We start from the raw sequence: 124,406 nt of genomic DNA, 5'->3' as shown, positions 1-124,406 counted from the left end.
ACGTCACTGTACTAGTTTCTTCCGAAAAAAAGATATGATAGGAATCTTAATTGTATTAAAGAAAACACTTCTCGTGGACAAGATAAGGCATATAGCTTAAGCAGTTTTTATATTGACTAATCGGTGGTAATCAAACATCCTGTTTTATAACCCTTGATGTCAACATTTCAAGGAGGGAAATCCGTGCAACGCGATTTTGTGTTAAATGAGCTTTACGTAATAGTAAGATGCCATGAATTAAAATCATAATGATTATGAATAGGTGGTATGAGCTTAGCGAACGAGTACTTCTGAAACATTAAAATTTTAATTCTAATTATCTAACTGACTTACAATACGACATCATTGTATAATACATTGTCAACGTCAAATCTAATGCAGGGATTATATATCGGATAGGTGGCAGTGGACGACCCTTTTAAACACCCTCGAAAGTTGAAATTCTTACTGATTAAGCCTGGTTCTTAATGATTGCCTATCTACAATTTCATTGGCTGTAAACCTAGGTTGTATTCTAAGTAAGACCTATCATTAGTCTGTCACTGTTTAGGACATGCAAGCCGACTCTAAAGCATCTATGGTTCAGGGAAAACACGTCATGTGTATGACAAATGAGTACACTCAATGTACAGGGGTATTTGGACATGTTATGAACATACCTGTATGATATTTTACACAGAGAACGCGCATGAAAACTTCAAAACCGCCAGTTGTATATTTATTTGCATTATCACATTTTACAGTAAGCAATAGTTCATATAGCTTCATATTTAAAGTTGTTGTTTTAGTCCAACAAAGAATAAAACAAACAAAAAGATAAAGTTCAAATCAAGTTATTTTCAATGCCATCATGTTTTTCATGCAGAGATGCATGTGTACTGAATCTCCAGGTACTTGAACGTGCCGACGCACGGATCTCCATACACCGAGTTTGATGCATTCAAAATGCATTCCTGTAAATGGACACATACATATATAGCAAATTTAAAATCAGGCAAACAATTATAATTATGAAATAATGTAGCGCTATACGTGACAATATAATTTTTTTTGTTCATTCTGGTTTCTCATATGCTCTTAAACTTTACTTCTAAAAATTAACATCTGGACTTCGTTTCACAAAACAACTTGGCATACCACTTTAGCAAAGAATGAATACCTATATGGACTACTTAAGAAATATAACACACCACTAAGGGTCATATGACATTATAAGGACTGGCCAGTCAGCCACCGAAGGTGTATATGGACCGAGGCGCTAGCCGAGGTCCATTCACCTTCGAGGGCTGACTGACCGGTCCTTATAATGCCATATGACCCTTAGTGGTGTGTTATATTTCTTATATTATACCGAACACTTTTTATTACAATTCAATATTTTTAAAGCGATTTAAATGTGTTTTATTGAATAAAGCTAATAATGTTTACTTGCGACAAGTTTTCGCCGTTGTGAAAATAGTAAGCCGCACTTACCAATTCTATGACGTCAGCGGTCCACATTATATTTTTGGCGAGGTCCGGACCGGCCAAAAATATAATATAGACTGCTGACGTCATAAAAAAAGATTTTCATCAAAATACAGTGATATACCGACCGATCGAGTTAATATATACAAAGAAGGGAAAAATTTATGTGAGGTATAATATTTCAGAAATATTACACACCACTGAGGTCTACCGCCTCGGTCCATACACACCTTCGTTGGCTGACTGGCCGGTCCTTATAATGCCATATGGCACGAAGTGGTGTGTAAATATTTCTTATATGATAACGAACACTTTATATTACCATTCAATAATTGTAAAGCACTTTAGATGTGTTTTATTAAACATAGCTTATAATGTTTACTTGCGACATTTTTTGCCGTATCCACATTTACTAGTTGTATGACGTCAGCGGTCCATATTACATTTTGGCGAGGTCAGGACCGGCCAAAAATATGATATGGACATCTGACGTCATAAAATTGGATTTTTATCAAAATACAGTGATATACAAACCGATCGACATTAAATATACAAAGAAGGGGCACATTAATGTAAGGTATAATATAAATAAATATTATCCTTTTCCTGGTAACATAATTAGGGCTAAGGTGGAAAGAAAAATAAAACACATTTTGAAAACGTTTACCTTCCACGGAATGTCTAGTTCTTTTTAATAATGAAAATATACATACACTATGTATGCACAAGTACCAAATTATATATAGAAACAAATCATTTCGATTTTAGCTGGAATTTGAAGACGCCCATTTCTTTACTTGTTGTATGGTTGGATATTGATCGATTTAAATAACGTCGAATGGATATCATTCTTGATATTTGTTTTTTAAATGGAGTTTAAGGTTTTTAAATGCTAAGGCTATTTAATGTTTAAAAAAGAGGAGCACATTTGCAAAACGAACTTGTTAAAATTACCTGTTGCTCGTTACAACTGTCCTTGACTATGGTGAAGGAACCAGACGAGAAGCAGCTTAGGCTTTTGATTTGCGGATGGGGGCAGATGGTTGCATTCCTGGTCCTCCCGTAGTTGGCGTTGTACACCGCTATTTGTTGGCCCTCGGGACATGACAAGTAGACCGTTGAATCTTCGCATACGATTACGTCCCCGACCACTGAAATAAATAATAAATTGTAATCAGTTAAATTTCTTTTTTTTATCTCATACGAAATACCGTTAGTTTAAACATATTCAGTTTATAACGATTGTGAAACAAGTTATTACAACATTATATGATTCACTCTCGTTGGCACGATTTTACGCGAGAGTGTGGTCTTGTGTTTTGGGGAAAACCGGAGAACCCGGATAAAACCCACTTGTGCGGCTTGGTGACCCCATACCAAACTCACATGCGACCAAGCCGGGAATCGAACCCGGGTCACCCGCCTAGGTGAGAAGGGAGTGCGCTATCCACTGCCCTAACCGGACAAGCAAAATCATTTCGATCTTAGTTAGATTATACGAAATACCGTAATCTAGGTCATTATGTTTTTGTCTATGTAGATGCGTGCACAAATGTCTAGAGTTGCGGTAAGGAACAATTTATGGTATTGATGTTGGGTTTGGAAGCCGTACTATTTACAATAGTAGATATAATCAGTTCAACTCTTTGATAAAAATACTTGCTGAGTTTTACAAATTTCAGAAACAGCAATAATGAAAGTTTGTTTTAATAAAGAAGTATAATTAGTCAATAACGAATTATTTGTCAATTATTCAACACTAAATCAACAAATATGTTTGTATACGAAAGATAACTCAAACCGAGTGTAACGTGTAACCGACATATAGTTTTCACGTCTTAGTATTTCACGTCATCTATATTTTGCGAACGCTGTCATTTGCGGAAAATTGTTTTTCCGAAATACCGCTGTTCCGAAGTAATTTGTTGGGTCCCTACGATTTCGGATTAACGGTGTTCAACAGTATTAAGGTGTTACAACTTAGATAATAAGTAATCACATACGAATATAAATACAATAAATCTGACATCTACATTGTTACTTCATTTTCGAAAAAATCTACAAAACTATTAACAAGCATTTGATTAACTCCCTAAAACATAATTATTTACATCAAATGAAGTGTGAGATTTAAAAAAAAGTAATAATTTGTTTAAACAAATTGAACTTGCCCCCGCTTAGTGCCAAGTATCCGAATACAGCAAGCAGAAGAAGAGAAATTTTGCCCATTTTGCAATTTATCACAATACTGTCCACAATTATGAGTAATATTGACTTCCGTGCATGTATTTTGTACGCTGACTGAAACGTTTGCCAACCATCGTTGCATTTATAGTAGCAAAGACGGAAGATCTGGTTTGGGCTGAACAGTTTTTTTATTTGCTTAAGACCAATCCAGACGATTTAGGAACAGTTCGTTTTTGTAATTGTATTGAAAGCAGAAAAGTGTCTGATTATAAACCTTCTGCAAAAGTAAACACGAATTTTGTGTTTTTGTCAACTCCTTATAGAAATAATTATAAAAAGTTAAAAAAAAATCAAAAACGTACTTAAACATGGGGCGTTTAAGTTTTACGACCTCCACTTTGTTTGCATATACCGGATTTCGCATACTCAAGTACCCTTAAAACTGCACTTTAATAGATATTCCGGGTTTTTTATGTTTGTTTTTTTTATTTTGAAAGAGCACTTTTTGCGTAAATATCTGCAAACCGATGATAAAAATTGCTGACAAAAGATCAGATCACAGATTTTCATTTCCCCTTCGAAAATTTAATGTTTTATGACTTAAACCGTTTGAAACGGTTTAAGAAAAATGCATAAAACATCAATTTTGAACTTAAATACAAAAATCTGCGATCTTACTTTTTGTCAACAGTCTTATATAACTGGTTTCCTTGCATGTTCGCAAACATGGCTCGTTCCAAGACAAAAAAAAAATAAAAAAGTTGTCAAAACATTGACAGATTGGCACCAAAAAAGTTTTTCTGTAACGAATCTCCGGATAATTACCTAAAAGAATGTGTTACGCTGTGATATCATAATTGTATATAAAAAATAAATGTAAAACAAAAATGTGTCGGAGACCGGGTTCGAACCTGTGTCGCCAGAATTGCAGTCCAGCGTCGTGTACACTGAGCTACAACGGCTAACTCTAATTTGGTGACATAATTAAGCTATATACCTAGCTCGGTAATGTCACATGATAACATAGACTAGCCAATCACGCATAAGGAATGAATTCTACCTGGTAATATTTTTAATAGACAAATACAAACTAAGTGCTAATCTTAAATAAATTGTAAACTATGTGGTACTTCAGTTAGTAAATTTCAATGCATGGTACACATCGATGCCAAGTTTATGTCAGTTTTCGACAATTTTCTCCTTTTTTTCGCTATTTTATCACACGGAGTACAGCCCGTTTAAAACGATGAAGCCGAATATTTGGTTATATATTTTCGATAGGAGACCTCACTCGGATATGATTTGGGTGTACGTTTATTTTGTTTAGAAGATATTCATATTGATCCACGAATTTTGGCCCCCAGCTGGATTTTTGTAGAAAACAATTTTCTTATTCGCAATATATCATCCGTAATTAAAGCTATTCAGAACGAACCATTTATTCGATACAATAGGGGAGTCTGACGCCGCTTCCCCCCCCCCCCGAACAACGACGCACGTCATTCATAATAAGGAGGCCTGTCAAAAGCAATACAAAAAAGTTTTTAAAGATGCACTTTACTCCTAAAAAGATTTACCACAATTGATAGAATTGTTTAAATATACCAGGATTAATAAATGTCTAAAGCAAAGGTTCTTTTGAAGGATTCCGAGTTTCATTTGAAAGAATTGTGCAGAAAACACGGTGTTTCTACCTTATGAGACTTTAGTAGAGCATTGTAACTCTTTCAGCATTCACCAATCATTTAATATTTTTTGGTTTTCAGGAATTAAATACACTGTTATAATATTGTTATCAGTAATTAATATTTTCCATAAAAGCAACATTTAGTAAGTTGTTCAAGATTTGTCATTCAAAATTTCTGTTTGTTATACATGTGTATATATTGATTTTGAATAATAGTATCACTTTAAAAAAAACATTCAAGGGCCATAATTTGTATTTGGGATTAATATTAAGGTATGTAACCTAATTGTAAGATGGTCGTCGATAGTTGTGTGAAGTAGTACGTCATCCGAATGAAGAGTACAGAAGTAATTTATGAAAATCCCAACTCGCCCTAAAACTTTAACAAGACACATTGTTCCCTAAAACATTAACCTAAGTTCCTTAGTCAATCAGTGGCCATTATTTGTATTAAGAATAATTTGGAGTTATGTAACCTTATTGTTTGATGATCCTGCACAACTTTGTGAAATATTAAGTGAATAAAGGGCAGTGGATTTATATGTGTATATGTCAACTTGCCCTAAAATTTAAACCGAACGCCGACGCCGACTCTGGTGCGAGTGGTGAAGCCTCCTTATTCTTCAAGAAGTCAAGCTATAAACGCATTTAATTACATGGATTTTCTCGTGCGGTTTAAAGCTGCACTTTCACAGATTGAACGTTTTGACAACTTTTTTTTATTTTTGTCTTGAACGAGCCAATTTTTGCGAAAATCCATGGAAACCAGTAATATAAGGCTGCTGACAAAAATAGATCGCAGATTTTTATATTTAAGTTCAAAAATTGATTTTTGTTGTAACGGTTTAAGCCATAAAACATTAATTTTCGAACGGAAATATGAAAATCTACGATCTGATTTTTGTCAGCAATCTTTTATCATTGGTTTGCAGATTTTTATGCAAAACATTGCTCTTTCCAAGACAAAAAAAAAAATAAAAAAAAGTTGTAAAAATGGTGAGAGTGCAGCTTTAAAATAAGCTTATTGTATCGATTATGTATAATCCATAAAAACGTAATATTCTGGGCTTAAACACAATAGTCATATGTAGCTACTAACTTATACATATAACTATATTAAATTTTCATCCATCTTAAGTCAAAATATTAACGTCACGCTGCATTCGTATAAAAGAATTACATTTCGCAAAAAACCCGGGACGGAAACTAGATCGCTGAACTTCCAATTAAAAACAAGATGTAACCAATGTATTGTTATGTCTTTCAAGTCGGATACTCTACGGCATTTCTATCTTAAGAAGGCCTTTAAAACAATTTTAATACAGTGACTCTATTTAGTCTATACTTGTCAAGATGGCAGTGACTCAGTCTTACGATTTGACGATTACAGACATGTAAATTGCTAATATTACCAAGTTCTATTTCAATACAAGTACGCATAAATAGAGGCAAACGTGATATATTATAATATAAAGAAATTCGTATCAATAGTTTCCCACATACATGGAATTTGGAATATATATTCTTATAAGTTCATAGAAAAGGGGGCCATCATATTGCTTCCAAATCACCCTTTCAAATATGATATGACGTTATCAAAATGATTTCTTAGCTGAAACAATGACAAAAACACAGAGCGGCATACTGCTTCAAACACTTAAGAGAGTTTTACAATGAACAATTGTATGCAAACACCGAAGACTGGATATATATCGATTGAAATGTACTATAAGAGCTTTGAAAATCAGATAAGTTGCATTATTTATACAACGCAATAAGAAATATTGATTTTAGTATGAAATTTAAAAGTCAATTGTAATATTCAGACTTGTATATATACCAACAGAGTTTTTAACAATTCTATTGTTTGATCAAACATACGAGTGTTTCATAATATCAAAACTCCCGGGTAATGGTTAACCGAAGCAATTGCAATAATCATATTTGATCATTTCATTATGCGATAATGTCGCTTTTCAATAAGACCGCAAACGCTCGTCTGCATACGTTGACGCATCGGTGTCCGTAAAACAAAATATTGCACACGAGAAAAATAAATTGAAGCATTTCGATTCGGCTGAACCGTATCCGTATCGCTATCCGCATCTTTAACCGACCACCAAGTAAGCAATCTTTAACAGATGCTGACCAATAGTGGATATTTATTGACTAGATGCCAAAAAGAAAGTTCGATTTGACAGAAATTTGCGAAAAACAAATCAAACTAGCGCGGGAACACCCTGCTGTCTACGAAGCTGTTGTGGAGTTAGAGTGAACATATTGTCCTTTTCAGAGATAATAAGTTAAGGATGTGCGCTTGCTAAAACAGACTCAAAGCAAAGCTTTGCGCGGACACGCGGACGTTCGTTTACGGTTGTGTATTAACCAATTCTTATTTATGTTTTAAATTTTAATCTCATGTCCAATGGAAAAAAAATGTCTCTTTCGAATCTTTGAAAAGGCACTTCAAAATGTTTTAGAAAGCTAAAACAAATATCATATGTCTTTGATTGATGGTTTATAAAGCCGAAATAAAAACTAAAAGTGGTTCAGGTAACTCATTAAAAATCAAGTCAGTTGATATGGATTTTGATATGGAATTTTTTACTTTTTTTCTATTGGTGAAATGACTTTGGTTGCATTTTTTAATGAAAATTATGACCAACGATGGTATTGTCGTTGTACAGTTTTATTTTCTCACAAATAGGAAATTCAATCAGGACTAAATTTCAAATAAAAATAACCTTGTTGACGATTTTTTCTCACGTGTGCCTCAAAATATTTTTTTCCAGTCAAAACAATTATTAAGGTATATAGGGAAAAATTGGTGTAGTTATGTTTACCTAAATATACAAAAAACATTGATTTTATGATAAACCCCTATAAAGAGATGCAGTAATTTTTCGACTGTAATTATAATAAAATATGAGAATCTACGTATGTTTTGCCAGCGGCCAGGGAATATCTATACGGGTATTTTGACAACCACCTTTTTTCTTTTTGAAATTCATTAATTGCTGATATCCCCCTAGTGTCATGAATTTAAAAAAAAATCCACATCAATCCGGTTCACTGATCAGCACTTCAGTCATTAGAAGGAAATGTACCCCGGCCAGGATTGATCAGTGGACCGGATCGCTGTGTGGCGACTTTTGGGGGATACTTCCGGAAACGTGAACAATTTCTTCAACTAGACGCATGTTCAGGTGAGAATTCTGGATTATATTAAAACATTGGAGGATAATGTACATGAAAGCTGCATGTTTTATTGCAACTTTTCGTTTGGGTGCTTTTGTTGGCATGTTTTACGTACGCAAAACTTTTCGATCAAATAAAGTTGTTTTACCTTCAAATATTTAGGCATTTTGAAATTTTCTGACATTGTTACACTACAGCAAATCATTGTTATGTTATGCTAGATCGTAGTTAAGAGTAACCTCTTTGATAAATCTGAAGAAATCAATGATGAAGTTTGAGTGTCCCTGAATTATTGGTAGGTCATATAACACCAAAAGAGAAGTTCATTCCCATTTAACTACTGTGGAAGGGCGTGGTTAATAAATGGTTGTGACGTGATTAAAAACTAAGATTTACTGGTTATGAATTCCAAATTTTTAACATACTGCATCGATACTTAAAAACATAATAAAGGATTTATTCCAAAGATGAGCGTAATTGTTGTTAAGACGGAACTTATTTTATTGATAAAAAACAAAGCTCATTGGAGCTATTATGCAAATATTTGATTGCTTCGATTAAATTTATTAGATTACAGCTAAAATCGGCGGAAATGTTCATTTTTGGGGTCACCAAGTTGTCATGTCTAGTGTTAAAAGAATGCACTTCAGTTTTCAATTTATCCTATAACATTGCGACCTTTTCAAGTGTCATTTTGTACAAGATCTTCAGAATATATTGCGAATTAGCGATTTGTGTTTGAAATACAAAAGCAATATGTAAAAATCACTTTATTGTTAAATACAGAGCTAACAACATACTATACTTGTCTATAATAACACATAAAAGCACCTACATTGCAAGATTTTCCTGCACTTATTCTATTGTTAAATAAATTGACTGTGATTTTCTCATTCTCCTGGTCAATATAAAATGTCATTATTTTAATAAATGAAAAGTTGTTTACCGGTTTGGTCTCCTTTTTCTTGATTTGAGAATAGAATGCATGTCTGATATAAAGCTAGCATACGAAATATTTTAAGCAAATCACCACCATGTCTGAGTTTGTGTGAAAATACTCACAGTTAATTTGGCTACGGTAGGAGTAGCCTGTATTATAGCTTCTGCTATAAGCAGGGTTATTAAATATCACGCGTCAATGCCAAGTTATATCGTTCAGACCTCATGCCTTTGCTTTCATAGAAATGACAGGTTTGATTTATCGTTTTCTTTTAACTGGTGTTATGCTCGTATTATTTCATATAAAAAAATATTTTTAACATATATATTGCATATAAAATATGGAACCTAAATAATTCACATGCAGTTATAATGTGTTACAAATGATGGAGGATAATAACATTACAGACTAGGCTATTGTAATTCTGGATCGTTATATTTAGTTATGAGTTAAAAATTTATGTTTGAATTGAAAATGATATATCATTTAATTCATAGAATAACTGAGCCTATAAAAAGTAATTATACATTGTATAACTTAATGATAATTATGTATAAGTTGGATCACAGTATTTGTTTTAATACACGTCCGTCCATAATGAATTATATGACTTGCATTGTATGTTTTGAAATGTTTGAATCATGGGTCGTATTGACCATATTCAATCATGTATATAGTATATATTTAAAAGGAATTAAAGTTGTTTCTGCTTCTCAATATTCAGAATCAGTGGTTCAAATACATCACCATACCCTGATTATGTTCTAAATGCATTATAAAGAGGTGTGAAATTGCGTCGAGTGTTCCTCCGAAGATAGATCAGCTACAGCCATGAACATTTTCAAGCATGTATAAGTGTTTACATTGAGCCCGACTTATTATAAAGAGTTGTGAATATCTTACATATATTGGTGAAATAGTTTTTACTATTTATTTTAATATATCATTTTAAATAAATATGCTATAAGGAGTACTTGAAAAATAAAGCAAAGATGGTAGTCTGGGAGTCATATTTGTAATCTAGTTAAGTGTATGCATTATTGAAGCTTCCCTCCCTTGCAAATGTTTTCCTTCAAAGGGACTTAAACAACAGGAACACGGCATATCCACTAAGCATAGTTTCCTCCCTTTGTTACCTTTTTTATTAGTTAGTTTGACTGAATTTTCCGGTAATAAAAGACGTCTTTTATTATCTGACATCTGGCCCCAATTTCTCGAAACTTCTTGAGCTAAACAGGCTTAAGTAGCTTATTTCAATTAGCCAAAAAAACACGCTTGAAATTAATTTTGATAATTGCAAAATGTTTCATTGTGATTATCATAAAGACAATTCCTATCTTAAGTATAAAAACTCTTAAAGAAGAATATTACGTAAATTATTGAAAAACAAAAAATAGTGAGCTAAGCTTAATCCTGTTATAAGGGACTTCAGGAGTTTCGAGAAATAGGGGCCTTATATATTGTCAGTGAAGCGTGTCATGGAGTTACATCCTGATGCAAAGGGGAAGGTTAAGGAAGATATATTTGCAAAAAAATAAGAAATTAGTATTTATTTGCTTAATATAGCCTTCCGGTAAGGGGCGCAACTCTTCTTTGATATCCGATTTATTGAAACAGTGTGAATTATATAGATTTTTGCACAATGTGTTCCATTTCCGATAACAATTTTCAATTAGTCAAAAAAAATCAAGAAAGTTGACAAATGTGAATTTTGCCTTTATGTCAACTTTCATTAATTTCTTAGCAAAAAAAAAATGAATGCGGCCGCATTTTTACCATTTCTATCTATCCAATATACTTATTAAAACCACATGCTTCGTGTGTAAAACGCTTATCATATGCACCATATAAAGGATCGCGCCCCCCCCCAAAAAAAAAAAAAAAAAAAAAAAAAAAATTCATAAATTAATTCAAAAATTGCAAAATCGCCACTTTTAACAATCTGTAATTATTTCATCACGTATATCCAATTTTCAGGTGAAAGATAATAAAATAGTATTTATCTTTGCGTTAGGTTTCTGTATTTAATTCTGACACATAATTCAAACACCACCATGCCATCTTTATATGTTTTCGGAAAATGTGCAGTAGCCAAAATGTGTCTGCGTTAACTTACTCTTTCATTAAAGTAAAGATGTACAGTTTTGTGAAAATTGTTTGCCTCGTAACCCAATATTGAGTCGGTATCTTTTAGAAGAAAGAGATAAGTATGGATAAGCAAAAATCAATATATATACATACAATTTATTTAACCATAAAATAGTTCAATGAAAGACTGACTAGTTCACGTACGATTTCAGTTGAATCAAAACCTATTCAAACTGCCATAACCATTTGGTTAGTGCATTTTCGGTTATTTATTTTACATGTTAATAATTAGCAAGCACTACCCTTTCAAAATATGCCGAAAGTTTATTGAATGAAATTGATGACATTATTGCAAATGCAAATACCCTATAAACTGATCATTACACGTGCATTTGCATATCATATATATTAAATGTTAACTTAAGAATATAATGTTCTCCTCTTTAGTATATGATGTTACCTGTTCCAATGCAACTTTACATGTTATATATGCTTATTTGCGATGAGCACGTGAAACATGAATCTTGCTTATTGCTGTGATGGAAGTAATAAACAATATTTGAGGTAACATGATAACTGATCCTAAGCAGCTTGTCCCGGTTTTTTGCATTGTAATATTGGATCAATAAGACATGCTAACATATTAAACAAGTATTAATCTTGAATGTATATGAGACACATTACCCGTTGAAGTGTTGCTTGTCAACTCAATGTCCATGTGTTGACAAGCAATAGGAAAACCGCTAATTAGCTGGAACCGATAACTGAACTGACAAAAGAAACATATCAATAAAAAATGCGCGAGGACAACTGGTACTACCACTAGCTGTTAGCACATTTTTTTGGTGCTAATTACTTGTTTTGGATGATTCTGACCGATTGGAACGTTTTGTGTTGTTAATTTAAATAAAATAAAATAATAAATCTGTTACATACAACTTATTTTTTATTTGAAATTATGCTCTATATACCGCCGGTTTATATGTGACTTATAGGCCCGATGGGCCGGATGTAAATGTAAACATATTCATTATGAAATGTTATTATGCTATGTACACATGTCACTTTAATAACCAATTTACTTACTTACTTATAATAAAATGTAAATGTTTTCAATGAGCCGAACACTTTACTTTTTAATACATGTATTTCGATCTTGAATTTGAACAATTTCATGGTGTATATTGTTTGTCTTCCCGCCATATTGACATGTTGGATATTAAGTGAAGCAATTGGCTCAAAAAAGTTTATTTACATAATTGTCTTCAGAATAAGCACTTGGCTTATGAAATTGAACTTATATACAAATCCCTTGGATATGCTTACAAGATACATCATAAGCGCTGATAATGCGGTATCGACTGGCTTCTGTTTTCAAGTTTAATTGCAAGCGAGATATAAATCAAATCACATACTCATATTTATGTCAGACAAGAAATGAGGCTCAATTTAAAAGTCAAAATTTCAACACAGATGAAGTTACGAGGTTTTGCAAATGGCAAAGCAAAAACAAAATGGAGAAAAACGAATAGATCCCGGCCCGAAATGGCTTTTCTTTTGATATTGTGTTTTTGATTCACATTTTTGGCGATTCTAGTGTGTGATCATTTTACTTTACAGTTTTCGATGCTCTGAACGCAATTTTTGCGATAGTAACAGTTTTTTGACAAATGGTGAAAAAATCGCAATTTACAACAACAACAACAACTATGTTTTAAACTAAAAGAGGAATGCAAAGTTAATGTGAATTTGGCGATTAATTTTCCCATATGTGACCTTTAAAACCATACATATGGACATAATCTGAATCCCCAACTACTGACTGATTTGCAGTTGAACATTCGCGAATAATCGACTGGAAATGGTCGAATATCCGACTGGCGAATATATGAATAAAAGTAAATTAAAACAGTGTTTGTCGCAAAGATACATATGTGTACATACATGAAGAAACATTTGGCGATTAATTTCCCCATATGTGACCTTTAAAACCATATATATAGACATAATCTGAATCCCGGCTACTGACTGGTTTGCAGTTGAACATTCGCGAATAATCGACTGGAAATGGTCGAATATCCGACTGGCGAATATACGAATAAAAGTAAATTAAAACAGCGTTTGTCGCAAAGATAATATGTGTACATGCATTAAGAAACATTTGGCGATTAATTTCCCCATATGTGACCTTTAAAACCATATATATAGACATAATCTGAATCCCCAACTACTGACTGATTTGCAGTTGAACATTCGCGAATAATCGACTGGAAATGGTCGAATATCCGACTGGCGACTTGAAATAGTCGAGAAGCTTAATATCAACATCAACATCTAACTCTGATTTTACGAATCCACAACTGGCAACTAGCAGGTAGTTGAATATTCGAATCCCCAACTGGCAACTGGTTAGTAGTTGAATATTCGAATCCCCAACTACCAACTACCAACTACCTTCCAACTTTACCGTCATTTATAATGATAAGTATCATCGTTAACAACCGCTTTTAATTCTAGAACTAGTTAGATATGTTTAGTTATGAGTTGAACTATTTATTTATTAATTAAAAGTGTAGTATTATTATATTATAACTTATAATGTTATAACTTGATTAGTACATTGTAAAGCTTTATAGTAACGAGGATTTATAAGCTGTACGACAGTATTTGTTTTAATTAAAGTTCTTCAATATTGAACTAAATGACTTGCATTGCATGTATTGAAATATTCCATTCATGGGTCATATTGTCGTTATTCAAACTTATATATTATATGCATTGTTAGAGACAAAACGTTCTTCTTGACCTAAATATACAGTCTATGTGGTTCAAGGACATCCCTAAACTGTATGGTTGTGTTCTAAATGCATTATGACGGTGTATTTGTTTTCACCGATGATTAAAAAAGAAAAAAAATGGAAATAATGGCAGGACCGACGCTACTTTGATTTCATGTTGTTGTATTATTTATTTTTGTATTGGGTTTCTTTTAATAAATTAAGGTAACATGGCTAAGAGGTGTGAGATAAGCAAATCAATGTTATGCATAGAGGAAAAGTCATATCTCTCGATATCGGCGGCATACGGACGCCGTAGCCTAGCTTAGAGCATAATTGACTGAAGTATAAGCAGCGGGAGTAGTTATTGACCTGGATTTTGTGTAAGGCTGAACCTTGCTAGCGCTGAGTTATGGCTCTTGACAAAGTTGAAATGAGCCTAAAGAGGAACTGTATTAATTCTATTACAATTAAATACACAATGTATTCCATTTCCATAATCATTTGCAATTAGTCGGAAAAAAATAAAGGTTATTAATGTAACAACTGTGAGTATTCGCCATGAGTTTTTTATGAATTTCATTGCACGAAAGTTAATGTGGTCGCATTCTTTACCATTTCTAACCATCACATATAGTTCAACTACATACTTTGCATGTAAATCGCTTAACGTATGCATCAACTGAAGGTTGTGGCCACTCTAGAACAAAAACAAACCAGTTCTTAAATTCTATAAAACTGTTTAAATAACCACTCTTTTATAATCTGTTTCTATAAGTCATCGCGTTTATCAAATTGTTTGATGAAAAAGAATATAATAGTATTCATATTTTCGTTTTTTGAGGGTTGTGTTTCTTTTTACATGTTTCGAAAAAGAAAGTGCCATTGGCTTTAAATTTTCGGAAATTTTACAGTGGCCGAAATGAGCCTTCGTTAACTTGCATTTTTTATTTAAGTATACGATGTAAAGATAATTATGTCGAAATTCTGGTGACCCCATATTACGTCGGTATCAGAAGAGAAGAACAGAAAGAATCTGTAAAACATTAAACAAAAAGGATTATACGTGACATTTTTGGGCCTTGAAATATTTCAATAAAAATCTATTTCACGGCCGATTTCAGTTTAAATAAGAAAACATTTTTAAACTGCAACAAACCATGTGTATAATGTATTTCCACTCATTTATTTTACATATGAATTATCAGCAAGACTTAACGTTTCAAATGATGCCGAAAGTACGTACATATTGAGTTACCAGGTATTGGACTAGACAAAACCCTCCCACTCATTATTGTATACGTCGACATTATCCCACCAACAATTTTTCAAAGCGGACATAATCCCTCCCATCATCTTCACAAGGCGGACATAAATACCCCCATCAGTTTTTCTAGGCAGACAAACCAACCCCTAAGGTTTGTTTTCAGTTTTATTATCTACTGACTGTATTATATACACATCTGATACCTTAAATGAATTCTTAGCAAACTAACGAAGAATGTAATGTACTCCTGTTTATGATATGACGTTACCAATAATAGTTAATCTTCCAAAGCATAAAAAATTGCGATGCTCAAATGTCATAAATATTGAAATATGAAACTTGCTTACTGCTATAATAAAGGCAATAAACAATGTGCAAGGTTACATGATAGCCGATCCTTAGCAACTTGTCCACGAAGTTTGCATTGTATTATTAGATCAATAAGACAATTGCTAACATAATTAACTAGTAATTATATTCATGAATATGAGACACATAACCCGTTGAAGTGTTGCTTGTCAACTCAATGACCATGTGTTGACATGTAACATGAAATACGCTTATTAGCTGGAACCGATAATTGATCGACAAAAGCAGTAGCGTATCTCAATAAAATATGTGCGAACACAATTGGTAATATCACATATTGTAGCACATTTGTATAGTGGTTATTACATTTTTGCACTTGGTTATATATATATATAATGGATAAACAAAATTAATGATCATGGAGCAAAGCAAGTAGAAGACATAGATCGTGATTTTATTATGAAAATATTCAGTAAAATACATCTATGTACATATTCCTCAAGAACAATAAGTATACGACTATTATAGTGTATACTTGTTTTAAAAAATGAATTCATGAAGAATCGTTGCTTGATTACGATTTATTAATTATGTAATGTCTTTTGCTAAAGAAAGTTATATCATGTTTAAGAAACAGCCTGTACCCCTGACCCTTATATTACGTGTTCACAGTCTCAATTTCAGTCTCATTTTTCGACATAAGGACATGGTACAATTATAGGTCGTATATGTTTTTCTCTTTTCAAAAGCCTCTTCTCTTGTAAATTATTTTGATACAATACAATACTTACTGTAAATATGCAGAAAAATAGTTCTTGAGCAAGCATTGAACTTAAATAAATGTTTTTAGAGATAACCCCAGAACAGTTTTTTGCTCAAGAATTATTTTTCTGAAGAAAATTGAGCAATGCTATGTATCATCAAAATACATTATAGAACACGCTGGTGCCAAACCCAAATGTCTCATACATACTTTAGTCAAATCTCAATCTCAACTCATTTTAACAGATAAAAGCAAAGTACTGTATGCTTTTAATAAAAAAACTTAATCCTCATAGAATGTGTTGATAAAAACCTCAATATTGAGAAAAATACTTGAGTTATTGTTAAAAACAATGCGTTGTACTGAAGTAAATTGTTTTGCCTTTGGAGTTGATCATGTCATACTGTTATAAAGATACTTTAGTTGAGATTGAGAATCTGGTCGAGTAGTTGAGTGATATTGGTGCCAGGCCCTAAATTGTCACACAAATACTTAAGTCAAATCTCAATTTCTACTCAATGTAACAGATGAAAAGCATAATATGATTCAAAATAGTTTATGCTGTTAAAAAAACTGTTTCATCATAGAATGTCTTAAAAAACTTAATATTGAAAAAAGACGTTTTTACTTGAGTAATTATTAAAAACAATGAGTTTAGCTCAAGTTAATTGTTTTGCCTTTGAAGAATCTTGACAAGTTTTAAATCAACTTACATTATGAGATCATGAGTATCAAACAAGTGAGAAAAAAACATACGTTTACCCTGTGCCATTAAACTGGGTTTATGTTTGAACTTGTGGCTATTGAGCTTGTTACTGTAGTTTTTCATAAAAATATTGACAACTGTTGACGTCATGTGGTAAACTGAGTACAGATTTGTGATACAGGCGCCAGATTGATCGTGGCAGCACGGCATTTTAAATGAAAATCAATTGGAACTAATTGTGTCGTAAATTAAAATGAAATAATATAAAGGAACATTAATGTTTTCATTTATCGGCAAAACTATTTTGATGCGCGTATGGTCTGTTTGTGGCTTTTGACATTGTGTATTTGGTGTTTGTATTTCCTAGTCTCTAGTTCATTGTCGTTTGGCCCATTGCCTTGTGCCTAGAACATATAAAACAATTCGCATATGCAGCTTTTATAGACATTTAGGTATAAACAAAAACAGTTTTGATAATTGTTCTTAAGGTTTAGTGATTAGTTTTATGTATTCGTTTTATTAAGTTAACATTTGTGACATATAAACATTTTAGTTTTAGTTTTTAAATATTGTATTAAGTCTCCTATAACTCTAATCTGAGTGGCAATGTACTCGTGGATATGTATGTTTGATATACATTGATGAGACGTAAATAAACTATCAAATATGTATATAGAACCATGCGTTATATGACATTTAAACTGTATTTTGGTACCAATTAAACCTGCTGTTTACATGTTATATTCTCCATATATTGAGGAAATAAATGACCTATATTTGTCTCATATATTTGTATTAATTCATTGAACCGATCGCCTTGCGTTTTTTGATATTTTCGATCCTGGATTTGAACAAAATCATGACGTATGCGTGATATGTCGAAATGTTTGATATTAAGTGCAGCAATCGACGCAAAACAATTATAAAAAAATGACATGGGAATAAGCACGAGGCTAATTATGAAATTTTACTGTGATACAATTCCCTTGGATATACTTGCAGGAAACATTATTAGAGCTGCATAATGATTACCGTCTGGATTTTACTTTGATTCAATATTTTGACACGTGTACTTGATAGCTTTATTATCTGCAACATATATCAAAATAATTTCCGAGAAACATACCGATCATATTTCGGTATATCTGCAATACTTAATAAACCGTGCAGGCAATTAAGAAAAATGAAAGTTGTTGTTTGTTTAACATGTGCTGCAAAAATCTATATATTTAGGAGTGCTATATTGTTATTGTTTTCTTTGAATTAGTTCTGCGTAATACAGGAAACCAAAAGTACAACACAGCGATACGCTTCTACATGAGCTTGCTACCTACCAAGTTTTGGCACTATGTTTCATTCTGCACTTAAGTTATTAACCGGAAAAAGTGTTTTAGCTCACCTGAGCACAGCGTGCTCAGAATGACCAATTGTGATAGCGCTAATCGTCCAGCCGTTTGTCCGTCCGTCATCAACATTTACTTAAAACTACTTCTTCTCCTAAACTATTAAGACATTTTCAAACAAACCTCGCAGAAATGTTCCTTGACATGTGTATTCCTTTTCAAGATTCATTCAATTAAACATGTCACATGCAGAATCCTGGTTGCCATAGCAACCGAAAGGAAATTATCTACCCATAAACCGCAATGGGACTACTTTTTACTATATACAATTATATCTCTATATTGAAAACTAAGGAAATCTTCTCGTCAGAAATTATCCTTAGTGACACTATGTCAACTTCCATCAAAACGGTTGCCAGTGGCGGGCTACTTTTCCCAACATGTCTATATGGAAAACTTTAAAGCTTTTCTTCAGAAACTGCTCGATGTCAAAATAAATTCACAAAGACGTTCCTTATGTGAACTTCTATCAAATTTCTTCACCCCATGTTGATTCATAAAATACATGGTTGCCAGTGGCGGGGCTAGTAACTACCTTTTGTCTATATGAAACCTTTCATAGGACTCTCTTCAGTAACTATTGATCATTTATTTCAAGATAAGTTCACAGACACGTTCCTCCTTAATGCGTATATCAAATTCCTTCAACCTAATGTGATGAATGAAAACCCGTTTTTATATTATTTTAATTAATTATTATTTAATTATTTTATTGTTTTCCAATCATTAATTATGTAAAATTCAAACTTGATTATTTGATCAAAAAACTCCTTTATTCAATCATCACAAAAATTGTGCGGACTATTTACGAGAATATAATCTCGCACAAATTCGATAACAAGCCTTTTTGCTTGTGTCATTCGAGAGTTTTCGTCCTTTAATTATAAAAATTGCCCAATAATAACCAAATTTGGTCAAGTTCGATGACCAGCCCGAACGCTTTAGTAATTCGAGAGTTATCCCTCTTTAGTTATAGATATTACCTAAAAGTACGTTTGTCCAATTAATAACTTTACAACCATTCGTACAATCATCACCCAATTAAGTCAGAATGTGAATGGATATTATGCCTCGAAATATTTCCATAACTAGTTAAATCGCTGTTGTCACCCGAAAGTTTTTGCCCTTTAATTATAGAAATGTCTAGAGCACAATCAATTTTACCTTGGTGAACAATATAGAGTAATCGTGGCACTCTTGTTATCTTTTTTGTAATAACAGCGACCTTGACCTGCACAAAATAAGCTCCACATTAACGATTCCATATTAGCTTGCTTAAATGGTTACTTGATAATGAAGGGTCAGCAGCGATGCAAAAGTCGATTAAGGGATCAAAATTTTAAATGATTTAAAAAATCAACTTTTATTTAGTGTTGAGGTTCAATACTAAACAAGCGTGACTCATATATCCGATGTGTAATTAGGAGTTGAGCATTTTTTACGAAAGAATATTTTATCAGATTTTTAATCAAAAAGCATTTACGTTTTCCCGGAAATGTCTTAATACAAATGGATTATGTTTGTGAGTCAAATTTATCGAAACTGGCCAAACTACAATGTATTGTGGCTTTGTGTTGATTGTGGCTATTTTAAAAGAAAGATATATCCATTTTTTGAACCCGGAAATGAATTTCATCCACGAAATTTCATTATTTTTCTGAATAACTTTCTTATTTGACAAGATATCATCAAGATCTCTCAAGACATTGCTGTATAGGTAGTCTGGTGAATTTTGACATAAAAAGAAGTGCTCATGTCGACAGACTTTTCCGTAATGATGTGAATGCTTTTTGATCCAAAATATGTAAAAAAAAATCTAAAATTTGTTTACATCCTAACTAACCCAAAACATGTCGCCAAGAATAAATGTTTCACTCCCCAAAAAGATCGTTCCTCAAAGCTAAATAGAACATTATTTTTAAACGTTTTTTTTAGTTTTTGATCTTCCCCACCCACTTTTGCATCGCTGCCGGCCCTTAAGTATTGAGAGTAAAACAGTAAAATGCCCCAATACTTACCTAGAATATGCTAATGTAGCAAATTTGAAGATGTGTTCCTCTTTGGCTGTTTTGGATTTATTTGTATTTGTAACTACTCCGATGGTTTTCATCCAGCTTTTTGTGTTTTTTGTACTGATACAGGGTGATGTAACAGACTTACACACAATTTAACAATAGCTTGATCTAGTCGATTTATGATAAAAGGAAAAATGATAAACTCGATAATAAAAGTTGAAACACATTATATTGTATAATAGACGTCGTCTTCCCTTTTATTGTGTTGCCAAGGCAGTACGGCACATAATAGTAAAACCACGTATTTTCCTTTAGCACGACAATTGTATCAGTACGTATTACATTCAGGAACAATTACAATACAATCAAACAAACATGAACATCCTAAATCAATTGGGAGTTGAGAAACAAAGATGTTATATCATTTATAAAGTGAAGTAATATATACTGTTAATGCAGTTGTCAGAGTTGCATTTGATGATATGAATAAAACTTAGCTAATTCATAGTTATGAAAGGAAGGGAAATTTGCTCAATTTTCAATTACAATTTAAATTTAAGTAAATAATATATAATCTTTAAATTTGTAAGATGCCTTGAATGAAATATAAGTTGTTGTTTTTTCTCCTTTTCCTCATAAGTGTAACAATTTATATTTTTCCTAACAACAAAAGTCACTAAAAGGGTAGGTACTTTGTAAAATGATCATTAAACTGTATTGTATACTTTCAATGTTTCCAATTAACTAGATACAAGCCACAGAAGTGTTGTGTAAATGTTGTATTCTGTTTTGCCCTCTTTGAAACCTTAGTTTAATGATTCCTAATTGACTATTTAATTGAGACCAAAGGGTTTGAAAAACACGATGTGTCTGAAAGAGGGCAAAATCAGGGACATTCCAACTTGCGCCAAATTACCATGGCAACAAAGTAGAAAATGAAACATGACAGCAACTAGACGAAACAGTATATTATCAGTATTCCCACAGGTGGCAGTATCAGTTAAGGATTTATTTCGATCAAATTAAATATATTGCAGCGGAGGATCCGAGATTTGACAAGAAAGGGGTGCACTTTGAGTGTGAAACTAAGGGCGTGTGCCCCCTCCTCCCAGAACAGTAATAATTTTTCGTGATAAATATATGCATACTTTTCTGCTACCTTGACATGAATAGTTCACATGGACATGAGTGTATGCTAAATCTAGTATACCCTCGGCCTTTGAAATAAAATTCGGACCAACTGCTTATCCGAAACGGGGTAACCGGACCCCACGTATTCTGCCAAGAGTGGTGAAATAAGGCAAATAATATTGTGGTCAATGGACGTAGATGAATATCCTTTCTTGACAAATTTGGCTGGAGTCTTCAACTGGTCTCTGAAATAAAATAGTTTGCATGCCGTCTATCCAAGAAGGATTGTTCGCTTTAACAGTTTGCAAAACATGTAAAAATGACAAAGCAAATCGCACTTCGAATTTAATAAAACAAATCATGGAACTGAACATACCCTTAACAGATTCTTTGAGAGATGCAGAAGCATAGCTAAATATGAATAAGGCTATACATGTGGATTCCTAAAAACAAGTTAAGAAACCGGTGGTAATATCTAAGTAATGGGATTCCTGTAACTGTCTTGCGAAAACATTATACATCTACGTATAAATATTGACTGCCTTGAGGATGAACGTGCCAACTGTCAAGAACTTAGTATGTTTAAGACAAGTAGATCGCATAGTAATTTAATTTAGCATTTAAACTGAATGACTTAAAACTCTTGGGAATCTTAATTATGTTTGCAATAGTACACTTCAATGGCAATCAATTTAAACTTAGATCAATACATACAAGCTAAAACACTAAATTCAATTATTGATATAATTAAAAAAATATACGAACTACTTCTATTCATGTACCGGCATACATCCGAGGTTGTTTTCAATAAAAGTGGCCGAGGAACACCGAATAATAGTGTGGGTGATAGTCGAAACTATTGCCCTGACGTTTTTACTCTCTGTTATATAAGTGAGGTATAAAATATTTATTATTGGTATAATTTCAGTGCCACTGAATATTTACTGCTTATCCAGACGCCCTGGCAATTCGAACAATATATCTGCATCATATTTGTAATATAATTCTTTATTAGCCTTATTCTGAATAATGTTAATCTTATCGTAACATTTCAGATATGGTCAGACATTAAATGGTAATGGAGAAACATCATAATCTCGTTGGTGTCTATACACTCTCAAATGCATTGCTTTACCGAGAATATGTTCTTAACTACCCTTGCGGCCATTAACAGCTGCAGTTCCATTACAGAGAGAGATACTTCCGACTACTTCTCCCCTTAACGAGAATGGCCTATCTATGAAATAATGACCTGTTGTTACATAAATGTGTGAACGCATTAACACTTCAATATTATGTAAATCAATTGAGGTAAAATGTACAGTCATAAGAAATATTAAACACAAACAAGCTCAATTATACTCGTGTCTGAAAATGATACGCAGTTCTGTTACAAAGTATGACCTGGTGCTTGATGAAATGATGTAACACTTATAAAACTGATTTGCTGCTCATTTATACGTTACACTACTATTCGTATAAATGATTTTGAGAAAAAATAATACAAAACATAAGTGTGTTTACTGGCCTCGCATTAAAAAAATAGTTATATTTTGGAGTATGGCAAATATAAAAAGACGCAAACTGTTAGTGATGTGTAGAATTGACATTCAGACTTTATTGTATAATTGAAAAGGGCGTTTCCCGTTCGGAATAATACGTACATTGGCAGTTCCAAACGCAAGCTGGCAATACCATCGATGTACTTATCGTTTTTCATTAGCAAGCTCTCCACAGGCTCTTTATGAGATGATATTTCGTTTACTGGAAGATGTTTGCTCTTTATACGATGCTGAGATTGCTTCATTAAGATAAAAATGCTGGTTAAATATTTACTCAACATGTTCAACAGGAAATGCTTTTAAATATACTTTTGTTTTGGGGCAATTGCGGCCATCTTATGATGACTTGATAAAAAAATTCTAAGCGAAAAAACATTACAGTGCATAGTACAAACAGTTCGCAGCTGAAATCAGTTTTCATTCTCTGATCGCGTAATTGTTTGTCACTTGGAAAATATTTCTTGCAAGGGATCGTAAAATCAGGAACGGTTGAGCACGCTATTTTCTGTCTATATTCGGAACTAGATGCCCAATACATAGCGCTTTGACATGAAAACAGATGGTAGCCAGACCCTGCGAGACGATTGCTGTTATTGGCATTTCACTAATATTGCGGCGGAATTCGTCTTCGGCAACACATTGTATAAATGACAATTACGGAAAATAAAATTATTTCATCGCAATGTAATGGAAGACGAGGCTTTGCTGTGAATTGTGAAAAGTGATCAATGTAACATCGGTTTGCAAGGGTTGTTAATGGATGTCGGCAAAGGAGCGGAGAGCAAAGGAAGGTCTGATGTAAAATGTGTGAAAAATTCATATATACGAGGTCATTATATTATTCGCGAAATAAAAGACTGGCAGTAACCAAGATATTATAATAACATGGATATTCAGTAAACTACCACATCATATTTATGCTGGAAAATATTTATATTTTTTCTCCTAAAATGAGATTAAGAGCAGGCAACATGAAAACGAATCAGAGGGACACATTGCCATCAGAGAGACAATGAAGTGTTTTTAAATTGAAAAAAACACAACAACATTGAACTAAGGATGTTTGGTTTCAACAACACTGGCCGGATCGAGGAGCTGCTTAGGCACGACGCCATGTCTGTTTTGATGCCATCGCTTGTGTTTATATGTATTCTAATCGCCGTCGGCATTCCGGGAAATATTCTTGCCTTAACTGTGTACGCCTTTCAACTTAAAAAGGCAACAGGAAGGTACGCAATCATGGCGCTGGCTTTTTGTGATATAATTAACGGTATGCTCAGCATTCCAGTGGAGATTTTTGTTATAACCAACTACTGGACGTTTGAATATGCTTCATTGTGCAAGTTGAGCCGATTTATGACCTACGCAATGAACAACTCATCAGGACTTATCTTATTGGCAATAGCTATTGAAAGGTACCGAGCAATATGTACTCCGCATAAGACAAAATTTCAAGAGAGCTTTATTCTTAAATGCTGTGTAGTTTTGGTGATGTTTGGTACATTTCTGGCTACCCCAGCGCTTTTTATATATGGTATTCAAACGGATAGTGTCAGATACCCTGATGTTGTTAAGGACGATATAAAAGTCGTCGATGCAGAAACTTATGCGCGTGAGATCGCTGCTAACAAGACGGGGTATGATGTTAATGCAGATGGCATCCCGTATATCACGACCAAGCGCTGTTTGATTGATGATGCATGGAGAGGGTCAGCTTTCGCATACTCACATTTTGCATTTGTGGCTATCGCGAGCATAATTGTTCTACTAGTTATGATAGGAATTTATGCTCGGGTTGGAAAGACGATTTTTGGTTTACGAAACGTGAGTCAACATTGTTCGGACCAAGAAAGACTTCGTTCCTCTAACAAGAAAAAGATACAATCGACACTTGTGCTGTTCCTGATAACGCTTGCATTCCAGTTTAGTTTCATTCCCTTTGTTATTATCTCAAATATTCGATTCTTCACAGAACCAAATTGGTACAACAACATTTCCAGAGCTGGACAAATGTCGTATCACTTGTTCCTGAGGTCGTACTATTTCAACTGCGCAGTGAACCCTTTCATTTATGGACTCAGCAGCAAAAACTTCCGATCAGCTGTAGTATTGCAATGTAAACGTGCCAAAGCTTGCATTACCAAAGAAAAATGTGATACTATGTAAATGACATAAAGGATTATAAAGAAGGTGTTTTCATCGTGTTCGGTAAAATATGGTATATGGGTTAATGTAACAGTTATTCTTTTGTTTAATTGATTGTTGTTTATTAAATTCAGCAAGAGATACATTTACTTATGTAGATGTCTTTAAATACAGAATTCCAAAACTACTTGTCTGAAATGTCATGTCGTAATCTTTTGAAAAGGTATGACGTTTTTATCATCTATAAGGTTTTAAAAGTAAATTGTCAACACATGACAACAATGACTGTTTTAAAGTATATAAATTACAATAAATAAGCATTAAAAGTATGCTATAGTTTATGATTGTACCTTGTTAATTCGTTATGTTCTGTTGACTTTTTATTCGCAAATTGCATGTGTAATGCAATCATAGCACAAGGGTCAATATTTCAAATGAAATTGCGCATGTTTAAATATGCATTTCATAAGAGAGTCGAAAGCAACCTTTGGTTGGTGTTACTGGTATCAAGAAACATCTTTTAAAAGATAAACGACGATCAATTTGTAACCAAGCTAATGAAGAGTGTATGAGAAAGTATAGTATGGGCTTAACATGTGCATTTGTTTCATTTTAATATCACGAGTGTTTAAAGTATTTCTAAGGCCAAAAACGTTTAGTTATATTTTTGGCTAAATACGTGCGTATATAGAGTACCTCTTATGGTTATTAAAACGAAGTATCTTCACAACTAAGTAGACATCCTTATATCACAATGGCATTAATATGAACTATTATCAAAATAATGAAAAGCAATGAAGGTATGTTGTTTTGTTTCTGGCGTGTCAGAAAAGATAATTTTAGAATCAATAAAAAACCTAATTGATAGTTTTAGAGATTTTGGGTCCAGTAACAATAAGTATGCTCCTAGGCCGAAGTAACTATTTCGAACTGGTAAACTGATTTATGCTCAATGAGTAAATACTTGTTCATAAAATCACGGACCAATAACGGGTCCATAAACAATCCATATTTTTATAAACAATAAACTATTATGCTGTTAACAAACCATAACATCAGCTTTGTTCTTTTGTTATTAAACCCAGAACAGTATACGGTCAAACGAGACTAAAAATGTATCATATATTGAGATTTCAACGTTTAAAACCAAATGAGACCATCAGGATTAACGTTGTTTTTAGCGTGTTTTTTTGTGTGTGTGGGGGGGGGGGGGGTCAAGTTGGCAACAGAAAATAACACCGATATTACTTGGTATACATACTGATATCTGCTTGCAGGCGTGAGACCACAGTTATTTTTACTATATGTTTCATATAGACACTAACCTGGCTTTTGACTTTATACACACCCCAATTGAAAAACAAGGACATGGCATCTCTAGAACAATTCAAGACACAAAATATAATCACAAGAAAACACCATGTTAACCATTGACCCGACTGTCAAAATTGAGTTCAAATACATAACCCTTCCGCCAGGGAGTCAATCGGCTACAAACAACTAATTTTCAGACTTCCACAAGCTATGATTTTTCCAATATTTACATTGAAAACTATCAATTTCTGCAATAGAGTGTCAACTTCAGTCAAGTTCTCTGCAAAAAGAACATTTTTTGCTTCTTTTTCATTCAATTTTAATAAAATATTGATACTTGAACACAAGCACTCTTTGTTTCTGTATTCACATCCGGATCTTGGTCAACGGGGGGCAGATAACTGTGGTCTTGAGCCTATTTAAGCAACATTTTTTCAGAAACAGACTTCAAAACTCCTATAGTTCAGCTTCAGGCTATATGCAACACATACTGAAAGTTTGGCAATGATATATCAAACACTAAATGAATGAGACAAGTATTAGCACCTGTGGTATTTTCATAAAAAGCAGAAACAGCCATTTCCCTCAAATGTTAAGCCGCAAACCTTTGAAGAGCCATTATTTCCTTATGCATTGGAATAATTTGACCAAGTAAAGTTTTCCTTGTAGCTTTTAATGGTGTCTATAGAACAGCACCACAAAACTGGCCTGCCTACTCTTTTAAGATTTTTTCTAAGCAAAATAAGGTTTTTCCACTTCATCGGCTTAGTGTTTTATATAAAAAATGACATAGAGCCCAACTGAAATGCCTCAACTTGTCAAAATTTTGCTTTTCTGGTCCACTTATATACAAAGGTAACAGAACTGTTCAGTGTTAATAGACAGTCTAAACAACACTATATGCCAAATTGTTGGCTTCCGGGACAAATGGCGCAACAAAGGAAATGGCAAAAAACACACCAAAACTTAAAGATTCATGACAACTGCTAGTGTTTTCATGTATGAGGTGGCTACATGATGTAGAAAATGCAGAGATAGCATTATTATGCCCATTTTTAAAAAAAATTTACTTTAAGAATCTGTTTTGAAGGCTAGATTTGGCATTAAATTCAGAGTACAGCACTTCACTATTGTCTATAAGATGCTTATTTACACCTGATTTGCTATAAATCTCACTCATTGGAATCATTTACACACAAACAAGCACTACAGAGTTGACTAACATCTTCATTCTTCTGAAATATTGGATTCAGAGCTGCATCTCCTGGATTCAGATTGCAGGACTACCGCCTGGGGAAAAGGCCGCAGCTAACTGGAGCTTATTGGCACATCATGATCTGCAAGCAAGACACAAAAGCAATGTTTTACACAAATAAAACTATCTGCCACTACTGTTAAAGTTTGAAAAAGGCCTGTAAACACTCATTTGAGGCATACACAACCTTTAATATAGTCATAAATGTGATAAATATGCAGAAAAGTTCATGAATTCAAAGATTTTCAGGACAAATTTAATAGAATATATAGTCTTTTGGACATTTTGCAATCAGTTTTTAACAACTCAAAGGTAAACCTCATCTTATTGAGTACCCAGATACATTTTGCAAGCATTCAAACCAGACATGCTTAGAATTTCTTCTTACTTGGAGATGGTATTCCTTTCTTGAAAATCCTTGCCGAGAGCCGGTATGGAAAACCACAGAGACCACAGTTTTACCAGCACTGGTTCTTGTCCTTGAAAATTCCTCTGTGGCTACAGCAACCAGGCTGGCTATTAAAATAAGCAATAAATTAGGGTTTTTAAAACATTTATACTGTATTAAGGTTGTGTTTTTTAATGCATTAAGGGAAAAGGCTCTATTCTTTATGAAAGCTGCTCACTTTTTATTTATTTTGCCTTGAGAAATGTCAAGTTTTTCAATGAATAAATTGAATAAATGAATGAATTAATGAATATATATGAATGATTGATAGAATGAATTAATGAATTAATGAAAGGTGGCATTATTTCTTTAAAATTGGGATCTCATTGTGTTGCTGTGATTGTTAAAGTATATGTTTTCTTGTCCATAAGCTGAAAATCATATGCACACTAAATAAAACATCATTCTGCATCCTATGTGCAGTAAGTTTTGTTTAATTGCTTATAGAATTTGCAATTATTGTAATGTTTGCTTAAAAGAGCAAACAAAATGTGTGAATAGATGCACAATACAGACCAAAGACTGATACAAGTCAGCAGTTTCATTAGAAAATAATATTATTATTAAAGCCACACCAGAAATGATTGACAACATGAAAGAAATTCATTTAGGAATGGAACAAACAGTCTCAATGGGCTTTTATGACCAAACTGTCTCACTTTGTACTTCAGTTTGGATACCATTTTCTAATATATTATATTGAAGTACTTACAAATTACAGCATGTTGGCAAACACCAAGTACAGCTTGGCCTCTGGTGGGCAGCTTGGTGGGGGGGGGGGGTCTTCAACAGACAGTTCCTCCTGGGTCTGCTTCCTATGTTAAAAAAATCCCTCCATTTATACTTTGGAATTGAAAGTGAGGCTTTCATTCATTAGTTACCATCATTTGGAACTATTTCCAAACATTAAATTGAAAGTGAAAGTAGTTTTTTTTAAAAATGTCAAAAATATATAAGAAAATTATATATTATTAATTTATATTATGTAATATAAGATTTTCACATTTCATACTCAAACACCAATATTCTATGGCTAAGCACTGTCGACTGGCCAAATTTCAACCAGATAGCTGTATAAATTAAGAATTTATAACAATTTAAAATAGGCCACCCCTCCAAAAGCTTCCTCTATATCAGGCGTGAGACCACAGTTATTTTTACTATATGTTTCATATAGACACTAACCTGGCTTTTGACTTTATACACACCCCAATTGAAAAACAAGGACATGGCATCTCTAGAACAATTCAAGACACAAAATATAATCACAAGAAAACACCATGTTAACCATTGACCCGACTGTCAAAATTGAGTTCAAATACATAACCCTTCCGCCAGGGAGTCAATCGGCTACAAACAACTAATTTTCAGACTTCCACAAGCTATGATTTTTCCAATATTTACATTGAAAACTATCAATTTCTGCAATAGAGTGTCAACTTCAGTCAAGTTCTCTGCAAAAAGAACATTTTTTGCTTCTTTTTCATTCAATTTTAATAAAATATTGATACTTGAACACAAGCACTCTTTGTTTCTGTATTCACATCCGGATCTTGGTCAACGGGGGGCAGATAACTGTGGTCTTGAGCCTGCAACTTATCAGCTTATCAGCTTATTCGTATTACAAAAACAATCTCATATGTAAATGGCGCCGGTATATACGACAGTTTTTCTTAGGAAACTGGTCGGTATGGAAATTACTCTCGCAGCGTTCTGTCAGAATCGCTTCATATCTTTAATATTACTGATTGTTTCTAAAGCTTATATTTGCGTTCCTTTCTTCTAAACTTCGTGTAATGTCCAGATATATAATAATGATCTCTGTATGAATGTTCCCAATTATAAGAACAGGGAAGAGCACGTCTTTGCTTTATAGAATGAAGACATTTTGAACATTTACTGCTGTTGTATGTTTCTCAAATCTGAAAATAAAATGGTATTATACTTATGTCATCCTTGGCAACGGCGACCTATGCATGGGGAAGAATATATCTATAAGAACGCAACAAGAGATGGTCAAATATTACCCTGATTTTGTTTATTGGCCAATTAACTAACTTTCGAGTGTTTGGATCATTTCCAAGTAACCATTGTTTTAGCAATCAATTGGATTCGACACACAAACGGAAAAAAATACAAACAAAACAACAACAGCGTAAACACAGTTAAAACCGATATCAACGTATTCTCAACAATGTCAATACATATCCAGTTAACACTATTCCCAATATATACCCAGTAAACATAAATGGTGACGTATACTCAATAGACACCAGCGTCAACGTACACTCAGTTAACACCAATGTCAACGTATGCACAGCTTACATAAATGTCAAGGAACGGACAGTTAAGATCAATGTCAATAAATATATTAATGAATTTCATTCGGAGTACCTCGGCAATTTTACATCGAAAACAACTTTGGATGAATGCGGGTAAATCGGTAGAAGTAGTTCGTAGCAATTTAAATAATAATTATAATTAAATGTAGTGTTTAAATGTGTATTTTTTATTACGAAGTTTAAATTGCCAGTAAAGCGTATAATTGCATCGTTAATAAAGATGCTCAAGAGTTAAGCCATTAAGTTGAACTACTTTATTAAAATTACTACGCGATCTACTTGCAGCGTTTTTAAACTGTAAAGAGATGTAAACCGTCCTTATACATCCGAGTTTGTTTTCGATGAAAAATGGCCGAGTTGTTCTGAATGAATATATGTACGAATACTGTCTAAGCTAACTACCACTTAATCTTTACCGCCCAGGCTTCCGGGAGTGGTTTCCATTGTTTTATTGGAACATGAACACAGACCTAAAATTATTCTCATCCTTTTTATACCATTCCCGAGTACATGACTTCAGTTACTTGTTACATTTTTGCCTTTTCTTATGATACCAGAACTGAATAAATCTAAACGAAATTGCACATAATTGCACATCTGGAGATGTGCATCTTGGAAAATTTCCCTGTTGCAAATAATGGGAAATCGTTCACGTTCTAACAACAACATACAAAAAGTAGCAGTCATAATTTGGAACAAATGAATAATCTATTTGCATCATTAGAAATAACAATTTGGGCGGTTACACGATAAACAATATCTAAGAAAATATCATTAGATACCAAAAAACACCATGTGTACTTATAATCAAGACTTAAACGCGCTGTTGCATAAAACACAACCCACTGTCATAGTTTGAATTTGGTCCCTTAAATTTCAAAATTCACATTTCATGTAATAAACATTGGAATCATTCAAACTCTGCATGATTGTATCTGATTTGATAATATTGCTTGCATCATTTAATTCGATGATCAATGTTAAAGCTGCACTCTCACAGATTGAACGTTTGGACAACCTTTTTATTTTTTTGTCTTGGAACGAGCCAATTTTTGCGTAGATCCAAGGAAACCAGTTATGTGAGACTGCTGACAAATATTAGATCGCAGATTTTTATATTTAAGTTCAAAAAATGATGTAAGTAACTGTGCAAGCCATAAAACATTAATTTTCGAACAGAAATATGAAAATCTACGATCTCATTCTTTATCAGCAATCTTATATCATTGGTTTGCAGATATTTACGCAAAAATTTGACAGTGCAGCTTTAAAAAATTATGACCAAAACGTTTGCGTTTGCTTGTGTTTAAAAACATGCAGTCAGCGGCGGATAGATAACTATGGTTTCACAATAGAAGATTATAAGTATCTTCCATGGCCGAGAGTTCATTCCGACCCGAGCGTAGGGTGTTTTGCGGAAACGAGGTTTACCGAGTTTCCGCAAAACACCCTGCGCGAGGGTCGGGATAAAACTATCTTACACGAGCGGCTATGGTAGATGCTTTTTCTCCCACCTCAGTTAAACAAAATTAAGTAAAAATGTATTGTTTGCGGGAACACTTTTGTGCTTAGTGAAAATAATTGCGTATAGATATGCGATAGCACGTGGTTGTCATGGATACGCGCGCAGTGATCCAGTTAATGTTAATAGTCAAATCGGTCTTTGTAAATAGTTCTAAGGAAAATAAAGCATTATTTCTTTAATGGTGCGTGAAAACTGTTTTTGGTGACATTTGAAGCGAGAAATAATTAATTAGCGTTCTAAATATTACCATAAGACAAGATTTCCTTGATGTTATTGACGACAGTCTTCAACAAGGGAGGTAATTATAATGTGGTGACCGTTAAAAAGAAGTTCCATACGGGCATTTTATCTTCGCCCGTGGGCAAGATAAGAATATCTAGCATGGTTAAATTATTGGATCTACTTATCTGAGGTGGGAGAAAACTAAATGCTACGTCGGATGGCAATGTTCTACTTTAAATGAAGACTTTAAACAAAGATAACATTACTATATATTCACCATTTTAAATGAAACTTGACCACAGTCTACGCCGCTAACATGGCCCCGCCGTCTGTCTTTGGCTTGAGTTTGATTGAGAGTTTACTTTCTTAAAACACTTAGACAAACCTTTTCACAAAACCGATGCCTGATGAAGCACTGTCAAAACAATATTTTGTAAACAGGTTTGTCGAAGTGTTTGATAAAACTTATCATCTCAACAAACTCCGATAATAAAACGAACGTCATCATTCGAATCAAAATATTGCCTTCTGACGTAGCAATTATGACGCAATTTATCACGTGGTATAATTTTAATTGACACGGCGGTATATGTTTGTTAATATGTGGATTCTAACACTTGCATTTCTGAAACTGGAAAATAAATTATGCTTCTGTCTGAAAAAATATAACTCATTAACTGCAAATGGCAACTACTTCGTATCGTTTGTTTAAAATTAGTAGTACAAATTTCAAAATATACGTTACTAATTAGTCCAATGATTTATAAAAACAACACTTCTGATACCAAACTTTGATTTAATCATGTTTACTCTAAGAAAAAAAATGTTTTAATAACAAGGATCATTGTTTTCCACAGGTATAGTTGTTAAAGTCATGTTTTATATATTATAATCAAGTACTGTATCACTATCATAATGATATATTAGTTTTTTTGTACAAGTTTAACAAATTAACAAATTCATTTCGAGGGAGCATCAGCTTTTTATTAAATGAATAATAACTGACATATCGTTTATATTTGAGTCTCAGGTTAGAAGATTACTTAGTACAAATTCGTGCTAAATAAATGAATGAACTCAAAAACGTCCATAACTGAAACAGACAAGCACATCCACCTAGCTGTATGGATAAGGTTCAGATAATGGAGTTTACTACTCATAAACATATGGACGTCACACTCTCCAATAACTGCTCATGGCATATATGCACATTCAGTACTTCAAAACCAAGGCCTGGCAATGCATTTACCTCATGCGATCGTTCAAATACGTTTTTGATCGCAAATGGCTAGAAGTTCTATATAAAACATTTATTCGGTCACTATTGAAATATGCAGAAATGGCTTGGGACAATCATACGCAAACTGATGAAGAAGACCTAGAGAAAGTTCAGCATGAATCATCTCTGGAGTAACAAGACTTGTTTCCATTTCAAATCTTTATATTGAAACAGGACTTTCATCTCTAAAGGAGAGGAGGACGAGATATAAACTCCCACTTTTTTACAAGATGTTTCATCTTCTTACGCCAGCCTATCTCACTCATTCCGTCCCGAGTTGGTTATACAACCTCTTACGATCTTCGGAATTCTGTTAACTTTCGGGTGAACGTAATTTGAGTGTCACCTATACAAGGTTGCAGATGCACTGTTACAGTAGTTATCTTAATGAGCACTTGTTCTTTTAAAAAAACATCAATAGCCAAAATTGCCAATGTGGTGAAAGTGACGACACCTTTTTCTTTACCTGTCCCCTATATCATGCACAACGGTGTCATCTATTCGACCAATTGTTTGCTATAAGGTCTATGTCACTTCAAGTCCTATTGTTTGGATTCAAAACAGCCACGGCTCTGGCCAACTGAAGGATATTCAAATCACGTTCATAACTATATTCGCCAAAATAAACGTTTTTGATATCGTTAAGATAAGTAAGAACAATCTTGCCTGACCTTTCTATGCCCCCCCCCCATCTTTATCCGTTTACGTTTCTCTCTCTTTGGCTACTTTCATATTTCGAACGCATTTTACCACCTACTACTTCACGATCTCTAAACGCCAGTTCCACCACTTAACGGTGGTGCAAAGAAAATGACCTGTCGACACTTCCGTGGTGCAGCTGTGCCCTATATTTACCTGTTCACACGCGAGTATGGTTTATATTTTATTTGATTATTTTATTAAAAGGTCATATTTTTAAAATCGGAGAATGTGGTACCGTGTTAGAACACTTCAGCTGCAGGCTGGCTACGGTTTCGTTTCAATACTTTCAAACTATGGTGCCAGGAGCTTTTCCCTCGAATCGGACTATATTTTGAGATTTGCTGGCATATTAAGTTCACTTCGTTGCTTACACGTACTGTAAGGATGATATTAAATATGGCCCTAGTGTTGTGACAAAACAAACCGTCAGGTATTAGAGGCGCTAAGACGGTTACTCTGGTTGGACTCCAAACCCAAATCTTCAGGGGCCGTATTCTCTAAAGTATTGAGACTGAGTTTCAGACTGAGGTTCAGAAAACTGAATTATTTAATGTTTCATAACATCTATAATAGAACTCATTTTGAAAAATGGATTGGAGTCAGATTATTTGTAAACAGATTCATATTCTATAACCATCTTTGCTCCTATAATAACAGATTAACAAGAAAATTAAGATTCAACTTTTCTAAGTCTGAGTCTGAGTCACTCTGACGTTAGTGAATACGGGTTCTGGATGCTCGAATATGATTCACTGTGCAAACTGAGCCGATTCATTTCCTACGCAATGAAATTCTGACAATAAATTTCAGAAAAAAACAAGTTTCGTGTTGAACTAAAATTTCTGTAATGAAGAATCTGCGATATCATGTCTAAATAACATAAATTATGACCAATTTAAACGTATGCATATCTTTGTCTGCATGTAAATAAGATTAATCATCGTCTTCTATCCCTTCGAGCAAAAAAATGTTTCATGTTAAACTGCAATCTACGTAACGAACAAACTGAACAAATTACAATCAATTTAAACAAATGCATATTTTGTCTGCTTTGTAACTTTGCTTTATATTGAATATTCATCTTTTATGTGTGCATTTAGGCAGAAATTTGTATTATAACTCGATTTGTTCTAGCCGGTATTTTCCCTGCACGCTGGTATAAATTGTGACCAATATATCAAAACATGGTTGAGTTATGACGAACATCCGACTCTGAAGTAAAATTCAAGGAGAGGTGAACTGTTTTTCGATTTTAATGCAGCGTGTAGAGGAATATAACAAGCATCGAATCACATTCTCAGGTTTCCAAAAACAAATGCTTGAATTTTTAATAAAAATGAGTCAAAGCTACCTTCATTGGCTGTTCAAAGTAAACTAAGACACTACCGTCGATGGAACTTTGCAGAAACCTCGTTTCCGCAAAACACCATACGCTCGGGTTTGGATGAACCTATCTTATACGAGCGGCCATGGAAGATACTTATAATCTTACAGGAACGGTCATGGCAAATGATTGTTCTCTTATCTCATTTAAACAAAATATAGTAAAAATGTATAATATTTTATTTTTTATATACGAGTACTTGTTTATTTTTGCTCGTGGACAAGAATCAGACGTCCACCATGGCCAAGTTTTTTATTCTAATTTTCCCCCACCTCAGATAAGTATATCAAAACATTTAACCATGCTAGAGATTGTTATCTTGCCCAAGGGCAAAGATAAAACAAGTACCCGTATGGAACTCCTTTTTAATGGTCATCACATTGAAATTACCTCCATTGTTGAACACCGTCGTCTGTAGCATCATACAAACCCTGTCTTGTGGCAATATTTGGAACGCTTATCAATGATTTCTCGCTTCAAATGTCACTATAAAAAGTTTCCACGTACCTTCCAATAAATAATGCTTCACCCTCCTCAGAACTATTTAATGACCGATTTGACTATTAACATTATCTGAATCACTGCGCGCATTCCCTTGACAACCACGAGTTATCACATATCCATACGCATTTATTTTCACTACGCAAAAAAGAGTCCCATGCAAAAAAAATACATTTTTACTACATTTTGTTTATTTGAGGTGGTAGAAAAAACATCTACCATAGCCGCTCGTGTAAGATAGGTTCATCCCAGCCCTCGCGCAGAGTGTTTTGCGGAAACTCGGTAAACCTCGTTTCCGCAAAACACCCTACGATCGGGTCGGGATGAACCTTTCTTACACCTTCGGCCATGGAAGATACTCATAATCTGGAAGTGGAAAACACATGTATTTGAAGGTGTCTCAATGCATTTAATGATAAATTCTTTAAGAAATGGAGATGAACGACATACCATGTATCTTATTAGAATGTATAACCCAAAATAAAGTAAGAAATTCAATATTCTTAAACCTGATCGTTATAATATCACAAGCAAAGCAATACATATTCGTTATAAAATGAAAAAAAAAACACTAATGAAATATACATATGCGCTACGAAATAATCAAACACATGCACTAATGCAACAAAATGTCATTTATAGGCTACTTCACAAATAATTCATACTGTTGATTAACATGTGATTCAACTGATAAGTAAATCTGTTTCAAGTATAAGTCGGGGATATATCAATCAGAATTTTTGATCTGACACCTCAACCACAAGCAATAAGGCAGAGAAGAGAACTTAAAACTCCATGTACACGCGCACAAACACACACACATACGCACGCGCGCACATTTACGCACGCACGCACACGCACGCACGCACGCACACGCACACATATGCACGCAAAAGGAGTTAGTAACGCTATTGAAAATTGACATACTGTTGAAATTAGTATCTACCAGTTGCTTACTATTTTTTGTTGTGGACTAAGTAAAATAAATTCCAGCAAGGTTTAAGTTGTAATTTTAGAGATGACGAAGGTGTGTCCATGTTTTCATCTTATTCGAAGAAAATATGTAAAACAATATTATTTTATTCACCCGTCTGTGAAAAAGTTCATGTATTTATTGAAGTATAATTGAACTGAAAAGAATAAAACAAATTATATAATTTTCTTTTGTTTATTTAAGAAGCTTTGTGTTTAGGCTGACAAAGTTGAATCTGGAAGTGTAATGATGTGTTTGTTCATCCACAACTTTTTTGATCATATTAGTTATATTCATATATAAGTACTATTATTTCATATTTCATATATTGAATTACCCGTTTATTCACCTTCCTTGTGAACATATAGTGTTACGAAGACAATGTACTAGTGTAATAAGTATTGTTACTCTTTTATCCCATATAACATATGCGTTACTTAAATATGATATTACACTACGTTGCTGTCTTTTTAAACAACCTATTATGTTATGTTATTGTTTAAAACATTACATCATAAAAAAATGTGATTGTCAGAAAGAGCCTGTTGCCAATGGGTAACTTTAAGCGCTTGGGTAGACTAGTGCTTTAAGTGTATTAAATCGTGATAATAAGTGTCATTTCATTCATTACAGTTGTATCTGCAGGGCGGTGAATATTAAGAGTATCTTTCATGGACACACGTGTAAGGAGGGTGTTTTGCGGAAATGACGTTTATCGCGAGGTTCGAGATGAATCTATCTTTCAATGCCCGTTATTTTCAATCGGGAAAAGGCGGAGACAAGACAATGTTATTTGTCATTTATGAAGGGGGGTGGGGGGTCTAACATACAATCTATTATTTATTCTAAATCACTGCGCCGTACCAAAATTGTCACCCGACAAAATATCATTATATTACTAACCATTAATGTATGAGATATCGAGTAAGGAAATAAAGATTTTACCATAATCTATCAAGCTAGATTTTTCCCGCAAATCTATTACACAAATGACATTGAAGAATAAAACCAAAATACAACTGCACTGTCGCAATAGAGGTTGTCCCACTTCGGTTGTAATTTTCTTTACTTTATTATCAAAAAGGTGCTTCATTTAATTCATCTTTACTTAAGTGAATAGTTCAAACAAAATCGAACAGTATTAGTATAACTTTGCTTTACCTTTAATTGTTGTTGTTTTAAAGGCCTGTGAAAAGAATAATGTTTCAATGTATAATACATGAGGACGCACCACATCAATAAACATGGACTATTAAAAGATTACTGAACCATTATTTCTAATTATTGATTTTATCACTTGTTTCTACAGAACTACCAGCTTATGAAAATGCTTTATACTTCAACATGCACGATTACTCCCAAATAAGATTTACCAGAATTATCAAAATTGTTTTAATATACCAAAAAGGATGAATAAATGTCGAAAACAGTGGTTCTTATCAAGGATACCTAGTAAGACGATAGTAAATCACAGTAAATCTTTTAGCACTCACTTATCATTTAATAGTTTTGCGTTTTCGGCTATTAAATACACGGTTACAATCGTGTTATTAGAAATTAATATTTTCCATTAATGCACTATTAAGTAAGTGATTAAAGGTGTATCATTCAAAATGTAAGCTTGTTATACATGTGTATGTATTGATTTTAAATCCGAGTGTCACTTTATTTTTTTTTCAAGAAATATTTTATATAACATTTTTTTTTTACAAAACCTGTCTGTTTGATTGTAGAACAGATAATGCGTCACAGGTACAACAATCTTAAGCACATTTGCTTCTATGGCATTTCACCACACAATTAAGATATTGCTTTTCTGCGTCTGAGTCTCAAACTCAGACTTAAGGCGTTAGTGAGTACGGGCCCAGCAGATGAGTGTTGCAATATAATACATGTATACAATGTAACCAAAATAAAACAAACAATGATATAAATGATGAAAACAAAAAATCAGTCCAAAACACAAAAGTAGTACAGTCGAACCCCGTTTGCTCGAACTCGCTTGGCTCGAAATCTTCGTTGGCTCGAACTTGATTTTAAGGGCTGATTTCTTTAAACTGAAACTAAGCATTTCCGCTTGGCTCGAATTTTCCGAGGCTCGAGGTATTTTCGCCGCACCTTTGGAGTTCGAGCCAACAGGGTTCGACTGTTTAATGGCGCAAAAACCAAATAACAAAAAGTAACAAACGCGCAGAACGATAAACACCGCAACATACAACATTAATTTATATGATATATAGTCAACAGATATTGATCTAATAAATTGGCAAGGTCAGTCAAAGCACACGGGCAAGGGATTTCAACCCGTTTTTGAGCAATTGACACCATCAAAACAATAAATTAAACCCATACATTAAACTCCAGCCCAATCACATGTGTTTATCAGAACATTGCTTTCCGATTTTGTCTTAAAATGCGTATCTATTTTAATCAGAAACCATTGCTATACATGTATAATTCACGATTGACTTTGAACGACACTATGCATGTTCATATCACGTGTTTAAAAGCTAAAATGGTGAAATCTTTGTATGGTGTTACAAGTTAACCAGTTCACCCTCAGTGAATTCTTATAAAGGTATCACTGACCGTGTCACGGTGACTACCCTATCGTTTCCATTTTTTACAACGGTATTTTGCTCAAAGATAAAGTCTTCAAGCCAGATTTGTCTCTTTCAATGTTTGATTGGCCTTGACCCTTATGCCGTAAACATGACCTTGGTTAAAATTCAAGCTACTTTGCTTGTCCATGTATATGTATATTCAATTGTTTTATTAAGAATTATTCCATTCATGTCAATATACCTTTGATATGTCACCTATTTTTTCAGTATTTTCTTGACTGTTTAACATAATCGTCTACTAAAACTGACGATAACTGTACTTAACTAAATATGGTTATTGCAAGGTCGTGAAATTGTAAAGAAGAAATGAATACGAGTAAATATCTGAAAAACAGTGATAAAAGACTGCCGACAAAAGATCAGATCGCAGTTTTTCATAATAACGTTTGAAAGTTAATGATTCATGGCTAAAAGCGTTCCTAACGCTTTAAGAAAAATGCATAAAACATCAACAATTTTTATCATAAATTTGAAAACCTGCAATCTGATGTTTTGTCAGCAGTCTTATATCACTGGTTTCCATGCATTTTCGCAAAAATTGGCTTTTACAACAGCGTGTGCATATTTAAATAGCGCAGTGATTTTTCAACACAATACTTCATGACAAGGTAAAAGCTTTACATATTAGTAACAGTCCCGATCAAAGAATTAAGGTATAAAAATAAAGAGCACACCCCACTATGGTACAACACGAAATACATAATACGTATGGACATAGTATTCCTACTATGTCTGAAAAAATACATCCGACGAAGTAATGCATGGTTATTAAGAAAGCGAGCCAATAAAACTTTGAACATGAACATTCAACTGAATTCATAGCTAATTGATGTATTAATAGAAATCACCTTGTGCACATTCTTTCTTCTAAGCCTCTAGGATCTTTCAATTTCAGTCATTGTTCACAAGGTGAAACTTGAGACTTTTTACATTAACATTCACAAGTCTGTCCGACAAGCCCGCAACCGTTGGTAACGAAAATTCTGCGGACTCGAAAACAAGGTCGTACATGTCAACCCGGTAGTGTTTGCAATTTTGGATCTCCTTAACAACAGTTTCTAGGTCCAACCGACCGTCTGGTCGTATTTCGCAATTTCCTATTCGAACTCTCACCTCTAGTGGACTTTGTACCATCGATCGTAATAATTTCTCAAACGATGAAATTGACATTTTCACTCCATCTAGAACTATTTTTCGCAGTCCCAGTGGCATAATCAGATCTAATTCTATAAGATCTGTGTTGACAAGTTTTAATATTGCGACGTTCGGTATCATCGAAATTAGCCGTACTATTATCGGAATTCGGACTGCCGTGTGTTCTTCTCCGCTTACGATATTGAGTTCCGTCAATGAAGTCGACAATTCTAGTGACTCCAAGACTTCCGTGCATTTAAGTTTTTCTTTTCCGATATATCCACCAATAAAGCAAGTTTCTATTTTGTGAGTTTTAGTCATCTTTACGGTTTCGACATCGACATTCCACAAGCAAAACTCCTTTAGATAATAACAGTCAGACAAATCAAGACACCCATCTACCTTAACTTGGAACAGTGTAAGCTCTTTTAACGTCCTGTAAAATTTCGCTCCGTCTTTAAGTATCGTTGCGCTGTCAGCTGATCGAATGAAACAATAAACAAGTTTTTCTGCACTTATGGTCATACTAACCAGTTTCACATTTTTTAGAGTCAATGAGCTTAATTCTTTGCAACATCGCAAATCCAATTCGCCCTCACAGGTTATGTTTCGTAATTCGAGAGTGTGCAGTTTCAGGCAACGAAAGATCAAATCTGATATGATTTGAACATTTTCAACCTGTTCTCCGTTGACAAAGACATATACCAACGAGTCAGATGATGTTTTGAGAATTGATTTCAATACTTCCTCTTTTGGACGATCTTGCAGAACACATGCAATAGATGTTATTCCCCTCCTGTCATCTGGAATCAATTGATGGCCAAGAGACATTAGCTGATCTCCGACGATTTGATAAAGTTTGAAAGACGGATTAAATCTTTTATTTTTGATTGCTTCATTGTACCCGTTTAAGACAACATCTCGTGACTGTTTCACATCCAGGAACTTTATCCTGTTTGACTTTGTTAATTTGTCAACGTCAAGTTTGGATATTGTTTCGCTCGTTTTACGTGCTAAATCATCGTCCATTCCACAGAAAAATAAGAACATGTTTGTCAAAATATCTTTGCGACCACTTTCTTCAAGACGACAAAAACTCTCCTCGTAAAAGGGTTCGTCCTTTGGCAACGAAGCTAAGTAGACACAAGATAACATCTCCTGATATGTCGCATGTAAAAGCTGTAAACATTATGTTCATTCACTTTATCATCGGCTAGTGTTCTATTGATGATACCTGTTTGAAGAGCGAATTTTAACTCCTGTTCTGGTAAACATGACTCGACAATGTCGTCGGTGAAACTTTGCCCTGCCGAAGTCGCTGTCGTTTCAAATGCTAATTTTGCGAGATGATATAAAACCATCGAGAACATTTGACAGTACTTTCGACTACGAAAGAGGTCTGGTATTGTTATTGGATCAAGTTGTGCTAATGCTTCAAATAATTGTTCATTGCGTTGGGTAGCTTTATCAAAAAGCATTTCAATCATGCTACAATATGTGTGACATCTTGAATTAAAAAGGGATCTGTTGTCATGCCAAAGACTCAGTAACTGCGTCGAAAGCAAAGGCACAGATACCAAATCCTTCAAATTTTGTTTTTCAATCTGTTCAAAAATTGATGTTGTTTTCAGATCTCTGTTGAACGTGCTATTCAGGTGAGTATTGAGTGTGCCAATAAGAATCTTTGAAGAGGTATCGTCAAGTTTATGAATCTTCACATGGTTGTCCTGTTTGGACACACGCACTTTACTCTCGCTGATTTTCCATGGTCTGGAAGTTGTCATTACTGTACATTTTTTCTTCGGAGGACAGTGAGGAACCAAGCATCTGTCCAAGTAGCAATCTGAACGCGATTCCTTTGGGTGTTCCCACTCATCTAGGCCATCTAGAATAACCAAGCATGATTCTTCGTATAGTATTCTTTCAAGAAATCGTATATCATAGTTTGATTTTCTCTCCAAGTTTGAAATGACCTGGTGACGAATCATATCCTCGAAGCGTACGAGATTCCTAACACGTCTTAAAGGAATATAAAAAACAAAGTCAAATTCTTTCAAAACATCTGTAGACTTTAGGTAAGCCCCACATCCTTTCGATGATAACTTGTCAATGTCGGCCTTGTTCCCCTGTTTCAGTGCACACCATATAAGTAACAGAAAATGCTGTTTTTCCAATACCGGCCTTTGCAGTAACGTATATATGCTTCGCCCTGTCATAACCTTTTTTAAAAATATCGTCAAGGTCTTTGACAGGCCGTTTATATTTCGCTCTCCCGGGCTTAATCAGATCGTCACGTCTTCTTTGGTCTGTGTTATCTCCTGAGCGAAGGGTCAGGAAGGGCGGCACGAACCCATCTTTCATTTCTATTTCAGGAAATCGGGGTGGTAAAGGCATGATATGGTTCAAACCTTTGTAGAATGTAATGAGGTCTTGTCGGAAAGCTAAAATGGTAGTTTAATAAATATTTTTATTTATGATTTATTCATAGAAAAAAACTAATATACAGTATGATAAATGATAAAAATTATGAAAATGGTACACATGTTATATATTGACAACGTGTTCATTTTGTTTCAAAACATTTTCTTTGGGGATGAGACAATATATAAAACATCGATATGTATCGATATTTGCCGTTGTCGATACGTTTACATGCATGCATATACACAAGCCCGTCTTATCGCGATACTAATTGGTCGAACGACGTTACGGAACGTTTGTGGTTATCTTAACCGATGTGTTGCTAGTTACCGACATTATCCGAAAAGACACACACAATCAATAGCAGACGACAAATTTCGCGACAGTGACATAGAAACGACCGCATTATTTATTCATGTCAAAAGTTTAATAGTTTAGTCATGTCAAAATGTATCTTTTAAGTTATTATTGTTGGTGTCAGATATCAATGAACATAAGAAACAATATAATTTAATATAACATCGCATGTATGTTAAGACAGTTTAAAAATTCGTGTTACAATCGCGTTTTGTATTAATCTTCAACCTTCCAACCTTATCATTGTATCGCAATATCAACAAATCATCTCATCCAGATTTTCTTAAGTTGAGGTCAATGTTTATACTAGAAAAAAGGCTTGAATTGTTAAATTTATATCTGTACTTGGTTTTATGTTCTAAGATAATATTCTTACAAGGAGATAAACAAGATTATTTGCAAACATTCACGCAAAACAAAATATTCATTATTTCAACATACCATCACAAGTGTCCTTATACAGCGTTTCGTCATTTTCTGATATCTGGCGTTTATGTTTCTCAACGTGGGCATCGATTTCTTCCATTGCCTTTTGCGTATGTAAATCAATGTTACGGATGCCGTTGTCGTTGGCCTTGTGTAATTCATCTCGCAGCGTTTGTAAATCTAGAAGTTTTGTTGGAGATTCGCTTTTCTCTGCTTGTTCGATTTCTTCTTCGACATTTTCGACAAGTTCATTTGTGTTTATGTTATCTCATTTTTCGAGCTGATAAATGGATGAATGATGACCATATCACAGACAGTAAATGAATTCTTCAAGATAATGTAATACAATTTCAATAAAATTTTGAACGATTATCATACAGCTATTTAAATCAATACCAATTATATAGATTTATATAAGATATACATTTCCTTTAGCAGTATAGTATAATGTACCTTTGAAAGTTTTAAAACAGCATCTTGTACATCCGGGAGTTTCTTCAGTGGTCCACTGTTCTCCAAATGATTCTTTAACGTCCCAATGTAGTCAGTGAGTTCTTCATCAGAAAGTGACATTGTTGGTGAATGTCTAAATTTGTTCAAAGCTTTCCTGGCCTGCAGGAAAAACATGAATAAGTGTTATTGCATCTATTTCAGGGTTTTAAGGTATTTTTGTAGCCAGGAAGTTAACTTAAGTGACTAGTATTCATTAGTTTACGGAATATCTTTCTCATTTCCGAGATTTTTGATGTTGATTGGATAGCCTGGTAGAGCAATTTACACAAAATTATGTTTATATTGTGAAACTATTATTCCGTAATATTAAGTTTCCCATTTCCCATATGCCACAACTGTAAAAACTGTAGATGAACACATTTGTAGAATAGTATCTCTTAATATTTTTCGCGTCATAACAGGGATCATATATTTGCATTATGGTGATCGCTGTTTAGTTTTGTTGTTTGGCACTAAACTGATTTAGCAATGATAAACAAGAGCGCGGCGGAGCGAAAAGTAACGCTTGTCTGTAATTGTGTGTTTTAGACGAATAACTGTAACAGTATTTTAGTTATAGCCGAGGTTAGCTTTGAACGCCAGCGATGACGCCGATAAAATAACAAGCTTGATTTGGACAAAGAAAGGCATTACTGCTAGTGGCTTGATAAAAACGCAAACATAAATAATGAGTGCCAGTAGGATGTCTGAAAAACGCTAATTAGTGTATGACTTACCTTTTCGCAAATGTTATCTGGTTTCTCCCAATCGTTGACATATTGTTTGAATATTTCGCAATTTAATATCACACTTAGAAAACCGTTCAGGTCTGTATCTTCAGCTGTGTTGGCACCCTCATAACCATCGCGTGGAAGAAAGCATCCGGCTAAAGACCAAGGATCAGAACCCCAATGTGTAACGTCAGTGTTCTTCCAGGAAGGTCTGCAATGCTTATGGTTCTTCACAATATATTGCATCAAAATAACACAGGCGTGGTTAATGTCTACACGTTTCCCGGCGTGTAAAGTACAAGGTTTTCCTTTACAATATCCATTTGTCGGGCATTCTAACACGTCAGCCAGTGATTTGCACGAAGAACAGTTCGTCTCAACTTGTTTATGTGCCGTTGTTCTTTGTTTATTTTCAACATAGTTTCCTGCATCGCTATGGAATTGATTGATGTCAGTTTTTACCAAAGAAATGAGACACGCCCGCGTATAGCCTCCAGCTACAACGGCCTTCAGCCAATTTTCCTGGATGTTGTTCAATGTTAAAAACATTCTTTTTATGGAATATATAAGATATTCCTTTGTTTTCAAAGTTGTTAAAAAAATTAAACTTAACAACGTCAGAAAAAACAAATGTATATCCATAGTTGGTATAAATATCTAGCCATTTCAAATGTTCTCTTATCAAAAATCAGATAATGTCATATCTTACCCACATTCAATATCTTTATTTCAATGCTGCATTTTGAAAACAAACAATATATTGAGCACGTATGCATTTTGAAAGTGGATAATTCTGCCTATGATCGTTTTAAGCTATATATATTAAACACTCCCTTTCACAGGCACGTGACAAATGCCACCGATTTGTAATTTTAAGGAAATATAAATAGATGGTTAAACACATTATTTCCGGTAATATGAAATCCATATTGTACGGCATTGACCTTCTAGTGTGACTTTCACGTTTCAGATAAGAGCACGTGTTGATGCACGACACAATTACCCATGATGCTTTTAAAAATGGATGAAAATTTATTGAATTGCCATTCAAAAGTTGAAAAGTTGTCGTTGATACCAATTATTGCTATGATATCGATATTTTATAACATAACAGTGACCTTGACCGTTGAGATAAGAGCACACTCTTTTGCCCGAAACACCTTGATTGCACTTCCATTAGTAGTTGAAACGTTATGGCTGAGGTACGAATTATTGCTATGTAATCCATATTGTTTATGCACTTAGCTGCAAATTTGAACTTGACCTTTGAGATAACAGCGCGTACTTAGGCGAGACACACCATGGTTTACAATTATGATAATAAAACCATGTAATGAAGTCGATTCAATAATAACATCATTCTTATTGCAGAAACGGACAAAAACGGGCAGTTTGATTACTATATGGCAACAAATATGATTTGCAAATAATAATAAAAAATCAACTAATAGTTATAAAGATTGTCAAACATGTATGAATATTAAAAAATGGATGCATACTCAAGCAGTCTATGCATGCACGTATGTATGAAGTTAATCTCATGCATGTAGACTCATGTTTGATAAAATATCTTCATATAAGGAGTAAGTCAAATTGACCTAAGTCCAATGCACTAACAGTAATTGATATAAAGTCACTGTCGATGAATGGTGTTTTATTATCTACCGAAACTATTTTACAAAATGGTTTTCTTGTTCAAATATGTATATAGGTTATGTCTTCAAACAAGCCAATCGGAGCCATGTTTTGTTTGCACTCTATTTCGTTTATTTGCAAATGGGCTCTGTCTACTGCTTTATTTGTGCCGTGAAGCGATACTTACTGATCACTTTACCCGAGTTTCAAAATAGGTTTTAGTCGGTTATAGTCATGTTTTTCAAATTTAACGAAAATATAGTGAAAATGATTTCTACGAAGAGTAAGGTGGTAAACAATATACTGGGTCAAATAGCATTGTCTGAAACTTAAGATCAATAATAAATGATATTATGAAAGGAAAAGCACAATATAAAGTGTTCAAGGCTTCATTTAATTATAACTTTAATAAGAAAAAAAAATATATAGACCTTTCATCACACGAAAAAGTGTATTATAGTTATTATTTTTATTTCATTTTAGAACATGCAAGACAGGACTTGTTCATATAAACACTCCTATCAAATAACAACATGTTCAACTACGTTTTCGTTAGAAATTTTAGTATTACGTTCGATTGGAATGTTTATAGTCAGTCTTACCTAATTCAAAAGATAAAATGGTTGTTACAACGGTTCCATATACGCAAACTTTGAGGAAACAAGGGAATGTAATGGTAACTATGGTTACAGTAGACTTTTTTTGTCTTTTTGAAAGCATAAATGCTATTTCAAGTTTTCTTTATAATTCTTTAAATAATGTAAGACAAAACTTACTAAACCATTTTAAAACACAATATTTGGCCTACTTAATTAAATAATAACCTTTTTAAAAGCATACATCATATTCCAATTTTCTTTACAACACGTTCAATGTAAGAAAACGCTTGTTAAACAATTTTAAAATACAATATTTGGATTACTTAATAAATTTATTGTCGTCATTTTGCGTCTATATACAAAACTACTTCTGTGTGATAATGGGTCTATATACAAAACTGTTTATGTAGAATATTTACTTTAATATTAAGTCATCTTAAATCAATTTATTTGTCCTTGCCATACCTATCATTACTGTGATTCTAAAATGACACATTCATTCGTCCGCGGCCTCTTTAAGAGTCATTTTAAAGGATGTCATTTGCTGCAATATGCTGCATTTTGCTGCAATATGTAGATTTGTGTGCTTGTATGGTTCCGAATTATATTACTATTTAAATATTTTACTATATATTAAATATTTTGTGAAAGAAATGGAATAAAGATGATTTCGTGTAAAATAGCAATAAAACTCATCAAAGCTCTACCAGAGGGAAAGTAACAATGAAATGAATATTTGCAGTTGTGCCACTTGAGTCTGAACTCAGACTTGAGATTGTGCGTAATGATGGCCACTGGAGTCTGAACTCATACTTAAGACTGGGCGTAATCATAGCCACTGGAGTCTGAACTCAGACTTGAGATTGTGCGTAATCATGGCCACTGGAGTCTGAACTAAAACTGGAGACTGTGCATAATCATGGCTACTGGAGTCTGAACTCAAACTTGAGACTGTGCGTAATCATGGTCACTTGAGTCTGAACTCAGACTAGAGACGGTGCGTAATCATGGGCCCTGAATAGAGAACATCGTAAACAGATGAATGCCATCTCGCATCTGGTTTTCTCAGTTGACCAACACTATGTTGTTATGAAGCTATACATTTGAGCATGTGTTTGTGAGTATTACTCGAAATAGTCTGGTTACCATGCTTACTGATATTCCATACAGTACCGATAACGATAGTGTTAGGGGAAGGAACTCAAGACTATACTCTAAATTGTTTGCTTGAGGGAGTGTTTCAAAAGGGTTGAGATTTTCACAATTGGGTTTATCGTACCTATAACATTAGAGTGTCCCTGAAGAAGACTCTCAGAACTATTATAGCATCTGACTGTAATTATTCAAATTTGTTATGCTGCAGATTGTTATCAAAAGCAGTTACATAAAAATTAATTTATACTGATGCACATTTGACTGAACATCGAAAGTAAATGCCTATGAAAATTATAGAAAGTTAATAAATAATAGAAAATAATAATTAGTTTGTTTAGTATGGGCCGTTAAGGTATTATCTTCTTTCACAAATATCCAATTTAAAGCATCAACATAAAATTCTAAGAAACCTATCATAAGGTTGACAGGATATCGTATACATAAATGTTAATAAAAGTTGAAAAATTTATAAATATATCTTACTATACGCTATATTATGACGACCCTCGTAGCTATTACGTTCGATGGTCATTTCCTAACCGATACGGGAATTGACGCCAAAGAGAATGGGTCTCTGGAAATACATTGAAAGACTCACTAGCGAATCCGGGGGGGGGGGTGCACCAACCCCCCCCCCCCTCTCCTACAAACGTTCCAAACATAAGTGGTATAATTATGGTCAACAATATGTGATATATGATTATATGAGCAAGCATACCAACACGTGACTATATAGCCATTTTTGGTTTGCGGATGTTGCAAGTGCCGTGAATTTTGCTAATATCGTAAATGTCGTGAATGTTGCAAATGCCGCTAATGTGCTGAATGTTGTGAATGATGTGAATGTTGCAAATGCGCTAATGTGCTAAATGGTGTAAATGCCGCTAATGTCCTCAATGTTGCGAATGTCGTGAATGTTGCAAATGTCGTTAAAATGCTGAATGTTGTGAATGTCGCTTATGTCCTGAATGTCGCTTATGTCAAGAATGATGTGAATGACGCAAATGTCCAGAATGTTGTAAATGTTGTTAATATCCAGAATGTTGTGAATGTCGCTATGTCCAAAATGTTGTAAATGTCGCTAATATGCTGAGTGTTGTAAATGTCGCTTATGTCCTAAATGTCGCTTATGTCTACAATATCCTGAATGTGGCAAATGTCGCTGAAATGCTGAATGTTGTGAATGTCGCTTTTGTCCTGATTGTCGCTAATGTCTGGAATGTTGTTAATGTCGTGAATGTTGCAAATGTCGCTAAAATGCTAAATGTGATAAATGTCGCTTATGTCCTGAATGTCGCTTATGTCTAGAATGTCGTGAATGATGCAAATGTCGCTAAAATGCTGAATGTTGTGAGTGTCGCTTAAGTCCTGAATGTCGCTAATGTCCAGAATGTTGTGAATGTCGCTTATGTCCATAATGTCAGTTGTGAATGTATCTATGTCCTGAATGTTGTGAATGTCGTGAATGTTGCAAATGTCGCTAATGTCCTGAATGTTGTGAATGTCGCTATGTCCTGAATGGTGTGAATGTCGTGAATGTTGCAAATGTCGCTAATGTCCAGAATGTTGTGAATGTCCTGAATGGTGTGAATGTCGTGAATGTTGCAAATGTCGCTAATGTCCAGAATGTTGTGAATGTCGCTATGTCCTGAATGGTGTGAATGTCGTGAATGTTGCAAATGTCGCTAATGTCCAGAATGTTGTGAATGTTGCTGAATGGTGCGAATGCAAATGTTTGTATACGTTATATTATCAACATAGAATTAAAGTATGTTTGTTTGCTTATTGAAATAAGCTACATAAGCGTGCGAGCAATTTGGGCTTGGTCGCAATTTTAACAACTGCAATATCATTATTCAAATTATGATAATAACTTACTCTGATTACAACCTTCTCTTTTCGAACTTGTACGACATACAAAAAAAACTGTTGATGATAGGTACTGTTTTAATTAAATTATGTATTATAAAGTCATATTTGTGCAGAGAAATGAAACAAAAAAGCGAGGATTCAAATGAGTACATATCGCAGTAAAGTTTATCCCTTGAGACGCCCCCTTGCCGCCGCCAACTGAGTGAGTCAGAGTGGAAAATAAACCTTTCCTGGTTTTCATTTCGAAAGTAGGAAAATAACATAATTTTGATTCGTAACTTCATAGGCAAGGAAAGAATACTAAATTCAAGATGACTTGTAACAGTTTTGCATATAAGATCTTTAATTATATATATTGCAAGGTTAAAAACAATTAAATTCAAGATGGCTTGCAACAATTTTGCATTGAGGAGCAATTACAAGAAATGAATAACTGAATTCCAGATGACTTGCAACAGTTTTGCATGTAGGAGTTTAACTTGTAAATATTGCAAGGGGAAAACAGCTGTATTCAAGATGTCTTTCAACAGTTTTGCATCTAGGAGTATTTTTATACCGTAAGTAGATTTCTAATTTTGTTTAATGATAAGAATAACAAAGCATGCGCTAAGTTTGCATATTGTAAGTGAAATATTGTTTTTAAATAGTTTTTAAGCAGCTTAGAGACGAAGACGAAAGTTCAATGAATAGAACAAACAATAGATATTTAAAGTAAGCAAACAAGACCCGATATCAATTGATAAAATATGTATCGACATGGAAGAGAAAATTAGGATACCATGTATTCTTTCAATAAGATCATATTATAAAATTTAACTACTTTCGTATGCATGCTCTTTGTGTCTCCGAATATCGATGGTATGCAACTGTTGTAACGAGAAATATTCTTGCAGAATAAGGTCGAAGTGCGACAAAAAAAGGAAAATCAAAAGTATTACTGTAATCTCAGACCGGGCGCAACAGAGCGACAGATGTTGCTATCTGATATATCGGGGATTGTTAATATAAATAAGTCTTATTTTGCATTAATATTTTGGAATCGGGCAGCGTTTGTACAGATAAGTCTTGTTCTGTATTTTTTCGGAAACCAACAAAGTCATTATGCTCCTATCAAAAGCATAGCTTACAAGGAAACTAGTCATTTGTATTTGTTCAATTATACGAGTACATTAAAGTACACATCATCGAAATAAATTATTCGCTAGTCAAAAAACATTTTAATCTGAACGTAATTGAAAATGTATTTTTAATACGTACTTTAATATCTTAAGTCTAAACTTATTACACTAATCTTCGTAGACTTCCAGACTTGAGATGGTCACTTGAGTCTGAAGTCAGACTTGAGATTGTGCGTAATCATGGCCACTTGAGTCTGAACACAGACTTGAGATTGTGCGTAATCATGGCCACTGGAGTCTGAACTCAGACTGGAACTGTGCGTTATCATGGCCACTTGAGTCTGAACTCAAACTGGAGACTGTGCATAATCATGGCTACTGGAGTCTGAACTCAAACTGGAGACTGTGCATAATCATGGCCACTTGAGTCTGAACTCAGACTTGATCTGTGCGTTATCATGGCCACTGGAGTCTGAACTCAAACTGGAGACTGTGCATAATCATGGCTACTGGAGTTTGAACTCAAACTGGAGACTGTGCATAATCATGGCCACTGGAGTCTGAACTCAGACTTGATCTGTGCGTTATCATGGCCACTGGAGTCTGAACTCAAACTGGAGACTGTGCATAATCATGGCTACTGGAGTTTGAACTCAAACTGGAGACTGTGCATAATCATGGCCACTGGAGTTTGAACTCAAACTGGAGACTGTGCATAATCATGGCTACTGGAGTTTGAACTCAAACTGGAGACTGTGCATAATCATGGCTACTGGAGTTTGAACTCAAACTGGAGACTGTGCATAATCATGGCTACTGGAGTTTGAACTCAAACTGGAGACTGTGCATAATCATGGCCACTGGAGTCTGAACTCAGACTTGATCTGTGCGTTATCATGGCCACTGGAGTCTGAACTCAAACTGGAGACTGTGCATAATCATGGCTACTGGAGTTTGAACTCAAACTGGAGACTGTGCATAATCATGGCCACTGGAGTTTGAACTCAAACTGGAGACTGTGCATAATCATGGCTACTGGAGTTTGAACTCAAACTGGAGACTGTGCATAATCATGGCCACTGGAGTCTGAACTCAAACTGGAGACTGTGCATAATCATGGCTACTGGAGTTTGAACTCAAACTGGAGACTGTGCATAATCATGGCCACTGGAGTCTGAACTCAGACTTGTGACCGTACGTAATCATGGGCCCTGAATAGAGAACATCGGAAGCAGATAAATGCCACCTGGTTTTCTCAGTTAACCAACACTTTGTTGTTATGTAGCTATCCATTCGATAACGTGTTTGTGAATATTACTCAAAATAGTCTGGTTTCTTGCTTACTGATACTCCATACAGGTTACACACCACCATTGTTATTCCCTATATAATTCAATGTAAAATTATAATTTTTAGACAACATTTAAAGGCATTTCGAGCGAATGCAGGCTATAATAACCATACATATTCTTAAAGTACAAGCTTTAAATTACATTTTAAGCCAATAAAAAAAGGGGGGTCAGTTATTCCTAAGAAAAATCGCTCCACTTGAAAAACAAACTCTAAAAATTGCACCGTCCGCCATGACAGTTCTTCCAAAATGACCTTTCAACTATAGGGCAGCGGTTTATGCTTTAATCTCTACTCTAAATGATAAATCAAGCAATAATAGATACTTAAGGTATAAAAGTTTCAGGAATAATGATATTTTTGGTTTACAGTGTATTGAGCATGTGAAAACATGTCTATCAATCATAAGAACATTTTTTTTATTGAGAATTTTCCACACAACGGAAGTACATATGACGTAATGGTGACGTCATTCCTATAACTAAACCCGTCCCTGCATTTTTTATGAAAAACACTTTCGATTAGTCCTTCATACATAAATACACCCAAAGCTAGCTCAATCTGATGGTCTGTGTCAGGTTTTCCAGTTTCACTGCCTGTCACCCAAGTGCCTGTGCGGCTGTATTCTCTAAGGCGTTTTGGCCCAAAATGCCATTCTTTGAGGTTTTTCAACTGAACCTTGACCCAAATGGCATTCTAAGCATCAAATGGGGCAGTTCTACACATCTTTACACACATTTCAAGTTCTCGAAGTCGAATTTTCACCAAATTTTGACATTTTCAGTGCTCGTAAGATTGCAGACGACTCATTTTAAAAAAAAAAATAGGCGAAAGTTGTGAAAACCAGGAAATAGCATATTTTGATCAACCGGACAAGATAAATGCATTTAATTGTGAACATTTGCCAGAAATAGGGAAATGCAATACATTTCTTACCAAAAATGACACTTTTTAAACAAAGCAGTTTGGTCCCTTTTAGGTTACACACCACCATTGTTATTCCCTATATAATTCAATGTAAAAATATAATTTTTAGACATTTAAAGGCATTTCGAGCGAATGCAGGCTATGATAACCGTATATATTCTTAAAGTACAAGCTTTAAATTACATTTTAAGCCAATAAAAAAGGGGGGTCAAGTTATTCCTAAGAAAAATCGCTCCACTTGTAAAAAACAAACTCTAAAAATTGCACCGTCCGCCATGACACTTCTTCCAAAATGACCTTTCAACTATAGGGCAGCGGTTTATGCTTTAATCTCTACTCTAAATGATAAATCAAGCAATAATAGATACTTAAGGTATAAAAGTTTCAGGAATCATGATATTTTTGATTTACAGTGTATTGAGCATGTGAAAATATGTCTATCAATCATAAGAACATTTTTTTTTTTTATTGAGAATTTTCCACACAACGGAAGTACATATGACGTAATGGTGAAGTCATTCCTACAGTACCGCTAACGATAGTGTTAGGGGAAAGAACTCCAGACTATACTCTAAATTGTCTGCTTGAGGGAGTGTCTCAAAAGGGTTTAGATTTTGACAATAGGGTTTATCGTACTATTAATATTTGGGTGTCCCTGGTGAAGACTTTCAAAATTATTAAACCATGAACCTGTTTAAAACAACCTTGCCGTATTAATCAAATTTGTTATGCTGCTTGAAGTTATCAAAGTGGTTACTTTAAGATTAATTCATATTGATGCCCATTTGACTGCAAAACAAAGTCAATACACATGCGAATTCTATAGAAAATCATTGTTTTAGTATGGGTCGGTAAGCAAAAAAATTGTTTCACTAATATCCAATTTTCAGCATCAGAATAAAATTCGTAGAAACCTTTTATAAGGTTGACAGGATATCGCATACATAAATGTTAATAAAAGTTGAAAAAAATATAATTGTATCTTACTATACGGTATAATAGTACAACCCTCGTAGACGGTATTTCGTTCGATGGCCATTTCCTAACCGATACGGAAATTGACGTCAAAGAGAATGGGTCTCTGGAAATACATTAAAAGACTTACTAGCGAATCCAGTGGGTTCACCCAGCACCCCATCCCCCCCTTCTAAAAACGTTCCATTTTTCTTTTTTTATTTCAATAAATCCCCAGAAATGCACAATTTCGGACTAGAAATTGTTAAATTTTCCCAAACACCTTGCTTACACTTTAAACTTAATAAATTTCAGTTCTAAGATAGGGGCACAAGCCAAAGGGTAACGCCCACCCATATGTGACGCCCCCTGCTAATGTCAAATCCTGGATCTGCCCCTAAGACTCGCTGCGTATCTATGCCAAAGACTTATAGAGCCCTATGTGATGAGTTCGGGTATTGCGTGCTGCTTCGAGCCATGCAATTGGACAAAATGCCTAATTAAACCAGTGTGGCTGGTGTTTTTAATGACTAACATTCTAGTGCCCTGATTGGTGCAAATGTCGTGAAAGTCGTGAATGTTGCAAATGTCGTGAATGTAAAAATTTTCGCCAGTGCCCTGAATGTTGCAAATGTCGTGAATGTCGCGAATGTCGTGAATGTCGTGAAAGTTGCAAATGCCGTGAATGTTGCAAATGTCACAAAGCTCTGATTGGTGCGAATGTCGTGAATGTGGCAAATGTCGTGAATGCTGCAAATGTCGTGAATGTTGTAAATGCCGTGAATGCTGCAAATATCGCCAATGCCCTGAATGTTGCGAATCAGTCGTAAATGTTGCGAATCAGTCGTAAATGTTGCGAATGACGTGAATGTTGCAAAAGTCGCCAATGCCCTGAATGTTGCAAATGTCGCCAATGCCCTGAATGTTGCAAATGTCGCCAATGCCCTGAATATTGTAAATGTCGCCAATGTCGTGAATGTTGCAAATGTCGCCAATGCCCTGAATGTTGCAAATATCGCCAATGCCCTGAATGTTGCAAATGTCGCCAATGTCCTGAATGTTGCAAATGTCGCCAATGCCGTGAATGCTGCAAATATCGCCAATGCCCTGAATGTTGCGAATCAGTCGTGAATGTTGCAAATGTCGTAAATGTTGCAAATGTCGCCAATGCCCTGAATGTTGCAAATATCGCCAATGCCGTGAATGCTGCAAATATCGCCAATGCCCTGAATGTTGCGAATCAGTCGTAATTGTTGCGAATGTCGTGAATGTTACAAATGTCGCTAACGCCCTGAATGTTGCAAATGTCGCCAATGTCGTGAATGTTGCAAATGTCGCCAATGCCCTGAATGTTGCAAATGTCGCCAATGCCCTGAATGTTGCAAATATCGCCAATGCCCTGAATGTTGCAAATATCGCCAATGTCCTGAATGTTGCGAATCAGTCGTGAATGTTGCGAATGTCATGAATGTTGCAAATGTCGCCAATGCCCTGAATGTTGTAAATGTCGCTACGTCCTTAATGTTGTGAATTTCGTGAACGTAGCAAATGTCGCTATGTCCTGTATGTTTTGAATGTGGAGTATATTGTAAATGTCCCTAAGTCATGAATGTTTTAAATGTCGCCATGTCCTGAATGTTGTGAATGTTATAAATGTCGTGAATGTAGCAAATGTCGCTACGTCCTGAATGTTGTGAATGTCGTGAATGTAACAAATTTCGCTATGTCCTGAATGTTGTGAAAGTTGAAAAAGTCGTGAATGTTGCAAATATCGCCATTTTCTGAATGTTGTTAATGTCGTAAATGTAGCAAATGTCGCTATGTCCTGAATGTTGTGAATGTCATGAATGTTGTAAAAATCCTGATTGTCCTGAATGTTGTAAATGTCCTGAATGTCGTGAATGTAGCAAATGTCGCTATGTCCTGAATGTTGTAAATATCGTGAATGTTGTAAATGTCCTAAATGTCGTGAATGTTGTGAATGTCCTGAATGTCGTGTATGTAGCAAATGTCGCTATGTCCTGAATGTTGTAAATGTCGCTATGTCCTGAATGTTGTAAATGTCGCTATGTCCTGAATGTCGTGAATGTAGCAAATGTCGCTATGTCCTGAATGTTGTGAATGACGTGAATGATGGAAATGTCGCTATGTCCTGAATGTTGTAAATGTCGCTATGTCCTAAATGTCGTGAATGTTGTAATTGTCACTAATATCCTAAATGATTAAATTGTTGCAAATGTTTTAATACGTTTTTTTATCAACATCAAATTAAAGTACGAGTATGTATGTTTGTACTCAAATAAGCTTGCTAAGCTTAAAAAGTGTCAAGAAATTTGGGCCTGGTCGCAATTTTAACAATTGCAATATTTATATTTAGGTAATGATGCATAACTTACTGTGATTACAAACTTCTATCTTCGAACTTGTACGACATACATATAGTAACTATTATAGGGTATAATTGGAATCTTGAATCAAAAAAAATGTTGATGATAGGTACTTTTTTAATTAAAATATATAGGTTTAGCTATTTTTGTGCTGATAAATGAAATAAAAAACGACACTTAAAATGTGTTCATATCGCAGTAAATTATATCCCTTGAGATGCCCCCTTGCCGTCGCCAACTGAGTGAGTTCGAGTGGAAAATAAACCTTTCCTTGTTTTCATTTCGAAAGTAGGAAAATAACATAATTTTGCTTCGTAACATCATTGGCAAGGAAAGAATCAGAATTTCAGATTACTTACAACAATTTTGCATCTTTGAGCAATGGCAATAAATAATTTCAGATGACTTGCAATAGTTTTGCATCCAGGAGCTAAACTTGTAAATATCACAGTGATTTGGTGGGAATGAGGTGAATTTTGACCATAAAATGTCACTAAATTTTGTAAAGGTCAAAATTCACCTCATTCCCACCAAATCACTGTGGTAAATATTGCAAGGAGAAAACAACTGAATTCAAGACGTATTTCAACGGTTAAGCATCTAGGAGTATTTTTATACCGTACGTAGATTTCTAATTTTGTTTAATGATAAGAATAACAAAGCATGCTCTAAGTTTGCATATATTGTAAGTGAAATATTGTTTTCATATAGTTTTTAAGCAGCTTATAGAAGAAGAAGAAAGTTCATTGAATTGACCAAACAATATATATATAAAATAAGCAAACAAGACCCGATATCAATTGATAAAATATGTATTGACTTGGAAAAGAAACTTGGGATACCATGTATGCTTTCAATAAGATCATATTATAAAATTTAACTACTTTCGTATGCATGCTCTTTGTGTCTCCGAATATCGATGGTATGGAACTGTTGTAACAAGGAATATTCTTGCAGAATAAGGTCGAAGTGCGACAAAAAAGGAAAATCAAAAGTATTACTGTAATCTCAGACCGGGCGCAACAGAGCGACAAATGTTGCTATCTGATATATCGGGGATTGTTAATATAAATAAGTCTTATTTTGCATTAATATTTTGGCATCAGGGAGCGTTTATACAGATAAGTCTTGTTTTGTATGTTTTCGGAAGCCAACAAAACAAGTTATGTTTGTCAAATATAATGCCCCCCCCCCCCTCCCCCGAGCACCATATTGTCATTATTTAGACAATTGAATGAAATTTGCATAGACCGAAATGACAGTTGATTTGTCATTGACATTGGATGCCTTTGAAACAGTTTTAAGAGTATGGGCATTCAAAGTGTCAGGATAGTAGGTACAGTTTTTTAATCATGTTCAGATGATGACTGATATTTCCAGATGAAAGTGTATGCTCTAAACAGCAGGGAATAAGTTAATATGACGTAAAATTGAATGATAATATGAGTTATGACCTTGACCTTGGACTTTGACCTCAAAATCCATAGGGGTCATCAACCGGTCACCCCCAACCTAAATGTCAAGTTTGGGGGCCATGGGTGCAGACATTGTGAAGTTATAACACAGACAAGCTGTTTGCGTTCAAGATCATAAAATTATAAGGGGTCATCTTCTGGTCAGGCCCAACCCCCTTGTTAAGTTTGAGGGTCATGGATTAAAGCATTATCGAGCTATCACTCAAACAAACTTTTCACATTCAGATCAATGTGACCTTCACCTTTGACCCAATGACCCTAAAATCAGTAGGGGTCATCTACTGGTCATGCCCAAACTCCATCTCGATGATTATAGGTCGAGGCATAGTTGAGAAATCACTCGGAGAAGCTTTGTTAACTTGTTGTGTAAAAGGTCACTGTGACCTTGACCTATGGCCCGATGACCTCTAAAACCAATAGGGGTCATTAACTGGTCAGGCTCAACCTTCATGTAAAGTTTGATGAACATAGGTCCAGGATTGTCGAGTTTGCGTTCAATGTCAACGTGACCTCGACCTTTCACCCGATACCCCCTAAAACCAATAGGGGTCATCCACTGGTCAGGCCCAATCTTCAAGTCAAGTTTGAGGGCCATGGGTGCAGACATTGTAACACTCGTACAACCTTTTAGCATTCAAGGTCACTGTGACCTTGACCTTTGGCCCGATGACCCCCAAAATGAATGGGGGTCATCTACTTGTCAGACTCAGCCGCTATTTGAAGTTTGATGAACATATGTCTATGCATTGTTGATTTATCACTCGGACAAGCTTTGGCAACCTTTTACCATTAAAGGTCACTGTGACATTGACTTTTAATCCGATGAGCACCAAGATCAATATGTGTCATCTACTGGTCAGGCCCTACCTTCTTGTCAAGTTTGATGCCCATACGTTTCGGAATTGTTAAGTTATTATTCGGACAATCTTTGGTCTACCGACAGACCGACCAACCGACCGACCGACATGTGCAAAGCAATATACCCCCTCTTCTTCGGAAGGGGGTGGGGGGGGGCATGATGATAAATTATGCTCCAACCAAAAGCATAGACTACAAGGAAACCATACATGGGTGTTTGTTCAATAATACGAGTTCATTTAAATGCACATCATCGAAATAATAAATTATTCACTAGTCAAAAAACGTTTTAATCTAAACGTAATTGAACGTGTGATTTAAGACGTTCTTTAATATCTTAAGTCTATCTTATTACAGTAATCTTCGTTGCAACATTTTAGGTTATAGCGATATTTCTGTATCGTTATAACACATGTATATACTCGTACATAAAACACAAAACATACAAAAAAAAATTAATATTTATAGTACACAATATAAACACGTTAATCTTTGCAACGACAATGCATTTAAATCAGGTATATATGCCGATTTTAAAGACATGTTAATTTCAAATACATAATATATTATAAAACTAGTCGTTGGATCAACTTCTTTAATATTTGCATTTCAAGTATTACATTTCTTATTCATGTAAAGTGAACACTTTGCTAATATTTATATTTTATTTATGATGAGCAGAGGCGGAAGTAAACACTCTCAAACGGCAAACGTGCACAATGTCTCGTATGTTTTGATATGCCTCAATGATTGTATTGTGAAAGTGCAGACTGAAATAGTATAGCCTATTTACCCTTGCAAAGATTTCTGAATTGGATAAAGATTTGACACAAATTATGGACATAGTTATTTCAAACATGGATGTTTTTTCATGTCAGTTTTCTTTGAACAACTCTGTTTAACATTTTTTCCAGGTAAAACTGCCATATATACACCAAAATAAGAATGTATTCAGTACAGAACCAGCTTAGGGAAAGTAAAACTCAAAATTGGCTGAAAGCCGTTGTAGCTGGAAACTATACACGGACGTGTCTCCTTCATTTGGTAAAAAGGGACATCAAGCAATTCCACACCGAAGCAGTAGCATATGTGGAAAATAAACAAAGAACAACGGCACATAAACAAGTTGAGACGAACTGCTCTTCGTGCAAATCACTGGCTGACGTGTTAGAGTGCCCAACAAATGGATATTGTAAAGGAAAACCTTGTACTTTACACGCCGGGAAACGTGTAGACATTAACCACGCTTGTGTTATTTTGATGCAATACATTGTGAACAACCATAAGTATATCCGACCGTCCTGGAAGAACACTGACGTTACACAGTGGGGCTCTGATACTTGGTCCTTAGCCAGATGCTTTCTACCCCGCGATGGTTATGAGGGATCCAAAACAGCCGAAGATACGGACCTGAACGGAATTCTAAGCGTGATACAAAATTGCAAATTTTTTAAACAATATGTCAGGGACTGGGACATACTAGAGAACAGTTGCAAACAGGTAAGCCACAATCAGCGTTATTTATACAATCCATAGGCACTTAATGTGTTTGCCCAGACACTTACGAAATGTTCTTGTTTTGTCCATCTTTAGCTTTTCTGTTGTTGTTTTTTTTGGCGTCGTGGTTGGCGTGCAAAACTGACTTTGGCTATAAAGCAAGGCCCATAACTATAACCTTGTTTATTATTGATATATGCACCAGCTTAAAAACAACATTTTATTCTCCGCGATGCTCTTGTTAATCATTGGTTATATGAATATAGTGCCATACTTCAAGACTAATATGACCAATTATCATTATGTAATGATCTGATCCCTTTTATATCACGTCAAATATAATAAAATATCATAAAAAAAATCAGCGTATAAATCGGATTATAAAAATAATATCGAGAGTTTCGTTTTCGGGATATGAATAGCTGTATAAATTATACATCAACAGCATCATGGTAGTGGAATACTGATAAGGGCAATGGGCCGTGGTCGATTCGCAATAAATGATATTCCGTATTGCTGTTTATATAAGCCTACCTATATCTCCAGTGTTTTCTTTTTGCAGGCCAGGAAAGCTTTGAACAGGTTTAGGCATTTACCTACAACGTCATTATCTGAGAAAGAACTCACTGACTATATTGTGACGTTAAAGAGATTCCTGGAGAATAGTGGACCACTGAAGCAGCTCCCAGATGTACAAGATGCTATTTTAAAGCTTTCAAAGGTACTATCTACTAACGGATCCGAACTAAAAATCCGTCCAAATTTTATGTCAATATCAATAATACAATGATACCCTTAGCAAGGGGGGACGTAATTTCGTTTCATGCAAACATTAAATGAGAAAAATGTTACATGGCACACAAAATAGCGGATTTTGTTTGCCATGAAACAATTTTCTCACTTAATGTTTGCATGAATCGAGATTAAGTCATCCCCCTACTCTTAGGGACAAGCCTGGTCAAACGTGTATGCAAAAACCCTATTTTTGGGGGCACAGGGATAGGTCACGAGCTACACAAAACGCTCACACACCACAGATAGGCAGAACATGCACCAAAAAAGTATATTTATAAATGTTCGGGTTACCTCATTGGAACGGTTATGGAAAAAACGGGCTAACTAGGGGTTAGGGGATGGGGGTAGGGGACACCATCAATCCATTGAAAATGGTAATGCTTGCTGATTAATAGTATATACTAATATGTAAAATATATGGCTGAGAGTGCATATTTTTTTTTAGTTATTACAGTTTGTGCTTTTGGTCCTTATTGCAGCTAATATCGATCAAGAAACGAACAGTTGTGGACTCATTAAAGACCTAAATAGCTTATTTGTAATAGTATTTTGTATAGATTTGACAAATTCTTTCGCTACATACAAAACGATTTCTGATTATACAAAAATAAAATGTAAATAATTGAATATAAAAGACTACAATAACGTAAAAACAAGGACTTGAAGAAAACAATTTTGGAATCTTTTAATGACCAAAACATCGTATTTCTTATAGCATTCCTGTATAGCTCAAACTTGGTAACCAGTCATCAAAAATTCACATAATAGTGTATCGGATACCTTAAAGCAGTACTCTCACAGCTCGACCGTTTTGTCCAAAAATCTTGGAATTAGACAATTGTTGCGTAAATGTCTTGATACCAGTGATAAAAGACTGCTGACAACAGATCAAATTGCAGTTGTCATATTTTCGTTCGAAAATTATTATTTGATTGCTAAAGCGTTAATAACGCTTTACGAAAAATGAGTTTTTTTTCGGCATATAAATCAATTTTTGAACGTCAATATGACAACCTGCGATCTGATCTTTTGTCAGCAGTCTTGTTAAACCATAACATACAAAAAAAGAAATGGATGCGTACAGCACTGGTTTACATTCACGCAATTATATTGAAAAAAAACATATACTATTAAACATTGCACATAAATAAAGGTATTGGCTTTAAAATTGATGTATGATAGTTTAAAGATATTGGCTTCCTTGAGGGGACATCTCATCTAGTTAATCCGATGGAAAAAAATGACCGAGGCTTTAGCCTAGGTCGACAGCGGTAGCCGAGTGTGTAACAATATGCTGTTCCCCTTAAAGATGTCAATATTTGTTGTATTATACCAAACAATACCAATCATTTCTACTGTGAATTGAGTACCACAATACTTATATCTATTAAACTCAAAACAAACATTCTTTACATTGAAACTGTTTAAAAACTCATTGTATTTTTATAAACATGAGAAATAACGTGCACAATCATGTCATTATGTCGGCATCATATAAGCAAACAGACTAAAGTTCCAATTCATATCGCAAATGCCAATCAGTAATCGATCGGTTGGTTTATAATGAAATAACGTCACTGACTAATAAAATAGTGGTTGGCTACTATGCATTTGAATGCATGTAAACAAAAGAAATCAATGTGTATATACAGTCTACCGATTCCGTCTGCGGCATTCGGAACATCTGTGTCATTTTCCATAAAAAAAGCCCTGGATGTATGCCGGTACATCAGTAGTTCGTAAAATTTTAAATAAAAGTATAAGTTAAGTGCAGTGTTTTACGGTGTATTTTGAATTACTTAATTAAAATTTATTGTCAGTGAAGTTTATACTTGCATCCATAATTATGATTTCCAAGAGTAATTAAAGTCATAAAGTTTAACTGCTAAATTGAAACTGCTACGCGATCTTTTTGCAGCTTAATTAAATGTAAAGATTTCTGACCTAGTAAACCTTCCATACATTCGTTGTTGTTTTTGATGGAAAATCGCCGTGGAGTTCCGAATGCATCTGCGGGAAACAGTTCTAGTAATGGGGCTAGTTTAAATTATCGTACGCTATAGTTTAATATTTATTATGTAGAACATTAAATAATTGAATAACAATTGGCTGATTGTTAAGAACTTTGTTAACGTCATCGTTGTTAACTTTCAAATCGTTAATGCTCTTGAAGTTTGAAGGATACGCTTTTATCTTCTGTATTTCTAACTAGATTTGCGACAGTATTTTCAGTAACAGTTATCAATATGGAAATATGTGATCACATCATCAAATAGTTCACGTTGTTTACTTTAACAAGGTTCTGAACAATCATTTAATAATTTATTTTAATGTTTTGATGTTGTAATAAAAATATAATTTTACACGTGATTTGGACATAATGTATCCATTTATCAGCTGGAAAAAGAAGGCGACATCTTTGACACAAAAGAACTTAAAGACAAGATCGAAGAAGAAATCAAACAAGCAGAGAAAAGCGATTCTTCAACCTTTCTTAAAGATTTACAAAATCTGCGAGAGGAACTGCAAAGGGCCTACGGCAATGGCATCCTTAACATTGATTTACATACGCAAAAGGCAATGGCAGAAATCGATGCCCACGTTGAGAAACATAAACGCCACCTATCAGAAAATGACGAAATGCAGTATAAGGAAACTTGTGATGGTATCTTTAAATTTTGATTTGTTGTTTTCCGTGAATATGTTTCGAAAATCTATTTGCTGTACTCCTTCTAAAATATTGTTTTATAATATGAAGTCAAGCACATGTACAGATACTTTTTACGACTAACTTATATTATTTTCTAGTTTGGACAACTTTCTCTTACTCAAGATAAGGTATTAATAACAAAATTTGCCGCTGACAACATGAACATATGACATAAAGCATTTATCTTTCTTTTTATTGGTTTATGTCAATAAATAAATCACAATTAAATCGATTTATAAACTACCTTTTCAGCTTTCCAGCAAGACCTTATTACGTTCTACAAAGGATTGCACCATACAATGCCTTTACCACCCCGTTTTCCTGAAATAGAAATGACAGATGGGTTCGTTCCGCCCTTTCTGACCCTTCGCTCAGGAGATAACACAGACCAAAGAAGACGTGACGATCGAATTAAGCCTGGAAGAGCCAAATATAAACGACCTGTCAAAGTACTTGATGATATGTTCAAAAAGGGCTTGGAAAGAGCGAAGCATATATATGTTACTGCAAGGGCAGGTTTTGGAAAAACAGCGTTTTGTCAATTTCTGTTACTAATATGGTGTGCACTGAAACAGGGGAACAACGGCGACATTGACAAATTATCATCGAAAGGATGCGGGGCTTACCTTAATTCTACAGATGTTTTGAAGGATTTTGACTTCGTATTTTATGTTCCATTAAGACGTGTTAGGAATCTCGTACATTTCGAAGAAATGATTTCTCATCAGATCATTTCAAATTTGGAAAGAAAATCAAATTATGATAAAAGATTTCTTGAAAAAATTCTGTACGAAGAATCATGCTTGGTTATTCTTGATGGCCTAGATGAGTGGGAACATCCAAAAGGACCTCGTTCAAACTGCTACATGGACAATTGTTTTCTCCCTCACTGTCCTCCGAAAAGAAATTGCACAGTTTTGACAACTTCCAGACCTTGGAAAATCAGCGAGAGTGAAGTGCGTGTGTCCAAACTCGACAACCATGTGAAGATTCATAAACTTGACGATACCTCTTCAAAACTACTTATTGACGAACTCAATAACCATCTGAATAGCAAGTTCCACAGAAATCTGAAAACATCATCATTTTTCAAAGAGATTGAAAGACAAAATCTGAAGGATTTGGTGTCCGTTCCGCTTATGTCAACGCAGTTACTCAGTCTTTGGCATGACAACAGATCCCTTGTTGATTCGAGATGCCACACATATTGTAGCATGATTGAAATGCTTTTTGATAAAGCTACACAACGCGATGAACAACTATCTAAAGCGTTAGTACAACTGGACCCAATCACTATACCCGACTGCTTTCGTGGTCAAAGGTTCTGTCAAAAGCTCTCGAGGGTTTTATATGATCTAGCAAAATTAGCATTTGAGACGACAGCCACTTCGGCAGGGCAAATTTTTTTCGACGACGTTGTCGAGTCATGTTTACCGGCACAGGAGTTAGCATTCGCCCTTCAAACAGGTCTCATCAATAAAACACACGCCGATGATAAGGTGATTGAACAGAATGTTTACAGCTTTTTGCATGCGACTTACCAAGAAATGTTATCATGTGTTTACTTAGCTTCGTTGCCAAAAGACGAAACCTACTACCAAACGTGTATTTGTCGTCTTGAAGAAAATTGCCGCAAAGATATATTGACAGACATGTTCATATTTTTCTGCGGGATGGATGATCATTTAGCACAAAGAACGAGCGAAAAAATATCCAAACTTGACGTTGACGAATTAACAAAATCAAATCGGATAAAATTCCTTGATGTCAAACAGTCACGTGATATTGTCTTAAGCGGGTACAACGAAGCAATCAAAAATGAAAGACCAAAGTCATCTTTCACACTTCATCAAGTCGTCGGGGATCAGCAAATGTCTCTCGGCCATCAGTTGATTCCACGTGATAAAAGGGGAATCACATCTATTGCGTGTGTTCTGCATGATCGCCAGAAGCAGGATACAATAGAAGAGTTGAAATCTATTCTCAATACATCATGTGACTCGTTGGTGTATGTCTTTGTCAACGGAGAACAAGTTGAAAATATTCAAATTATGTCAGAATCGATCGTTCGTTGCTTGCAACTGCACACTCTTGAACTACGAAACATAACCTGTGAGGGCGAGTTGGATTTGCGATGTTGCAAGTATATAAGCTCTTTGACTCTTAAAGATGTTAAGATAGAAAGTGTGGCTGTAAGTGCCGAACATCTTGTTTTTTGTTTCATTCGATCAACTGACAACAAAACGATACTTAAGGACGGAGCGAAATTTTCAAAGAAACTGAAAGAGCTTACACTGTTCCAAGTCAAGATTGATGGGTGTCTTAACTTGTCTGATTGTACTAATCTAAAGGAGATTTGCCTCTGTAGTGTCGATGTTAAAACCGTAGAGATGACAAAACTGTATAAAGTAGAAACGTGCATTCTTGGTGGGTATATCGGCCAATGGACCCAAGTCTTTGAGGCACTGGAATTCTCGACTACCTTGACAGAGCTCGTCATAAGCGGAATAGAACGAACAGCAATCCCGATATTGAATTTAGTACGGCTTATCTCAAATTTGCCGAACATCGCAATATTGCAACTTATGGACACAGATCTAAAAGATTTAGATCTGATTTTGCCTTTGGGACTTCGACAAATAGTTCTGCATGGAGTGAAAATGTCAATTTCATCGTTTGAAAGATTATTAAAATCATTGATTCAAAGTCCACAAGAGGTTGGAGTTCGTATAGGATATTGCGAAATACGGCCGGACGGTCGGTTGGACCTAGAAACTATCGTAAAGGAAATCAAAGAATGCAAACACTATCAGTTTGACAAGGACTTTTCGGTACCAACATTTGAGGGTTTGTCGAGTGGACGAGTGAATGCTAATGTAAAAAGTCTAAAGTTTCACCTCCTAAAAAATGACTGAAATTGAAAGATCCGAGTGACTTTGAAGAAAGAAATATGTGTACACACTTTTTTCGTAAAAATACTTATGTGCATTGCCGTGTTGCTTGCTTTTTGTGTTGAAATACTTATTAACTCACTTTCATGATAATCATGAAATTACTTTTTTCCGACATAGTTTAGTTACTCCGTCCGTAGGTATTATGTCTTTGCGTTGTACCATATTAGAGACTGTTAAGATAAGTTCAGTATACGCACGCTAATTTTTGCTCGGTAAGGTTAACAATATGGTACTAAAACAGTTAATATACCCAACCCTGATGATCGAAATAAACTCGCGTAGTGTGTGCAGTAATTATAACTTCAATATTTTGTTTAATCAATGTACCTTATTTTTCATAACCTATAACTGGAATCGCAAAATGTGTTCATCGTGCATCAGCTTTAGTTGCATGGTTTAGGCTTTAAAATCAAATCGACTTTGTTTGCATGTCTTACAATAATGTTCTCTTACACTCTCCATTATGGTACAATATTTGTATTGTTACGATTGATTATATGATATTTCTTTATTTCCTAATTTTGTTTATACATTTTATGACTGCAATAACCATTTTGTATTCATTACCGTTATCGTCAGTTTAAATAGACAATGATGATGAACTGCCAAATGTATACTTATAAAGTATTACAAATATAAAAGGTGCTCGAATGATTAAAAGGAGTTCGCAAGACGTAAATAGAATCTAAAGGCCTAGTTTAAGCCTTGTATAAGTGACCCCCCCCCCTAAAAAAAAATATGTGTGCAGTACACAACCTCTGTGTATTGATTTTAATCTACTTGCCTTCAGGGTTCAACCCTCTTATCAGATCTCCGATCTGAATATCCTGCTGTGCAGTTTGGGAGGTTTTATAATACAAATCGAACCTAAATGGCCCAGAGCCAATAAAGGAATACACAGGAAGTTGGCCCCTACTGTAACACCAATGCAATAAGCAGAAGATGCACAGCACGGGATTACCATGTCAAACATTCCTTAAACTAGGTCTTAATTTGAACCAATGTTCTGTTTTAAGATCGGTTTCAAACAAACATCAAACAAGGGACAAGTTACGCTTTGAAACCACAAACAACACTTCTATCAAAATATCGTCAATGGTAAAAGTAAAGGTAGCCACCTTGACACGGTCAGTGTACACTAAATGAGAACTCATTGGGGGTTGAACCGGTTGCAAGCACTCAACACCACACTTCCCATACAAACCCTTACACCAAGCAAAGATCCCATTATTTCACTTTTTAAATATGAGAGATCAACATACTTAGTGTTGTCAAAACAAATTGTGCATCTACTACATACATATATTGATTGTTTCAACCGAAAACACCTACGTATTTGTAAGACACAAAAGTTATTCAAGTATTTGATCTATACATGGGATGGGCTTGAGTTTATTGTAAATTTACAAGGCTTATCAATGTTATGGTAAAGCGCTTGAAAAACTAGTTTTTTGCTCCTTTTTACACTGACCATGGCATTTGTATTACCCCAAACTTATAATGATATGGTATATTAGAAGTGTATTTAATAGTTATGTGTGGCGTGGGCCGTCTTTTTGCATTTTTTTTTTGCATTGTACTAGAGTGTAGTGATTTTTGAGGTTAGTATGCTTCATTGTGTACATATAATTTATAGTGCGATTTTTGATACGGTAAGCACTTATATGCAAAAGTAAAGAACAACAGTGGTAAATGCGCAAAGTGTTTGGTTAGACGTTTGGTCCGACATGAAGATATTACAGACATTTAGACGGAACAGATCAGCACGAGACTCAGACTTAGGCAAGATAATTTTTAAATATTAAAAAAAAACATTTTGAATGTAGTCGTTCATGTTATTTGTAACAGGTGTATCAAGTCCTCAGTCTCAAACTAAGTGAAAATGGGCCCTGCACGCCCTAATCAGTAGACCCACCGGATCTTTTAGTATTCGACCAAGGCAACAACACTGACGATAACAATTATTCAATCCTAAACTTACAGTATTCTTTTAATTTGCTTTTTTATACATGTTGTATTAGTATTATGCTTTAATAAGTTTGGTCAAACATATTTTTTTTATTTTTTTTAATATTATATAATTTAGGTTCAAAGCTAAAACAATTATGTTTACTAATCTAGTCATTATATTGTATGTGCGTTGTTTCTTTTGAGTTTGAGATGTAATACTCATTGTATACAATAATTTTTTTCTGCTATATTACATCATATTTCAATGTGTTCATGTTGTTCAATTTTTAAAGAAATCAGCGAGTTTCTCCATTTGTTTCTATGTGATATTCCTTTATATTTTTTCAATGCCTGACTATTCTTTCTCAACATTGATAATTTGATTTACTTTGTATTATTAATATCTGTCATCTGTTCCCGTTCCGGATAGAAAAATCCGACCCGAGGGCACCTGTGTTGCCAGGTAACGAGGCTTGTCGAGTTATCGGCTACGCAGCGTGCCCGGTAAACCTCGTTTCCGAAAAACACCCTACGCTCGGGTCGGAATGAAACTATCTTACACTTTCGGCCATGGAAGATACTTATAATCCGGAACGGATCGACACACATGATAGATATTTTTTCTAGCATACCTTAAATGACATTTTTGGGAGAAAAATATATAAGAAAGCGCGTTTTTGTACTATAAAAGCGCGTGCGATGATGTTTACTGACGTCATGACGCGCAGTAATTTGTATGCACTGCATACGTCAATAAGTTCCTTCGATATCACATCTTTAAAGGGTTATTTTGTTTTGTTTTAATGGAATATTTTGTAAACTTAATGTTATGCACCAGTCAATTGTAACCACTGCCCCCAAGGTCCGGGGGTATACCGGGGATAGCCGGGGAAATGGGCCGTGTTTTTACCATCCCGGTGGCCCCGCAGTGCCGGGTGAATGCGGTGGTTTTGTATTCACGCCAAATATAGCGGGGAATGTGCCTTACTTAGGGTCCCTTGGGTGCTGGGGCATTTGGCGGGGATTTTACCATCAGTTCGTTCCCGCAGGGCGGGGGTTTTACCCGGGCTTGGCTAGACCGAAAGTCAAAGTCCCCGCTTTTCCCGGACCTGGAGGGGCCGTGGTTACAATTGACTGGTGCATTAATGGAACTCATCTATTGAAATCTCATTACTATGGTTACATTAATTAAGTGTTTAATAAAAGAAAATGAAAGCATAACGTCACAGGGCGTGACTCATCTGGCACGGGGTGATGCCAGATGGAGTTTTCCAGTACGACTTAATTGACCGTAAATGCCTATCCCGTGTGCAAGAATATTGAATAATGTTATTATGATGCATTGTTATACAGCTTCTATAAAATTGCTTTGTAATAGTCGCCTGTTTTATTTAATTAATTTGTTTATACCATGCAATGCTTTTGTTTTATTTTCAATAATCTTGTGTGTTTTTTTTCTTTTCTTTTTAACCCAATTACGTGTCTTGAGAATAACAAAACTTGAATCTTGTAACTTTTGAAAATTGAAACTTAGATAATACAATATGGACGTATGTGTTTCGTCTTCATATTTGTATCGGCTATGATTTTACACTGAAAACTATTTTACGTACGTCTTAGAATAACAACAATTAAAGCTATACTAATGTATGAGTACGACATTGTTTGAAAAATAGTATCATTTAAAGTAAGTAACAATGAGCCGAATCAGGCAATATATTCCATCAATATCATCAGAGCGAATTTAAGGGCGTTCGTGTTTATACCAACCTATTTTCAGTTTTTGGTTTCAAGAGTTTCTGCGGTTTGAAAATTTGTTTCGAAAGTTTTGCTTGAAGTAACAGATGCATGGTTTTGTGCATAGCTTCAACAAAATGATGAAGCTTCTGTATTTAACCATTATTTCTTAATTAATTTCTTCAAAACAACTTTGCCGCAGAATGTCGTTTGCCTGTTTTAACTAAATGGTGTTGGATCACTGTTCACCATGCTGTTTTCGAATGGAACCAATCTTTTCAACCAAGCAAAATGTCACAATGAAGGTCAATGTCCGTTCCGTAACGGTACTCCGGATAATGAGTGTGCTTGCATGTGTGTTGAAAATTTTCAATTAAATTGAATACTCACGGCCTAATACATCCATACAAAGTTGACAAGCAAAACGCAATTATAACATGCAATGACGAATAATCTTATAAACGTACCATAGAGTCTCAAATCTGTGCAAATTAAATGGTTTTATTGACAATAAATGCGGTGTGACCGTGCTTATAGTGGCTGTTCGTTATTCCGTGATACATTATCTATTACTGCCAGTGCCATTTTCACATTTAATAGTGCATAACTAATGACGCGTCCGCCGTTGTGGTGCAAATCAGTTGAAAATGAAGTAATTGAAGAGTCTTTTATCCTTTTCACATGTGTATACGAATAAAATTTAAAACATCAGTGTTTAAAACTAAGAAAAAATATTCAAAATATGATCGTCTAGAACTTGCCTTATTTGCCAGAGCTTAATATTGATAACGTTAGCATCTGGAATTTCACGAATTCACTTATGTTAAACTTTGATGAAAAATCCGCAGAAATATAATTTTTTAAAAACATAAAACACCGTTTGAAATAAAATAATCAAAAAAATATAACAATACCAAATATTACACTAAAGTTAAAATATGTTAAAAATTTCGTAAGCAGGTTCTGTAAGACAGCCCCAGAGCTTATATATTCACTAACGTGTTGATACCAAGTTTGAGACTCGACCTCAAACTGGATATACTAATTTTATTGTCAACTTGCAATAAGAGGAGTATGGCTTGTGAAAATAAGTGGGCCATGCTTTAACAAATATGTGTTCCAGTTGTTTACCCATATGTTGTCAAAATAAAACGTATAAACGATTTTCAGTAACATTAAGTTTTTGCTTTCTGAGTTTGAAAAGCTCTGGACATATCGGTTGTGAACAGATTAGAATATATATAGTCCTATCAAAATAGCACAGGCGGAACAGATCCAATGGTCGTTGTTTTAGATTTTTGACCAAAGAACTCTCGACTAAAGGTTACATAACAAACATCCAAACGTATGTCATTGTAAGTGTGAACAATATGAGTGTATGTTCACTTTACGAATCACTGTCGAACAAGTGACGCCGGATCGGGGCTGATTGAATCAAAAGAATGGCGACAAAGGGCATCCCTTAAGCGAACTTGGTAAAAGGCAATATGCTAAAGTATATATTATTTTTGAATGAAATGTGTTTGGCAATGTTGGCGCATATAACATTTGGTTAGTCATTCGGAGTTTCATGAAATGTGCCCTTTTTCGAAAATTACTTCTATATCAAGCGTTAGAAGAAATGCTGACGAGTTCGAAGCTGTACTTAACAAGTTGTTTACCCCGTCTTGTGGCAGTCCGGCATAACCTCAGTAAGATCCAAATACTAGCGAACCATTCAACACTGTTGGAGTCATACCAATACAAACCAGGCGCTTTACATGGACTATGTTAAGAACTGCACACATATGTGACTCAGCGCTGGAGAGATAGCGACTCCCAAAAACACGTTGACGTCGTCGACGATACGTCAGAGATGCAACATATAACAACACAGACGTAATTAATGCTTTTATTGTTCTTAAAGCTGCACTCTCACAGATTGAACTTTTTTATTTTTTGTCTTGGAACGAGCCTATTTATGCCATGTAAACCACTCATATAAGACTGCTGACAAAAACCCAGATTTGAGAGTTGTTATAACATTGTTTTGAATAAAGAAGTTGAAAACATGTTTATGAAATATGCCTTCAAGGACCTCACTAAGAACGCTCAGCCGGGAAATGGATCTGTAGCTGCTGACGTCCTGACGGTCATTCTTTTTTTTTAAATTGCACAGGCATGAGTGAGTTTCAATTGGCGAGGATCTTTCCCTGTACGTAACGTGTAATTCAAAAGATTTGCGAGTGTCCATGTTAATTTCTTTTTCAATATAGGAGAAGGTGTAATAAAATACGCACAAAATGCACCATTTTGGACAATTAAATTCCTTCGGTGAGTACCCTGTAATCGTCCGTCTCTACACCAAATCAAAAGAATTAGAATAAATTTCGATTTTAAGGGAGGGGCAAGAGTCAAAAGGTTAGGCCTCTAAGGTACACCCCTTCTATCGTCAAATCCTTGATTCGCTCATTCAGTAGGCGAAGACACTGGGCTGGTTTTATATCAAGGGTGTCATAATACCCACACCTTTAAATGTGAAAAAAAGAGGATTTCGTTTTTAATCGGTCAATGGCCAGAAGGAATGGCAGATAAAGACGTCGGTTTATAACAGTTATTAAAACATATGTCTGACATATTCAAGTTTTGATATTTCTATTTATATCTTTTTTTCGGATTTATCTGCGGCGTCTTTCCAAAATAAGTTTGAATTAACTAAAAAAGGTCTGTGAGAAATAAAACAAAACAACATGATCATTATCTCGTAATAAAATAATAAAATATGTCATTTTAATAGCTAGTAATACGATGTGATTTTGAAAAAAAGAAGAAGATTTATTCGTATATGTAACTCAAATTGTATCAATAGGCCCATACAATCCAATTGTTCTGTTTAAGAGTCACCCTTTCATATTCGAGCTTACGATATACACAGTAAGCAAGACTTTTCAGTCATTACTAAGATACTCATGCCAACAGTGCTTTAAGGGCTTTGATTTTACACATGAAATTTTCTGGCCTAAAGAAAGAAGAAAGACACCTCTAACAAGTGTTAACTATTGACATTTATTTGAGCACAAGCAATAACTATAAATGTATGAGACAAGATTTGTAAAAAGAATAAAACTATATCTAACATAATATATTACAAGTTAAATGGCAAAATTGCACTGAGAGAACACAAACCAATATCAGCTGGCACAAATGTATAAACACGATATGTTATAAAAAATAAATAACCACGGTACATGCAATTGCATTGTTTATTTCATGAAGATGCACCTATGTCTATATTCAAAATAAGGCTTATCAGACAGGGGCAAATATTAATACTTGTAGCTGAAATCGTACACACTTGATGTCGTGATTTTGTTATATTATGAACTTTTTTAACGATATGTAATAATAATAATAATAACAATGATAAAAAATAACCACGAAACACGAACTTTTAAAAAAAATCCTTCTAGATGCACCTTTTCTGGATCAAAAATAAGTCTTATCACAACGGGTCGTATATTCGTAACTTGTTAGTCCCCACCTCCATAGATTTGAATCGTCCCGGTTGTTTTACACACGCACTTTTTACCGCCATTCCTCTTTTCTTCAATCTCACACGTTCCGTTGATAGAGGCGCATTTGCCCATATTCTTTATGCACGGGCATTTGCGAGGGTTGTATTTCCTTAAATGTTTGGGTAGAACATCTTTACAGGCATCCCTCTTTTTCAGATAACGACACATTCGTGCCTGCTTCGCCTCGCACACGATGATGTATGAAATGACGAGGACCGTCATCATCAGGAAAAATGTGGATCGTGACGTCATCTCTTTCACTTTTTGATCGCTGAAATTTAGAATCGGTAATAAGAAACAAAACAAACCAATGTAAATAATGACTGTTTTGTTCATAACCATTAACCATGCATTAAGGTAGCAATTGGCGACTCTCTGGCAGTACTATTTGTACGATGTACACGTGTATGTTGCTACCTTACAAGTAATACATTAAGACAGATATAAATCAAAATACTTTCTTACTATGTCAATTGCATTCAGCCATTTCAAACTGCACTTTCACAGATTGAACGTTTTAACTATTTTTTTTATTTTTTGTCTTTGAACGAGCCAATTTGTGCGAAAAAACATGGAAACAAGTGTGATAAGACTGCTGAAAAATCAGATTGCAGTTTTTCATATTTATGTACAAAATTGATATTTTATGCATTTTTTTCCTAAAGCGTTACTAACACTTAAACTGCCACTAAACACCAATTTTCGAACGTAAATATGAAAACTTGCTATCAGATCTTTTGTCAGCAATCATATTTCACTGTTTATCAGATATTTACGCAAAAAATCGCTGATTCCAAGACGAAAAAAAAAGTTATCAAAACGGTAAATCTGTCAGAGTGCAGCTTTAATATATTTTATAACACGTACTAAACGAAAAAGAGAAAGCAAAGTTGGTGTATCACAAATTCAAATTGAACATGAATGAGATAGTGTGTGGTTCAGTTGTTTTTATGAATGAAAAGGAAACAAGATTATAATATATAGTTTAAAGCTGACAATATGTTATACATAAATTAAAATATGAATAAAAAACGGTTTTAAAATTATATTATAAACTTCTGCATATCGCAAATTTTAAACTGTATTGAAATACCAGTTTTCAAATAAATATACTTACTAGTATATAGTTTCGTTAAGAAAGTAATATTCTAGTTGTTTATACGAGTCTTACTCAAATGACTTTGAGAAATATACTACGACATGAACGATGTATATTGTTTACATATTAAACACCTATAATTAAAGAAATAGATAAACCAGAATTAAGATACGCAATATAGATTGACAAAATAATTTAACCGTATTATTGCGACTTTTAAATTTGGTGAAAAAAATAATTAAACATTATGTTATACGTTATCTGTGAAGCTTATGTTTTAATATCAATCGTACATGAAATTATTTTTAGATTAATGTTAAAGCCTGACTTTTATCAACTAAGATGTTAATAAATCAATTTGCATTATCAATACTAACCCTTGATATTTCACGAGTCTTTTGCAAAAAAAAGAATAAACAAGTTTGGTTCAAATTACACACTGTTTTGATTCAGAAATTAAATCAAAGACGCTTTTATTGAACTATCTTGAAGGGAATATATTTGGAATTTTTGATCAAATAATGTATTCTTCATATGATGTCATTGATCCAATCAGGTTTCATTTTCGTTGTGGTCACATGCTGTTGTTTTTTCAATTAAAACGCGGAAAAATTAGTGCAACGAGTTACATTGCTTCCAGTCCTTGTAAAACACTTAAATTTTAAAGTATGATATTATTAATAAGTCTATAAATATATACATACTTGATCAGCTACGATACGCCTAGCGCAAAAAAGTAATCAACTATCTATTTAATAAGCATAAGAATTACAGTCAGCTTGTGTAATACAAGCAAGGCTTAAAATTAGGGTAAACCCCGTTATAAGTCCAAGACGGGTCAAACTTATTAAAATATATTTTAAGTTTCTGTATCGATTATACATGTTATCATGCAGAATGTATTTATACATAATAAAGTCTTTGTAAACCTGAAACTAATCTATCATATGATCAACAATTTCAACTCCTATTTTATTTCCTGGTTAGTTTACTTTTGACCTATTTTCTATATTGATAAAGGCCGTTGTTCATATTCTTTACTGGGGGGGGGGTAAAATTTAACGACCCTGCGAGTATAGTAGTAGAGCTATGGTCAATTTACATTAAATAAAATATTTTAATTTTAATTTTTCATTGGACAATAGTTTTCCGTCTGGCTTGCTTCAGCACCGATTTTCAAGTTTTGAAACTAGTTGGAATTTAAAAGAACTACAAATTACAAAGGGAAATCACAATTTCTATCAAATAGAACTTTTGGAATCAGAAAATAGGTTAAGGATTATTTTGTGCGTGGGCCTTTGCCCGAAAAAAATAAATCAAATTGCGCAGTATAAATTTATTTATTTTTAAGATGGGACTTAACCACATTCTAATAATAAAAAAAGTTCAAAATGTTCAGAGCATGATAAGAGCACGTAGAAGAATGGCTGATGTAGCGAAAGAAGTTTGAAAAAACCTAAACATTGATAAAGAGACTCATAAAAAAAAAAATTGTTTTCGTTACTTCTCAAGTTTGTAGAATCTATAGCATTGTCAGCATTGTTCTTTACTATGGTCGAATTCATATTGTTTCAATTCGTTATTTATCAGTTTCAATGCGGACTGGTAATATATAATAAATACTGGTCACACCGAACATTGATATATTTTCACATTATAAGCGATGTTCTTAAAGCTGCACTCTCACAGATTGAACGTTTAGACAACTTTTTTTTATTTTTTTGTCTTGGAACGAGCCAATTTTTGCGAAAATCCAGTTAACAAAGAAGACTGCTGACAAAAAAATTAGATCGCAGATTTTTATATTTAAGTTCAAAAATTGATGTTTCATGCACTTTTCTTAAACCGTTAGTAACGGTTTAAGCCATAAAACATTAATTTTCGAACGAAAATATGAACATCTCCGATCAGTTTTTTTGTTAGCAATCTTATATCATTGGTTTGCAGATATTTACGAAAACATTTGCTCTTTCTAAGACAAAAAAATAAATAAAAAAAGTTGTAAAAATGGTAAATCTGTGAGAGTGCAGCTTTTAATCTCTACTGTTTGTCTATGTAATGATTTTGCCACCTGTTGCTGCTTTAGCTGCTGCTGCTGCTGCTGCTACTGCTAGTGATGGTGATAAATATTACCATGAAATGTTGATACTGCAACTGCGTAAATAAGCAGAGTCGTTATTGACGCTTTGAGAACAAAATAAACATCTTTTTAATTAGATATATCATAAGTTAATGCCTTAAATGACAATGATGGCAAGTAACAAACAGGTTATGAACCGCAATCGATGATTTTGGACTACGACTTCGTATACCGTTATGACTAAGGTCGTATCCATAATAGACTGGTGACTTACGTTACTTTTCCTACAAAAATGGAAAGAAGAGATGGAGGGGGTACCAGTCTAATTCATAATGCATTTGAGTAAAACACAGGAAACTTAGTAAAACATTTTTTTAGCTCAGTTAAGAGAATCAAAAACATGAAGAAATGCAAACGAGGGTCAAAATTACAGAAAATTATAAAATTTAATATGAAGAAATTTTTAGAAGGTAGTTTAAACTTTCGTTTTTAAATATTCGAAAAATTTCACTTAATTAAAACTTTTCCCTAAAAAGCTGTATAAAAATAGCCGCTGATGTTTGTCAATGTTATTTGAAACAGTTGGATTACATGCAGTAACATTTTAATGATTCAGAATGGGTGGAGTGAGTGTAGCGATAGAGCCCTTCTGTATCATTAAAATATTACTTCAGGACATTTAACTGTCTTTGAATACTGCCACTCATCCGATACACACTCCCTGAGTCAGAGTTTGCGTTGACAATGAGTTGGTATTCTTAGTCAGTAAGATGACCTGAAGTAAAATCTTAATGATTAAGAAGGGCTCAATTACTACGCTCACCCAACACCTCGCACATTCTTAGTCATTAAGATTTTACTTTATGTCATCTAACTTTTACTGTTAAACCTGATTACTAGTATTCAGGCTCTGAGCTTCGCTTCTGTGTCACCCATTGCAACGGCGAGACAGAATACAGAATATGTTTAGTCCCTATTTAACCGGGGCTATGGCGTGTGTTACGCTTTATTTGTTATTCATCGTTGTTACATTACCGTTCCCAGGGCGGATCCAAGAATTAACGTTAGAGGAGGCGTAACTTAGGGGTGCAACCCTTTTGACATGCGACCCTACCTAGAAAACGATTTTTGTGTTAAATGTTGTCAGGGGGGTTCGGGGGGGGGGGGGTCCCCCGAAGAAAATTTTAACAATTTCTAGTCCGAAATGATGCAATTTGGACGTATGTAGTACTTTTTCCTCAAATATTGAAATAAAAGATGAACTTGGACGATTGTATGGAGGGGGAGGGGGCGCACCAGGTGCCCCCCCCCCCCCCCCTGGAGCCGCTAGTGGCATTTCGGGGCAAACGTTTTTTATCTTTGGCTTCAGTCCTCAATCAAGGATGTGGGGATAATTTATCTTTACAATGGACGAGGAATGCGGGTTGGATCATTCCATAATGGAGCCAATTGGCGCGTGCATACTTTTAACCGTCTTACATCCCTCCGGACCCACCGCACCCGCACCCTTACCCGCACCAATACTACGTGCAGTAAGAGTACTAAGTGTACTAAGTACAGTTGCACTGCGGCAGGCCAAGGGCCCATGTCAATACATTTAATTTCCTATCACTTTCTATTTTCAAGCTGATAGTGGGCCACCTGTTCCAATACACGTCGTAAAGCGGTCATAAATTATTCCATGCGCATTTTGTTCTGTACTAACCCAGAAGCAGAATTATCTTCCTTCTTTAATAGTTTCTTCATGATTATTTTGTTCATGAACACATCACTTGTTTGCTTCTGATGTATTATAATATCAATATCTTTATCCTTTGATTACGCCCAAATTAACTTTGTTTTTCTTAAATTTGAAAATGTTATGTCGAAATATAGATTGTTGTAGCATGACCTCCTCAATTTTGGCCACTCACAAAAAAAAATGGATGCAAGAAAGACGTGATTGGTAATGCTTCTGTTGCTGATGATGATAATGGTCTTGCTGCTATCACTGCTACTGTTGATGCATCTGATGCTGCTGATGTTGCTGCTGCTGACGACGACGACGAAGACGATGATGATGATGGTAATGATGATGATGATGATGATGATGATCATGATGATGATCATGATGATGATCATAATCATGATGATGATGTTCATGATCATGATCATGATGATAAATAATTCGTTAATTATAGTTCAATGTCGCTTTCAAACCAATTTGTTACTGTACCATGACGTCATTTTCCTGGCATGGCACAGGAAGTGGGAAAAGGTGAACATTTATTGTGTATTTTCGGACAATATTAGTGGAATGTTATTACGTTTTGCACTTCAAATGTAAAGTATACGTAGATTTAAATGTATTCTATGTGAAAATGAGATATATTTCACGTGACATCCTTAGGAATTTACGAAAACAGTAAAAAACTGTTCGGCTGTTTACTCTCAAGTTCACTTGGCAAAATCATAACAAAGCATTATGAGTCATTTTACATGTGTAGTTTTAACAAAATACACGAACACTTTTTGTTAGTTTTTGTTTCGCTTCTGAGGAGTTACCTTGATGTGCATAACCTAAGTAAATTTTGTCTCTAATCTTTACAAATCACATGAGAAATGACAGTATGGACCATCTTTGTGCTTGTGACCTTGCAGAAATTCATGGAAATAATTAGGACATTTTCATTTCAAATGTCACATAATACCCCTTATGAAAAAAGTAGATGTTTTCCATAATGAATTATTATAAGTGAAACAATAAAAAATATTGAATACAATGTCACAAGACACACACCATAAGCCTAGTCATCGAAATTAAGATTTTCTTAAACAAGCCTTGGCACTTTATAAATGTTCATATTATATCTTGGTCGTAACTTTCAACCTCAAATATGTTATCTTCTAAACAGAATTTAGATGCTTCTGTATGCACAAGCTTGATTCAGGGATGCAGGGTTGTGCTTATTTCAAACATTCACACCTGCATGCCTGCAGTTTTAGTTTCATATATTATAGTCCTTATGCGAATATCACCTGCTGCTTCATTTTACATTTTGTACATTCATAATTTTGCCTCAGTATTTCAGCTTCTGTTTCTTAATAATGAATTCGCAATGCTTACTATTTTATTAGTTTTTGTAATGAATTTGATGTCACATCCAAATTAAAAAGATATCGGTATAAAGGTATATACCTAGACTTGTTTTACTTTACAACAAACAGGGGGTCAATATTAAGAGTTGCATTTCTTCTGCTAACAGCTTTATTATCACAGAAAAAGAACCCATACTTTGTCGCATAAGTGGGTCTCTCTTTTTTTGTCTCATTGTAGGTGCCCGATTAACTTTATCAGTATCCATCATTGTTCTTTGTTAATGATTTGTTAATTAAAAATAATAATTGCCCAAACTGTTTACTTAATGTTTTAATAGCTTGAACTCATCATTAAATGAATAGAAAAAAAACTGAGGAACTGTGCATACTCAGAAGACAGTGATGCTGAGATTAAAAAACTTTCCTTGTCAAAGGTCAGTGCAGAGGAAAATATTAGATGACAACAAAAACTTCAGAAGGCTTTAAGCTAAGGCCAGTATAAATTAACTGCTCAATTCCCATCATTTTATTTTTTTAAATGGGGGTGGGGGATGACATTTTTTCTCTAACATGAATGTTAAACCTTTTAATATGTGTTTATCATGTTCTTTCTAATTGCATAAGGGAAAATATACATGTGTTTATAGATGAACCATGACCATGATCGTAACAATTTTTACATGTGAATGTTCTACAATGTAGCACCGTATGTATGAATAGACACCATTCTCAGACCAATACGTAAATATAGACCCTTTTTCATCATTTATATTTGAGTCAATATAAATTCAAAAGGCGGCAGAAAAAAGAGGGGGCGGGTGGGGATGAAAATAGCAATTTATTAATTTATAGTCGCCTATTGCTGATACATTTCTTTAATTTTGAAAATCATTAAATAATAGCTGTGTCAGTTTTAATGTAACTATAGGGAAGTATTAAATGTGTGATGTACAAATGAAAACAATTCAACAAATAAGCTTTTGACATTGAAATTAAGAGTTACTTAAACTTAAAACAAGTATATATACATACTACAATGTTCATAATGTTGTTATTATTATGATGATTATTATTTTAAGATATCACTTAAAGTTATAATCAGTAAATACATATGAGTTCAATAACAATATTATCTTAAAATTGCATTTATGATTTTTTTAAATAAAAAAAATCATTGCAAGAGCTGATTTTTAATGTTGCAATTATAATTAAAAAAGTGTGAAAATACTGTTTTGCTTAATTTCTGAATGATTGTAACCGAAACATGAAAAGTGTGACTGCTTGAATTTTTATGTTATAAAATTGTATTTCTCATTTCGGTAAGACATTTATTTCGATTTTATAAGGACTTATGAACTCATGAAGTTTAAATGATATTCAATGCAGAAACCTTTATTTGAACTTGCATGTAGGGTGGATCCAGAATTTGGCATAAGATGGGGTGCAACTCCAAAAAATGCACCTTCAAATGTGCACTTATATGTTCTTTAAAAATGTGGGTAGGGGGTCCACACCCATGAAAATTTTGGCTTTTTATTTAGTATGAAATAAGGTAAATACTGTTGATATTTATCTCGGATATTGATGTAAGAAATCCGCTCATTTGGACCTGACCTTCGTAAAAAATAATAATCTTTATTTGCTTTGAAATTGAGAAATGTTATGCCAAGTTTATACTAGATGAAGATTATTTATGATTCAAAAATCATGTTAAGATTTTGAATAGATGAATGCTTCTCGTAGAAATAAATAGTATTATATTATAGTTTATTGATACTGACCTTTAAATCAGATTGCAGTCTCTGTATTTATGAATATAAAAAAATATTGTTATAATCCAATCACTCTGCAACTACATATATGTTGGCCTGATACACTTTGAAATAACAGTTAAGTTGAGCTTGATACACTTTAAAGTAACATTTGAGTTGGCGCTCAGATTCTTGATTTATAACTACTGTTTAAATCATAGCAAGTTTTTGTGAGTTTTGTGCATTATCTTGACTAAAAAGATGATTTTGAATTGTTTCTGAAGTAATCTGAAATAGTTACTTCTAAGAAAATTTATTAAAGTAGGTCATATTCCCATTAAAGTTGTGTGATAGTTATAGTTTGTGTCACAGGAAACAGTGGATTTTTTTCATTCTCTTCATATTTGTGGAGAAAACAGTGATTTATTGATGAGCATGCAGTTTGGAGTGTTCTTGTTTAAATTAAGATTTAAAATAGAACAGGTATTTATGAAGTCAGCATATTAATCTGTCAGTTTGGATGCTACTTGTCATAAGTAGGAGCACTTGTTCTATTGATCAAATGGACCCTTATTAAGTTCCTTTTCATAAAATTAATGTCAATGGTAAGAATGTACTGGTAACTTCAAATTGTTGTAGGTCACTTGCTTCTGATAGCGGCAGTGTTTTCTTACCAGTAGTTGTAGAAGGGGTCAGAGCCCAGAGAAATGTGAAAATGGCGACATAATGCCTCAAATTGTGAATTTATCATAGTATATTTCAAACAAGGAAACAAAGCACAGTCTCTTTAAGCTCCTTAAGATTTGAAGGATTGTTTGAGCCTAAAATTACACTTAAACATATCTACATTAGTTGTTAATAGTTTATTTATTATTAAAAAAAATATTAGGATTGTGAATTTTGCATCATAGTTGTGAAGAAAGTATACTTTTGAGCCAAATTTCAGCCCCGTTTTCAGTAAAAAAAACACAAGAATGCTGAGAGATCATGAAAAATAGATAAATTATGATAAGTGAGTTATTTAGAAGCCAGGCATGCATACTTTCTATTTATAGAAGCATTCGATGGGCATTTCAAGCTGAACACTAAAGTAAGCATTTATTTTTGATCTTCTAAATAATAAGTTGGGCTGCAGACTTCAAAGTTTTGAAGATCAAAAATTAACTCTTACTAATTGTATTTTCACAATTTAAAGTGCCCCTGCTCCATTTGCAAAAAGTGAGCAAAACACTGCAATGAGTCTGTTGTTTTTCTTCCAGCACATCCCTCAATGCGTCATAAAATGGTAGAAGATGGATAGAGAGGAAGCGGAGGACACGCCTCCCACAAGTGAAGGTCAGGGGTCAAGGTCACCCGACCTGGGAGCGGGGTCACGGGTCAGTGAGCAGGCAATTAACACCACCTTAACCAGCATCACAGAGCTAATCAAGCAGAAGAGACTTCAGGACGCCCTGGAAAAATGTGAAAAAGGTAAGCTTCAGAGTATGTTATGTAATGTCATTCTGATAAGTAAACATACATTTGGTCTATACTAATTTATTTTTGCTCATTTGTAAAGACAGCTAAAAGCTTATATGATAATCACTCTCCAGTCTGTTTCCTGAGCAGAAACCAGTACAGCATCCTTTTTGAGAGGCCATGAGAAAGTACCCCTGATGGGGCTCAAACCCATAACCTCTTGGTGACCACTCTCACCCTTTTTAACATACATTTATGTAACAGTAGATTGAATTATTCTGTGAGCTTCAAATTAGACTGTAAAGTCCGTTTTATTACTTAAAGTGACACTCTTTTTCGAAATGGATACACACAGTCACACATGTATACCAAACATAATTTTTGAGTGATAAACCTTTACCTACTTACTAAATAATGCATTTAAAGGAAAATATTAAATACTGACAACAAGATTGTAGCCGTGTATTTAATAGCTGAAAAATATTAAATGATTGGTGAATGCTAAAAGATTAACTGTGATCTTCTATAGTCTCATAAGGTAGATATATATATATATATATATATACCATGTTTTATGCACCTTTCTTTCAGATTAAACTAGGTATCCTTCATGAAAACCTTTGTTGTCGACATTTATTCATCCTTTTTTGTAGTTCAAAACATTTGTATTAGTTCAATTGTATTTGTGAGTAAGAGTGCATCTTTAATTTCCTACTATGGCTATGCTTCATTAATGTGATCTGAGGGGTATAATTAGCTGTTAGTTTAATTATGAGTTGTAAAAAATTTATTTAGATTAAATCAAAATAAAAAACTGATAATGCACGAAAGCTTGGGGATTCAATTAAAGTCAAGACAGTTTAAACAAGGCATTTCAAACAAAAGTGAAACTCTTGACAAGTTTCAGAAGTGAAATTATTACAACACCATAATTGTAACTTTTTTCTCTTGTTGTCCGCAGCTGTCCAGCAGTGGGGCGGCCATGAGAGCTTGCGCGAGAAGAAAATCAAGATCCTATGTCTTCAGGGCCGCATAGAAGACGCCTACAGCGAGGCACTCATCTGGCTGCAGCTTGAACCAAGGGTATGGGGAATGGGCTGTTTTGCTGATATTTATCATAATGACAATGGCTTAAAAAAATACATTTGGCTTTGGTTACCCGACCCTAAATAAGAGGCGACCCTACCATTTTTATAGTCAGTTATTAAGAAAAAAGAAAAGATGAAAAAAAGTGTGTGAAAACTTATTATAACCCCACTTAACAAGTTCAATAGGGGGACTATATAGGAAGCATGCTCTTCATCACGTCTGTTTGTACTGTCTTTGTCCTGTCCATATCTTTCTCATTCATGGTCAGTTTTAATCACTTCTTATATTATTTGGGAAATAAACACTGAATATATAAATATTCTCATGCTGGGAACGTCATTGTTTGATATGTTTGAATTAATTACAACTAAGGTGTGTGTGTGGGGGGGGGGGGATAATTTATAATAACCTGAATTTAGTTGACTTAGAGAAGTCACTTGATCACTAAATGCATCACTATGAGGCATTTGTTTGCTGGTGTATTCAACACTCACATGTATCCCATTGTAACTCAATTAGCAGTGATTAATTAGAAGGGAAATTAATCTGCAGGAAACACTTCCAAAACACTCTTAAAAACTATTTGTTCTCATTCGATTATGTGTCACTAGAGATGCAGATATTGATACTGTGTTAAATGCAAGCAGGATGTATTTTACATTACATGCTTGATATATACATGTACATGTACTCTTATATCAGGCCTGTCATCACGCTGAAGGGCAATGTGGAACTAAGGGCCCATCTAAACGGGAATTTCACTTACTAAAGTGTATTTTGAATGCATGCAGTATTATTTATTCATATGATTATATCAAATTAATGTATTGTTGTGCTATATATATACATAAGACTCACATTCATACAACTTGATATTAACATGTCAAAGCATATTTCAAAAGGCAATTTTTGTCAGATTTTGACTCTCTTTTTTATCATAAAATGGAGGGGAATTTTGGACTGAAAAAGGGGAAAATAATTATATACTTTTAGGGTGGGGAATGCAGGGCCGAAAAAAGGGGTCCCTATATCACTAGAAAGACAACCCTTAATATTGAATGTTTCCATTCCAGAGTCCAAAAGCAATTAAAGAACTAAAAAGACTGAAGGCCATTCTTGATGCTATCAAAGACCAGGTAGGTCTTTTACATCCATTAGGCCTTGAGGTATATTCATGATGTTGCAGTCAATGCTTTTAAAACTATTTTTGTTCAGGTGAAAAGTGTGGATTTAAGCTTTTTTCAAACTTTTGAAGAGAATTAATTAGGGTATTATCTTTATATGAAAACTATTTGTGGTTTGTAAAGTCAAGATTATGCGAGTAGATTTGCCAAATGAAATTATCATAAAGGTACTTGATTCGAGAGCTCTAAGCCTGAAGTGTTTGTTTCCTCTGCAGGAGTCTGAGGAAGAGGGTGAGGTGGAGCCCCCCATCCCCCAGGTGCAGTCCCCACCCACCCAGCGAGCATCCTCCCCCAGCAACTCTCACAATAATAATAAGCCGGCCAGTAGTAAACCAAGCATCCCTGGTGGGTATTGAATTTATATTAATATGGTAAAGAGAATGCAGTGAAATATTGGGGCATTTTTTTTTTTTAAACCAAGGAGTGGTTTTTGTATCATACTTTTGAAAATCTCTCCTAGTTACAAAAAACTGTTCATACTAGCATTCTTGATGTAAAGGCTCCTTGGTTTCAGATAAAAGGTATAAAGGTATCTTAAAGATAAATATCTACATATTTTTTTTACTATGTTTCAAGAAAAAGATGTGTACATGATGTTTCAAGTTAAAGCTGCACTCTCACAGATTGAACGTTTAACAACTTTTTTTCTTGAAACAAGCCAATTTTGCAAAATGCATTAAACCAGTGATTTAATACTGTTGACAAAATATCGGATTGCAGGTTATCATATTTTTGATAAAAAATTGATGTTTCTATTTCCAGACCTATCCTGTTCCTTCTGCAATATGACGTTTGATACGAAGACTGACCTTGACACTCATTGCCGTAGTGACGACCACAAGAAAAACATCACATCAGACGAGGGACACAGCTGGAAATATCGTCTGCCACCCCGAGGCCTCATAGCTGAGGATTACACACTGTGTCAGCGGTAGGCAGACAAAAATTGAAAAAAGTTCACTAGTTGGTTTTGGTTGTAGACCAGGTTTTTACATTGTGAAACCTGGTTATTAGAATGACGTTGTTTGGGTGGGCAGACGGACGGACTGGTGGGCAGCATCATAAATGAAACTGAATAACTTAGGTTAGGGTTCACATATCTTCCCAAACTTGGTTTACAGGAAGAGTGTATGGAGACCTTTCATGGGATTGTGTTTGGAACCCCTAGGGTCAAGGTCAAGGTTACTAAAAATAGAAAAATGGTTGAAACTGAATAACTTTTGTTCAGGTTGACATATCTTGTTACTTAACTTGATGCAAGTATTGACACTAAAGTTTGCTGCTTCAAATTTGAAGTCCGGAAAGCCCTCAAAGGGTTTCTAAAAAGCCAGTTTTACTTCTGCGGCAGGATGCCTCACCCACTTTGACCCCCATTTATCGTCCAAACAAAAATTAATAAACTCCTTATTTTTGGCGATGAATTTGTCATGGAATATTATTAATTTTAAGAATCCTACATTTGTTGCTATTCAGAACAATTTTTTTAAAGGCTCCCTTTAGTATGTTATATAATCATATACATTGAAACTTAATATGAATTTTTTTTATTTAATACAAAGTTTAATATACATGAATTAAAATAATGATGTATTATACAAATGCAAAGGTACACTGCCAATGGACGATGCCCGTACGCGGACAAATGTATCGAAGCACACTCCCCTGACGAGCTGGAAGAATGGCGGGAACGATTCAAGTTTAAACGACAACAGCTACAGATGGCCAAGGACAAACATCTCCATGGTAACACATACCCAGAACAGCTCATGGAGAAACTCCTCACTGCAGAGTATCCTAAGTCTGTGGTAAGTTACACTTACTCTTTTAGAATTTGAAAAACAGAAGCAGGGCCCCAATAAAGGGTTCTAAAGTTGAGGAATAATCCTGGGATCAGACTTGAGAGGTTTTAACTTCAAACTTTTGTACAGTTGTGAAGATTGTGGGTTTTTTGTTTGGACATTTGCATCAGAGACAGTGGGAAGTACATGGAAATGAATATTAATGAAAAATACTATAAAAAGGGGTCTAAGCCCCTTTAAGCTTGAAAAGACCCCTCTGTTTTCAGTTATTGGACCCTACCATCAAGATAGACTTTATAGTAAAAATAAAATAGATGAATAAAAATTGTGTTTCAATATGTACTTTAAAAAGCTTTAAACTGAATATTACTTAATCGCCATTCTCCAATGAAGACAGTAATGTTTTATCATAAAGGCTTATAAAGAAATAAAATTAAAAAAAAAAATATTATAACATACTCTACCTGTTTTGGGCAAAGATGTAACCCTAATCGCACAATTATGTTTGTTTTGGCCTTACAGACTTCTTTGGGCAAGAACCCTTCATTCTAAGCCAGCCCCTCAGTTCCTTTTCAGGATTGACAATTATCAGCTTAGAACTTTCACTGCCAAAAAACTTTAACTTTCAAAAATCTTAAATCTATAGGAACATTAGTTGGCAAAAAAAATGCTTTCATCTGTTTTCAATGTTTATTCTGGCTAAGGGTAATGAATAACAACAAAACAAATGCATGACCCTAAGATAATATCACCTTACGACTAGGACCTTTATCCAAACAATCCACAGAAGGTTTTGGATTATTTTGATTAAAAGCTTGTTCATGAAACTGTAAGCTTTTCGTACATAGAAATTATTTTTGATTTTTGGAAAACATCCTTTCTGTCTTGACAGGAAACAAGAAACATATTTTTCATTTTTCCCCTTCTTAATTTTTTTCAATTAGTATATATCCACATGTATTTTTATCCTTCCGGAAAAAATAATATTTGTGATATTACATGAGTAAGATTTATTCATATTCACATGATATAATTCTGCTTAAATCCTTTTCATTTAAGGCTCACCACATCTATAGTGAAGAATTAAGAATCTTAATAATATTCTTTAAAACTCCTCCCATAAGTTTTAAAATCAACAACAAATAAATCCCCTTTTTCAATCTGAGAAGTGCTTAATAATGTATTATAATTTTCTCACGGTTCTTATAGAGGCACTTTACCAGATAGCATTCCCATGGTTAGTCAAAAGAATAAGAGTGGATAGATCAAGAGTCTGGACCTTGGGATTGGCTCTGTCGTGTTAGCTGTTTTATCATATGAAAGTTTTTTTCTTCATTGCAGAAATGACTCACTTCTGACATCCTTGTTAATTGATTTACTCAATTGGCAGGTCTCACTCAGTATTAATGTCAATGAACAATGTGTGAGTGAAGCTCTTGAATAGTTTGTTAATAAAATGTATCTCATCACAGCATTTTTGCCTATAGTTGTTTTCTGTAAGAATTGTCAAAGCCTTCCAGGCATTGTAGTTGGCAGTTGTCGTTGCCATCAACGTGCTAAGACTTAAACCTTGACAAAATTCGAAAACTATACAAATGAAACTTGGTACACATGTTGCAAGAGACAATATATACATGTACCGCAAGGCCCATAACTCTGGATTTCGTTAATGCTGTGATTTGCCCCTTTTTCGACTGAAAATAACAACAAATGGGCGCTTGCTCAGTAGAGCTCTGGTTTTGAACTCAAGGCTTCCATATTAAGCAAAAAATCACGACACCAATATCACAAAAAGTCATTTATTCTCAACTCATTTTAACGAATAACTTCATACATTATTTCAATATCATGTATGTGTTTCTTCTTTTTAAAAAGGCATATTCTTATAGGTCATAAAAACAACTTAGTTCAAAATTCAATGGTAAAATGATTCTGGAGAAAAAATTGTACTTGAGTCCAATATATTTAGAAATATATTTATCAAAATATTGAGCAATGTGCTTATCAATATAATATATATACTAGAAATCCCTTTTAAAAAGAGTAAAACATTTATAGTTTTGATTCATGCCACATTGTTTATATTTATGTGGAAAAATTAGTTGTTACATGAGAAATTGCTTGAGTATTACATCTCATTTGTGCCAGTAGCTCAACAAAATTATAAAGGCATGCTAATGGTTTCGTTTAGGTTTTGATTGGGATAAAAATGCTGTAAACATTTTTTAAGAATTTTTCATTTTGAATTCATTTGTCTTTAATAGGCAAATGTAAGGAATTTCCTGCTTTAGAAAATTGACAAACCAGGAGCCCTTTTCAATAACCACCTAAGATTTCTCTTCATTTTAAGATTACAAAAAGTGTTTTGATTGGACTGTATAAATATAACTGACCAATGGACTGAATGGAATCACTGAGGTTTTTCTAAGGATACGGATAAGAAGTATTTTGATTGGACTTTATAAATAACTGGCCAATGGACTGAATGGAATCGCTGAGGTTTTTCTAAGGATACAGATAAGAAGTCTTGTGATTGGACTTTATAAATAACTGGCCAATGGACTGAATGGAATCACTGAGGCGTGTCTATTAGGACTAGGATAAGAATTATACTGAATACGGCCCCAGATATGAATGTTCATTCTATTGAATTGTTCCAATTACTTCTACACTCATAACTGTTGTGAGGTCATTAAGTAGTTTCATCCATTTGCTGTTGTATTCGTTGGAGTTAAATTCAATTGCATGACGCTGTTTTGCAAAGAGTCAATTGTTTCCTTATGTTTATAATAGGGCAATTCCTGGTCTGAAATAAAGAGCTATGTAGCCCATAGTTTATAAACAAGCTATTTTTTCATAAAGAATTGTTTAACCACATCAAACAGGCTTTAAATTTCCTTATTCATTGTTCACTTCTTAATTATAATGGGGTAAGAAGTACATAACACAATTAAATGACCCTTGTTATTGACAGTTTTATATCATTAGTTGGCTGTGTAAGACATTTTATCAATACTAGACAAAATGTTATATCAATAATTGCAAAAAAATAATTATCTCCTTAATAGCTTTGCCTAAAGACAATATATCAGACAAATCAATTAGCGACTGTATTGAAATGATATAACATTTTGAAGGCCCAGGCATTAACTTGCATAATTATGCCCCCCTTCGAAGAAGAGGGGTATATTGCTTTGCACAGGCATGTCGGTCGGTCGGTCCGTCGGTAGACCAAAGCTTGTCCGAGTGATAACTCAACAATTCCTGGACGTATGGTCATCAAACTTGACATGAAGGTTGGGCCTGACCAGTAGATGACCCCTATTGATTTTAGGGCTCATCGGGTCAAAGATCAAGGTCACAGTGACCTTTAATGATAAAATAATTTTAAGCTTGTCCGAGTAATAACTCAACCATGCCTAGACCTATGGTCATCAAACTTGATATGGAAGTTGGGCCTGACCATAAGATGACCCCTATTGTTTTTGGGGGTCATCGGGCCAAAGGTCAAGGTCACTGTGACCTTGAATGGTAAAAGGATGTCCATGTGATAACTCGACAATGCCTGCACCCTTGGCCCTCATTCTTGACTTGGAGGTTGGGCCTGACCAGTAGCTGACCCCTATTGTTTTTGGGGCTCATCGGGTCAAAGATCAAGGTCATAGTGACCTTGAATGGTAAAAGGTTGTCCGAGTGATAACTCAACAATGCCTGCACCCATGGCCCTCATAATTGACTTGGAGGTTGGGCCTGACCAGTAGATGAACCCTATTGTTTTTGGGGGTCATCGGGCCAAAGGTCAAGGTCACAGTGACCTTGAATGGTAAAAGGTTGTCCATGTGATAACTCGACAATGCCTACACCCATGGCCCTCAAACTTGACTTGGAGGTTGGGCCTGACCAGTAGATGACCCTATTGTTTTTGGGGGTCATCGGGCCAAAGGTCAAGGTCGCAGTGACCTTGAATGGTAAAAGGTTGTCCGTGTCATTACTCGACAATGCCTGCACCTATGGCCCTCAAACTTGACTTGGAAGTTGGGCCTGACCAGTAGATGACCCCTATTGTTTTTGGGTAATCGGGCCAAAGGTCAAGGTCACAAAGACCTTGAATGGTAAAAGGTTGTCTGAGTGATAACTCGACAATGCCTGCACCCATGGCCATCAAACTTGAATTGGAGGTTGGGCCTGACCAGTAAATGGCCCATATTGATTTTAGGGGTCATTGGGCCAAAGGTCAAGGTAACAGTGACTTTGAACGATAAAAGGTTGCCCGAGTGATAACTCAACAATGCCTGCGCCCATGGCCCTCAATCTTGACTTGGAGGTTGGGCCTTACCAGTAGATGACCCCTATTGATTTAAGGGGTCAGAGGTCAAGGTCACAGTGACCTTGAAAGCAAACTCGACAATTCCTGGACCTATGGTCATCAAACTTGACATGAAGGTTGGGCCTGACCAGTAGATGACTCCTCTTGACTTTGGGGGTCATCAGGCCAAGGTCAAGGTCACAGTAACCTTTAACGCAAAAAAGTTAACAAATCTTTTCCCAGTGATATCTCAACAATGCCTGAATCTATGATCATCAAACTTGACATGTAAGTTGGGCCTGACCAGGAGATGACCCTTATTGATTTTAGGAGTCATTGGGTCAAATGTCAGGTTCACAGTGACCTTGAATGCGATAATTGGACAATGCCTGCACCCATGGCCCTCAAACTTGACTTGGAGTTGTGTCTGACCTGTAGATGACCCCTTATGATTTAAGGGGTCATTGGATCAAAGGTCAAGGTTACAGTGACCTTGAACGAAAAATGCTTGTCTGTGTGATAACTTGTCAATGCCTGCACCCATGGCCCTCAAACTTAACATTTGGATTTTTGGTGACCAGCTGATGACTACTATGGATTTTGAGGTCATAGAGTCAAAGGTCATGGTCATAACACACTCTATCCTCAAACTTTGAATGGTCATAATCTTAAAACTGCCTCAACGGCATACAATGTTAGTGGCAAATCAGCTGTCATTTCCGTCCATGCATATTTCATTCAATTGTCCATATAATCCTGACAACATGGCGCTCAGGGGGGGCATAATGTTTGACAAACATCTCTTGTTGTTATGGCAATAATGGCCTTTAAGCTAGATAAAAACTCTGACTAAATTACTTAAAAAGGTCAAGTTTGTGATCAATATGCACATGCAAATAAAACATGACCTAGGCGGCCATATTTAATGTCAAGTACAACATAGAATAGTAGAAATAACTGGACTACACTTCATGCTATTTTAAACATAAGATATGAACAGCCCTATAGTTTATTCATTTAATTTCTTCTGTCATTTTAAGTTTGTCATGTATTTTGAAGAAAAAATATAGTGTTATTTTGATAGCCTTAAGTGTTGTAGGCTATGGTGTTGTCTATATAGTATGAACGTTTTTAACCTTCAAGGCCACAGGTCCACAGTCTTCCCCCTAAGCACAGTTTCTGTATGAAAAATATGGTTAAAAAGAAAGAAAAAACCTGATCTTTTCAAACACTGAAAACAATTCACATGGTTAAAAGTGGACTTTCTTGTACATAAGACTTCTCAAGATTTTCAAATGAAACTTGGTTCAAGTGCAAGAGACAATATGTTCATGTAATGCAAGGTCTCTAACTCAGGCTGTAATAAATATTATGCCCCTTTTTGGACTGAAAAATCAACAGGCGAGCATTGGCATTCACTCTGCAATGCTCTGGTTTTTATTTCGGTTAAAGGCAAATTATTAACATGTACATAAACTTTTTACCGAAATTGAAGCTTCTTTATGATTGATGTCTATATCCTGAATGACCAAAGATGCTGTTAACCCCAATAACAATATCTCATTAAAGAACAAGAAAGGAATGAAATAAGAAAATGTACAATCTGTTTATGCCAGAATGTTTTTTTTATTCTCTACCTCACAACCAAATGTTCTAAGTATTATAACATCCTAATGGTTTGATTGACTTGGCACAAATGAATTTGATATCTTCGTTTCTTCCAGGTATCCGATTTCTGACACAAAAACACCCTGTTGTTTAAACTAAATCATTTTGGCAGTAATATTTGGAAGGACAGCACCAGAGTGTTTGTAAGGCATCCTGAAATTATTAATTGTTTATTTCAGATGGTAGCGAGTGTGGACTATGCTAAGGTGATAGTGAACTCTGATCTCAAAGTGAACATGATCTCCAAGAAGTGTACACACGCATGGACCTTCACCATAACCAGTAAAGTAAGTAAGCAGTGGGCAAATTAGCACAAGCCTGCATGCGTGGGTAAAAGGCAGGGCTTGTTGAAAATGTATGGTGCCAAGGAGTATTGTACAAATTTGGGCTGTTCAACAAAAAGTCTTATTTTATCTTATTTTATCTTTACCAGTACATTTTTACCAAGGAAAAGGACTTGAGCTTGATTTTATGAGCTGTCAGAGTTGGTCTCAATCGAGCTAAGATATATGAGTATAAACTGAGCTAAAGTAAGGTCATAAGATGTATCATCATGTAAAATAAACTTGAACCATGTTTCAAAGTGTTTGCTCTGCTTTTGTGTACACATTACCCTCCAATATTGAAACAGTAATATCATAAATGGGTATAACAGTTCTATTTTAATACTACCATGGTGATAAATTACAATGGTATTTACTTATACCACAAGCTCATTAAAGTTGCGACATGGTTTACAAAAATTACATCACCAGTGAGTGAGGTTGTGGATGCCGTGACTATTTCTTAAATTGTCATAATTCCTGTTTGTAGACCAAGCAATCTTTCCCTTTCATCTGACATTTCTTATGTCATATTCCTGTTTGTAGACCAAGCAATCTTTCCCTGTCATCTGACATTTCTCATGTCATAATTCCAGTTTGTACACCAAGCAATCTTTTCCTGTCATCTGACATTTCTCATGTCATAATTCTTGTTTGTAGACCAAGCCATATTTCCCTGTTAACTATCATTTCTTATATCATAATTCCTGTTTGTGGACAAAGCCATCTTTCCCTGTTAACTGACATTACTTATATCATAATTTCTGTTTGTAGACCAAGCAATCTTTCCCTGTCATCTGACATTTCTCATGTCATAATTCCTGTTTGTAGACCAAGCAATCTTTCCCTGTCATCTGACATTTCTTATGTCATAATTCCTGTTTGTAGACCAAGCAGTCTTTCCCTGTCATCTGACATTTCTCATGTCATAATTCCTGTTTGTACACCAAGCAATCTTTTCCTGTCATCTGACATTTCTTATATCATTATTCCTGTTTGTAGACCAAGCCATCTTTGCCATTATCTGACATTTCTTATATCATAATTCCTGTTTGTAGACCAAGCCATCTCTCCCTGTTATCTGACATTTCTTATATCATTATTCCTGTTTGTAGACCAAGCAGTCTTTCCCTGTCATCTGACATTTCTTATATCATTATTCCTGTTTGTAGACCAAGCAATCTTTCCCTGTCATCTGACATTTCTTATATCATTATTCCTGTTTGTAGACCAAGCAATCTTTCCCGGTCATCTGACATTTCTTATATCATTATTCCTGTTTATAGACCAAGCCATCTTTGCCATTATCTGACATTTCTTGTATCATAATTCCTGTGTGTAGACCAAGTCATCTCTCCCTGTTATCTGACATTTCTTATATCATTATTCCTGTTTGTAGACCAAGCCATCTCTCCCTGTTATCTGACATTTCTTATATCATTATTCCTGTTTGTTGACCAAGCAATCTTTCCCTGTCATCTGACATTTCTTATATCATTATTCCTGTTTGTAGACCAAGCCATCTTTGCCATTATCTGACATTTCTTATATCATAATTCCTGTATGTAGACCAAGTCATCTCTCCCTGTTATCTGACATTTCTTATATCATTATTCCTGTTTGTAGACCAAGCAATCTTTCCCTGTTATCTGACATTTCTTATATCATTATTCCTGTTTGTAGACCAAGCCATCTTTGCCATTATCTGACATTTTTTATGTCAAAGAATGTGATTTTTAAACTGTTTCAACTGGCCGATTGATAACATACCGTATGCTTGGCATTTCAAGTTCTTTTTCATATTGAAAGTGGTCATTGTCTCTGCTAATTGTGAAGCACTTGTATACATGTATTCCCATGGTTGGAACAAAAGATGCCGCCTACTATTGTACATGTCATATTGATTACACAAGTAATGTGTGATATGAGGAATTTCTTGATCATCATGATGGAGCATGAAAGTGTTTATCACTTACCACACGCTTTCCATTGGTGAATCGAAATCATACCACATTATTATTGTATATATATATAGGAAACTGTGGGAACTCGTTCTGTTGTGGTTTGGCTTTGATGTTCTCATTACTGTTGTTGATATTTCCTTGAATGTAATGAATAAGCAATCTTGACTTTAAACTGTCGGCATTTCTGATATTTCCATGAATTATTAACTTGATATTGTGGCTTTTTCTGAAATTGCACTCTCTTGTCCATTGTCCAAATTTTCCAACTTCTATTGATTTTTCTTACACATGTTTTTTTTTTTTTAAGCGCTGCCTTGACCAATCACATTTCGGTTTCAGAAAGTGATTACTAATAGCTATTGCTTTCTGAATGTAATATTCTTAGATTTGAAACCCATGGTATCCAAATCCTTTGGCAAGAATATGTTAGACTATGGCCATCAGAACAAACAATAGGGGGAAAGATCTCAGACAGGAGTAGTACTTGCACAGTCAATATCTAAAAAAAAAAATGCAAAAAAACAGGGTTTTGTAATGTATCATCAGAAAAAGTTAACATTTTTTTCCTCGAGTTCTGGCATTATTGCATAACTATGCAATAAGCAAGTTTAGTCAGGCATCAAAGATCATCAAATTAAGATATGGTTATAACTTAGGAGCCATGTATTCTGATTAAATGGGATGATTGAAATTTACTGTAAATTGTTCAAAATATGCAAATATTAATCTGAAAAAAAATTGATTATGAAATCATTTTTAGAAAACATCAGAGAGCTTATATTGTTAATTCAGAAATTGACTCCCATTTGTTTTCCTATTTTGGAACCATAGAAAACATAGAAATTTTATTTAATTCCAGCTAATTTTATATGTTTCTTACTAAAAATGAGCTATAGTCTATTTCACTTTCCCATTTTCACTTGTCAGGGGCATATCTCGTAAACTGTTAGTCGTTTCAACTTGAAATTTTATATGTAGATATATCTCATTGAAGGCAAGTGCAGTACACAAGAACTGTTGCTCTTGCTTCCATATTTTATGAGTTAGTGCCCTTCCTTAATTTTCATGCTTCAAGTTTTGTCCGGGGCATATCTTGTAGAATATAAGAGTTATCAACTTAAAACTTCATAGCTAGATAGATCTCATGGAGGGCAAGTGCAGTGCACAGGACAGGAACTCTTGCTTTCTTAGTTTTAGAGTAATTGCCCTTCCTTAATGTTCATGCTTCAAGTTTTGTACGGGGCACATCTTGAATTATATAAGAGGTATCAACTTGAAACTTCAAAGCTAGATAGATCTCATTGAGGGCAAGTGCAGTGCACAAGAACCGTAACTCTTGCATCTATATGTTTAGAGTTACTGCCAATCTAACACCTATAATGTTGACGGTAAATAATTCGTCAGGGGACACATGCGACTCACAGAGTTCTAGTTAATTTTTAGGTCAAGAAATTTGGTTGAATACCAGGCTGGTGTCAAATGAAAGATTTAGATTTCAATTTTAAATAAACCTTGTGTGACCTTTCCTGAGAACTCGTTTGTTAAAAAGTACATTTGGTGGCTATAAACCATAAGAATCGTGCCCCAGTACATTTGGTGGCTATAAACCATAAGAATCGTGCCCCAGTACTTTTGGTGGCTGTAAACCATAAGAATCGTGCCCCAGTACATTTGGTGGCTATAAACCATAAGAATCGTGCCCCAGTACTTTTGGTGGCTGTAAACCATAAGAATCGTGCCCCAGTACATTTGGCGGCAGTAAACCAAAAGAATCATGCCCCAGTTCTTTTGGTGGCTGTAAACCATAAGGATCTTGGTGAGGCACAAACCTTCAACCTCCTAGAGGTAAACATTTCATACATTTACACCCCTAGACTATTCTCTGTTGAAAGGGTTGATGAATAGTTACAAAAATCAAATTAAGTCTTGTTCAATCCCATGACATCGTTAAAATTGTCTCCCAGTCCTGTTCATGCTGACGTTTGAATTGGAATTGAGACCGGGTTAAAAAAATTAAAAAGTGAAAACTATTTAAATATAATTTTGATTTCACTGAATCTTTTTAAACCACCAGAAGGTATATAATAAACATGTGTTTCCCTCAGATCTGTATCCTGCGTATAGTGCTACTAGATGAGGCAGTCAGCAACTACTTTTACATCTCAAGTATCTCCGTGGGCCCCAAGAAGACCCAGAAATACCAGAACCTCGAGCCCCACTGTCAGGAGTGGAAGAACCCAGAAATCACCATCAACAGGCCGGGGGAATATGTTTACAGGGTTAAGGTAACACACATGGCTTCTGGATTTGTTGATACTGGATCCAAAATGAAATAAAGTTAGAATTGGGATTCTGTGTGATACAATGCAGGCTTAACACAATGATGCTTGTTTTACATTGCAGAACCACATACTGAAATGATAAATTTATATTGTCTTTTTGTTTGGTGCATAAGACTGGATGATATATTCAAAACATTTGTCCCCAGGACTTTTCAACACACACATTTATGCAATGTCAATTTTTAAAAGCATCTAACATTCAGTCGATAGTTTCATATATTAACAATTCTGTGATGCATTGAACATAAATTAAAATTTAACAACTTTCCAATGATCCTTTCCCAGGTTGTGTTCAAGACGGACATCTATGGAGCATTCCGACAGACATTGGTGTTTGACTTTGGCTCGGAGCCTGTGCTCAGTAGGGACATGCACGTTGAGTCGGCCCCAGTCACGGACACTGAGAAGGTCCTGTCCGAGATACGCCTCAGCCAACAGGGACGATGGCACACAGACAAAGTCAACATAGTTGAATACAAACAAAAGTAAGGATGGCTTGTCGCATACAGTCATGGAAATTAGTATTTTTAATGAACATGCATGAGTTCTTACACTAGAGCCTGGCTTCAAATAAAATTTGACAAGCCCGGCTTTATAAAATTCAGAATTTGCCCAAGCTCGGAAAGCATTTTACCGGAGTAAGGCTTGTGTTAATTTTGACCACTGCAAGTTCACCAACAAAGAATGAACTTCTTTCTACCACTGTGCTTATATGATAAATGAATACATTTTAACTCGTCCCTTTTGAATCTATGAAGAATTTACCGGTTACTTTTGAATATTTCGCACCAGTTGATTTGCTAAATTAAGATACCTGGAAAAAAGTGGCTTAGTGAGATGAAAAGTAATCTCAAAGAAAATTAATTTGATGTTATGAATTTTAAAAAATATTTTTTTCTAATTGTTCTAGAACCCCAGATGATGACAAGTCCCTAGAGCTGTTGAAGAAGTACTCACTGCCGGAGATGAGCAAGTTTCGGTTCTCCGAGCACCTGATGCAGTCTCCGACCAAGGAGAACTACCGACTTTGGATGCACCAGATGCTCTATGTGGAGGAACTGGCTCAGATTGATAAGATTTCAAAGTAAGGAAATACACTTCATTAATTGACATTATGCTTAATCGGATTAAGACTGCCCTCGATAAGTTATTATTATGTTCAATCATAGAATGCGTTGAATTCATGTTTATTTGCATTTGTATATCAAGGATTACATGTGACTATTAAATCTCTCCAATGGTTTATAGTGATAAAAAATTTTTTATAAGTATCAGGGTGGTTCAGCGTCATGTCATCTAAGTGAAGGATAAATGCGAACATTACATTATGTTTATGGTAGTGTGGAAGAAAAGAGATGCTGTTGTTGATTTGAACCACAAACATATATGTAAAATGTCTTAAAACTAAAAACATGACATTCTTGAGGTTTGCTTTATACTGGTAGTCAATTCTTTGGTCATTCATATGCTCGGTAAGAATTTCTAGTTAAGATTGCAAACTGCTTTTTGATTGCCAGAGTGATACAGACTATACAATGGACTCAATTTGCAATAATAAATTCCTAGGTTTATTTACACCAACTACTTTTTACTGAAAGAATCTTCATTAACCTTTCTTTATGCTGTTCCCAGGTTCAACATCACAACATCACTCCAACTGGTGAACCGGTTCCTGCTGATGCCTGGCTCCCTGTCCACGGCCAAGTTTGCCCAGGATGGGGAGCTGTTTGCACGTATGAAGCTCGAGGATGACCTCTCTGTGGACTCGGTCGCTGGACGACTGATTCTCAAGAGTACCAACCTAGTGTGGCTCGCCCCACATAAGACAGGATCCAAGAATAATGCCCTACCCAAGAAGGTGATTGGCTGTTGACTTTCATTTAGTTTATACTTGATATTCATTTTAAGCTTAATTGTGAAAACAACTTTGAATGTGATATTTATCACTCTTTAGTCTGTTCCCTTGGCCAAAACCAGTACTGATTTGCTTTTTGAGAGGCAAGAGGTAAGTACCTCTGGTGGGAATCAAACCATTAACCTCGAGGGTGGTAGGCGGACACCTGTACCCCTACACTATTCTTATGTTAAAAAGTATCAAGATATCATTTTGTAATGGGAACAAGGGGAAATAATTCAAAATATAAATGGCGTTGTCTTGAAAATTAGTGTCCTTTATCTTTGTACTAGAAATCTACATTGTATTAGTGGACAAATCTATTAGATATGATTTATGAAAAACTGAATATATTTAAGCTGGTTTTCTGGTTGCAGACAATGTTGTTTGTTCTACGACATTTACCGAAAGGGGCCAGAGCCTTTCGGATTAGAAAAAAATGTGTCATTTCAACTTGTGGAATTCAAATTTTGCCTAAACAAATGTATGTGATGCATTTAAAAAGTAAACCGACAAAAATTAAGAATGTGATAAAGTTTGTTTCTTTAAGAATACACCAACTCCTCCATACGAAAACAGTTTGGGTCCAATTTTCTTTTTGTAAAAACAAAACAACAAAAAAGTCAATAGAGTAATTGATAAAATGTTGTGATTTTTCTAAAATTGGACAGTACCAGTGTGATAATGGATCAGGATATACCTAATCTAACATCCTCTGGGGATCTGGATACTTCAGATGTATGTTAAAAAAATGTTACAAAGTTGTCCCTGTTCCCATTTAGCTACTGATTTTCATCTGTTTACCTCATTAATCCTGTTGAGCCATAGGTGGCAGTATTATAGTCTGAAAAGATGAAAAGAAATAGTTTGATAGAATTATATATATATACATATATTCATATATATATAATAATAACAATAATAAAACATACATAATTATAAAAATATCATAATGAATTCTATCCCAAATATCATTTATGTCGAGCCCTCGTGCAGTGAGCAAGACATAACTGTCACAATGGCGGTTCCATGTGTGCGTGCGTCCGTCTGTCCGTCAGGCTTACAGGTCAAAGGTTGAAATATGTCTGTGTCAATGGCTCTTTCGACGGGCTCAACAAGTCACCTGTTGGCATCTAGTTCACTTTCTGTGTCTGATACTGTAACCTATGGTTTAAGCTTGACTGATGTTGTGTGTATATTGCAGGTCTATGAAGCTGTGATAGAGGACCGGGGAAAGAACTTTATATTTCTGCGACTCTCTCGGGAATGTGTCGAGGAACTGGAGCTTACATGTGACCAGGAGTTCTCCGTAGAAGTAAGACATTAATGAGTATAATGTTAAAGTTAAACTGTATGATGATGATAACATCTATGTTAAGAAAAAGTTGATTATCACCAAAAAATTTCTGTAACGAATCTCCGGACAATTATCTAATAGAATGTGTTACGCTTTGATATCATAATTGTAAAAAAAAGTACCAAAATGTAAAATAAAATTGTGTTGGAGACTGGGTTCGAACCCTTGTTGCCAAAATTGCAGTCAAGCGTCATATCCACTGAACTACGGCGGCTTACTCTAATTGGGTGACATAATAAAGCTATACACCTACCTTGGTAATATCAGGTGATAACACTGACTAGCCAATCACGCATAAGGAATGAATTCTACCTGGTAGATATACCCAGTAATCTTTTTTAATGGAAAAATACGAAATAACTGCTTAACTTAAATAAATTGTAAACTATGTGGTACAGTGAGTAAGTTTCAATGCATTGTACACATCAATGCCAAGTTTATGTCAGTTTTCGACCAAAAAATTGTTTTCGCTATTTTATCATACGGAGTACAGCCCCTTTAAGATATCAAATATAAATGAAAAAATGTTGAAAGTTAGTGTTTGTTTTACCACATTTTATCATTTTATTAGAATTTGATAGTGAATGAAGGGGTTAAGCCAGGTTTTAAAAAGGGCTGGGTGCTGAAGAAAACGGACAGGGTGCTAAGGGAGAAAAGGGTCCATTGAATCTGGCTGAATAGAATTTGAACATTCCATGATGCAGAAGGATGCTACACCAAAAAGTGCAGAGTACAGCACCTTTCCACAGCTCTTTAACTCAAACCCTATGAAAGTATTGTGGAATTACCATGATGCCAATGGGAAAATTACTATTATTTATTTTAATGTTGACTAATGATTCTAGATTATGTAACAACTCGCCCTCTTGTTTTCAGGTTCAATTCCAGCTGAACCGCCTGCACTTCTGTGAGATGCACCATGCTGTGGACGCCCTCTCCACCCTCGATATCGTGTTCCCCGACACGGAAATCCTCAATAAACTCCCAAGCGTGGATGACTGGTGGGTAACTATATTGGGTTAATATTTAGACTCATACACCTTACATTATATAAAATTGTTTTGGTAAAAGTCTCAATTAGGAAAAAGGTGCAGGTGCACTCAGAATGAACAATGATTATTTTCTATTATGCCTGTAGAGAAATATCATGCTATTTTCACTGATGTTATTTTCACTGCAGAGAGATTCATAAAATACTGTGTTTGATATTATGGCTGTTCCTACAGATTTGTTTCCCGTATTGCTTAAAAAGTAACTTTGCATGCAATATGGATAATACTTAATTATGTTCCCAAAAAAATCCAATTTGTATCTACATAATGGCAGATACTTATTGATGAATGCATTATTTTAACATAACTGATGTGCAAAGAGCTTTGTTTTAAAGGATTAGGAATGTGCTTAACGAGTGCTTAACAATAAAATATAAGTGCACTACAAACTAGTTAATCTAAAATAATAAATAAAAAACAAGTGAAGATGCGTTGCAAACTTTATCAGTTTATCTATGTTGTAGGAAATGATACTTTGAGTTATATTTTGGTATGAGAATAAGTGGTTTGAAGTGAATATAGATTTAAGATATTTCTGTTGTTTTTTTCACAGGAAATGGAAGGAGGATGTTGGCGAAAAAACAAATGAAAATCAAAGGGAGGCAATCATGAAGTGTGCGGCCTACTCCCATATGGCATTACCTCCCTTACTTATTGTGGGTCCATTTGGCACGGGGAAAACCTACACCCTCGCGCAGTGTGCAAAACATGTCCTTCTGGAACCAGAGACAAGAATATTGATATGTACTCATTCTAATAGGTAAGCAAGTGTTCTTGTTTGTCAGTAAAGTATGAATGTTTTAAAAAAATATTTCGATACCAATAACCTTATTTAACTTAATAAGAAGATTGGTTTGAATTGGTTTTGTATGTGACAAAATCAATTTTAATGATAATTTAATATACCAACTTACCCAGGACGGAATCATTCTCATGGCCTCTCAAAAGGGACACAATACTGGTTTTTACTTAGGATGCAGACTCATGAGTTATTCATATCAGCTTACAGCTTACTTCACATTTTTAATGAAATTGAATTTTTAGTTTTTAGGTTTTTCGCAACAAAATACAACTCTTATTTTTAAATAGTACATTCAACCTTGAATCACCAAAGTATATGAAGGGTTTGCCATCCTACTAAGTATCTTATTTCACAGTGCTGCAGACATCTACATCAAGGAGTTCCTCCACCCATCAGTAGAGGAAGGCAATGAGGCTGCTCGTCCCCTTAGAGTGTACTACCGACATCGGTGGAGACAGACCGTCTCCCACACCGTATTGCTTTATTGTATACAGGAACAAACTGGGCTACTGGCGGGAACATTCAGGTGAGTGGGTTAGTTTTTGCTACTGGTGAAGAAGGTAAGACCTAAAGAAAAATACATTTGGTTCGGGTTACCCGACCCTACCTACGAAATCAGCGCCAACCCAACCGTTTTATTGCCATTTGGTAATTCCGCAATATTGTTCAATCTATTTTCCTTTTAAATGTGAAATCAAATATCTCAGAATTTTTCAGTGATTATTATGAACATATTAGCAGACACATCTTATACATGTTAATCAAATAAATCATGAAATATTTAACTGTTTCAGGGCACCAACAGTGGAGGATGTGGAGAACCATAGAGTTGTTGTGACTACACTGGGAACTGCCAGGCTTCTGTCAGACCTCAATCTCCCTGAGGGTGGGTAAAATTTCTAGAAAATAAGGCAAAATGAAAATAATATTGTGGTTATGCACCAGTCAATTGTAACCACGGCCCCCTAGGTCCGGGGATATACCGGGGATAGCCGGGGAAATTGGCCGTTTTTTTACCTTTCAGGTGGCCCCACAGTGCCGGGTGAATGCGGTGGTTTTGTCTTTGCTTTAAATATAGCGGGGAATGGGCCTTACCTAGAGTCCCTGGGGTGCGGGGGCATTTGGTGGGGATTTTACCATCTGTTCGTCCCCGCGGGAAGGGGATTTTAGCCAGGGTTGACTGGACCGAAAGTCAAAGTCCCCGCTATTCCCCGGACCTTTGGGGGCCGTGGTTACAATTGACTGGTGCATTATGGTTACCTGACCGACCTAAAAAAAATAAACAATGACCATAACTCAATTTTTTTTCAAGCTATTCATATTAGACTTGTGAGGCAAGGCCCATAACACTGAATTTAACAATTGACAAGTTATTCCCCTTTTCTGTTAAAAAAATGGGACAAAAGAGCACTGGCATCCACTTCAGTGCTCTTTTTTTTTTATCTCTAACAGTCTATTTAATTTTCTTGATACTGTAAGAAGTATATTTCAGAATTTTTGGAGGCATCAACAATTGTCCTTGTTTTTCACTTATATATACGTGTAAATTCCCAGTAAGAGTTTTTTTAGAGAAAATCTATCAAATAACTAAGAATTTTGTTCCCCTTGATATTACAGGTTTTTTCACTCACATATTCCTGGATGAGGCTGCCCAGGCCCTGGAGTGTGACATGCTGATCCCCCTCTCGCTGGCTGGGCCCAAAACCAGGGTCGTACTGGCAGGAGATCACATGCAGGTATGCTATTGATGTGCATCAGGTGATACCAATCTTGATGATATGCCTGTCAGTGTTTGATATTCAATAGCACAGGGACAGCAGGTTGCACTGAAAAACAAATGTATCATATTGCTGTCAATTCCGGATCCTGTTTGAAGGTGATTCTGTATGATTCCTCTATGTTGAATGGTGCATTTAACACACTGCACTTCAATTACCTTTTCACAATATTTATTAATGAGCTGAAAATAGATTTTGTTCATGAAACTGTTTCGAAAAGATTTTAATTACCTTTTTTGTGTTCATAAATAATTATTCATGAAAATGCACTAAATAATTGATGGCGATTGATTTATGAATTCATTTCCGAAGCAGAAATTTCTGGAAACGTTTGGTAAAAGCTTTATGCAGTGACTTAATTTAAATTAAATTAAAATCAGAGTATTAAAACATGGAGTTTGTTGAAAGAGGCATTAAATACAAGGAATATTAAGATAGGAACTTTTCAGTACAGTAATTGTCTGACAACCTCTATGACTTTTTGTTCGGTGTATAAACATGAATCGTGTCTCAATGGTTGTAAGCTCTCCTGGACAGGTATGTGTTTATACACCAAACATGACGTAATTATGCCTATGGGAATATCGTGTGATTTGGTTTGTTTGACTTCTTTTTGAAGAAAGAAAGTCCACATATTGTGAAGTTTTCTGCATGTTAAGGCAAAAAGCCAAAATGTTGGACATAACTTTGAAAACGTTCAAGATATTCACAATATTTTTATGCCCCCTTTTGAAAAAAGTGGGGTATATTGTTTTGCACATGTCGGTCGGTCGGTCGGTCGGTCGGTCGGTCTGTCTGTCTGTCGGTCGGTCGGAATACCAAATGGTTTCCGATCAATAACTTGAGAACGCTTTGACCGAGGGACCTCATACTTGGTATGTGTATTGGTCATCACCAGCAAATGAACCCTATTGATTTTGAGGTCAGTGGGTCAAAGGTCAAGGTCAGTGTGACCTTTACATGAAAAACGATTTCCGATCAATAACTTGAGAACGCTTTGACCCAGGAACCTCATACTTGGTAGGTGTATTGGTCATGACCAGCAGATGAACCCTATTGATTTTGAGGTCAGTGGGTCAAAGGTCAAGGTCAGTGTGACCTTAACATGAAAAACGGTTTCCGATCAATAACTTGAGAACGCTTTGACCCAGGGACCTCATACTAGGTAGGCTTATTGGTCATGACCAGCAGATGAACCCTATTGATTTTGAGGTCAGTGGGTCAAAGGTCAAGGTCAGTGTGACTGTAAGCTGAAAAAAGGTTTTCTGATTGTCCATATTTTATTTAAGTGTCCAAATCCTACTAACAATTTGGCTCCCAAGGGGGCATAAATGTTTCACTAACATCTCTTGTTTTATTCAAGGATGCTTATAACGACTAAGCCCATACATATATCCCATACACATGGCAAGTGCCATAACTCAAAAACTGGCAGGGTGACATATGAATGTGTTGTCATTGTTTAAGTACCATTGAAATTAAACAATCCAGCTGCAAAATAGTAAACCAGGAATAAAAAGTATTTAATTATTTGCAGATGAGCCCGGAGGCTTTCTCAGATTTTGCGCGACAGCAGCAGTTCCACAAATCTCTCCTGGAGCGTCTGTACGACATGTACCCAGACAACAGCCCATGTAAAGTGATGCTGTGTGAAAACTACCGGGCCAACAGGGCCATCATTGAGTTCACATCCGAGCTGTTCTATGATAACAAGCTGAAGGCATCCAAGGACCCCATTGCCCACAGTGTTTACTACCCACTGACGTTCTTTACAGCTCGGGGAGAGGAGGTCCAACATGAAAACAGTTCTGGATACTTTAATACTTCTGAGGTTGGTTTATACTCATTTATTTTAGCTTGATTGTGAAAATAGCTTAAAACTGATACTAATAAATCTTGAGTCTGTTTCCTGGGTAGAAAACAGTGCTGTGTCCATTTTGAGAGGCCGGATCGAAAATACAATGTCTTGAGTGAGAGTGGCACACCTTTACCACTATACCACTCTGACTTTTGAGGTTGGCACTCCGTAGTAGTTGGTGCTTTGAAATATCATGATCAATTTGTAAATTGAGGTCGTAAATAGAGCTACATGAAAACTGAAATAAAATCTCACAAAAAATTAGTTGATTGAATTCATTTATTTTTTGGGCCATCAGATAATAGTCGGGACAGAAGTCAGGTTGACATGCTTCAGAAGATTTCTTCCCATTTTAAGTATAAAAAAATGCTTTATAAAATTGTACAGAGCTACAGATCATGGTCGTCATTGCCATAAATACACTTTAAAATGTGCCAATTATGATATAATATTAAAAATCTGTTCATATCAGTACAAATACAATTGTTGTTATGGCGTACCATTAATACAATCAATTTATCAAAGATATCCACTAAGCCATTGAAGAATAAATTCAACTTCTACACAGTGATCTCCCTTAATGAGTATAGTCTTTAATAATACAAAGGGAAGTAAGCGCTATGTATTGGGATTTAGTTCTACAGTAAGGACCTGTATTGATGTAAAATACATATATGGTGCAATTAAATGTGCCTGTACACTTTATTTAATGACACCAAGCTGTAAGAATACACATTACAAAATTATGTAAAGGTGTATACTACACTCTGTAAAAGGTTACCGGTATCTGTAGTTCTGTATTTCTTTCCTCTTTTTAAGTGATTTATGTATTGATATCTTATCGATATCCTACCATGATGGTGTATCAAACTTCAGTCCAAAGCGAAATTTCTTCTTATAGTTGATGCTGTACATGAATCATAATTGCTACTGGCATGCTTATGGTACCATTACATTGACAGATCTACGAGGTGATAGAGCAAGTCGAGCACCTTCAGAAACACTGGCCTGCTGACTGGGGAGAGTTTGATGAGAACAGCATCTGTGTAGTGGCCCCATACTCTGACCAGGTGAGGTGTGGGGATGGGTTAAACTGTAGCTAACACCTGTGTGATTGGTTAACTTTTCTGATATATACACTATCAGGATATTAGTGATGTTTTGATGATCGATTATAATAGAAAATTCATTGTTTGGGCCTGAAATTGGCGACGATCAATTGTCCTTGGTCATAATCAATCATCGATTCAACCGGCAAGTCGGAGAGCTCTTCTAAAAAGCTAGTTTTGCTTTTGCGCCAGAGTGCTTCACCCCATTCAACCACCATTAGGCGGCCTAAAGCACCCCTAAAACAAATTGTCACAAAGTTTTAACCCTTCAGCTGCCAGGCCAATCACATCCCTGAATTTAATATTGGCCTGAGATTGTAGGATTGTAATCATTTAGGCTTTTGATATGCAAGTAAAACAAAAAAGTCTCAATGAGGCCTAAAAAAAAAATACATTTGGTTCGGGTTACCCGACCCTACCTACGGAATAGGCGCCGATCTTACCGTTTTTATAGTCAGTTTGAAAAAAAAATGAAAAACTAAAAAATTCGTTGTTTTTTTTAATTGCTTTTTAATATTAAGTTTAAACCTTAAATGCTTGTACAGAAGATAGCTTTAACACCATTCTCCAATGATGAAAATTATATTCTTATATAAAACCTAATAAAAAAAATAAATAAAAAAAAATAAAAAGCCTACCTACCCTACCTATTTTTTTTAAGGATGTAACCCTAACCAAACAATTTTCTTTTTTAGGCCTGAGCAGGAAATTCATAAAAAAGAGTATTTTTCTTGTTCATTGATTTATTGAAGTTATTTGTATCAAAATAAATAAGCAAGAAACTGAATTTTCCAAACGTTGGTGGTACATTGTATATTTTAGAATTAATTCTTTAATATCAAGTGGTTGGGTATAAAAGACTGGCCAAACCCGACCAACTGAAATCTCCAAACTGTTACGGAAATTGTTAGGAAGTTTACCTAATTTCCGGACCAAATTATATAATATGCATTGCTATGTTTCATAGATATTTTATTTTTAATTAATATATTTTATTATGTCAGGTTACAATAATAATTATAATAATAATAATAAAATCATTAATAATTAAAAAAAAACACATACAGGCGCACATACAGATGCACGTACAGGCACACAAACAGGCACACAGACAGACATAATATCTATAAAACATAGCAATGCGTATTTTAATTTTGTCCGGTCCGGCCAGTCTTTTATACCAACACAAAATTAGGAAAATTCCGAACGAATTCCATAACAGTTCGGAGATTTCCGTTGGTCCGGATTTGGTCCGGTCCGGCCAGTCTTTTATACCCAACTTATCAAGTACATTTAGTTAACTATCAACAATACACAAAAATATCAATTATTGATGATTATAAATTTGTTACATTTAAGTGTAATCAATATTGTCCTTTAAACAGTACAGTCATTATGGTGGCTAACTGTAACACTTTATTTGTTTTTATGAATGAGTTTTTCTTCAGGTGATGCACATCAGAAGCGAACTGAGAAAAAGGAAGATGTTCAAAATTGCTGTGGAGAGGGTTGTCAATGTTCAAGGTGTGTTTTTATTGGTCACAATTATGTTTATTACCTTGTTTACGGAACATTAACTTGATAAGTATGCCCTAGGTGTATATGTCTTAAGATCCTTAAATTGTATTAAGGCATTTTGTAGTGAAATTATTGATTTTATATACTAGGTGAAGTGAAAGTATAAAAGTACTATGACTGAGATGTTATGAATTGAAAATGTTTTCTGATCATGTGCGTCATAACCTAAATGTACCATTTGTTGTGTATTCCTCATCTGACATAAGAATGTTTTTTGAAGGTAACAATTTTTCTTGTCATAATAAGATAACTGCTCGGTCGAAATGAATATTTTATATTAACTGATGATGTTGCAGTCTTCATATTGAATTTAAAGGATACATTTTTTAAATAAAAAACAATTTTGTTGATTTGATATTGATTAATAAAATTGAATTTCTCATTCGATCAGGAAAGCAGTTTCGCGTGATAGTGATGAGCACCGTGCGTACGCGGCATACATGTTCGACAGATGCGAGCGCGACAGATAAACTGGATCTTGGCTTCCTGTCGAACATAAAGCTACTGAACACGGCCATTACAAGGGCACAGTCTCTCGTTATAGCAGTTGGGGACCCAGTCTCACTCTGCCTTGTGGGAAGATGCAGGTACGACACTTTGTTATCTTTTGTCACTGTGATTTTTTTTAATAATTTCACACATTTTCCTGAAAGCGTGTTCCAAAATAAACAAATAATTGCCAGTTATTAAAATGTTTGCAAGTTGTAAAAAACGCAATGACAATTTAAAGGAAGTTTGATAAGGTGTGAAAAACTGATTATCTGCTTTTACATATTTACTACTTCAAACTTTGAAAATTGTAAGACATTTTATAATGGACTTAAATGGAAACTTAGCATAGGCCCCGGCACTCCCAAGGGATCACAGTTTGACTGTATAAGATATTCAAACCAGACTTTTTACACAATGTTAGCAATGCCAAAATACGCATGTGAAGCAATGCTATTAACTCTGGATTGTATAATTGTTCAGAAATGTCCTTTTATCAACTAAAAAACAAGAACAGACAAGCGATGGCACCCAGTTGGAAAAAACAGCAAACAGCATGGTCAGGGATGTGATTTGTCTTATTTTTGTGGATCTAATGGGGGGGGGGGGGGTGTTTAACTGAAAAGTAAATTGGTTGTATTAAGTTGTAACTTTATATGTTGTTAGTATTAACACTCCAGTTTACTTCAAATTTGAAATCAGAAAAGCCCTCAAAAGGACTTCTCAAAAGCCAGTTTTGCTTCTGCGACAGGGTGCTTCACCCCCTTTGAACCCCATCTCGGGCCCAAAGTGCCCCCAAACCCATCACAGAAATAGGTTAGCCCTTAAGCTGCCAGGTCAAACCCATTTTTGACGATCATTGGTAAATGTTAGTTATGTACAAAATAAGTCCATGCCATTGTAAAAACATTTCTACCTTTGGTTGTTTTTATACAATAATATAGCACATAACATTACTTTTTTTTTATCCAAATCATTTCTGCCAAAATCATGTTTTCACAAACCAGCATTTCCATTTCAGCAAAGTATGGGAGTACTACCTGGAAGTGTGCAACGACAACAACAGTTTCTTTGGGATGACGGGGCCCCACCTACGCTCCCTCCTGAACAACGTTGAGATGACCAAGACATACAATCTCAACCCCCTCGCCCCGGAGTTCATCCCTAAGGCTGTGTACCCTGGCCAGCAGGGGCAGCCTGTGTTCATGGCCCCACACGCGGCCCAGGTGGGCTGGGCAGGTGGAACCAATGCTTACAGAGGACTACCACAACAGGTATATTTATATTTCTTAAATCTTGGATAATATGTGCAATGTAACCTGTTAATCAATATATGGATTTTACAGATTGAGGAATAGGCAAACCTTGCAACAAGTTCGTAACTTTCAAGGGTTACACACCAGATGATACAATTGCAAGAAAATAAAAGTTTTCAAAAATTTACATAAAATTGATATTGTTGTGTACAATGCATTGAGTCTTACTTACTGATGTATCACATCGCTTACAACACATATCTCTTCCCAGGTTTTGTGTATTTAATCTAATTTGAAATTTACTGGGTTTGTCAACCAAGTTTTTTTAATAAAAAAAAATAGCATTGGTACATGTATCTGTCTTTATTACGTGACACTCACAAGCTAAATATATACACTATAAACTGGAAAACAATTATTATTTTTAAATGAGTAAACTCAGCTAAGACAGTGACAAAATATTCTTTGAATCATGTAAATCAATGTTTTTTTCAGCTTCATTCTAGCTTTTATTGACAATTCTAGGCTTGGTTTATTAAGGAAATACAGTACATGCCGATTTCGGAACCTTTTCGTGTCCAGTCCCTTTAAGTTACATTTGCAAAAATAGCTCCAAGCCATGCCTTACACTTTGAAACTGACTGTTGGAAGTTATCGTTTTGGCAGTAAATATTGAAGGCTTCTTCTGTGCAAAATGGCCTTTGTTTTGCTATGTCTACTTGCAATCAGTAGTTTTTGGGAATGGATAGAGATAATATATTAATATATTATTAGAGATGATCTATACTGCTGGAAAGCAATAATACTTAGATGAGAATCATAGGGCCATCATAGCTCGTTGGTCTGCTTTGAAATAAAACGTTGGAAATTCACCGTATTTCAATATCTGTTTCAGATGGTGTACCCTAGTCCATACATGCCTATGCCTCTGTACCCTGGATACGCAGGATTCCACCCCTATTACGGTCCCATGGTGTACCGACATCCAGCCCTCTACCAGCAGGGCCTGATGGGGAAGGGGACGGGGAGAGGAGCTCTAGGCAGACAGATGGGCTCACACAAGCCCAAGGTGCCTGCCCAGCAACCTAACCTGCCCTTGCAAAGAGATGATGATGAGAAAGGCGAATCTCTGAGAGCTGAACAAACCCCACCCCAGGGTACACCTCCTAAACAAATAGCTACCACTCCTGTTACAACTGTGACCTCCATGCCTGGTGTACTAGGAACTACCCCTCCTAAGAAAGGCACTTCACATAAGAAATATGTAGCAGTGCCTGTGAACCCTCGTGTGCCAGGAATGCCAATGTATCCACCTTACTATGGCTACCCTCCATATTTGATGCACCCACCAGAGGACCCAAGGCTCATGCCAATGGGAATGCCACAGGCTCCATATTATTACGCTTACCCTCCAAACGTACCTCGGGGGCACTACCCATACATGATACCCCAGCCAGTGCAGGTCCAGATCCCAAGGCAAAGTGGTTCAGGCAGCTTGTCCCCAGCAAGCTCCTCGGATGACCGCATAAGAAGGACCAGCGGCTCCTCCCCTACAGGCAGCAGTCATTCTGACCCCCTGTCTGTGTCACCGGGGTCGTCGGCCTCCCAGCAGCATGCGCAGCACATCCAGCTGTTGCCAAATGTTGTACATGTGCCAAGCCACCTTCTCTACCCTACACACAACAGCGCTAACAACTCCAGGTCGAGTACCCCAGTACAGTCTAGCTCACCTGGGCCCCCCCAGGTACCTGTAAGGGATAGTCCAAGAAATTCCCAAGGGGAGATAGAGTTTCCACAGAGAAGACACTATAGTGGTCCCAGACCCGTTTCACAGAGCCCTAGTTATAGTTCGCAGAGTTCTCACGAGAGCTCTGCTTCACCTACATTGAATGGAGAACAATCATTCACTGTTGCTAAGACTGATACTAAGACCTCGAGTAGAATTAGTCAAAGACTTGTTGTGAAAACGGAGAGTCGGTCAAATACTAAAGCATCAAAGCCATTGACTCTTAACACTAACCTTAATCCTCAAACGACTGGGTTCAGTCAGTTGTTTAAAGATGAGCTTGGTACTCCTACAGAGGTGGCCAATATAGTGCGTATGATGGATGAGGAGGAGAATGTTGAAGATGTCAATGATGAGGAATTATCCAGCAGAACTGCTGATAGGCTGTTCCGTCAAGAGGCCATGCACCAAAGCAAGCCCTCCCCTCCCACAGGGAGACTTTACTTGCACCTGCCCGTGCGCCCCGGGCCAGAGGATATGCCGGTCCAACCCCCGGGCACCTTGCCCCACCAGTTGCCCATGCATAGAGACATACACGAGATGGAGTTTGACCCTGCTCTTTTGGAACCCCAGACACCCATGACCCCTGCAGGGTTCCATACTCCCAACATAGACCTTAACACTGACCCCCTGGAGATTCTCCGCCATCTCAATATTAATAATGACAACTTAAACAGGAGTACCCACGGGCACTTTTAGTTGGATAGTTGAACTGTTTATGGCTGTTGTCCATTTGTTGTTTTATTATTGGCAATGAGATAAGTGCATATAACTCTGCTTTCCTCATGTAGCCTCTTGTAGTATATATATCAGCGTTGATGACCTACATATAGTTTAGAATATATAACAATAAATGTTGTACCGTTTAGCAAAGTTCTTAATTATTAAAGCAAATCCACCGTTTATGATGTGCTGTCTCTTTAGCTACAGTGGCTTGTGTATAAAATTTTAAGGTTAAATTATTTTAGTGCAAATGAGTGCTTCAGTGCTGTAGTGTATATAAATTATATATCTGTATGACAATAGGGACGAAAAATCGAGGGCTCAGCGCAACAGCCATGGAACTCGATATAAAGAAGAGTTCCATCTGTTTTGCACTGAGCCCAGATAATGGGTTTATGTTCAAACATGTATCGGTATTGGTGATTATTTTGTGACATGTTTTGTTTATATCTGATGTTACATTTTTGGCTGAAGCATTGTACGGATTTTTTTTTCTGCTGGAGAGTTCAGTCAGATTAGCTTTTAAGAAGATATGTTAAGGCCAAACAAAAATAGTGCTGTGGTTACTGTTACATCGGAGAATAACAGGAGGCTTGGAAGGTAGAGAAAACATGTTATTTTGGACAATTAGTATTAAATTGTTTAAGTAGTGTGTATATCGTTGTATTATTAGCATACATACACATTTTGACATTAGAGCTGCACTCTCACAGATGGATTGTTTTTTACTTGTATTAAAAAGTGTGATCTGATATATTGTCGCCAGTCTTATATCACTGGTTTCCAGATATTTACAAAAAGATTGGTTTATTTCAAGACAAAAATGGTCCATCTGTGAGAGTGCAGCTTTGATGTTGCAAAACAGTAGCACAGCGAAAATAAACTGTTTCACCTCGTGCAAGTAATAGTGCCAAATGATTTTTCCTTTCAATTATAGTAAATTTATTTGATTTTTAATTATTTTGGCCAAAAAATCATTAGAGTAGGGACCTTAACTTGATATTGGTCAGGTAATAATAACCACAACATCATTTTTATTTGGCCTAAATAACTGTTATTTAACTGTAGACTATCATATTTACTAATATTGATATTGTATTTTATCATTATAGCATACCTTTATTATTGCATGTTGAGGGCTCAAATCAAGGTGGACATAATTCTACATAACCATAGAAGGAGTGTGTACGTCCGTCTTGTGCTGAGCACTCAAACTCTGTGTATTCATGGTGTATACATTTTGCATGCCTCTTTATGGTGACTTAGTCTCTTCGATGATATTCAGAATATTTTTATCTTGTCAGTTTTTCAAGGAAAAAAGTCTAGGCATTGTGATAGTCTTGGTGTCATTGTTCACGGCTTGCATGAATGTTTAACCTTGGCCATACCTCCCAATTCATTCTAGGTATTCAATTAAAACATGTACACAATCATGTTGCCAGAGACAATTCTCAATGTTCACCAAGGTCCATAACTCTGGCTTTAGGAGTTATTGGGTTTACATCACCTTTTTTTACCTATAACTATCAGACAAGCGTTAAGGTTCGCTCTCTGGCTCTCTTGTTGACCTATACACGTGGTGTAAAGCACTGATCTACCATATTCTTTCTCTGAGGAAGAGTCTTGGCCAACTACATGTACCTATTGTAATAGGTAGGATTCATATTAAGATGTAGATCTATATTTTTGCATAAATGAGTCAAAGGATATTTGCTCAATATATTTTGTTTAACTTCACGGGTGCATATAATTGAGAAGACAATGCATCAAAAAAGTGCTTTATTCTGAAATCAGGTATTTCGTCATTATCGGAAAACCAGCAATTTTGAAATGTATGTTCTTTGCATAACCAAAGCAACATTCATAGTAAGAGACTTATATAATTACCTAGATTGACAAACATGCACCATAGCAGGTTTTGTATGTATTAACATGTTCATGACTTGTGTTACATTTTATGTCATGAGGTTCTGATGACATCATTATACACTGATGTCATCTATTAAGGAAATTCTTCGATATATTTTCATGTTACATTTTATGTCATCAGGTTCTGATGATGTCATTTAAGTACTCTGATGTCATCATTTAAGGAAATTCTTCAATATTTATTCATGTAACATTTTATGTCGTCAGGTTTTGATGATGTCATTTTAAGTACTCGGATGTCATCATGTAAGGAATTTCTTTGATATTTATTCATGAAACGTTTTATTTCATCAGATTTTGATGATGTCATTTTTAGTATCTGATGACATCATTTAAGGAAAACTTATATATTTTTTTCTTTGGCAAGCCATGTTCACTTTACAATACTTAAAGTATTGTATATCTTATATCTTCATTATTCTCATGTTTATATTGGTTATATTGAGTGTTATGTTAGTTTATATGACCATTGTACACAATTTCAGCCGAAAATAAGTTCTTCGGTTTTTCTATGTATTAAAATGTTAACAAATTACTATGTATAAGGCGCTACCGAATTGATTCCTTGTTTAGAGTCACCTTCCTAGCTATTACAAGACATAACCACGAGGCAGAAAAATAACAAACAAATTTTAAGAAAAGAACAATATTATTTCCTAAATTCCACCTCTCTGAGACATATAGCTTGGTGACAAGCTACCTGGATATGTAAAACTTTGGATATGTAAAACTTTGGATATATGTTAAACTTTGGATATATGTAAAACTCTGGATATGTAAAAAACTCTGGAGATGTAAAACTCTGCATTATGTAAAACATGAAAACAAAGGGATGGTATATATATGGTATAACTCTTTGTGTATATAATTCTACACTTGTTTTATTATATAGGCTTTGTAAATGCAGTTTTCTTTTCTATATTTTGATTTTTGTAATTGGCACAAAGACCCTACCAGAACAAGCTAGATGACGCTTAACATAGAATCAGTTTGGCATTGTTTGAACTTATTGTTAATATAGCAATACACCTTTTTGGCGTTTTAAGGCTTACTTTGGCTTGAAGTTAGTATCCATTGGTCTAGTTTGTGTTATATTCCATATATAGTCCTATATACAGATGATATTATTCGGTGTGTATCTATTGTAGACATTGTAGTTTTATGTCATCTTCCAATAGATTGGACAGTTCGAGCCTCGGAGCTGAACTTGGGTAAGTGGAACAGTTTGGCGACCTTCACGTCACGCAAGGGCACTCTGCTGAGAGACGATAAAGCGCAATGGGTATTAATAACCTGACGAAAGTAATGTAAATGATTCTGACCACCCAAAAGGTAGTTGGTTGGTGCTCACCTGAGCTTGAACAGTGGATTTAGCCCATTGGCTAAAGTAAGAGATATGCTTAAACTTGTAGCATATATTAATTGTTGCATGTGAATGGTCCAATCTATGTGGCAATGACTTTTCCCTAGCTTTATAAGTCACCTTATATATACAGACAATTTATTTGACATTTATCCAAGTACGTATACAGTATCCATATTTCTCTTCTAGTTTGTAGTGTTTCGTGTTAATTGCAATTTTAAAGCACAACTTTACAAATCTTTATATAGATGGTTTGGTTGTGGCTGAGAAATTAGTTGTACTATATAACATAACTTCGTTTCATTTGTGAATATTTTGCATTACATATCTACTTGTTAAGATATTTTTACAGAATGAAGATGAAGTTTACATGAAGTAAAAATCCATAATTTGAAGAATAAAAAGCTTAACAGCCTCATTTCCTGCTGAATAGAAGTTGCCTATTTTATTTTGTATTTTGATATAATATATTACACATTGAAGAAAAACAAATCAATATAAATTGAGAAAAAAAATCATATAATGGTCACATTATACATGTAGCTGCTTCATAAGAGTGATATTTAAAGCCAGGCCCGGGAATCTGAAATAACCATGTACTTTATTACTATGGTGTGGAAATATGTAAACATTGGGGTAAAGTAGCAACCAGTTTTGTGCATTAAAGTATTGTTTTAAAGCTGCACTCTCACAGATTTACCGTTTTGACAACTTTTTAATTTTTTGTCTCGGAATGAGCCAATTTCTGCATAAATATCTGAAAACCAGTGATATAAGCCTGCTGACAAAAGATCAGATCGCAGATTTTCATATTTCCATTAAAAAGTTATTGTTTTATGGCTAAAAGCATGATGGTTTAACAAAAATGCATAAAACATATGTTTTTTAACTTAAAAATGACATTCTAATATTACAGGTTTTCTTACACTTTCGCATACATTTGTAAAAAACGTTTAATCTGTGAGAGTGCAGTGTTAAAAGAAAACCTGGTTAAGTAAAAGCTTCACCATTTATATGCACACAATTATTGCTGAGCTATCTTTACCTATTGTAAAGGGTTTCATGTACGCTTATATAGGCAGTTTTTGTTCAGAACAGATGTCTAATAATTGATACACTTTCTTCCAAAACATAAAGGAGTAGAAACTAAATAAATTAATAATAGAATGAAGAATATACATATAGGCTAGGAATAAATAAAAAAAAACTGTCCCCTGTGGTTATACATGATCATAGTATGGGTGGTTATTAAAATGTAAACAAATCAATTTTTTACTTATTCCTTGCCTAAATGTATATATATATATATATATATATATATATATATATATATATATATATATATATATACATACATACATGCTAGGGATGATCAAAAATAATTTCCTTCTGCTCCCCATGTGTATAACTGATTGGAAAAAAAACAAAAATCAAGATGTAAGAATTAAATCTGAAAATTGAAGTGAAATTGATGTTATGATCTTTAAGAAATATCTTTGTTAATGAGTTACTGTAGTACTTGCATGATTTTGTTTCTGATAAAAATGTTGAGTTATAGGTGAAGGTTATTATGTATCTTTTGTATCTCAATATTACTGTGTTTATTAATGTTTTTGTTGAACAGTTAAGTGTCTGTAATTAAAGTTAAGACTAATTTTGTAATAACAGTTAAGTCTGATTCTGTAATAACAGTTAATCCTGATTCTGTAATAACAGTTAAGTCTGATTCTGTAATAACAGTTAAGTCTGATTCTGTAATAACAGTTAATCCTGATTCTGTAATAACAGTTAAGCTTAATTCTGTAATAACAGTTAAGCCAGATTATGATATAACAGTTAAGCCAGATTCAGAAATAACAGTTAATCTTAATTCTGTTAGAACAGTTAAGTCTAATTCTGGAATAACAGTAAAGCCAGATTCAGAAATAACAGTTAAGCCTAATACTGTTATAACAGTTAAGCCTAATTCTGGAATAATAGTTACGCCAGATTCAGACATAACGGTTAAGCCTAAATTCTGTAATAACAGTAAAGCCTGAATCTGTAATTGCATAAATATAACCGGCTTTGTGACTACTATCAATGTTGTAGAAGAATGACAGCTATGCTTAAATTCATTCTGTGTGAAAACTAAATGTTATTTTTTTCCCTACTATTTGTTTCTAATAAAAAACAGGGAGGTTACATGATATCAAAATGCACAGTTTGTTACGGCAGTTTTGCTAAGTAGAAATGCTAGCTCATATATTTTTCTGTAGATAAGCAAATAAAGAAACTATGTACCTTTTCTAATCATTCAAGACAGCAGTGACTAGGATGTTTAGATTTTTATAAAAAGTAACTTATATCCATACCAGATTTATCCAGAAAATGGACTATTTATATAATGTTAATTTCTGTTTAATTTTTTAGGTGATCTGTTTTTCGAAGAAAAAAAATTGAGGTCATGTTATAGCGTTGATGTCATTGTTGGCAGTGGCAAACCATTGCCAGGAAAATGTTTAATGTTATCCAAAAATGATATTCAAATGAAACTTGATACAATACATGGCCAGTATGTCCCTTGTTCAACTGCAAAAAAATAGTAGACAGCCATTGTTTGTTACAAGCAACAATTTTTAATTAATAAAAGTTCATTTGAAAGGGAAAAAAACAGCACCTTTCCTCATGTATAGTTTTTTTGTATTGGCTATTTTATCTGTTCTGTTCAACCTAGTGCAATAGAATATTAAACAAAATTGTTATAGTGGAAAATAAAATGTGACAAGTTTGCCTTGTAAAATATTTAAGTTTTCTTTTCAAGCTTTTGAAAACTGAGTTTGGTTTTAGTTGTTTTAGTTGTTTTTTTTCTACTGTTCATACTGTTTTTCTGACATTTTCCTGTTATTACAGTTAAGTGCTCAAAATTATGTTTTGTCTACTGGCTTCGGCTGTTTAAATCAACCCATCTACCTGATTAAAATCAATATCCCCTGACTGCTGATTTACCAAAATAAATGTACAGCGAATATGAAAAATACTGTCATCCCATTGGACAAAATATAATTCTGAACACTAAAATACATTTCTATACAAATATGTAACTTCTGTTTATGTTTTTTGTTTTTGTTTCAATTCTCGAGCTCAACTTGCTTTATTTACAAGGTGTATAAACTCTTAAATAGGCACTGTTACACGTTCAAGAGCTTCGTTGTTGATATTCAATATTTTTAACACCAGTAGGTGAAAGAAAAATGTACTTACTGTCTGTATACAGTATAGTAATATACATATATACACCAGGAGATATTTATGTATATTAACAAGACACATTTTATTGACATTGTTTTTCTTTTTTATTTAAACATGTTGGTAAAAGGTGAAGTTAAGTAAACACAATGTATTGTAGTGTTTTATCTTGAAAGGGTATACCATTTCTGCAGTTCCTAACAGTAGCCCCTTTATATTACGGCACAAAATTTCTGTTACCTAAAAAACAACACTTAAGAGTGGTGATTCTTTGTTTGTTAATTTAGTTCTTTATATCCTCGTCCAAAAGTCAAGCCTCAGTGATTCCATTCAGTCCATTGGCCAGTTATTTTTACAGTCCAATCAAAACACTTGGATTGAATATGGCTCCTAATTTTAAAAGTCATTTTTACAGTCCAATTAAAACACTTGGATTCTAATCTTAAATTCGCGTTAAATCTAAATTGTAATTGAATGAGGCTCCTGATCCTTTAGAAATATTATTGTTTTTATCAAAAAGATTGCGTTTAAGTGAACACACTTCAATACATTGTGGATGTGATGGGGTCAAGCTTTGTCAGAGTAATGTTAGTGTTGACACTGCGCTGTTTAGCCTTTACATTTTGTTATAATGTGTTTTTTCAGTTGAAGTGTATGGGATGTTGAAATCTTCCTACGTTAATTTGAATACTTGGGTGTGGTAGCCATTACTCCTACATGTTAACCATCCCTATAACACAGCTTAGGTTTCATTGGTCCTTGAACCAACCTTATAAAACAGCTTGGGTTTCATCGGTCCTTGAACCATCCCTATAACACATCTTGGGTTTCATCAGCCCTTGAATATTCTCATGAATTAAATATTGCTTATTTGATTGCATGTATTAGGCAGATTTGAAAAAGAGAATTTTGGCCTAATTATTAAAAAAATGTACAATTTTAAGGACCAAGTTTTTTTGGGGGAAAATAAAACAATATTTCAAACCAGTAAAAATAGTAATATCTTTATAGAGACATAAGTGAATTTTAAGACCTAATCTTTTTAGAAACTCTTTGAAACTCATATGAGTTGCTGTGTTGTATGTGAGGGTTGATATGTGGGTAGTCAATGTTCCGTCTGCTGCATCTTGTGTAGAATGTACATGTTGTAGTGACCACTGTCTCACTCTATCTGTCATTTACAAGCTGATATCGGTAGGGTGTGGATGGCACTAGTAAACTCTGTAACCTATACCAGACTTCTTGTGTTTTTTGCCCCTGTACATTTCACTTCACATTAAGTCAGTTATTCTGGCCATGTTATTGTATATAATATGCATGAGAGATTTGATATGACAATTCCAATGAAACTTGGTCACGGCAGGTACAAGGAAACTTGTTCATATAAAAAAACGTGAGTTTAAGTTGGGTAAATAAAGTTTAGGTCATTAGACTTCTTGCGCAAAATAAACTGCTAGGCAGTAAAATTAAGCGTTCTTGATACCTGTGCATAGAATAATGTCTCCCTTTTTCATGGGGGGGGGGGGCATTGTTTTTGCCCTGTCCGTCAGTCCGTGCTTCACACTTTGTTTCCGCTCAATACCTATAAACCGCTTGGACCTAGGAATTTCACAGGTTGGTCAAAACAAATAGATTATCCCTATTGGTAACGGAATCAGTAGGTCAAGGTCACGATGACTATAAGGTGAAAAATTGATTTTTGCTCAATAACTGAAGATCCTTTGTTGATGAATTAAGCTGAAAACCAGTTACCGCACGATGACTAAAGAACGCAGAGCACCCAGGAACTTCAAACTAGGCATGCGAGTTAGTCATGAATAGTTGATGAACCCTTTTGATTTTCAGGTCAAGGTCACGGTGACCCTCATGGGAAAATCAATATGTTGGTAGTGACCTAAAAGTGAACTAACAAACACTTGCACCCAGGATATTTATACTTATGTCAGTTGGTCATGACCAGTCAGTTTGCACATCACAATTGGTTTCTGCACAATAACTACATGTACAGAACATTTGTACCCAGGAACGTCATACTTGGTTTGCAGGTTGGTCATGACCAGTAGATTTTGAAATCCGTAGGGCAAAGGTCAAGGTGATCATGAGGTAAAAATTCGGCTTCCGAACAATAACTGAAGATCTTTTGGGTCCAGGAACAACATGTACATACGTACTTGGTATGTGGGTTGGTTATAAGTAGTAGATTACCCCTATTGATTTAAAGATCAATATGTCGAAGGTCAAAGTCGCGGTCAAATTCAGGTGAAAAACGATATGTTGGCGGTGATCTTTAGCTTAAAAATGGCTCAATACCTACAGAGAGCTTGCACACAGGAACTTCATACTTGATATGCAATTTGGTTATGACCAGTAGATGGCCCTTATTGATTTTGATATCAGTATGACAAATGTCAAGATCAAGGTGACCTTCAGGTGAAAAACAATATGTTGGGGGTGACATCGAGCTGAAAAATGGTTTAAGCTCAATAATTTTAGAAGGCTTGCACCCAGAAACTTCATACTTGTTTTGCCAGTTGGCCATGGACATTAGATAACCCCTATTGATTTTGAGAACAGAAGGTCAAAGGTAATGGTCGCGATGACCTTGAGGTGAAAAAAAAACGGTTTTAGCTCAATAATTAAAGAGCGCTTGGGCACACTAGCTCTATGCTTTGTATGCAAGTTGGTAATGTTTAGTAGATGTCCCTTTTATTTTTAGGTCAGTAAGTTAAGGTCACAGTGACCTTACAGGTGAAAAAACGAT

The 124,406-nt window shown here is 34.9% G+C and overlaps 4 protein-coding genes across 6 annotated transcripts; 2 read left to right on the top strand and 2 right to left on the bottom strand.

Moving 5' to 3' along the window:
• Window positions 1-705: 705 nt before the first annotated feature.
• Window positions 706-3,798, bottom strand: LOC128225209 (D-galactoside-specific lectin-like). Its single transcript, XM_052935281.1, has 3 exons — window positions 3,639-3,798; window positions 2,422-2,618; window positions 706-953 (listed from the first exon to the last, which is right to left on the bottom strand). The coding sequence occupies exons 1-3, from the start codon at window positions 3,694-3,696 to the stop codon at window positions 858-860; spliced, it is 351 nt and encodes a 116-aa protein (XP_052791241.1). The 5' UTR covers window positions 3,697-3,798; the 3' UTR covers window positions 706-857.
• Window positions 3,799-43,531: 39,733 nt separating this feature from the next.
• On the bottom strand, window positions 43,532-46,627 carry LOC128220466 (uncharacterized protein CXorf38 homolog). The gene is made up of 4 exons (XM_052928875.1): window positions 45,782-46,627; window positions 45,006-45,164; window positions 44,568-44,832; window positions 43,532-43,789 (listed from the first exon to the last, which is right to left on the bottom strand). The coding sequence occupies exons 1-3, from the start codon at window positions 46,415-46,417 to the stop codon at window positions 44,821-44,823; spliced, it is 807 nt and encodes a 268-aa protein (XP_052784835.1). The 5' UTR covers window positions 46,418-46,627; the 3' UTR covers window positions 43,532-43,789; window positions 44,568-44,820.
• A 4,610-nt stretch (window positions 46,628-51,237) lies between these two features.
• On the top strand, window positions 51,238-71,524 carry LOC128207187 (uncharacterized). 2 transcript variants are annotated; one of them, XM_052909975.1, is made up of 5 exons: window positions 51,238-51,593; window positions 61,020-61,605; window positions 62,165-62,323; window positions 64,795-65,062; window positions 65,360-71,524. In XM_052909975.1, exons 2-5 carry the CDS (start codon window positions 61,051-61,053, stop codon window positions 68,020-68,022), a joined length of 3,645 nt encoding a protein of 1,214 aa, XP_052765935.1. In that variant the 5' UTR covers window positions 51,238-51,593; window positions 61,020-61,050; the 3' UTR covers window positions 68,023-71,524. The 2 variants fall into 2 exon arrangements, with proteins under 2 accessions (XP_052765935.1, XP_052765945.1); XM_052909985.1 differs by lacking the exon at window positions 51,238-51,593 and adding an exon at window positions 58,318-58,391.
• Window positions 71,525-80,702: 9,178 nt separating this feature from the next.
• LOC128203432 (probable helicase with zinc finger domain) lies at window positions 80,703-122,878 on the top strand. Of its 2 annotated transcripts, none has more exons than XM_052904855.1 (24): window positions 80,703-80,738; window positions 84,570-84,780; window positions 85,730-85,851; window positions 86,931-86,993; window positions 87,257-87,386; window positions 87,804-87,972; window positions 88,648-88,846; window positions 94,994-95,101; window positions 99,207-99,386; window positions 99,729-99,928; window positions 100,354-100,527; window positions 101,076-101,301; window positions 102,542-102,652; window positions 103,571-103,695; window positions 104,300-104,506; window positions 104,904-105,074; window positions 105,343-105,434; window positions 106,166-106,284; window positions 107,864-108,157; window positions 109,147-109,254; window positions 110,742-110,817; window positions 111,263-111,458; window positions 112,382-112,634; window positions 113,512-122,878. In XM_052904855.1, the coding sequence occupies exons 2-24, from the start codon at window positions 84,603-84,605 to the stop codon at window positions 115,099-115,101; spliced, it is 5,091 nt and encodes a 1,696-aa protein (XP_052760815.1). In that variant the 5' UTR covers window positions 80,703-80,738; window positions 84,570-84,602; the 3' UTR covers window positions 115,102-122,878. The 2 variants fall into 2 exon arrangements, with proteins under 2 accessions (XP_052760815.1, XP_052760807.1); XM_052904847.1 differs by lacking the exon at window positions 80,703-80,738 and adding an exon at window positions 80,950-81,044.
• Window positions 122,879-124,406: the final 1,528 nt, after the last annotated feature.

This window comes from Mya arenaria, chromosome 2 (genome assembly GCF_026914265.1).
Source record: "Mya arenaria isolate MELC-2E11 chromosome 2, ASM2691426v1".
Lineage (NCBI taxonomy): Eukaryota > Metazoa > Mollusca > Bivalvia > Myida > Myidae > Mya > Mya arenaria.
This window is presented reverse-complemented; position numbering and strand designations above follow the sequence as displayed.

Excerpts from the sequence above, each read along its gene's own strand:
- LOC128225209 (XM_052935281.1), bottom strand. The coding sequence starts at position 3,696 with ATGGGCAAAATTTCTCTTCTTCTGCTTGCTGTATTCGGATACTTGGCA. Across the intron at positions 2,619-3,638 it reads ATACTTGGCACTAAGCGGGG|TGGTCGGGGACGTAATCGTA; the intron begins GCAAGTTCAATT and ends TATTTATTTCAG. Across the intron at positions 954-2,421 it reads ACAGTTGTAACGAGCAACAG|GAATGCATTTTGAATGCATC; the intron begins GTAATTTTAACA and ends GTCCATTTACAG.
- LOC128220466 (XM_052928875.1), bottom strand. The coding sequence starts at position 46,417 with ATGGATATACATTTGTTTTTTCTGACGTTGTTAAGTTTAATTTTTTTA. Across the intron at positions 45,165-45,781 it reads CAGATAACATTTGCGAAAAG|GCCAGGAAAGCTTTGAACAA; the intron begins GTAAGTCATACA and ends TTTTTCCTGCAG.
- LOC128207187 (XM_052909975.1), top strand. The coding sequence starts at position 61,051 with ATGTATTCAGTACAGAACCAGCTTAGGGAAAGTAAAACTCAAAATTGG. Across the intron at positions 62,324-64,794 it reads CTATTTTAAAGCTTTCAAAG|CTGGAAAAAGAAGGCGACAT; the intron begins GTACTATCTACT and ends TCCATTTATCAG. Across the intron at positions 65,063-65,359 it reads GTATAAGGAAACTTGTGATG|CTTTCCAGCAAGACCTTATT; the intron begins GTATCTTTAAAT and ends CTACCTTTTCAG.
- LOC128203432 (XM_052904855.1), top strand. The coding sequence starts at position 84,603 with ATGGATAGAGAGGAAGCGGAGGACACGCCTCCCACAAGTGAAGGTCAG. Across the intron at positions 87,387-87,803 it reads TAGTAAACCAAGCATCCCTG|ACCTATCCTGTTCCTTCTGC; the intron begins GTGGGTATTGAA and ends TTCTATTTCCAG. Across the intron at positions 110,818-111,262 it reads GAGGGTTGTCAATGTTCAAG|GAAAGCAGTTTCGCGTGATA; the intron begins GTGTGTTTTTAT and ends TCATTCGATCAG.